Source organism: Pinus tabuliformis, chromosome 2_1, assembly GCF_031772625.1.
Source record: "Pinus tabuliformis cultivar Carrire ecotype Pingquan chromosome 2_1, CPIR1, whole genome shotgun sequence".
NCBI classification, from domain to species: domain Eukaryota; kingdom Viridiplantae; phylum Streptophyta; class Pinopsida; order Pinales; family Pinaceae; genus Pinus; species Pinus tabuliformis.
Window position 1 is genome coordinate 473,771,856 of NC_142299.1, and position 144,179 is coordinate 473,916,034.

Here is a 144,179-nt window from a genome sequence, read left to right on the forward strand (position 1 = left end):
AGTTTTCTCCACGATGGATCATTTGTACCAGTATATCCCTCACTAAGATAAGCTTTGACTTCCTTGAGATTGAACTCCACATCTTCTTTTTTTCCCCATTTGAGTTGGTCTTGGTCATTATTGAACATAATTCTTAATTTTCTTAGTTCCTCTGTTAGATACTGAATAGCTAAGTCATTCTGGGTTGGCCGTCAAAAGATATTAAAATTCCATCGCCTCCATTTGTTATTTTCTAGTCCTTGATCCTAGAATTGGTGGAATTCTCTATACTCTTATATTTCTGTGCTTAGTTTGAACATGGGGCCTCCTTTCCATTTCTGATTTCCCAGAATAGTGTTTTTGCATGATACCTCTTTTATTCCATGCTAAATTCCAAATTGCCAACCCCTGAGTGGAACTTGATAACCAAACTAACTTTTTTGTATGGAAATTAGGTGCATATTTTGATTTCCAAAGCCTTTCCCAAGGTGATGACCCCCCTTTTAACCATCTCCACCATAATTTTGCTCCATTTTCTTTGTTGGTTACCTCTGGATCTTGAAGACCTAGCCCACCTACATCTTTTGGTTTGCACTCTATTTAAGGCCACTGCGCCCATTTTCATTTCACCTCTACCCCTCGCCACAAGAAGTTCCTTTAGATGTCCCAGATCTTTTGTAGTACTCCTTTGGGAGAAGGGAGGATAGATAACATATACCTTGGAATAGCTTGTAGCACTGTGTTTGTTAGAATCAGATGACCACCCAGGTTTAGGGCTTTGACATTCCATTGTTTCACCCTATCCTCAAGGTTTGATACAATTTTTTCCTAATTGGAGTTCTTCTAGGCTTGCACCATTAGAGGGACCTCAAGGTACTTTGATGGGAGGGATTTAAACATATATGCCCTGGTTTTTTACCTCTGCATGGTGTAAATATCTTGAAAATATGCTTTTAGATACTCTTTCGGAGATATTACTACATCGCAGTAATCCATTTGTATCTATTTTGCAAAATATTAAGCATTATATTTTGCTTAAACAGAATATATTGTGGGAACTTTCTCTACAAATTGATGAGCATTTTGCACAGCACAACTGAAAGAGAAGCCCTTATGATCCTAACCTCTACTGCAAAGATCAAGGGGGGATATTGTGATCATCGTTGTTTATGTTGATGACTTAGTAATCACAGGTAGTTATGAGAAGAGAATTTTGGCAAGATTTGAAAAGGTCCTTTGACATGACCGATCTTGGTCTATTGCATTAGTGTCTTGGTTTGGAGGTGTGACAGACACATCACCGGATATTTGTATATAAAAGAAAATATGCCAAGACACTTATTGAGAAATCCCATATGAATGGCTGTAAGCCCATGCAAACTCCCATGGAACCAGACCTAGTAGGAACCGCACCTCTTATCATTCAAGTGACACGTAAGTTAGAATGTGGCACACAAATAAGTAAAGTAACATGGAACTGGCACTTGCCCCCATTAATCCAACGCATTCAAAAACATCTGGAGGTGTTGAAAACCATGGAATTCACCTTAGTTCAGTGGTTTTCGATTGTGTTGGTGGATAGGGTGGAAAATAAAGGGGTAGATAATGTCCATTTGCTCACCGACGTGATGTGCAAGTTTTCAGAGGGCTAGCTAAAGGAGGAAAGCCAAAGGTTGGCAAAGAGAGATCACTCCATGCCATTAAGGCAGGTTGATAGAGAAGGGGTGGGCCCGAATCAGGACAGTGATCTACCAGTTCATACGAACAAATAATCCTTCATTATGGACATACTTAGGAAACGAGAAGGGGTATGTGTCTGCAATACAAGGATAGAGTGATGGTTAATCATGGGAAGGAGAGGATTTCCCCCATAATAGATTGTTAGTGTGATCATCTCATTAATAGGAGATGTGGCAAGAGGAGTGGGAAGGTACGAAATCAAGAGGGGAAACATACAAGAGCAAGGTCATGGTGATTATGATTTTGAACAAACCGCTCGCAAGGGAAAATGAGAGGAAGGACGTCCACAAGTACACACGAATGAACAACAACATCACTAGCAGGTTAGAGTTACTAAAAATGGAGAGGGAAAGTACTCAAATATCGGCGAGGCAAGTCTCATCTGGGGTGTCATCTTTAAATCATAACTAGGGAGCAGGCTTCATTGACATAAGGAAAAACATTGAAAGGTGGTGTAATTGTGAGTTGGTGATAGTAATTTCTATGAGGGAAATTCAGTTATCAGGGAGTGCAATGAGTAAGAGCTAGAGTGATGCTAGTAGGCCAAGAGGTAGTTCCCGAGCGGATGCTTAGGGCTTTGATTTTTGCAAACAGACATGCATGGAGGAAGCAGCGGAGGTTGTTGCTAAACAGTCACACAAAAGGGAAGGATATAGTGGAAATCTGGGAGAGTGAGGTTCAAAGACATTGTAGGGCTATCTTTGATGGTAGAATAGAGGAGGAAGGAGATTGGATCATCAACACAGGGAAATCCAAAACATAGATGACTGTGTACCAAAAGACCTTGGAGACCGCTTGGCATGTCAAGACTCTAGTGGAAAAGCTGCAAGCAGAGGCAGCGGAGTAGAGGAAAAAGAGGCAACTCGAGACAGAAATCGAGTTAAAATCTATAGACCAACGCCTAAAAGGAATTGAAGAGGCTCTCAAGCGTTTGGTTAACATAGAGAAATTGCATGTTGGCAGAATTGGGGATCTTAACAAAATGTTCTCAATCTATCTAAATTATATCGATAATGTGGATATATCGATGGGTGTAGAGATAGGATATTTGGCCCGCTTGAGGAAGTATCAAGTTCGAGAGGCTTGCGCTGCAGGCGGCTGTCCACTGGCAACCCTAGAGGCTCCAGCGACAACCCTTGTGGAGGACCCAACAATGGGGCCAACGACGATAACAACTCCAAGCAAATAATATTGTGTTAGTTGATCATGGCATCGACCAATCTTTTGTTTAGTTTTGTGTTATGTCTATATAGGTAGTATTGTAGTTATTTTGTCAAGTTTAGGTCTGAAGATCAGAGCTATATAGCTATTCAGATAGGCAAACCTACATATAGTAGTAGTGGGAAGGGGAACTTTTTTTAACTATATAAGGGAAAGTAAAGACAAAAAAATCTAATGGCATGCCTGGTTAAATGTGTGACAAAGAGAATCTTCTTCTACAACTCGTTTGGTAAACCAGCTACTATTTTTGTATTGTATGTTTATTTAGTAATATATTGAAACTTTACTAACTTACAAAAAAGTTATCTTATTATTTTTCCCTTTAATATATTGTCTATTAAAAATATATGCTACATATTAAAAGATATTAAACTCTTAGAAACTTAATCTTTCTTATAAATATAAAATATTTGATATGATAAACATAAAATTTTATGTAAAAAAATTAAAAAATATATATATTGTGTATTAAAATATATTGAATTCTTCGATATATTTTTTACGACTGGATGATGTGGAAAGAAATTTGATGAGGAATTTGATACCATATAAACTTAAAATTTTAATTACTAAGTCAACTATATGGGGTTATCAGGTTATCTTCCTTTTCAGTATGTTCTGTTCAAGGAGACATGTTTTGTATGAAAAAAATCTAATTTAAAAATAATTAAATTTTATTACTGAGTCAACTAGATGGGGCCTATCTTACCTTTCAGCTGTTTTGTATTAAAAAATATAAAAAATTTACAAGAATATTTGTTTACGAGGTGTTTGGAGAAATTTGATCTCTCTTTCAAGGCCCAACAAGGTTCAAATGGATTTGCTCTAATGCAAGTGAGGACTAGCTTCATTTCGAGATAAGGTTTCCAAGGTGTGAATATGCGAGGAGCGTTTACCATTCCACCATAGCTGTTGTTATCGCAGAGGAAGATGTTTCTCTACTCCTTTACTGTTTCCATTCTCATCCTCTTTTTAAGTGTTATAAGTAAAACCAGATAAACAGAATAATAAAACTAACTGGGTACAGTGGCACATAGAGTGAATTCCAAAAAAATGCCCATATTTCAGCACTCTTTTCACTTGTAATAGAAGATTGTCTCAGTGACCAGGACAAAGCCATTACAGCTGTGAGCAAATTCTGAAGCAAGTCATGAAAATCAATATTAGAGTTATAAACTTGGCTTGATATTATTCTAGAAATTTCCCTCAATAGAAAACTTTAGATTTCTTAATAGCTTACATTTATATGCCTGCGGTCCTATTGATGTCACTTAGGTGAGATAATGGCTGAAACATTGAGGCTTAGAATTATGGTATGGATTAGCCCTTAATTACGATAGACTTCCGAAGCAGTCCTTATTGTAAATGAGTCAGAATCTGTGGACTCCTTGTCATAGCAGGGCTTGAATCCTTGATTAAGGAATACACACTATTTGATCTACAAATCTTGATCCATAACTGCCATCTGAATTTCTGAAGCAATGATGAAGCATTTGGAACACGAAGAATACAGCAATGCAACAGCTAGATATAGTATTTGAAAATGAAAAATAGGAGATACTAGAATGCCATACTTAACATTGTAACATAGTGCTTGGCACAGTTAGGAAAGAAAATAAACATAGTTAGAAAAGGCTATTCATTACAGCAAAGTAAGCACTTGGACATAGCGAATTCAGATGTCCCATTTGTGGTTTGATATTCCTTTTTTTTCTCTGCATAATGAATTTCCGGAGGAAACCCACTCAGTACTTTCCCTCATTCTGAGAATGGTAGCTAGGATAAACAGGATTCTCCAGGGCTCAAGGCCAGCTCAACTGTTAACAATTAGCTCATGAAGAGAGCAAGCATGTCACAAAGTGGAATATGAACCCAGATGTAGGAGGATAACTACTTTCCTCTCAACAACTGGAGCTACACCCAATTGACCTATGGTTTGATAATCGGCTAAATTTGATATATTTTTGTAAGACAATTCTCTCATGGGGAGTGGGTACAGCAGATGGAGAATTACGTTAGATCAAGTCAGAAATGTGAGAGTAAATAGCCATGAGAGAAAAATCTATGGGAGGCAACTTTTTCGTGTATGTAGAGAAGGATACTAAGAGCAAAGCTTAATGCGTAAAGGTGGTGGTAAGCAAAGCTCTGCAAATGGACCTCATTTGTCAAAATTGATCCTAAATGTGAATATGTTTTCTACTATGCCTGCGATTGTCAAATATTTTTGTGCCTTTGTGTAAGAAAGGTTGAATTTTTATTTTGTATGAGCACAATGATGACTCGGAACTCTGTCTTGTGTGTCGGTGTCTGATCTATGGAAAAAGATAAATATAGATTTTAATCACTCTTGAATAGACTGTAATTTTTTTTTGGCATTGCATGATGTTGAAAATAGTTAGGTGGATTAGTGCAGAGCTTAAGAAGATATTGAGTTTAATGGCACAACTGACACCATGAAAGAATCTTTGGAACAAGTGGTGGAGTAGATTGTGCCTGAGCAAAGGGTTGCAACAATGTATATGAATTTGGAAAAGACCCCCATGTAATGGTGGGTAAGCACATCAGATCAAGTTTCACTCATGGCATGATATGATAGAGGTACTTAATGATAAAGGCCTACCAGAAATTGGGGCTCCACTAGGTAATGACATTTTGGAATCCAGTTCTGTCAACCAGCCCCTACAATTCGGTGGTACTTCCAATCCAATGGGATACATGTATTACTGCGAAGTCATTAGGAGATATAGGAGGTTCCTATTTAACTATGGGTTCATAATTTAATGCAAACCTTAGAGCCATTTCCAAAGAAGTGATACCTTGAGGTAAAAATGCAGTGGCAGACAACTAGCTAGGTTGAATTATGAGAAAGGTTCTACAACACATTATATAACTCTACAAGGAGGAGGCACATATTGCAAGTTTGATAGAGTTCATTTGGTGTTTCCAATAAATGGACCACCCACAAATTCTAATAATAGGATCCCCAAAGGAGTACCCCTTAAAGGAACTTTGCCATCTGTGGTATAAAGAAACTGATTCCCTTTTGAAACTATTGATAATGTGGTAGGTGGTATTTCTCTGGAAATGAAAAGTATTGATCTCCTTGTTGTTTTGCGAGTTGTTGATAGTGTATGGGAAGATGGTGAAAATAGTGGGGAATAAGATAGATCTGCATTCTATTTAAAGGATCATTTTTCAGCAAGGAATGTGTTGTAGTGTAATTAAATCTGCATGTTGTTCCGAAGATTTCTCAATCAAATAGATCTGCAATCTTTTTAAAGTTTATTTCATTCCAAACTCAGTGAATATCCAGTGTTGGGTTGTGAAAGTGTGCTTGATATCTAACTTGGACGGATCCTAGCTGGTGTAGAGTATCCAGTGTTGGGTTGTGAAAGTGTGCTTGATATCTAACTTGGACAGATCCTAGTTGGTGTAGAGTCCCCCTGAGGGTCCACTGAAGCTCACTACTATGTTATTGCTAATTCACTAATTTTTTTTGAAGCAGCACTAGCCGTTCTAGTTCCAGTAGTATATCTAGTAGTATACCTAAGAGCATATATATGCATACGTAGCAGCAGAACAAACAGAGTAAGTATATGAACCTTGAACCAAGCTAGCATCATGATCAGCCTCTGTTAAGGAAATATCTCCATGTGTTGTGGGGGTCTCACCACACCAAACGCATCTTAGAGACCCTTGTCATGACCAGGTTAGCCCTGTAACTTCACTACCTTCTAACGTGTTTGGAGGTTGTTGTTACCACTAGATATTGGTTTCATTGATTGTTCACAGGTAGCAAACTTTCACTGCCATATTTTGTTGAGAAATATCAGGAGCCCTGAAGGAGGAGGGTAGGGTCAAGCCTTGCCTCCATGTACTCGATCATCCTTTTCATATGGTTGATCTTTTGGGGTAGAAACATGGTTTCTACCTGCATAGAACTGCATATGGGTTGTATCAATGGTGGAAATATTCAAAAAATCTTCATTTCCTCTGTTTATCACTTTGTCATGTAGGAAAACAGAGTACAGGAATATGGGTTAGTCTGACTCGTAACTGAAAAATTGCTGAGTCTCGTAACTCCTAAACACCAACCCTTTTATAGGGTAATATTTTCTAGAGAAGATAAATCATCCTTTTCATTAAGAAAGAGGAGTACATTTACATATATATGACCCAAAAAACCTCAAAGGTATGCACATCACCAATGCCAACAACAACATCCATCACAAAATTAACTAACAGGGACCAAAAATGGACATGAAAAGAACATCTATAAACTTTGTAGAACATGGATAAAATTACTAAAAAAGATAAAAACCCGGATAGTATGGAACATTAAAATCCTAGTTACAAACAAGAATAACTAGTTCAAACAAAAATATTTTATTCATAAGATGACAAAAATGATAGAATTTCTTGACATATCAAAAGAAGTGAGCCAACTGAAGATCACTGGGGATATGAACATATCCCCTTCTCAATAATTGTAAGCCTCCTGGTTCTTCAAATAAAAAGTGGCCTTCCTCCACCCGTAGATTGTTTTGGACATATAGTCCACATGTTGGTTACATTCCCTCAAAATATGCTAGAATAATAGATTATGAAAGAGACCCTTAAGAATTTAAATATGTTACATCTAGTGCTTGAGGGAAAGAACCTTAAAATTCACCTTCTCCATTATCCAGTCCATCACACACTTGGAATCTCCATAAATCTGACAGGAGATAATGTTCAATGATGTTTCAATATATAAAAGGGCCCAAACTACAGAAACCTCTGCCTTGGTATTAGACTCTGAACCAATATTCAACCAAATATGATAAGACCCATTTCTAGGGAGGAAACTGATGGCACCCCCTCCACATACACCTAAATCATACGCATCATCAAAGAAACCTACATTTATAGATAGAGGACTATGAGGGAAGAATAAGGAGTGACTACGAGGAGGATTCAAAGGCTTGACATACAGAGAAGAAACCCATAATATGAGGCAGGATGTCAGAGATCTCTGCTTTCAAAGATATGTTTATTCTGAACCTTCTAGACACCCCAAGCGATGAAGATAGGAAAGGATTTATAATTACCCATGTTTTTCTCACATAAGAAAAGGAAATGGTCAATATGATACATTGGAACAAGGTCCAAAATATTAAATAACGTGAGGGTTGCAGTCCAAAGTTCCATGGAAAAATCACACAGAAAAAATAAGTGATTGACATATTCAAAGTCCTTTGAATAGAGGATACATATATTTGGCCTAGATAATCCTTTGCACAATAGAGGGTCCCATGTTTATATCTAATTCTCTAAATCCAACCATATGAATAATTTCATTTTTGGAGCAATAAGTCAGTCCCGGAACTTATTATACCACCAATTTACCATGGGAAGGGAAGAACATGCTGATATAGAATTATAGGCATGGCAAGAAGTTATTTTCCCGAATGAGGTGTTCCAAGCACAAGCAATTGAACCATCCTCCTATGATAAGATTAGACCATTGAGAATAAGATTCTTAATAAAATTGTCCCATTCATATGCTAGAAGACCATGTAGACCCAATTCAGAAGCACATTTCCACCTGATAATAAAAGACTGCAATGAGGAAGATAAGAAAGGATGACACAATATATAAACAGCCCAGAATTTGAGATGAAATATGAGCTTTGGAAATAATTTGTAGAAGGGAGATCCCCTAATAGAAGGAGCTCCAGAGGTTCTTAACAAATGGGGTTTATGTTTTGCAGGTCAGGCATTGTGCTATTGAACAAAATCTATGGCCATTTTGATGACTTATGATGGGACTTACAATTCAGTCTTTCCACTACTTGTAAGCATGGATATTTTCAATTTTGAGGGTTTATATGTTACTTCATTATGAAGGAAAATGTGTTTTTTAATGCTCCAGATGTTATTAACAAACGGGGTTTATGTTTGCAGGTCAGGCATTGTCCTATTGAACAGAATCTATGCCCATTTTGACGACTTATGATGGGACTTACAGTTCAGTCTTTCCACTACTTGTAAGAATGGATATTTTCAATTCTGAGGGTTTCTATGTTGCTTCATTGTGAAGGAAAATGTGTTTTTTAATGCTCTAGATGTTATTAACAAACGGGGTTTATGTTTTGCAGGTCAGTCATTGTGCTATTGAACAAAATATATGACCATTTTGACGACTTATGTTGGGACTTGTTACAACAGATAGTCCATGCCCAATGATATCAAAATCTTCTATTCATGAAAAAGAAAGAGGGTGGTTTCGTATAAAGATGGAAGCCTCTCAAATTAGTCTTCCTGAGAAAAAGGTGAAAGTTATTGTTGGGAAACTGGCTAGGGATATGTCACTGAAAGAACCACCAATTTGTATCTTTTATAGACGTAATCTGGGTATCTCTCATCTCAAGCGTTCTTGTGGTAATATTCTATTGAAAATAAGAAGACTTGTGGTAATATGCCATTGAAAATACACCAATTTGTATATGTTCTGGACGTAATCTGGGTATCCCTCATCTCAAGCGTTCTTGTGGTAATATGCCATTGAAAATAATAAGACGTCGTAACATTTCTACCCAGAAATTGCATGGTGAAGATGTTTCGGAAGCGATAAAGGTCTTTTTGCTTATCAATGTACTTAACACAAAGAAACAAGTAATCAAATTCCATTAACATGCACTTAACGTTACATATGCCCAAAAGCAGAGGAAATAACTAAGCTAGAATCCGATCCAAGAAAATGCAACGTTTTATCATCCTATGCTTAGTAGAGCTTACAAGGAAATGGGTTGGATATGTGTTTAAAGTCTAAAATCAAAAAGATATAATCTAAAGCTAGCCCCAACAATCTGAACAGGCAACAGGATATGATAATAATTTATTCAAAGAGATATTTTTTAATAAAACAAACATAAAGCCTAAACACATACCTATTTTAGGCAAAAACTATGGAAGATCGGCCTCACAGAAAAAAATGGAATTAAATGCAGAGCTTATAAAACTGTCTTGGCCATCCGAAAGGGTTGTTGACAGATGCGCCTCACCTGTTAATGCTACAGGATACCCCTGACCATATTGGATATAATGTGTGCATCTGCTTCTCAAAGCACACGGATCACGGATTATCAAAGCACATGGATCACTGATTATCTGTCTGTTCAAAAGTTTCCCAAATCGTTGAATCACGGATTATCTTATGTTTCGTGTGAATTTGGGCAAGCTTGGAAGTCGGGTTGCAAACTGCTACAGGTGTCCTTATTTTTCTACAAGAAACAGTCTAATGTGAAGGTGAATATGCTAAATGTGGTATTGGATGGCAATGATGCTAATGAGAAGTTGGAAAATTGGAAAGTGAACATATCCAATGCATTAAAACAATTTGTGGTAGGGTTAATCTACCAAAATGCAAGGTTGAGGTTGTAGTGTTTTTTGTAGTTGCAAAATAGAATAGAGTGTAAGTAACAATGAATAACACATAATGAACCAAAAAAGTTAAAAATAGTAATGGAAATGAACTAAATTCAAAGTAAAAATTCTATCTAACTAATGTAAGAGTGCTACAACTATCATCAACAAATGTTAAGATAAGCTGTAAGAAAAAATTGCTCATAAAAAAATATGTGAACATAAATGATACAAGAGGGATATTGACCACCTAGGTCAATGGGCCAAGTTAACACAAGGAAACTTAAAAACCTTAGAAGAAAGCTAAACTAAGCGCTGAAATCAAATATCACTTCAATTAACAAACATGTTCTTTGTAACTTTGAAGATGACAAAGTTACAAAAAAATCTTGGAATCTGAACCTCTATTATTCACATGTTTTCCTATGATTTTCTTCTAATCCTATTATCTTACTCAAGCCTATTGTTTTTACAAGTGGATAGGAGGAAAACTCCTTGAGTGGAGGAATGCTTTCCCTCCGATAAGCAATAAAAACCCAGATCTTGTTTCCTGGATCACCACGCAGCAGTAGTAAGGAGGATTTACTATTCTTAGGAAGTCGTGTTGGGTTACTAAACCAACCAAAACCACTCGTATGCCTTGGGATGATAATGGTGTTTCTCCTTAGATGATGTCCAAGGCCCCAAACAAAGCCATCCTTGTGGGGCAAAATTATCCTCATATTAACACCCATACAACATCTATATACCTATGGTTTATAATGATGGAAAATAGTGCTCCCCATCACCTAATTGTGCAAAAAGCCCCAACTAACCTACCTGCCATGTCAAACTTGTCCTCAATATTAGCATATCATCCTGCATTATTCATTAGCTCATCAAGATAGAGGGATCAAGGACTCTCACTCCATAGTTGGGGACTATAGTCCATCAAGTCTAGGTCAAATTTCGGGCTAATTGTATCAAGGACACCTCAAGGTCAACCAACACTAATGCAATGTATTAGTTGTTGGTACATCGATGTATCAAAATGTCATAATATTGGGTAGTAGACATTAGTAAGTAGGACACTAGCCACCAATAGGAAACCTTGATGTTGGCAATGAGCACCACTAGGCCAACCGTTCACCTTAGGGGCACTGGGAGGTGGTTTTGTACCATGTGCACAGTCTGTACTATTACTTAACCAACCAAAACCACTCGTATGCCCTGGGATGATAATGGTGTTTCTCCTTAGATGATGTCCAAGGCCCCAAACAAAGCCATCCTTGTGGGGCAAAATTATCCTCACATTAACACCCATACAACATCTATATACCTATGGTTTATAATGATGGCAAATAGTGCTCCCCATCACCTAATTGTGCAAAAAGCCCCAGCTAACCTACATGCCATGTCAAACTTGTCCTCGATATTAGCATATCATCGTACATTATCCATTAGCTCATCAACATAGAGGGATCAAGGACTCTCACTCCATGGTTGGAGACTATAGTCCATCAAGTCTAGGTAAAATTTCGGGCTAATTGTATCATGGACACGTCAAGGTCAACCAACACTAATGCAATGTATTATTGTTGGTACATCAACCTATCAAAATGTCGCAATATTTGGTAGTAGACATTAGTAAGTAGGACACTAGCCACCAACAAGAAACCTTGATGTTGCCGATGAGCACCACTAGGCCAACCATTCATCTTAGAGGCACTCGGAGGTGGTTTTGTACCATGTGCACAGTCTGTATTATTACTAAACCAACCAAAACCACTCGTACGCCCTGGGATGATAATGGTGTTTCTCCTTAGATGATGTCCAAGGCCCCAAACAAAGCCATCCTTGTCCAGGGGCAAAATTATCCTCACATTAATACCCATACAACATCTATATTCCTTTGGTTTATAATGATGGCAAATAGTGCTCCCCATCACCTAAATGTGCAAAAAGCCCCAACTAACCTACATGCCATGTCAAGCTCAATGTCCTCGATATTAGCATATCATCTGTTATATACCTAGGGGGGATAATATGGGGTACCAAGGGTGGTACCCAAGGTAATAATGTAATAATGGGATGGGCCATAGTAATAAATAAGGTGGTTAACCCATGTCATGTAAGGGACCACAAGTAGTTAATAATAATGTAATGGGCCCATGGTATTAGTTGATGGTATGAGGGAACCATGGTAATGATGCATGGTATTGTATGTATGAGGCCTATATAAAGGCTAGAGACTCAACATGAGAGATATGAAGATGAAGAGAAGTATTCTTGTATGAACAGGCATATGGCTTGTGGAGTGTTCTCATTCCTTAAGGAGTGAATGTATGGTGTTGCCCTACCTTAAGGGTTTGATCAATAAAGTGAATCATTTCTATCTATTTCTATCTTATTCTTGGGTATATTTATATTTCGGTATCAGATTTACAACAATTGGTATCAGAGTTACAACAATTGGTATGAGAGCTACAACAATATGTACCAAGGGGGGGTAATATGGGGTACCAAGGGAGGTACCCAAGGTAATAATGTAATAATGGGATGGGCCATAGTAATAAATAAGGTGGTTAACCCATGTCATGTAAAGGACCACAAATAGTTAATAATAATGTAATGGGCCCATGGTATTAGTTGATGGTATGAGGAAACCATGGTAATAATGCATGGTATTGTATGTATGAGGCCTATATAAAGGCTAGAGACTCCACATAGGAAGATGAAGAGAAGTATTCTTGTATGAATAGGGATATGGCTTGTGGAGTGTTCTCCTTCCTTAAGGAGTGAATGTATGGTGTTGCCCTACCTTAAGGGTTTTGATAATAAAGAGAATCATTTCTATCTATTTGATCTTGTTATTTCTTGGGTTTATTTCTGTTATCATATATCTTCTTGGATCAGATCTACAACAATTGGTATCAGAGCACTTTCTTGGGCAAACTGTGGAGAATTTTTTTTCATTTTTGCAGGGATTTTTTTTTTTTTTTGGGTGGCGAATTTGCAGATCAGATCTGTAAATTTTGATGCAAGATCTATAGAATCTAATTGAATATCTGTATTCCTTGTGCAAAAATAGCCGATTTCAAAAAAAAAATCAGTTAAATCGGAGTCCGGATGAAGAAGATATCGCTGATTTAAAAATCAGTGGGGTTGCAGACAATTTTCAGGGCAACGATTTTGCGGCGCAGATCTAGAATTCTTGGTGCAAGATCTGCTAGATATAATTGTATATCTTGAATCTTTGTGAAAAAACACATAATTTCAAAAAAAAAATCAGTCGAATCGGAGTCCGGATGAGGGAGATATCGCTGAATTAAAATCAGCTCTTTTTGCAGAAATTTTGGGTGACAGCGGGAGAGTAGCAGCGCAGATCTGAAATTTCAAGTGCCTGGATCAAGATTTCTACCACATGGGCAGATGCAGAGTGGTTGTTCCGTTTTTAAAAACAGGTTATAATAGAGATTCTGAGCAATATTGACGGATCTGTGACCATTTCAAGTTTTCACCAATATTTTTGTGATGGCGGGCCTACATCGGAGTTTGAGGGACTTGTATAAATTTGATGGCTCTCATCCAGTTAAATGGCTAGAACAAATGGAGAAATATTTCAAATCAGAATACATCTATGATCATTATACTCAGTTGAGCAAGGGAGAAATGTATTTGGACCTTGAAATATGCAAATGGGCGGAATGGCATCAACGTTGCAATGGACCTTTTCAGAATTGTGATGCCTTCAAAAAAGCTCTTATAGAGCGCTTTGACTGTAAATCAAATTTTGTGGATAAACACACACAGACAGACACACAGCCTAGCAAAGCTTTTAATTTTACAAGAAAGAAGGAAACCAAGGAACCAAAAGGGTTATTTTTGGCTGGTATCTCTATATTGCAGGTTCATGGATTGATTCAGAAGGAGAAAATCATTGTGTCTATCAATCCGAGTTTCAAACAAAATCTTATAAATGTCAACTTGGCAAAGAAATTGCAAGTCCCGGTGAAATAAATTGAACATACACAGGTTGATCATGAGGATGTTCAAGTGTACAAGGATTTGAAGCTTTCTATGGATAAGTATGTGTTTCATGGTGATTTTTACGCTTCAGATATGGATAACATGGATGTTGTTTTGGGATACCCTTGGATGGAATCCGTGGGTACTATCAATATTAATGTGCAGAAGAAATTCCTGAAGCTATGGTATAAAAAGAAGAAAATTACATTACAGGATATTTCCATCCATAAACAGGTAGAGCACATGGAGGCTGAAGCAGAAGATGTTCAAGGGACTGACATATCAGATGATGAGCAGTTGATGGTCGACAATCAAACACAAATAGAGGCTAAAGTAGAACAGGTTACAGGTGCTGACACATCTGATGAGGGTTAAGTGGTTGAAGTCATATTAGAAAAGAAGCCACGACAACAGGCACCACAGCAGGGTGAATTAAAGAAAAAAACACTGTGGGTTAAAACTTCAACATATCATCACCCACATCACCCCGCAAGAAAACAACCAACAAGATGGCAACCAACTAGCCACAAGGACAACAACCCCCGTATGATGGATAGCAAGGAGCCTAGATCCACCTACTACATATCAACACAGAAGAGCTGCCATGGTCAACTTCCATCTCAAGCGAGCGAGGCACCAGCGAGATCGAGGGTTCACCTTTCTCTTGGATGGCTAGATGCACGTGCATGGTATCAGTGGACTACTCTTTTGAGTAGATCTTATTATTTGTGTTCTTCCCATGTTTCGGGGACGAAACATGCTTAGGGGGGTGGAATGTTATATACCTAGGGGGGATAATATGGGGTACCAAGGGTGGTACCCAAGGTAATAATGTAATAATGGGATGGGCCATAGTAATAAATAAGGTGGTTAACCCATGTCATGTAAGGGACCACAAGTAGTTAATAATAATGTAATGCGCCCATGGTATTAGTTGATGGTATGAGGGAACCATGGTAATGATGCATGGTATTGTATGTATGAGGCCTATATAAAGGCTAGAGACTCTACATGAGAAATATGAAGATGAAGAGAAGTATTCTTGTATGAACAGGCATATGGCTTGTGGAGTGTTCTCCTTCCTTAAGGAGTGAATGTATGGTGTTGCCCTACCTTAAGGGTTTGATCAATAAAGTGAATCCTTTCTATCTATTTCTATCTTACTCTTGGGTATATTTATATTTCGGTATCAGATCTACAACATCATCCTACATTATCCATTAGCTCATCTAGGTAGGGGGTTCAAGGACTCTCACTCCATGGTTGGGGACTATAGTCAATCAAGTGTAGGTCAAATTTCGGGCTAATTGTATCATGGACATGTCAAGGTCAACCAACACTAATGCAATGTATTAGTTGTTGGCACATCGACCTATCAAAATGTCACAATATTGGGTAGTAGACATTAGTAAGTAGGACACTAGCCACCAACAAGAAACCTTGATGTTGGCGATGAGCACCACTAGGCCAACCGTTCACCTTAGGGGCACTGGGAGGTGGTTTTGTACCATGTGCACAGTCTTTATTATTACTTAACCAACCAAAACCACTCGTATGCTGTGGGATGATAATGGTGTTTCTCCTTAGATGATGTCCAAGGCCCCAAACAAAGCCATCCTTGTCTAGGGGAAAAATTATCCTCACATTAACACCCATACAACATCTATATTCCTTTGGTTTATAATGATGGAAAATAGTGCTCCCCATCACCTAAATGTGCAAAAAGCCCCAACTAACCTACATGCCATGTCAAGCTTGTCCTTGATATTATCATATCATCCTACATTATCCATTAGCTCATCTAGATAGGGGGTTCAAGGACTCTCACTCCATGGTTGGGGACTATAGTCCATCAAGTCTAGGTCAAAGTTCGAGCTAACTGTATCAAGGACACCTCAAGGTCAACCAACACTAATGCAATGTATTAGTTGTTGGGACATCGACCTATAAAAATGTCACAATATTGGGTAGTAGACATTAGTAAGTAGGACACTAGCCCCCAACAAGAATCCTTGATGTTGCCGATGAGCACCACTAGGGCAACCGTTCACCTTAGGGGCACTGGGAGGTGGTTTTGTACCATGTGCACAGTCTGTACTATTACTTAACCAACCAAAACCACTCGTATGCCCTGGGATGATAATGGTGTTTCTCCTTAGATGATGTCCAAGGCCCCAAACAAAGCCATCCTTGTCTAGGGGCAAAGTTATTCTCACATTAACACCCATACAACATCTATATTACTTTGGTTTATAATGATGGAAAATAGTGCTCTCCATCACCTAAATGTGCAAAAAGCCCCAACTAACCTACATGCCATGTCAAGCTTGTCCTCGATATTAGCATATCATCCTACATTATCCTTTAGCTCATCTACATAGGGGGTTCAAGGACTCTCACTCCATGGTTGGGGACTATAGTCCATCAAGTTTAGGTCAAAGTTCGAGCTAACTATATCAAGGACACCTCAAGGTCAACCAACACTAATGCAATGTATTAGTTGTTGGTACATCAACCTATCAAAATTTCAAACATGTCCTCGATATTAGCATATCATCCTACATTATCCTTAATTTAGCTCATGAAGATAGAGGGTTCAAGGACACTCACTCCATGGTTGGGGACTATAGTCCATCGAGAAGTCAAATTTCAGGCTAACTGTATGAAGGACACCTTAACAAGGTCAACCTACACTAATGCAATGTATTAGTTGTTGGTACATCGACCTATCAAAATGTCACAATATTGGGTAGTAGACATTAGTAAGTAGGACACTAGCCACCAACAAGAAAACTTGATGTTGGCGATGAGCACCACTAGGCCAACCATTCACCTTAGAGGCACTCGGAGGTGGTTTTGTACCATGTGCATAGTCTATATTATTACTAAACAAACCAAAACCACTTGTATGCCCTGGGATAGTAATGGTGTTTCTCCTTAGATGATGTCCAAGGCCCCAAACATACCTATCCTTGTCCAGGGGCAAAATTATCCTCACATTAACACCCATACAACATCTATATTACTTTGGTTTATAATGATGGCAAATAGTGCTCCCCATCACCTAAATGTGCAAAAAGCCCCAACTAACCTAGATTCCATGTCAAACTTGTCCTCAATATTAGCATATCATCCTACATTATCCATTAGCTCATCTAGATAGGGGGTTCAAGGACTCTCACTCCATGGTTGGGGACTATAGTCCATCAAGTCTAGGTCAAATTTCGGGCTAACTGTATCAAGGACACCTCAAGGTCAACCAACACTAATGAAATGTATTAGTTGTTGGTACATCGATCTATCAAAATGTCACAATATTGGGTAGTAGACATTTGTAAGTAGGACACTAGCCACCAACAAGAAACCTTGATGTTGGTGATGAGCACCACTAGGCCAACCGTTCACCTTAGGGGCACTGGGAGGTGGTTTTGTACCATGTGCACAGTCTTTATTATTACTTAACCAACCAAAACCACTCGTATGCCCTGGGATGATAATGGTGTTTCTCCTTAGATGATGTCCAAGGCCCCAAACAAAGCCATCCTTGTCCAGGGCCAAAATTATCCTCACATTAATACCCATACAACATCTATATTCCTTTGGTTTATAATGATGGAAAATAGTGCTCCCCATCACCTAAATGTGCAAAAAGCCCCAACTAACCTACATGCCATATCAAGCTCAATGTCCTCAATATTAGCATATCATCCTACATTATCCATTAGCTCATCTAGATAGGGGGTTCAAGGACTCTCACTCCATGGTTGGGGACTATAGTCCATCAAGTCTAGGTCAAATTTCAGGCTAACTGTATCAAGGACACCTCAAGGTCAACCAACACTAATGCAATGTATTAGTTTTTGGTACATGGATCTATCAAAATGTCACAATATTGGGTAGTAGACATTAATAAGTAGGACACTAGCCACCAACAAGAAACCTTGATGTTGGCGATGGGCACCACTAGGCCAACCGCTCACCTTAGGGGCACTGGGAGGTGGTTTTGTACCATGTGCACAGTCTGTACTATTACTTAACCAACCAAAACCACTCGTATGCCCTGGGATAATAATGGTGTTTCTCCTTAGATGATGTCCAAGGCCCCAAACATACCCATCCTTGTCTAGAGGCAAAATTATCCTCACATTAACACCCATACAACATCTATATTACTTTGGTTTATAATTATGGCAAATAGTGCTCCCCATCACCTAAATGTGAAAAAAGCCCCAACTAACCTAGATGCCATGTCAAACTTGTCCTCAATATTAGCATATTAACTAGATTTATTATTTCTTTGTGACTCAAGTTAAAAAGTGGAAATACAAAATATTTAATAAATGAGAGAAAATATTATTTCAGGGGTGTTACCAAGCCTATTACTTGAGGTTTTATATAAGACAAGTATATATTGCTAGAAAAATAGAGATAGGGAGTAATTAATAAATTCTTAAATTCCTTATTTGAAATAAAGAAAAAACTCTACTTTTAGCTTTTTTAATAACCACTAAATTCTTTATTTGAACTAGTTCCTTATTTGAAATAAGGAAAAATCTCTAATTTTTTTCTTTTAGTAATTTCTAAATTCATTATTTGATATTAAAAAATAAAAAGTAAAAAATGGAAATTTTACTTACAATTCCATTCCAAATACCAACCTGCATCTACTGCACTATTTTGTCAACAAATACATGCACGATTTTGTGAGTAAATGTTAGGAAGAATAAATTTGCTCATAATAAACTAACCATTGACCCCTCCCCATCATCTGATCTGATTAGATCATCACTCAGTATAAATAGAGAAGTTCTGATCTCAGGATTGATCCCGCCACAACTGCACTGTTAAACTTACTTCCATGCACGATTTTGTCTGATTTTCAGAAGAACAACTGTTGAAATTTACAAGTGCAGTTCAGATTTTCCTCTTTTGGAAGCTAGAGTTCATGAAAAATACAGGTACTCCTCATTGTACTCACTTTTTTAAACAGAGAACAATTGTGCAATGACTGGCATTTTACAGACGTGATGTCTTAATTTGGTTGATAAATGCTCTGTTTTTCGTATATATATATATATATATCATCAATTTGTGTAGTACATTTGGTAATTTCATTGAAAATTCATTTCACACTGGTTGGTTAGTTGCAAATTTGTTTGCCTACAATAAGTTTTTTTTAGGATTGGACTGAAGCAGTCTGAATTTTTTTTTTTTTGTTAGTTACCAATCCATGACCTAGAGGTGCAGCTCCACCATTGTCATGCTTTCAAGTCAATACCTTTGCTGCTAGCTATGTCCTGTGGTCTAGCCTAGCAGCAAGTCTAGCCTCTGATCTTTAGTCAACAAATACTGTCAATGCAGTAGTATAAGTCGTACAAGGACTTGACTCAATCTGAGTGTACTGATTTGAACTTTGGTCTAGGACAAATTTCATTAATATAATATGACTGTAGGTTACCAACCTTATAAATAATTCTCAGGAATAGTTTCAATCACAATTCTGTCATCATCATGCTGCCACTGAAATACTAAGACGTGTTAGGTCTCTTTACTTGAACAACACCTAAAACACATCCTTTAGGACTGTGTATTGATTCTCTTTCTTATTGTGGATTAGGGGTTCATTTAGGCTCCCTTTGATTGCGTCTTAGCTGTGAATAGAAAACTGCAACTAGGGCTCTTTTGGAGCTTCCTTTGACAGTGTATGGAATCCTCCTTGCTGTGATGAAGAACCTTCTTTTGGGACAGCGAAGGAGCCTCTCTTCACTGTGATTTAATCCCTGTGAGTGCACCTTTTCCATGCCCCAAAATTGTCCCTCAGCATTGACTTCATGTGGATTTGTTAGAGGTTTGTTGTCTACATTTCCTTTTAAAAATCTAGTGCATGAATGATTATCCACATGTTCATGGAGAAGATAGATATGGGAAAACTCGCTTTAAGCTTTACAAAATACATTAAGGCAATTTCTGTTCGAATTATCTGTCTATCTAGTTATATGTGTTTGTCTTTATGAGAAGCAAGAAAACCTTTTGGCCAGGAGCTAGAGGGGAGACAGGAGAATGTCTATGATAACTTACAGTCTAGAAAATAGATAGCACATGTCGTTAATGATGTAAATAAGAGTCTACCTCTTCTGCATTCAGTAGTCTCAATAAAGGAACCATGTCATCTTTCAAAGGCCTCCAAGAAAAAAATGAGAATGGCAAGGAAGTAATTCCACTACCTGGGTTTGGTATTTTGTTTCTTCCACCTTGCAGAAATTAAATGATCAGCATCGTTGTTTCATGGACTGTCAATAGGGAGCAGATCAAAGAGGAAGAGGAATTCTTTAACTATTCATGCAACTACTGCATGGGCACCTAGAATTAGCTATGATAGGAATCCATAGACTGTGCCCTTACAAGCTTGGGTGAAGATGGCTCAACTTAGTTGTCAGAAGAACAATATTTTCTCGGCCAATGAGGTAAATTGGATTTACCTTTATGATAGCATGAATACTAGTATTATTTCAGTGATTTCTGAGGCATTTCCATTCACATCTTATGATAAATAAATGTCTTTCAACTATTTGAATCACGGTACAATCACCACCTTGACTGCTTTAAAGGAAATTCACTACTCAAATGAATTTGGTTAGCCCTCCCTAAATACGATTGTGGGAAGATTTGCTTTTGCATGAAATAACGTTAATTAATAATTCTTACATCTAGCCTTAATCATTACAGAACATGCCAAATTGCTATTGGCATAGCATATCCAATCAAGGAAAGTCCAAGCCATCAATTCTCCAAACTAGTACTGAATTGCACACAACAGTAGTGCCATGCTGAAAACTAAATTATAACTGAAAACTGCCACAAACATATTAGACAGGTCCTATTTTTCTGTCTTTCTATATACGATGTTCATATAATAGAGATAAATATCGAAATAAATAGATTTCTAATTGCTTCCGAAGACAACAAAAATAATTCAGAGACCCCAATTCACCAGCCTAATTAGTTCATTGGTCCAAATTCAGGGTTTTACCAAGTTGCAGACTGTCATTCTGGGAATATAAATGATAATTATAATTAAGCAAATGCTGGCACACATCCGACCATACTACATCAGTCCTTTTTCTGTTCCTCCATAAATAATGCTGATAAACTAGAGATAAAAATGAATATCAATAGGGTATTTATTACTTCCAAAGGCGGTGAAAAAACTTTTTAATGGTTTATTGATTCCAAATGGAAATGGATACAATAAATCTATAGATGGATATTCAACTCTTTTCAAAGCAAAATAGCCTCCGAGCATGACCTGTACAAATATGAAATAGCCATCAATTCTCCAAACTAGTACTGAATTGCACAAGGATTATAACAATATAAACTCTGTTCAAGGAACATTGAGCAGCATTTTTCATAAAATGCCATTTCTCACCTTAGCACAAGCACAAAACCGAATCATCTCTATGGTGTACGCTTGTGCTGAAGAAGCCACAAATGCACATAAAGATGCACCCTAAATAGATGTGCTAATACCTTTCCGTTCATCCAATGAAGGTAGGTTGGCCCTCAAAGTTGTTTTGAGATTGCATGAAGAGAAGGCTGGTACTTTGCCACTGAATTTAGGATCATTCAGCCTATTTGGAAAGGAGAAAAATTAAAGAGGTATAGGAATGAGTTTGGCTATTGTGTTTCATTGTTTAGAACGATCAGGTGATATGTGTTCTCCAAAACATAAGTAGAAGAAGGCCTGGCATTTAAACTTGTATTCTTGTAACTCTATTTTTTCTTCATATGATTAGATAATAAGCAACTATACAAAGTCAAACAACCTCTACATTCCAATAAGAAGACTCTATATCCCCCTCTGCAAGTCTTTCAAGGAAAAGACATACATTGAGAAGAGTTTATATACTCTAAAAACCTTCCAATATCACATAATCACAATTGAGACTCAACAACTTTATAGTTACGAGTCAGACTAACCCATATTCCTGTACTCTGTTTTACTACATGACAAAGTGATAAATAGAGGAAATGAAGATTTTTTGAATATTTCCACCATTGATACAACCCATATGCAGTTCTAGGCAGGTAGAAACCATGTTTCTACCCCAAAAGATCAACCATATGAAAAGGATGATCGAGTACATGGAGGCAAGGATTGACCCTACCCTCCTCCTTCAGGGCTCCTGATATTTCTCAACAAAATATGGCAGTGAAAGTTTGCTACCTGTGAACAATCAATGAAACCAATATCTAGTGGTAACAACAACCTCCAAACACGTTAGAAGGCAGTGAAGTTACAGGGCTAACCTAGTCATGACAAGGGTCTCTAAGATGCATTTGGTGTGGTGAGACCCCCACAACACGTGGAGATATTTCCTTAACAAAGGCTGATCATGATGCTAGCTTGGTTCAAGGTTCATATACTTACTCTGTTTGTTCTGCTGCTACGTATGCATATATATGCTCTTAGGTATACTACTAGATATACTACTGGAACTAGAACTGCTAGTGCTGCTTCAAAAAAAATTAGTGAATTAGCAATAACATAGTAGTGAGCTTGAGTGGACCCTCAGGGGGACTCTACACCAGCTAGGATCTGTCCAAGTTAGATATCAAGCACACTTTCACAACCCAACACTGGATACTCTACACTAGCTAGGATCCGTCCAAGTTAGATATCAAGCACACTTTCACAACTCAACACTGGATATTCACTGAGTTTGGAAGGAAATAAACTTTAAAAAGATTGTAGATCTATTTGATTGAGAAATCTTCGGAACAACATGCAGATTTAATTACACTACAACACATTCCTTGCTGAAAAATGATCCTTTAAATAGAATGCAGATCTATCTTATTCCCCACTATTTTCACCATCTTCCCATACACTATCAACAACTCGCAAAACAACAAGGAGATCAATACTTTTCATTTCCAAAGAAATACCACCTACCACATTATCAATAGTTTCAAAAGGGAATCAGTTTCTTTATACCACAGATGGAAAAGTTCTTTAAGGGGTACTCCTTTGGGGATCCTATTATTAGACTTTGTGGGTGGTCCATTTATTGGAAACACCAAATGAACGCTATCAAACTTGCAATCTGTGCCTCCTCCTTGTAGAGTTATATAAAGTGTTGTAGAACCTTTCTCATAATTCAACCTAGCTAGTTGTCTGCCACTGCATTTTTACCTCAAGATATCACTTCTTTGGAAATGTCTCTAAGGTTTGCATAAAATTATGAACCCATAGTTAAATAGGAACCTCCTATATCTCCTAATGACTTCGCAGTAATACATGTATCCCATTGGATTGGAAGTACCACCGAATTGTAGGGGCTGGTTGACAGAACTGGATTCCAAAATGTCATTACCTAGTGGAGCCCCAATTTCTGGTAGGCCTTTATCATTAAGTACCTCTATCATATCATGCCATGAGTGAAACTTGATTTGATGTGCTTACCCACCATTACATGGGGGTCTTTTCCAAATTCATATACATTGTTGCAACCCTTTGCTCAGGCACAATCTACTCCACCACTTGTTCCAAAGATTCTTTCATGGTGTCAATTGTGCCATTAAACTCAATATCTTCTTAAGCTCTACACTAATCCACCTAACTATTTTCAACATCATGCAATGTCAAAAAAATTACATTCTATTCAAGAGTGATTAAAATCTATATTTATCTTTTTCCATAGATCAGACACTGACACACAAGACAGAGTTCCGAGTCATCATTGTGCTCATACAAAATAAAAATTCAACCTTTCTTACACAAAGGCACAAAAAGAGTTGACAATCGCAGGCATAGTAGAAAACATATTCACATTTAGGATCAATTTTGACAAATGAGGTCCATTTGCAGAGTTTTGCGTACCACCACCTTTACACATTAAGCTTTGCTCTTAGTATCCTTCTCTACATACATGAAAAAGTTGTCTCCCATAGATTTTTCTCTCATGGCTATTTACTCTCACATTTCTGACTTGATCTAGCGTAATTCTCCATCTGCTGTACCCACTCCCCGTGAGATAACTGTCTTACAAAAATATATCAAATTTAGCAAATTATCAAACCATAGGTCAATTGGGTGTAGCTCCAGTTTTTGAGAGGAAAGTAGTCATCCTCCTACATCTGGGTTCATATTCCACTTTGTGACATGCTTGCTCTCTTCATGAGCTAATTGCTGACAGTTGAGCTGGCCTTGAGCCCTGAAGAATCCAATTTACCCTGGCTACCATTCTCAGAATGAGGGAAAGTACCCAGTGGGTTTCCTCCAGAAATTCATTATGCAGTGAAAAAAAAGGAATATCAAACCACAAATGGGACATCTGAATTCGCTATGTCCAAGTGCTTACTTTGCTGTAATGAATAGCCTTTTCTAACTATGTTTATTTTCTTTCCTAACTGTTGCAAGCACTATGTTACAATGTTAACTATGGCATTCTAGTATCTCCTATTTTTCATTTTCAAATACTATATCTAGCTGCTGCATTGTTGTATTCTTCGTGTGCCAAATGCTTCATCGTTGCTTCAGAAATTCAGATGGCAGTTATGGATCAAGATTTGTAGATAAAATAGTTTGTATTCCTTAATCAAGGATTCAAGCCCTGCTGTGACAAGGAGTCCACAGATTCTGACTCATTTACAATAAGGACTGCTTTGGAAGTCTGTCGTAATTAAGGGCTAATCCATACCATAATTCTGAGCCTCAATGTTTCAACCATTGTCTCACCTAAGTGACATCAATAGGACCACAGGCATATAAATGTAAGCTATTAAGAAATCTAAAGTTTTCTATTGAGGCAAATTTCCAGAATAATATCAAGCCAAGTGAATAACTCTAATATTGATTTTCATGACTTGCTTCAGAATTTGCTCACAGCTGTAATGGCTTTGTCCTGGTCCAAGGATGATTCAGAGATCTGAAATGGATCCATGCTTGAAATTAGGTTCATAACTAAGGCTGAAAATATATCCCTTGGTCCTTGAAATAATCCAGTATGACAATAGCTAATGAATGCCCTTCAATTTACTTAGGATTCTGCTTTAGACTTGATGATACCAATAGTAAGTTCAGGATTTGAAGACAGCAGAGTTGAAGGATCTCGAATTGTTCAAAGTATTGAGTAAGGGTTCTTGCTTCAGAGAACTGCAACTTCCACCTTCAGATTTCCAGAAGAAGGTGATCATGTTTCGGACTCATTTACAATAAGGACTGCTTCGGAAGTTTGTCATAATTAAGGGCTAATCGATACCATAATTTTGAGCCTCAATGTTTCAGCCATTGTCTCACCTAAGTGACACCAATAGGACCGTAGTCATATAAATGTAAGCTATTAAGAAATCTAGAGTTTTCTATTGAGGAAAATTTCCAGAATAATATCAAGCCAAGTGAATAACTCTAATATTGATTTTCATGACTTGCTTCAGAATTTTCTCACAACTGTAATGGCTTTGTCCTGGTCCAAGGATGATTTAGAGATATGAAATGGATCCATGCTTTAAATTAGGTTCATAACTAAGGCTGAAAATATATCCCTTGGTCCTTGAAATAATCCAGTATGACAATAGCTAATGAATGCCCTTCAATTTACTTAGGATTCTGCTTTAGACTTGATGATACAAATAGTAAGTTCAGGATTTGAAGACAGCAGAGTTGAAGGATCTCGAATTGTTCAAAGTATTGAGTAAGGGTTCTTGCTTCAGAGAACTGCAACTTCCACCTTCAGATTTCCAGAAGAGGGTGATCATGAATTCTTATCAACAAACTTCTAAGTGATTGTTTTTTCTCTTACTTGGGATTGTCCTCACCTGAGCTCTGATACCATGTTAAATTTTGATTAACATGTTCTTTGCTTAGGACAATCACTTCAATGATCTACATCAACCTATGAATTAGGCCATGTTACACTAAAATTTGTCACCATGACTATTTGCAGTCAGTATGGCTCCATCAATTGTCATCCTGTCCTCCTTGGCAAGTCTTATACCTCCGATCCTCATGTCAAACTCCAAAAAAGAGAGAAAGTATTTAAAAAATAAATATAACTCTGGTTACGCAGTTTCTCTTACTCTTACCTGCGTGTACGCACCTCAAGTATATAATACATGCGTACTTGTACGCTCTGTCTGTAAAGGGGTGGGTGCGTACTCCTGTAAAGGTCAAAAGGCGCAAGTTTTACTTCAAAAAAGTTACTTGTGGTCGATTCTAGAGCATTCTAGAAGATGGTTTGACGTGTATTAAGCGCCTCCAGATGGTTCATGCATCCCAATGAAAGAGGAACTTATCCCATCAAGAGGGGAGCTATCCCATTGAAAGAGGGGCTTATCCCATTGATGGTGGACCTGATTAACTTCCTCCAAAGCATTATAAATACAGGCATTGGGCCAGAGGGAGGGGAGGTTGAAAGCTGAACATTCCTAAGGGTAGATGTTGTTGAAATTAGGACTCCCTTATAGAGCTTGAGAGGAGAGATTCCAATCCTTTCTTAGCTTCACTTGGAAGTGGGTGAGCTGATCAAAGTAAAGGAGAACTCTTGCTGGACCCTGGGAGGGACCTGCACAACACCAAGGCACTGGTTGTAATGGTTTCTTTTGTTTCCAATTAATACAATTAAGTTCATTTTTCTCAACAAGTTGTTATATATAATTTGTTTCATAAACTCCTTGGTCTTTATGATGAATATGTTTTATTATACGAGTTATTCAAGTGTTATGTAATCGTTTGCTTGTTAGTGAATGCAGGCTTCAAGGAGAAGGAGCTCATCTGGATCGAAGAGGCTTGTCTGCTACAAACAGAGTTGGACTAAAGGTATGCCTTAAACACTTGGTTGCTTTTATTTTAAATACATATTTAGGGAAAGATAGTGCTTGATTGTTTTGTTTGTCACTAGAAAGCCTTAGCTTCTAGGGAGGTCGGTTTTGTCCTTAAAACTGACTCTTTCCGCTTGACAAAATGGCGACTCCGCTGGGGAATCCATGGATTTGATTGATTTCTCTTTTGATTGATACTTTGATTTGAGAAAAATCGATTTCTTTCTGGTTTTTGACTGATTGACTATGAATTTGGGTGGAATAGCTGAGGATTAAGTTAGTTTTTATCTTTCTTGGTTTTGAGAGCAATACGTGTAGAGCTGTAACAAGGGTCTCTTTCACCTCTAGTTATCCCACATTAACAAGTCAATCTGGGAACGTTTTGTTATTGCAAAGAGTATCTCATTCCGAGGCTATTCGTCAGAGTAATGCTTAGTAGTACAGTGTTCAGAAAATACAAGAGTAAATGGATGCTGAACTATGACTAAATTACTTCAAAAGGATAAAATCACACAAGGCAGCTTATCAGTCAAGGGTGCGGAAACAATAACCCATCCCTCTAGAAACTGATGGAAAGGAAATTAGAGCATGGACCATAGGTCTGGGAGCTAGGCAGCGACTGCTGAGGCTCACTACAGCCTTAGACCTTCTCTCACACCAAAGCAGCAAATGCAAGTAAATGGAACGGCAGAAAGTAAAATGGAACAGCAAATAGGAAATGGAACAGCAAGTCTAAAATGGAACAACAGTAAATGGAACAACAATCAAATGAACTAAGTCTCGCGAGTCAGAACCAACCTTGCTCTATTAAACCAAACTCACATTCTGCAATAAAATAACAATCTTTTCTCTTAAGGCAAATTAGATGGAATGTACTTTATGGAACAACACTCATTGATGAATTATGGAACAACAGTAATCGATCATATATACACACAACACGCTAATGTAGTAATCTGATGATTAAGGAGAATACAACTATGTTTCCAAATAGAACAACATTGCTTTCGGATTCCAATAATTGGGATTTCAAATGAATCCAATAACAGTAATATTCAGTACAAACGCTCAGTAACAGAAATAGTTGGTTTAGACTCATAACATGCAATCAACTCTGAAAAGATTCACTCATACAATGCAGAGTCACTACATGAATTTCCTGAAGGAGCCATTAATGAATTAATCGTAGCAGAGCATGGAATAGCACATGCAAAGCATATCAGATTACCCAGCAATAAAGATAAGCAAACCACGCAGAAATCAAGTTATAATGATACAAAAGCAAGTGTCCTTCGGAGCCGGGCCCTTAGCTTCCAATGGTACACCGCCTTAGATTACTCCAGACGCAAAGATGAAATAAACACCAAGTCTTTTATATTAACGCATTAACAAACGTACAGTAAACCAGGTCTCAGTGAGACTCGATGATCAAAGTTTAGTCTGAAACTGAAAGTTACATAAAAGTCCCTTTGCTTAACGATGATGTTCCTTTTTATAAAAGTAACGACAGAGATATCTAGGTAACAAAATAAGTAAAACAGTGATCCCTCAGGATCAAATATCCTGAGGGATTCACCAAGCTGTTAATCCTTTACTTTTCTTTCCCTTTTCCGCCGATTTGGTATCCCTTCTTCCTTTCCTGGGTCGTTTTGCTTCGATCTGTTTGATCTCGTTTGCATCCGGTTCCCTTCTAGAGGGACAACAGTTATTCCTCCTTTGTCTTTCCCTTTTGAACGGCAGCTCTTCGTTTCCACCTTTCCCTGCATAGAAAAATGACAATTATCAGCGATTAAGCTTTCCATACTAATTCTCACACGTTTTATTAGAATTCTTTATTTCTTTGAGTTCATGATGCAGAAAAGGTTACAATTGTTACTAAAAAGTCACTAAATTGTTTGTTAAAAACATACCTTTCAAGTGCTCCACACACCCCCCTGCTTACCCTGTTTCATGCCCTCATGAAAACATTATAGTTGACATGAAAGGCGGTAAGGGAATAGACCGGAGAGGGAACCTCGTGTGGAGGCCTACAACCGTGATGAGCAACTAGATCATCAAAGAACTGATTTGTTTGACCTTCAGGAATTTCATACAAGGCCTGATATCCAGGTGCAGGGTGCCAAATGATTGGACTACGAAATCAATACCCTAACCAGGATGGCCCTACTTGAAAAATACGCTCGCCATAAAGGTTCAATCAGCTGGCAGCCAGCTCAAAATTTTCGTATTTGAACGGTTCCCTGAGCTGGATGTTTGGGTTAGAAATACGGTATCGAAATTTTGCAGCATCGATGGCGAGGACTTTAATAGTCAGAAAATATTCCAGACTGTGTCGGATTAGGTCCTCGTGCATGGGTCCTAATGTCTCCATAACACCCGGGGTTCTCATAAGGTTCCTATGTGCTCTCCATAACAGCACTGGGTCTCTAGGCTCGGCTCTCACCCACAAGTCTAAGCTATTCTCCTATCTCTGAAAAGTGTTATAAGCTCTAAGCCATTTCAGCTGATTAACCCCGAATGAAACGAAGGCTTGCAATTGTATGTCCCCAACAAAAGGGCCAGGATTTAAGTCAGTTTCCTGGTCTAGCACGAGGTTATGCAAGTAAAATTCACACAATAATCTTTGAACCTTAATTCCATAATGCTTTCAACAATCTATGAAATCATTAACAATATTGATTTGTATAGGGGCACCCGCCCTAACAACTTTTATCTTTAATCGTAAATATCGTTCAAGAAAAAATAAAGCATAGTTTTTAGCAGGGGCCCTACAGGTCAGAACGTCATTATACAAAGAACACACAGTGTCCATCTGCCTAACAACAATATCTAATCGACGAGTTACCTTGACAACCTTTTCTTGCTCCCTTTGCCATCCTTCCAAGGCCTGGCTCTCGGACTGACTAATATCCCGAAGTTGCTGTTGTAACTCTTCATATTTCTCCCGGGGACTGTTTGTTCTCTCAGTTGTTCAGCTTGTTGCTGAGCTTGCTTCATCATCTTGTGCAAGGTTCTTGTTTTCGGATCCTTTTTCCATAGAGCAGTAGAGGCCGGGAGTTTTACCTAAACCTTTTTGTTATGCTGTTTGGAGTTCAGAACCCGAATTACCCCTGAGGGTGGTGCCTCTGTTTGGATCTCCTTATTCTCCTTTTCTTTCTTAACACGAATGAAAGGTTGCTGTGGTCCCCCTGTTAATGGAACATCATCCTGTTCCTCTGCCTCAATTGGAACGACAGTCCGTTCTTCAGTGTCAATTGGAACAACAGTCTGTTCTTCAACGTCATTTGGAACAACAGTCTGTTCTTCAATGTCATTTGGAACAGCAGTCTGTTCTTCAATGTCATTTGGAACGACAGTAGGTCTTCCAGCGGGGTTTTGACCAATAGGGCGGCTATAAGTCCTTCGTCTTCTTGTCCTACGGGATTTTGCTGCAGTGGCCCTTTTTCTTTTCCTTGTGGTCCTTCGTATCCTCAGGTTGGCTTTCAGAATCCGAATTTTCTGTCGGAACTGGGCTATAGTGTTCAACAACCTCTGTTGTTTCCTCCTTAATTTTTTGATTTCTATTGCCTCAGTAGAGGGTTCATGACTGGCCCTTAAATCTGCTCCTACTCCGTCTAGAATTTCTTCTGGTGTCTTGGGAACATATTGTTCCCGATTGGTGTCTCTTATTTCCACATCATAAATGGGCAGGTTTTCTTCTTCTGCCTTTTCTGCATGTGATTTCTTAGGTATGTCTTCCTCCGAAGGTCCGTCAGGGAGGCCTGCTGGGCTGGAGGGTTGGCCATACTCCCCCATATTGGCCAGGATTGCGGCCAATTCGTCTTCACCCACAGGGTCCCGCGGCGGGCTACCCTCCGGCTGTACTACTTCCTCCTCTTGATTGGCCTGCTCAGTGACTGCCTTGGAGTGTTCAACTTCTGTTTCTATTTCGGAGTGCTCGTCTCCCTCCTCGACTCCTTCTCCGGCTTGCTCAGCCTTGCCCCCAGATTGTTCAACATTTTCTTTGGAAGGTCCTCCTTCTGGTTCTGGAGGTTCGTCCGTAATCTCGATTGGCTGGTTGGTGCTCTCCTGGATCTTTTCCAGCCTCCCTCATATCCAGGCTAGCCGGGCTGATTTTCTTGGTCTCTCAGGTTGTTCTGGTGTACTAGCAACAGGTTTTTCTGCTACCAATTTTCTGCATTTTTCTGGTCGTTCCGGTGTACTTGAAGAATGTTTTCGTTTTGGAGCAACATGTTTTTCTGCTGCCAATTCTCTGCGTTTTTCTAATCGTTCTGGTGTGCTAGAGGAATGTTTAGGTTTTGGGGATGGTGCAGCCAATCCCCCCTCGATCATTTCAATGAGCTCCTCCCAGCCGCTCTGCTGTTGAGTGAGACTATGGCTCACTATTAATCGAATCAATCCATGGTGGCTAACAACTGTTTCTACGTGCTGTGCCTTTTTCAGGCTTCGGGCCGCATCATGCAATAATGAATTTAAAAGTGCAGGCAGATTTACAGAACATTTTTCTTTCAAAACAGCTAAGAGTTTAAGATGACGTGGTCTTACCACGTCTTTCCTTCTTTCACAAGTGATGTAGCTCTGCACTATCTTTGCTAATTCGGTCCAGGGTTCTCCTAACGTTGCTGGCAGAACTCCCTTCCCCTTAACTGTCAAGCTTTGGTCTTCATCCTGGAAAATCTCCATAATCTTTTGTAATCTTTATTTCTTCAGCGTCTATACAGGTCCGACGGCTGGTAGTCCCGAGACTTCTGCAATTATATCATCAGTGACCACTATCCGCCTCTCTCTTACTATGGAGTAGTTCTCCTGCAGGTTTTGCAGAAACTCCAACGCCACTGTTTCGTTTGATTCTTGTAGGCGACTGAAATAATTCAGCCACCCTGCCTTTTCCAGGATCTCCCGGGCAGCAGCGGAGATTGTCAACTTCTGAGGTTCGCTTCGGATTGCCTTTCCCCCCATGGTTTCACTAAGAATTTCCAATGGAACAACAACTACATGTGCTGTTTGAGACGCAGAGAGGGTGATCGTCGCAAGAAAAAAATAGAGTATGCAACAAAAATGGATTGTGGATAGAAACTTTCGTAAAAATAGAATTATCATACAGTTAAACCATGCCATACCTTCGTACACTATCTTCCCCGAATGGTGTGCTGACACGTAATTCGTGGAGTAATGAGGTTACCTTCCCCCCCGTGATATGATAGGCTGTCCCAGCCGTCAAATAGAGGAGCAGTAGCCATTCTGTAACCAAGTCATAAAGGAACATCATATGAAATTATGCCATGTTTTAGATGGACAACGAAATACCGAAATCGAGGCGAAAAGGTGGATCGCGTTTTACATAAGAGCCTGCATGATATGATGCGAGGCCGGGGGATGGGACGTCTGTCAATTGTACGAAATCTCCAGAGGTCATTGTCAGTTCCTTTGCCATGATTGGTGGTAATGAGTGTTCATGCGATGTATACATCGGGACATAAAATATGACTTATTCAGAGGATATAAGAGACAAAGACGTATTGATATCATACCTATTGGTGTAACCATTACGACTTCAATACAATTAACAGAGCTCTGCTGCCGACAGGTGTTCATAACCTTGGCAGAGTTTTTTATTTCACCCCCGGAACCATGATCCTTTGTGTGTATTTTGAAGAGTATTTTGTCAAAATGCAGGCCATTATGCTGGCTTGGTAACCAGCTAGCCATAATGCCATTCACAAGGAAGGTGTGAAACGTGGGCAGGCCGGCTCGTGATGAGACCCCTGTTCCAAGTTTTGTTTATTTAGTGTACCTTTTGGACCATATCCCTGGTGTGGTGGCCATAATGGGAATGCAACTTCGCTTCCATCCTTATGATCATGGTAGGCTGGCTCTTGATGAGACCCCCTATCCTGCATTTGACAATTGATAATCCATATTTACTTTTTTTTTTTTTTTCTCTTTTTGCAAAGCACTTATTTATTTACACATAAGGGTGGTTCAACACTCCTTAAGAGTGGGAAATGGTGGAAGAAGTCTTATCATCCCAACAGGAAGATATAAATCCTCTGCTCTTATCCCTTAGTAATAATCAAAGAATTTTTTTTTTAGGGCAATCGTCATGATAAAGATAACCAACCAGAGCAATGGTAATAAGACAATGACAACGAAGATGAGAAGTAAGTGTGTCCCTCCTCTTGTCCTCTTATCAATACTAGGCCTTATAAAGATAGCGATCTATGATCTGCTGAATCCGGTATGTCATGATTTATGTTCATTGTATAAGTGCATAGCTGTATCTTAAAGACTGGAGAGAACATGGGCGAAAAGCATCCTCAATATAAATCATCAAAGAGAGCAAAAACGTGCCGATGGTGTTCCTTTTGAAAAAGGAACAACAGAGAAGAATCCATGCAAACAAATACTTGAGATGTCGTTTCTTTAAAAGGAACAGCCGAAGATCACGAATGTTGTCCCTTTTGAAAAGGAACAACAGAAAATCACAAATGTTGTTCCTTTTGAAAAGGAACAACAGAAAATCGCAAATGTTGTTCCTTTTGAAAAGGAACAACAGAAAATCGCAAATGTTGTTCCTTTTGAAAAGGAACAACAAAAAATCACAAATGTTATTCCTTTTGAAAAGGAACAGCAGAAAATCACAAATGTTGTTCCTTTTGAAAAGGAACAACAGAAAATCGCAAATGTTGTTCCTTTTGAAAAGGAACAGCAGAAAATCGCAAATGTTGTTCCTTTTGAAAAGGAACAGCAGAAACTCACAAATGCTGCTCCTTTTGAAAAGGAACAGTAGAAACTCACAAATGTTGTTCCTTTTGGAAAGGAACAACAGAAACTCACAAATGTTGTTCCTTTTGAAAAGGAACAGCAGAAAATCACAAATGATGTTCCTTTTGAAAAGGAACAGCAGAAACTCACAAATGCTGTTCCTTTTGAAAAGGAACAGCAGAAACTCACAAATGCTATTCCTTTTGAAAAGGAATGGCAGAAACTCACAAATGTTGTTCCTTTTGAAAAGGAACAACAGAAAATCACAACAGTAGAAACTCACAAATGTTGTTCCTTTTGAAAAGGAACAGCAGAAAATCACAACAACAGAAACTCACAAATGTTGTTCCTTTTGAAAAGGAACAACAGAAACTCACAAATGTTGTTCCTTTTGAAAAGGAACAAAAGAAACTCACAAATGTTGTTCCTTTTGAAAAGGAACAACAGAAAATCACAAATGATGTTCCTTTTGAAAAGGAACAGCAGAAACTCACAAATGTTGTTCCTTTTGAAAAGGAACAGCAGAAACTCACAAATGTTGTTCCTTTTGAAAAGGAACAGCAGAAACTCACAAATGCTGTTCCTTTTGAAAAGGAACAGCAGAAACTCACAAATGCTGTTCCTTTTGAAAAGGAACAACAGAAACTCACAAATGTTGTTCCTTTTGAAAAGGAACAGCAAAAACACAGAAACAGGCAAATGCTGTTCCTTTTGGAAAGGAACAGCAAAGACACGCAGAATGCAAAAATCAAAATTAAAAAAAGAGAAAGATCAATGAAAATGTTAAGAAAACGTATATACAAAAACTTATGTACAAGTTATAGAAAAAAAATGCATTCCTTACTGAATTATAGGTGAGGAAGATTTTGCTTCCTCTCCTAAAATTTCCATATCAGTGTCTCGACGTAGCTGCTGACAGAAGGATTCCCGAGTGAGTGGCTTGCGATAGAGACGAACTCGGTGGCCATTTACCTTGAATGCATATCCAGAACCGTCGATTGTGATCAGAGTGAGGGTCCCATTATCATGTACTTTCTGGATTTCGTATGGTCCCAACCAACGAGTCTGAAGTTTCCCCGAGAAGTCCTGAAACCGAGAGTAATATAACAGAGCCCAGTCTCCTTCGTGAAAGACTTTGTTCTTGATAAGTGCATCATGCCATTTAGCTCGCTGCTGTTGAATAAGTGCTGTATTCTGTAATGCAGAGAGCATGATTTCGTCCAATTCATTAATCTGCTGTAATCGATTAATTTGTCCCTCACTTAAATCTAGGCCAACTTCCTGTGCAGTTCGTAACGTTTGGATTTCGAATTCTATGGGGAAAATAGGTTGTTTTCCAAACACTAATTGATAGGGTGAATAACCGGTGGTACTTCTCCATGTGGTTCTATAATCCCACAGTGCTTCAGGTAATCGGGCGGCCCAATCACGCCTATGTGAAGCAATGGTTTTTGTTAAAATTGATTCTATTACCTTATTTATACTTTCTACTTGGCCATTCGCCTGCGGGTGATATGGGGTAGTAATTTTATGCTGGACGTGATAATTGTTAAGTGTTGCAGCTAATTTGTTTCTGGTAAATTGTGGTCCTCCATCTGTAATTATTTCTCTCGGAAGGCCAAAACGTACAAACAAGTGGAACAGGAACTGTATTACAGAATCTTCTGTAGCTCTAGGTAACGCTTCGGCCTCAACCCATTTGGTGACATATTCTGTCACCACCAAGATATATGTTCTCTGATTTGATGGTGGGTTGATGGGTCCAACGAAATCAAGAGCCCATCGTTCAAATGGTTCAATGACTAATTGTGGCCTCAGAGGCATTTCGTCGGCTTGACCAGGTCGTCCTGCTCGCTGGCAGCTGTCACAAGCTTGGAAAAATTTCTTCGCATCCTTGAAAATTGTAGGCCAGTAGTATCCTGTCTACAATACTTTATGTGCTGTTATTTTTTCAGCAAAGTGTCCCCCACATGGTCCATCATGACAGGCTTTTAAGATGTCGAAAATTTCATCTTCTCGAATACATCTCCTAATTTGCATGTTGTAAAACAAATAGTCCCCAATCCACGAAAATTGAGTACTCTTCTGAACAATCTGCTTACGTTCATTAGGGGTTAAGTGTTTTGGTAGCTTACCTACTGCAAGGTAATTGGCAACATCAGCATACCAGGGTGTTTGAACAACAACAACAAACAGGTGCTCATCAGGAAATTGATCTTCCACTGTTGCTGCTTCAATTGATTTTGGTATTCGTGAGAGAAAATCAGCTACAGGGTTTTCCTTGCCAGGTCGATCCTTGATTGTGATATCGAACTCCTGCAATAAAATCAACCATCTAGTTATTCTAGCATTTGTGATATAATGTCTAAACTTATTGACAGCATGTAGTACAGCCAGGAATTCTTTTTCAGCGACAATGTAATTTAATTCAGCAGGGGATAAATTTTTGCTGATATAATAGATAACATATGGTTTTTTATCCTCTTCCTTCCCAAGGACTGCACCGATTGCTGTATCTGAGGCATCAGATGAGATTTGGAATGGTAAATTCCAGTTTGGTCCTCGAAGGACTGGAGCTGTTGATACAAGCTTCTTTAATTCCTTGAAAGCACGGTCACATTTTTCTGTCCACAAGAAATCAATATTACCAGTTAGTGCATATAGAGGTGCGGCAATGTGTGAATAATGTTCTATAAATTGTCTATAATACCCAGAAAATCCAAGAAAGCTGCGTACCTCTGTTTGAGTAGTGGGGGTGGGGATAAGCAAAAGTATTTGAATCTTGGTCAGGTCTACCTGAATGCCAGCTGCTGAAACATAGTGTCCTAGAATGAGCCCTTCAGTCATCATCATATAACATTTTTCGTGGCTTAAGCAAAGCCTGGTAGCAATGCAACATTGTAGGACTTTTTCTAGAGTGTCTAAAGCTGGATCAAAATCATCTCCATATGGTGTAAAGTCATCCATGTATACTTCAAGTCCATCATTTATTAAATCTGCAAAGATGCTAAGGACAACGCTTTGGAATGTGGCAGGAGCATTACATAGGCCAAAGGGTAGAACTCGATAGGCAAACGTTCCCCAAGGACAAGTAAAAGTAGTTTTATCCTGGTCTTCAGGGGCAATCTGAATCTGATTGTATCCACTGAAGCCATCCAGGAAAGAAAAAAATTTCTTTCTTGCTAAAGTGTCCAATACTTGGTCTATGAATGGGAGAGGGAAGTGATCTTTTTGTGTGGCTTTATTTAACTCCCTGTAATCCACACAAATCCTCCATTTCCCATTCTTCTTGGGTACCACCACAAGCAGAGAGACCCATTTACTATCAGAAATAGGATAGATAAAATTAACATCTAAAAGTTTCTGAAGTTCAGCTTTTACAACATCTTTTAGATGAGGGTTGAGTCTTCTTTGCGGTTGACGAACAGGTCTTGCATCTTTTTCTATATAAATATGGTGGGTGCAAAATTGGGGATCAATCCCTTTCATATCAGGGTAATCCCACGCAAATGCTTCTTGATACTTTCGTAACAGATGGATGAGCTTTATTTCTTGGTCCGGTGTAAGTTTGGCATTGATATTTAGAGTCTTTCCGGGTTCAATTTCCACTACTTTACTATTGGAAACAGAAGTCACAGGTATTGTCTGGTCATGCGCATATTTCAAAGGATCTTCTTCTAGTTCGCTATTGAATGCTGCTTCTATCATGAAACACTGTGTGTGAGATCTAGATTCAATTTGACTAATGAAATTATTGATGGAATCGTCTTCTGTTTGGTCTTTAAAGTCTAGAGCCTTCTGTACAGTCAATGGGGATCTGATATTGGCAGTAAGGTATGACACAGGGCGCTGGTTAGTTTTTATCATTGTAAGACTTGGCTGTACTGGAGGGTATAGAACTAGATTTTTAATATCTGGTCCTCTGGTTATAGTCATATTTCCCTCCCGGAAACCAATGTAAGCATCGGCGGTAGCAAGACAAGGTCTACCTAAAATTAGCGGGTGTCCATCCAGTCGGGTTTTTGGATTAATTATCAGGAAATTGGTTGGGTATTCCCAGGAATCTACAGAGACCATGACATCGTATAGAGTACCTTCTGGTCGAACTACAGATCGGTCGGCCAATTCTAACAAAGTAGAAGTAGGTTCTACCGATGTAATGCCGAGCTTTTGGCAAGTATAAGTTGTCAAAATATTAATTGCAGCTCCTAGATCAACTAAAGCATTAGTCAGGGTCTGACCATAGATTTGAACAGTTACGATTGGATTTCCCGGATCTTCATATTTAATGGGTGTTCCTAATAACAGGTCAGATAAAGTACCGACTACTTGGACTCTTGGGTTAGTTGTTGCATTCCTCCTTGATTTCTTTATGCACAATTCTTTTATAGTTTTTGCATATATAGGGATGTCTTGAATGGCTTGGAGGAATGGAATTCTTATGTACAGGTTTCGTAACTCTCCCAAAATGTCAAAGTCTGGATATTGTATAGGTCATGGTATGACTAATCGTTCTGGGAAGGGAGGAGAGGATGTACTTGCTTGATGATGAGTCTGCTCCTTATTTACACCCTCTTGTTGTAACGGCTGTTCTGTTGGTAACTGATCTTCAATGTGAACTGTTTTATCTCCCTCTGTTTCTATTATACGTCCACATCTTAACTGAAGATCATTGCACTCCCTCAGGTCAGGTCTGATTTCAGATGATTCCATGATTTGGAGGGATTGGACCGGTCTATTATTTGGATTGGGATTGGGTTGGGCTGGGAGTTGCGGTCTCAGATTAGATTGGGGGTTTTGTTGTAAAGATGGCAGAGTCGGTTGAGGGAGCGGAATAGTTCCTGCTGGCTGATATGTCGATTTTGGCCAGTTTGTCTGCTAGGGTGAACCTTGTGAAGTAGGGGGAGTCCATTATGGAGGATATGGGTTATTCTGCCAATATGGTGGGGCGTAGGGAAAATTCGGCCAACTAAATTGGCTTGTCTGATTCATCCACGGATTTGGAGAAGGAAACGACTGTGATGACCAGTTCGAAAATGGGGGTTGAGATTGGTTTTGCCACATACTATATTGCTGAGCATTATACTGCGGAGGCTGGAAAGAAGAAGTTGGGTCTGAAAACATACCAAATTGCCTTGGTTGCCATTGGCGACGTTGATTAATGAAGTATGCTGATTTTGTCTCTTCTTCCGCTTCCTTATATACTGCCTTCAATCCAGGAAGTGAGGGGCAGCTATCAGTAAGGTGATCTTTTGTACAGCTAGCACATGTTTGAACTGCATCCAGTGGACATTCCTTGTGGCTATGTTTTCTTCTACATCGGGGGCAGAAGATCGCCAAATTCTGTTCTGCCTCCATCTGCTTCTGTTTAGCCTGCACAATATCAAGTTGTGTAGTTAATGTCACCAGAATATCAGTTTTAAAATTTTCTAATAAATTTCCAAGTTCTACAAGTGTTACTCCTTCTGTTGATATTTTGTTATCTCTGACAAACCGATCATATTCTGCTGGTTTTATCCTTGTGCTGCCTCTCGAACTCCTGATACATAAATCAATGATGTCAGCAAAATTCTCTTGATAAATATCCCCTTTTCCCATGATATTTAATGTTTCAATCCACTGTTCCTTCATGCCTCTGATCAATGCAGTTTTTAACACATTATCAGGCAGAGGTAGTGATGCATAGGGAGATCTTTGTAAATTATACTGAAAACGTTCTACGTATTCTTCTAATGTTTCATTTGGTCTAGCTATCATCTGAAATATTTCATCTTTCAGTTCTCTAGACCTACAGTAATCGTGATATTTCTTTAGGAAAGATTCTTTCATTTGTTCCCAGTTATTTATAACTCCACCACCTAAACCCATAAACCATCTTAAAGTCGCCCCTTTCAAAGTGGAGGGGAACAATTTTAATTTCTGGGGGTCAGTGGTGTAATCATATCCCCTGCATAGCACATCAAATTCAAATAAGAATGCATCGGGGTCCTCTGATGTAAGTCCGTGAAATGTAGGAATGTGTTGAAGGGGGATTGCTTTCATAGGAGCATTTGCTGCAGAATCCACTATGGGATATTGTAATGTAGAAGTTTGAGTATTTGGCTGATTCTGCGCCATGGGATCGAATATATGCCAATAACCTTCTGGGATTTCTAGGAGGGTATTCCTAGGCTGAGAAGGAACGACCTTGACAGGGATTGTTTTAATAGCACTTCCTTTGTCTAGAATAATGAAAGTCCCTGTTGTTTGAGGAGAATGAATTCCCCCAATAATGATTTTTGTAGCGCTCCCTTTATCTGGGCTATTTAATGGCTGAATTATCTTAGGAGGAGATCTTGGCTCCCCAACTTCCCCTATTTCCCCTTCTCCTTCACAAATATTGCTTAGATTCCCTTCCTGCAGTCGTTCTGGAATAGAATTTTCAATTTCTTGAAAGTCCTGTTCATCAGTCTGACTATGCACCTCAGCGAAGGCTACAGATGGTGATCCTGTGGCCTGAAGGGAGCTAGTAGGCTGTTTAGAATTGGTTTTCCTGGGGCCTACTGATGGCTGAGATTCAGTTTTCTTATAGATTTCGTCTATGAAGGTTGTTCGGCCAAGGGTCACCGGCCCTTTGGCTTTTTCGGGTTTGAATGGAGGTTTGATATTCTTTTCTGGCTTTTTCTGCTTAGTCATGCACTCTAATAAACTACTAAATCCTATTCAACCAACAATTCTGCTAGGAAAGCGGACGGTGGAGCAGGGCTTTTACATGCTCCGTACGTAGGTTCTTACCTTTCGTTTTTAAAATCCAACTCTCCCCTAGCAGATTCATACACTACTCTATAAAAGACAAATGGCTATACTCTTTCCCCGGCAACAGCGCCAAAATGTAGAGCTGTAACAAGGGTCTCTTTCACCTCTAGTTATCCCACATTAACAAGTCAATCCGGGAACATTTTGTTATTGCAAAGAGTATCTCATTCCAAGGCTATTCGTCAGAGTAATGCTTAGTAGTACATTGTTCAGAAAATACAAGAGTAAACGGATGTTGAACTATGACTAAATTACTTCAAATGGATAAAATCATACAAGGCAGCTTATCAGTCAAGGGTGTGGAAACAATAACCCATCCCTCTAGAAACTGATGGAAAGGAAATTAGAGCATGGACCATAGGTCTGGGAGCTAGGCAGCGACTGCTGAGGCTCACTACAGCCTTAGACCTTCTCTCACACCAAAGCAGCAAATGAAATTAAATGGAATGGCAGAATAGTAAAATGGAACAGCAAATAGGAAATGGAACAGCAGTAAATGGAACAACAATCAAATGAACTAAGTCTCGTGAGTCAGAACCAACCTTGTTCTATTGAACCAAACTCACATTCTGCAATAAAATAAAAATCTTTTCTCTTAAGGCAAATTGGATGGAATGTACTTTATGGAACAACACTCATTGATGAATTATGGAACATCAGTAATCGATCATATATACACACAACACGCTAATGTAGTAATCTGATGATTAAGGAGAATACGACTATGTTTCCAAATAGAACAACATTTCTTTCGGATTCCAATAATCGGGATTTCAAATGAATCCAATAACAGTAATATTCAGTACAAACGCTCTGTGACAGAAATAGCTGGTTTAGACTAATAACATGCAATCAACTTTGAAAAGATTCACTCATACAATGCAGAGTCACTACATGAATTTCCTGAAGGAGCCATTAATGAATTAATCATAGCAGAGCATGGAATAGCACATGAAAAGCATATCAGATTACCGAGCAATAAAGATAAGAAAACCACGCAGAAATCAAGTTATAATGATACAAAAGCAAGTGTCCTTCGGAGCCGGGCCCTTAGCTTCCAATGGTACACCGCCTTAGATTACTCCAGACGCAAAGATGAAATAAACACCAAGTCTTTTATATTAACGCATCAACAAACGTACAGTAAACCAGGTCTCAGTGAGACTCGATGATCAAAGTTTAGTCTGAAACTGAAAGTTACATAAAAGTCCCTTTGCTTAACGATGCTGTTCCTTTTTATAAAAGTAACGGCTGAGATATCTAAGTAACAAAATAAGTAAAAAAGTGATCCCTCAGGATCAAAGATCCTGAGGGATTCGCCAAGCTGTTAATCCTTTACTTTTCTTTCCCTTTTCCGCCGAATTGGTATCCCTTCTTCCTTTCCTGGGTCGTTCTGCTTCGATCTGTTCGATCTCGTTTGCATCTGGTTCCCTTCTAGAGGGACAGTAGTTATTCCTCCTTTGTCTTTCCCTTTTGAACGACAGCTCTTCGTTTCCACCTTTCCCTGCATAGAAAAATGACAATTATCAGTGATTAAGCTTGCCATACTAATTCTCACACATTTTATTAGAATTCTTTATTTCTTTGAGTTCATGATGCAGAAAAGGTTACAATTGTTACTGAAAAGTCACTAAATTGTTTTTCAAAAACATACCTTTCAAGTGCTCCACAGTATGCACCCTCTGCATTAAGCACAGTGCGTACCTGTACGCACTTCTGCTTTGTACACAAAGCGTGGTTGCACCTGTGCAAACAGGTTGCCTGCGTACCCCTTTCAAAAGTTTAGAAAATTCCATTTTTTCCTTTTTTACCTATTAGATTTTGTTTATAGTTTGTTTTTTGCTGCCCAGATCCACTGGTTACCTGTCAAAAGTTTTCATCTAAGCTTGTTTCATTAGCGTCAAGGGTTTTAGTGAAGTTCATAGAAATTCTAGCCCTAGGTTTGATTTTTGCATTGGTCTTGTAGTGACTCTGGCTTTAGAAGTTGTAAAAACCTTGGATATCCCTGGTCTTTTCAGTCTTCTTAGGAGTTGGACCTTTCGTAAAATCCACCTTTGTGAGAAACCTACCGTTGTGTTGTCTCTTTGCGGAATTTCGAGAAGGCTTGTCTGTAAAGCTGTGAATTTCATTCTTAAGAAAAAGAACAAAAGCTTTTTGTTTTTGTTTTTGACTGATTTATGATTCTGCATGAATTAGTCCTTGGTTGAATTGTAACCAAGTAAAACAACCTGGAATTATATTTTGTAGGCTTTCACCCCATTGATTTGCTTTTAGCTCTTAGATTTTCATAGATTTAAAAATTGATTTTTTGTTAAGTAGTTTTTCATGCTTTGTCAAAATAAAAATGAAAAAATGGTTTGGAATTGATTTGCATTAGTTTTTCTTGATGAAATTAGTGCATTAGAGAATTTGTTATATTTTCTCTTAGTGATCAATTTTTTGCATTGTTGGAAGTGAATGGAAACTCTCTCCTTACTTTAGTTAGGATTCATCGAATTGAAAAGATTACATTATCATATTCGATTGCATTCAGTTGAGTCGGGTCATAACACCATTGGTTTCGTATCCATTTACCCTTTTGAGTAATAACAGCCTAAATAACACAACGCTTAATTAAAATTCATCTAGTAATTTTTACATTTCTAGGGCTCTGATACACCAACATAGCTTAGGCTAGTGTCTTCGAATAGGTTTTAGTTAATTCTCCAAGACAGTAAAACCAAACAAGTAGCTTATCTTGTGCTAGGATAAATCCAATTGTTACATTTATACTCTGGGAAAGCTCCTCTTAAAGGAGAAGCACGAGATCATGTCCGAACGAGTGAGGGAATCAATCCTCCTTCATTGGGAACGACGCCAGATATGCACGTACTACAGACGGTAAACCTCAGATTAATCATTGTCGAGGAGCCTGGGGTCACTTGTTGGTAAACCTTGGATTATTGTCAAGGAGCCGGCAAGGGGATTGAGCTTGTTACTCTGCCCTTGCGTGCTATCGGATCGTAAACTGTTCCCCCAGGTATATTCGTTGCTGTTGGTGACCTTAGTGACTATTATCTTTAGGGTTCTACCCAAGGTGACGGTGGAGGGAAGATCCCACTGTATCTGGAGCAGACGTCGGCTAGACTCACTTGGATTTTCTAGGGGGTTCACTTCACTCGAGATGGTTAAAAGTGGAGGAACTTGGTCTAGTCTATTCATTAAGTAGGTTGTCGGGGTAACTGTTCCACCCGCCATTTCTGTACTGAATTCTGCGATGTTGGATTTCATCACCAACTAGCGTTTTTGGTCCGGAAAGTTACTGTTTGTGTGTGGTTTGACTCCTAGATTTGATAGCGCGTGTTAATTTGTTTGTTTTTACTTTTACAGACCATAGGTGTGAATTGTGAATTTTAATTGTTAAGTGTGAATTGTGAATTGTCAATTTTAGTTTTAAATTGTTAATAAAATTCATTGAAGTTGAATATAATGGCAAATGTTCCGGAATTTACCAACCTAGGAACCCCTCCTAACGAGAATCCTAGTACTTTTCCTTACTTTGGAAATGTTGGTCCTCCTTATATGGCTACTTTGTCATTACCTGGATTTACAATAGGTTTACTGATATGGTTATTTTCAACTTCGTTAGCCCCAAATACTCCAATTGTTCCACCTCAACTGAATGCTTCACCTCAACATCGTTCACCATCTCAACATCACCAACCTTCTGTTGACCCTTTACCTTCTTCGCCTAATTTTTCTTCCTCCATTTAATCCTCTTCGCTTGGTAAAAGTCTTGATGCTAGTAACCAGGTGTCTAAGAAGAAGAAGAAAGGGAAGAAGAAGAAGAAGAAGAAGAAGCAAGATAAGAAAGAGGTCAACCAACCAACCACGACTGTAAGTGTTAGTTGTGTTGAGGAAAACTCCGACATGCATCGTAAACCCAAATACCATTGCAGGCTTTGTAAGGGTGACCACTTCCTTATCAATTGTCATGGTATTCCAAAGGTCTTGGAAGTATGGTCAGAAAAATCTCATCAACTTTCCATTGATCCATCAACCAGTGATAGTCAGGTTCCTGGGAAAAAGGGTAAAGTTAGGTTTCCTTGTAAGTTATGCAAAGGGAGTCATCAAACTCACATTTTCCCTCACATGAATGAAGCCTCAACATTGTTGGAAAACCTTACTGTTCCACAGCAAGAATTTCCAACTGGTTACCGTAAACTTTCTCCCAACCTACTGTCAACTGACAGAGTGATTGATCTAATTTCAAGTACAGTCGATCACACTCTTCCATTGGAGAGTGAAACTCATGTCACTCAGGTTGATGATCCGTTAGTTGATCAAGTGGTCGATTCAATTTCACATTCGGTCGATCCCACTTTCCCTTTAGAGAGTGAACTTCATACCGCTCAAGTTCTTCTTGTTACATCAGATTCTTCTACGCCAGGGGGCATTTCACCTGTTTCTACAGAACCCCCTCCAAGTACTGAGGTCTTTTCCTTTGATTGGAATAGACTGACAGAACCTCGTCTTCCTTCCTCCATCCCTTTCCAAATCATTGTCAAGGCTGGTGGTAGGGACATACATCGTACTCAGGTAGATGAAGGTGCTTCTGTTAGTATTTTATCCTCAACTGTTTGGAAAGCTTTGGGTTCCCCTCAGCTTGCGCCTATTACGTAGAATCTAAAAGCTTTTAACAGAACCATTAGTGAACCTTTAGGGATCCTTCCTAATTTTTCCATTACCTTGGAAGGTAAAACTGTCTGTATTGATCTTATGGTAGTTCGAGGTCCCTTGGATTTCAATTTACTCCTTGGGCGAGACTATGTTTATGCAATGAAAGCTGTCGTATCGACACTCTTTCGCGTGATGTCTTTCCCTCACAATGGCAGTATTGTGACTGTAGACCAGCTTTCATTCCCTAGTCTTGTTTCAACTACCAATAATATGACAGCCCTAAATGTTCTTGATTCTAAAGTGGTATCTACCCCGCCACGGGTTAATTATGTGGCAACTGGTCCCATGTTTTCAGTTACCGATGTACGTGAGCCTCCCACTGTTTGCTCATCTTCCTTTGATTTAGATCCAGTAATTGACATGGAAAACTCTATGGGATTATTTGAACCCGATGTTCTTATCCCTTTTGAGTCCCTTGATATGTTTTCCTTCCAAAGAACTATTCTTCCTTCTGATGAAGACCTCTTGGAAGCCATGATCAAGGTGTGTCCATTGACATGTCTTTCTTCCAATTGGAAGCCATGATCAAGAAATGGTGAGGAAAGTTCCTTTTACTGTGTCAACCTCGTTAAAAAATGAATCAGTGTGTTCGAGGATAGTTTGTTCCTCTCTCAACCTCGTTAAAAAATGAAATTGGATGTTATGAGGATAGTTCCTGTTACTGAGTCAACCTCGTTAAAAAATGAATCAGGTTAGAGGATAGTTCCTTGTCTTGTGTCAACCTCGTTAAAAAATGAAACAAGGATAGGTTATATAGGTAGATTGTAGAGACTAGTTAAGAGCATAGTTCTTTGTCTTGTGTCAAGCTCGTTAAAAAATGTATCAAGGATTTTTAGAGCATAGTTCCTTGTCTTGTGTCAAGCTCGTTAAAAAATGAATCAAGGTTTTTTAGAGTATAGTTCCTTGTTAGGTGGATTGTAGAGTAGTTATGAGCATAGTTCCTTATCTTGTGTCAAGCTCGTTTAAAAAATTAAACAAGGGTTTTGAGGATAGTTCTTTTCCTATGTCAACCCCACTAAAAAATGAAACAACTCCCTCGAGTCTTTCCAAGATTTTGAAAGTAAACCTTCATTTCATCCACCTGGTTGAATGCAATGAAGCTTGGGGGGCATGTATCTCGATTTGCATCATTATGTTGGGGGCATGCGAACTTATAACAGGCATAGTTTTTCATTTCAAGCTTGCGTAAACATGAAACCGAATCCGAGCATAGTTCTTTTCCTGTGTCAAGCTCGTTAAAAAATGAAACAAATCCTCCTCTAATTGAGCTGAGAGTTTGACTAGATCTTATAAATGTTAAGTTGTATATCTAGGTTAGTTATTTCAGTTTTTTGCATAATTTTCTTACAATTTTAGGTCGAGTCTTTCAAATGATCTCGTAACTCAACCTTCATTTCATCCAACTGGTTGAATGAAATGAAGCTGGGGGGGCATGCGCTCTAGAAGTTATGCTTAGGGGGCATCAAGCACAGTTTTCTCTCTATTTCAAGCTTGTGTAAAAATGAAACTACTTTGAAGCATAGTTTTTCTCTGTTTCAAGCTTTTGTAAAAATGAAACCTATCTCGAGTCAATTTCAGTTATTTTCAAGACTCGTTAAACTCATGAAAATCTCGAGATTATTTTGCTATCTTTCATTCTCGTAAAACAAATGAAAATGTCGAGTTCTTTCCGTCTTTTCCTGCTCGTAAATTAAATTGAAAGTCGGCCATATGAGTACATTTTTATCATTTTTTCGAACTCATTAAAACTTATGAAAAAGTGAAAACCATGAGTACATTTTTATCATTTTTTCGAACTCGTTAAAACTTACGAAAAAGTGAAACCTTAGAGTCACCTTTAAGCTCTTTTCTGACTCCTAAAACATGAAAAGATCGCCGAGTTTTTCTTTTTAAACTCGTTAAAACGGAACTAAAAAGACGGTCCACTTACAGCTCTTTTCCAACCGTAAAAACATGAAAAGATTGCCGGATTTTTGTCGTTTCAAATTCGATATTGGAAATAAAACGTCGTGTCCTTGATTGCTTTCTACTTTTCAGACCAGAGACACTAATCATGAAAGTACTCCTTGGTCGTAAAGATCAAGCGGTTCTCTCAAGTATTATTTTATACTTTTTCGGGCTTGGGAGACACAAATTTACGAAAAAGTCAACCCTGGAGTCTTCTTAAGTTTTTCAGACTCTCTAAAATTGAAAAACGCCGAGTTTCTCCTATACTGGACTCGTTAAAATTTCACAGTAAAGGGCCTGTTCGATTACAAACAGGAACAGACCACTCCTTCTTACGGTTTGAATCTAAACTAAGTTGGACTCATCTGAAGGATGAGCTTATAATCAAGCAAATGTTATCCTCCTCAAGCTTGTAAAAAATAAAGAGGTACTTGCCAGAAATGGTGGGGGAAAAGAGAGAAAAATGAGCCTATTTGTTATCCTTTGTCTCGAAGAAACCTTATCACCACTCTTGAACACGACACTTTTCATTCACCTGGGTTGGGAAATCCTTTGCCTAATAGTTGATCAAACCACATTGAAAGTCTTCAGCCAGTTTCCGGGTATTAACTTTGGGACAATTGTCACCAAACCATCTGTAGTGTCGTTATGTGTTCAAGAGGAGTCTTGCAAATAAACCATTCATCTGCAAAATATCTGTCATCCATCTTGACCATCCCTGAGTCAGTCCTTACAGCTACATTTCTTCAACTTGATCTATGATTTCGTGTTGTGGGCTTGCCTGCAACGGATCTCTTTTTATCGACATCAGCACATTATCTAGAAAGATGATCTAGGAATCATCAGTACCTTGAAATCTGCATGCCTCCATGGCAGGTTTCTCGCCTTTGACGACAGGTTACATGAATGACCTTCGATCAAGGGATTCTGTGACATGTTCAACATCAATACATCTATTCACATCTCATGGATTGTACTAAGTACTTTGAGAACCATTGACATCACTGGTGGTCTCTCTCACACTTGTTAACAGTTTACATCATTGACTGGTAATCAAGTGATTTCTACCATGTTCGACATCAACTCATTTATTCGCATGGATAGAATCGTACTATTTCAGGAAGCAGAAATGAAGACCTTGGATCTAGTTTCTGCTATCCAGGATGCAAGGAGTTTTGTATTCATTATATAGTAGACTAATCATAAACAGATGGCTGCGTCCATACTGTATCTACATGAGTCTATGATTATGTTGTACTGCGAAATCATTCCTATATCAGAGCAGTAGTTAGTTTGTTAGTTAAAGTTTTCAATCTGAGTATGGGAATGCCTACCTCAGCGATGATATGATCTTATATATGTATTTTGTGTTGAAAATTTGCGGGTTCCGACTGGGCTCTCCACAAGATAATCCTTGAAATGATAAAGTGCTTCACCCTTCCTAGATGATATGAAACCCTAATCTACTACAGGCTTCACACTTTAGGGGGCAATCTGTTACACTAAAATTTGTCACCATGACTATTTGCAGTTAGTATGGCTCCATCAATTGTCATACTATCCTCCTTGGCAAGTCTTATACCTCTGCTCCTCATGTCAAACTCCAAAAAGGAGAGAAAGTCTTTAAAAAATCAATATAACTCTGGTTACGCATTTTCTCTTACTCTTACCTGCATGTACGCACCTCAAGTATATAATACCTGCGTACTTGTACGCTCTGTCTGTAAAGGGGTGGGTGCGTACTCCTGTAAAGGTTAAAAGGCGCAAGTTTTACTTCAAAAAAGTTACTTGTGGTCGATTCTAGAGCATTCTAGAAGATGGTTTGACGTGTATTAAGCGCCTCCAGATGGTTCATGCATCCCAATGAAAGAGGAACTTATCCCATCAAGAGGGGAGCTATCCCATTGAAAGAGGGGCTTATCCCATTGATGGTGGACCTGATTAAATTCCTCCAAAGCATTATAAATACAGGCATTGGGCCAGAGGGAGGGGAGGTTGAAAGCTGAACATTCCTAAGGGTAGATGCTGCTGAAATTAGGACTCCCTTATAGAGCTTGAGAAGAGAGATTCCAATCCTTTCTTAGCTTCATTTGGAAGTGGGTGAGCTGATCAAAGTAAAGGAGAACTCTTGCTGGACCCTGGGAGGGACCTGCACAACACCAAGGCACCGGTTGTAATGGTTTCTTTTGTTTCCAATTAATACAATTAAGTTCATTTTTCTCAACAAGTTGTTATATATAATTTGTTTCATAAACTCCTTGGTATTTATGATGAATATGTTTTATTATACGAGTTATTCAGGTGCTATGGAATCGTTTGCTTGTTAGTGAATGCAGGCTTCAAGGAGCAGGAGCTCATCTAGATCGAAGAGGCTTGGCTGCTAGAAACAACGTTGGACTAAAGGTATGCCTTAAACACCTGGTTGCTTTTATTTTAAATACATATTTAGGGAAAGATAGTGCTTGATTGTTTTGTTTGTCACTAGAAAGCCTTAGCTTCTAGGGAGGTCGGTTTTGTCCGCAAAATTGACTCTTTCGGCTTGACAGGCCATCTTATTTCCAAGATCTTGATGTAGATCTTATATAACCTCAGGTAGTAGATAGATTGGAAAAGGGGTTTTTTGTAAAGCTAATTAATCACGTCCATCCATTTAAATTTAACAGTCCATCCATGCTGCATAACAGTACTAGTTTCTTGGTGATCCAACCATACTCTATCTTCAAATTTAACAGTCCATCCTGTTATAGCTCCAAATCTCACTCTTATGGTTTGTGATGCTGCACTTATGGCCTAGGGCAACCCCTCCTTCCAGACCTGGTCCAAAAATTTAAAAAACAGTGTTTTATTCCCTGTACGCGACTTTGCCCTGTGTTAAACGCGTGTACACGCGGGTCTGTCATACCCAACCCGCGTGTATCTATTAAAACACTTAAAAAAAATATAATTTCCTCTTTTTCGGGCGGTGATCGCGGGTTTACCTGCTGGATCACCTGTTAGTGCCCGTGGCCCAACTGTTCCCAACCAACTCCTAACTAAAAAACTACTTTGGAGAGGGTATAAAAAGACATCAAAGGGAAGGCCAAGGGGAGAGAGAAAGGAGAGCAAGATTATTATGCTGAGATTTTTCCCTTAGACCAGGTCTGAAGTCCTTGGTGCATCCTGCACTTCCCCCATTTTGCATAGGAAACCCTTGTTTCCATGTGTATTGGTGATCATTCATCCTTGACATCATCATTGAGTAAGACTTGGAAGGAGCTCTTGTTGAAGGCTGGAGGCTGGAACGAATCCGGGAGGAAGCTTGCTTGGAGCCTGCTGAAGGTGTTCAGGTGATATCTTTCCGATATATGTACTTTATTTGCCTTTATATATAAAGAAACACGTCTTTGTTCCCGAATAATCTTTCTTTACGCTTATGAGATTCTTGTGTTGAATTCTTATGAAAGTAGTTACTTAAAGATTATTTATAACTAACTTTATAGCATAAAGATGATTTATACATAAACTTCTATACATGTACTGTTGTGTTCTTTGATTTGTTTGTCTTGCAGGTCAGAGAAAGAAGAAGGGAACTCCAAGAAGGGTTTGCACCCTAACGGTCTTCTCGGACGTAGGACCTTAGGTATGTACCCTAAACATTAGAATTTGCTTAAAAGTAAAAAAGATGGTTGTGTGTGTGTGTTTCTTTGTATAAGCAATTTTCAGTCTGGTAGAGTCTCAGCCCAAAGGACTCTAGGGGTACTTTCCCTTCAACCAGAATTGGCGACTCCGCTGGGGACAACACTCTTGTTGTTCCTAGTTTGGGTAGTCCTCAAGCCAATCAAGGCTCAGTCCCTCTGTTTGTTGGTTCTGACTGTCTGATATTTTCTTGAACTCCAAGCTTTTCCAGTTTTTCAGTTTGTGTTTTTTATTTTTCTTGAAACACTTCATATACGCACTTTTTCTGGATTACAGAAGCGTATATACGCAAGTTGCACTAAGTAAACCCGCGTATACGCAGGTTTCCTTAGTTACAGTCGCGTGTACACGCATTCTGCAAATAATTGCAGGCGCGTATATCACATAATTTTCAAGATTTATAATTTTTCTTTTGCTGAATGTCTGTCTGGTGGTTTGGGTCAGTTTAAAGCAGTCAAGTCCCAGTGACAGTTCTCTGTTTAACAGGGGGCATCTTGTTTCGAACTCTCTCTAGGAGTGCTAGTCTTGTTTTTCGTTGATTGCAAGCGTCATTGATTTTTGACACACAAGGTTTCTGTTTAAGAATCTTGATTGCTCTGTTTCGGCAGAGTGGGAAGATTGTCTTAAAATCTTTGTGTCCATTTTGTTTTCATGACATTTGTGTTTGCTTAACGAAATCATTTTTATGACCATTTGCTCCTTCGTTTCGGGAAAGTTGTTTGTTACCATTTCCTTGAAACTTGTCTTTTGATTTCTTGGACTTTCATTGCTGCTTTTGATTGTCAAAAGCGATTTCGAACACATTTTATTTTTGTTGAGTTCTCATCATTTGTAAGGTGTCAATTCACAAAAGTGTTTGGTGGCTTGTTTATCAATCATTAGTGTCAGTTTTTTTTGAGAGTTTTCCTTTGAAAAAGACTTTTTGGTTTGATTGAAAGAAAATATTTTGAAAGTTTTTGAGTTTCGCTTTCTTAAACTTGCTTCTCATCTGATTTCCTTTTTTGCGAAGTGAAAGTGCTTTGTTTTTTATCTTAAAACTTGTTTTTATTGTTTAGACGAAATGATTAGTAACAAATCATCTTCTATCTAAGCATTTCAGTGGCAAGACAAAATTTGGTAAAGCAGCAACTTTCCTTCTTTGTTTTTAGAGTAGTCTTTGAATCGTGCATCCACATTTAGTTCTTGCATTAGGGAAAGATTTGCATCTCTTTTTAGGCATATTTAGTTTTGTTAGTTTTTGTGAGTGTAGAGTCTGAAAAGAAAAAGGAAATTTTTTTGTTTATATTACAAGTGCCTTCTGAACCTCATAGAAATTGCTATTCATCGAAAACAAAAGTGCATGTGCATGTAGCTAGGTTTTATTAATTTCTTTTGCGTCCATAAAACACCACAAGTTTCACCTCCATTACCTTTGACTTAAAGAACAGCCTAATAAAATCAAGCGCTTAATTAAAATCCACTAGAACTTTTTGTTTTAGTTATTACACCAACAAGTTTAGGATTTTAGGGCCTTGGATTAGGCGAGTGGAGAGTTAACTCTCCAAGGCCACACAAAACGTCAAACATAAGAGTCTGATTAAAGAGAGTAAATCCAATAGCGTTAGGGAGACCAGGAAAGCTCCGGATCTGGGAGTTAAGCACGAGGGTCTGTGAAGACAGGGAAGAGAGATACCCCCTCTCCTACTTGTCCGAACTTACCTCACGACTGTTCCGCCTGGCTTCTGCGACGAGTTGGTACCCATAGTTGCCTCTCATAGGGATCTGCATAGGTGGCTGCGGAGGGGAATCCCGTGGCACCTGAGGTCGACGTTGTATCACTCTCGACAGTACTTCCGGAGGGCACCCTTGCGAAGCTTGGGGGCTTGCACCGGCGCAGACTGTTGTTAGGAGGTCAGCGTAACTTCCTCTGATACCTTCGCTGATAGGACTGGGCCCTCATCATCCCAGACTATCCTCGGAAGGCCCTTTGATTCACTTTCTCGTATTTTGGTGTCCGGTCTCAATCACCCGGAGCGGAAATACTTGAAAGTTGTTTGACTGGCTGTATCTTTAGGAACTTTTTAGTGGGTGCTCTGTGCTCCTAGTTGGCCTAGCTTTTAATTTTTTGAGTCTTTAGATAAGATCATAACAAAAAATTCAAAGTGGCTGACCGGTCTCCAAGACGGTCTCGAAGACTTCGTGGTCTCTCACCACCTAGTTTAGAGCCTTCTCCTAGAAGGCGCAGAGGGAATACTACCGGTGGGGTCCGTCCCACGCCGGCTGACGCATCGGGGATTGATCCTCCTCTCGGGGATATTAGCGGCCAAGCAAGGCCTGGTACTTTTGAACAAGAGAGGGACGCTCCAGTCTTTTCTCAAGTTCGCTTTCAAGCGGAGGATAACGTAGAGGTAGAAGAACTTTCAGAATCATTAGTGATTCCAAATTCTCCACTACCATCTAGTTACCCAGACGTATTGCAATACGTTGGGCCTCCATTATATAGACCAGCGAGTCCAGGTTACGCTACGCGCTTACCATTTATGATCACTACTGGAAGCATGGCTTCCACGAGTGTTGCGACTATGCAAACCCCAACATCGGTGCAAGGGGGAGGAACCATTTCCATCCCCTCCGCTTCCTTGTTCGGATCGTTTGCTAGCACATCTTTGGTTGGGTCTACCTCCATTCCGTCCACGAGTGGAAATGCCCAAACCAATGCTTTTAGTACTGGTTCCTTCCTTTTTGGCACCCAATCACAGGGTATTCCGTCAGTTCCGTTCAATGCCGCTACGTCCATGATGGGCGCATCGGCTTCATTTCAGGGTTTTCCTTTTGGAAGTGGTCATATTCCACATTCCAACCCAACGGTAGGATCCATGCCTTTTTCTTCAATAGGACAAAGCAGCAATCCTTTCCAAGGTTGGAATAACCCTGGGGCTAGTAACGCAGGAACTGCGAATCCATTCATTGGCCAACAAGGAAGTAGGCCGTATTCCACGGTTAGCATGTTTCAAAGTATTCCTCCCCTCGCTTCGGCTTGGAACCCATATCAGGGGTTATCGACTCCTTACAATTCTATAGGAGGAAACTTTGCAAGCTATGGAGCTTATACGGCAGGAGTTGGTCAAACTCCGAATTTTGCTGGACCACAAGGCTTGCCCTTTGGTTCAGTTGGTTCTACTGGTCACTTGGGGCAGCCTGGTGCCTCTCAAATCCCAGGACAATCTTTTCAGAACTTGGGGAGTTCTGCCCAGTCTGGGTGGAATCCCCTAGGTCCTCCTAGGCTTCCATTTCTGGCAACATTAAACTTGCCAGATCTCACTAAGCTAACGAACGACCCTATCAGATACAATCCAGCCTGGCCTCCGGTCCCAACCAAACTCCCTTCGGACATCCCAAAATTCGAAGGGAAGAGTGGTGAAGATCCGGGCGATCATGTAACCACATTCCATTTGTGGTGCTCATCTAACTCCCTCATCGAAGATTCGGTTAGGTTGAGACTTTTTCAGCGCACCTTGACTGGTAATGCGGCTAAATGGTACATAGAGTTGCCAGGGGGCAGCTTTACATCGTTCGCAGACTTAGCTAATATCTTCTTGAATCACTTTCAGTTGCCTGTCCGTTATGATGCCGGAACTGAACTTCTGGCTACCTTTCGTCAGGATAAGGCAACCCACATTTCTGATCACATACAGGAATGGAGACGGAGAAAAAGGCTCATTAAAGCCGAAATCCCTCCGGAGTACCGTCTAGAGTGGTTTTTGAAGTCTTTGCAACCTGAGATCTCCAAGGATGTCTCCATGTCTGGGGTCTATTCTGAGGAGCAAGCCATTTTCAGGGCCCAGCAGTTAGAACTGATCTACTCTCAGTCTGGGATCCTCCAAAAGTACTTGCCAGATGCTCCTGGATCTAAGGTTGATTTAGCTAAGCCAAAGCCAGGTCCGCATGCGGATGGTATCGTGGGGTCTGTAGACTCGACTACAGTGAACTTGCTGAATCAATTGCAGCAGTTGTCATTAAAAACTGCTCCTAACAACCAAGTCACAATGTCTAATCCTCCTGCTTCCCAAAATTCTTCCATTAACGCCGTCCAATCCGATAACCCCAAAGGAAATCAAAATTCCGATGGGAAAAAGAAAGGACGTGGTAAAAAGAAGAACTCAGATGGGAAGCCCGATGCAAATAAATCCGGCAACAACGCTGGTGGTGGTGGAAATGAGTCCAGAAAGAAAGTTAAGTTTCCTTGCAAGTTATGCAAAGGAGACCATCTAACTCATCTCTGCCCTAGAATTGAAGACGCTCAGCGCTTGTTAGGACAGCAAGGGACTTCTAGTTCACAAGCTGTGTTAACTAACCCGTTTCCCCAAGGGCAGCAACTTCTTGCTGGCGCAAGTTCGAACCCTGGTACCTCCGCAGGGGGCAACCAGGAAGGGGACAAGTCATCAAATGTTTTCATGATGGGTGCTCACGCTAATGTGGCCACACGGTCACGCGATTATGGTGAAGGTGAAAATTCTAAGGGTAAATCAGTTCCCGAAACTAACAACCCACTTCATATTGAGCGACCTTCTGTTGAGACTATACCTCGGGTGCCGAAAGGTTCAGCTAAACGCGCGACTATCAACCCTAATATTAGGGCAGCCCAGAATTACTCCATTGTCGAGGATCTGGCTCAGAGCCCATGTGCTATGTCCGCGTTAGAGGTTCTCCAGACATGTCCTACTCAACGAAGTGCCTTGCTATTGGCAATGGGGGCAGTAGATCCAAGTAATTCTTTAGCTCTCTCTTTTGATATGAGTAATGTCAAAAAGAGACTTCCTCATCACATGGCTTTCCAGATAAAGTCTACCTACCAGAAAACGAATATTTTCCGGATGGTTGTAGATGAGGGAGCTTCCACGTGTGTCATGTCTATGTCATGTTGGAAGGCCATTGGATCACCGACGGTTGTTCCTTCACCCACCCTATTGACAGCATTTGATGGTCACTCTCATAGACCGTACGGGATTATCCCGGCTTTTCCTATATGTGTTGGAGGAAAGGTCGTTAATATTGAAGTAGAGGTCATAGACGCTAACCTAGATTATAATCTCCTATTAGGAAGGAACTGGGTATACGAGATGGAAGCCGTTGTTTCGACTCTATTTCGTGTCATTTGCTTTCCTTATGAGGGGAAAATCGTTAAGGTTGACCAATTGGACTATTGTCCAGCTGATCCTCAAGCAAACTCTGACTCTACCATTCCTTTAGTGGGTAACCCCCGTCCGCCTATTGAGAGTCTAGGAGTCGGGATGTATTCTTCATTGATGGGTACGTTTAACCTTCCCCCTCCTACAGCTGGTATAGATACAATTTCATCCTCCAGGGATCCTTTACGGAGAGGGTTTGTCCAAACTCTTTATTCTTCGAATCCTGGAACCTTAGCTTCATCTGTGACCACATCAGGTGACGATAAAGTGGGTGAAATAGAATCTCTTATGTCTGCAGCAGAACCTAGATGTGAATCTATCGATAACTCTGTAGATAACCATTCTACTATTTCCTCTGGGAAAGAAATAGATGGTGATGTGGCTCATTTGCGGACCCCTGATTCCACCTCTGCATCGGATTGCTCGGATATTGTTTTTCCATCGGATGAAGCGATATTCGAAGCAATGACGGCCGTAGATCGACCTTTGGAAGATTTACATCGTCGGTTATACTTTCATTCCCCTGTGCATGAAGTAGAATCTCGGTCCTCCAGTTCGACTAGTGATGTTTGTACGGTCCCTTTGGCTCCGACACATTTATTTGCCGAAGAGAGTATATTGATTGGTTCGATCGTCGTACCTATAAACATCCCTAGGATTCAGTTGGAGGAGCCCCCTGACGGGCTCTACCTCAGGAAGTGCTTTGCTTAGTTTTCGCCAGGCAATGGCTTCTTTGTATTTTATGTATATTTGTACATATCTTATCGAGCGTTTTTCTGATATCAGCACTTTTGGTCTGCTTTGGCAGGTGTTGATGGATGATTTGGTTTATTTTGGATTCGCCGATGGTGCTAGTCGGCGCACTCGGAATCTTGCTTCCGCAGCTTGGGTACTTTATTACCCAACTGGTCAGTTGATGACATCGAGAGGCGTGTGTATCGGTCCTGCTTCAAACAATATGGCCGAGTATACAGCTGTTATCAATTTATTATCCGAGGCAATCTCTTACGGGATCGACTCGTTGGTAGTGTATCTTGATTCTCAATTGATAGTGTCTCAGTTAAATAACATTTATCGGGTTAGAGATCCATCATTATATCGCCAATATTTAAGGGTGAGGTTGTTGCAAAGATCATTTACTTACATTAATTATTTGCATATTCCAAGATCTCAAAATTGGTTAGCTGATTCTATCGCTAATCAAGCATTAGACTGGCATATCAATCATTCATCATCATAAAATCATGCATCAAAAAGTCAAACTGTATATATATATATATATCGCAAAGCGTCTCGAGTGTACATATGTGTGTCCAAAAATATACAAAATTGGGACTCAAATGCCCATAATCATGTCAGGCATATCTAATGCCTCGGCTCTGGATGAGCAGCTAAATAACTAACTATAGCATTGGCCACGCGCCGAAAAACGCGAACCCAGTCACGTGGCATCCCAACCACATGACGCTGCATATCTGGAGGAAGGTCCTCTATCTCGGCCATTGGTACTTGATAGCTCAATCTCGCCAAGTGTCGCTGGACGTTGGCGAGGGTCCTTTCCGCATCCGCAGCCGCCTCTTCGGCTCCTCGGCCACGCCGTCCGTGCCGTGGGAATCCATCTAGTCGCACAGGCCCAATGTCTGGAACATGATCATCATATCAGTCATTTGAATCTCATAAAAAAAAAAATATATATTTTTCAAAGTTCATCATTATGCTTGAAAAATCCTAAAAAACATAAAATCATAAAAATCAAAAAAAATCTTACCGATCTCGCCCCATGCTGCATCTGGTGGCAGCACTAGGTCAGGATCTCCTCGGAAATCCAGTCCAGCATAGGGGTAGTCGTCTATGGCGATGATCTGTTGCTCCCACCAAGCAAAAAAGTCGTCGTCGAATGCATTCCTGGGCACTTCCCCACCCCCCAGACGTTTCATCAAGTCAGCCCACCGGCCCATACGTGGATCACGTGGACTACTGATGGGAACTGCTACCCTGGGGCGGAGTGCAGGAACCTTCTCGAAGAAAAATGTGCATAAAATGGTTCCATACCCAAAGTTCTTGGTCTGTCCCTTCCTGATAGAAGCAAGCTGCTCCTTCATGTTGGCAAGTAGAGGAGTACACCAGTCAAACACCGTGGTGAGACAGTCCACTGCTACGCTCATGTTTACCCGTGATGCCTGATGTAGCGAAGATGACCCGTTCACTCGAGCTATGGTGAACAGGATTATCCGCAGTGACAAACTCGCCACGTGTGGGATCGAGATCTGACTCCCGACCTTCCGATGACCTGGGCAGTAAAGTTGTACATAGTCGTCTACGCTGAGACTATTCCGGGTCCTGCCCCGGGAGTGGACTACCTCTCCCCTTCGGGAAAGGCCCGTGATGAAATATATATCTTCCACTTCTATCCTGAGTGGCATTTGATCAATCATAAAAGCTTCTTCCTTGACATCCCAATAATCAATAAGTCTCTCGAGCAGACGCACATTTGCTTTCATATTCGGCAACTTGAAGAATTTTAACAATCCGCACCCCCGTAAGGCATCTAATGCCTCATCATTCTCCATAACTTCATTGTCTACAGCTGAGTGCTCTCTTTCACGCCATGTGAGAGTCATCCTGGAAGAAAAAATCATTTTCATCCATTAGTTTTTTGTATAAAAAAATTTCGCTGCGCACACGCGGTTTACCCTATACACAGTCGCGTGTAGGGCCGTCGTATACGCGATTTATATACATCCAACCCGCGTGTACGCCGCAGAGCAATTTTTTGCAAAAATCTAACGGTGAAACATTAATTAAACTTCCTAAAAACTATCACAATTGATTGCAAGACAAGTTTAGTGCTTACCTGGAAGTTTTCGGCAAGTTTGAACGGTTGAATAAGTCACGGGGAAAGTTTGCTCCTTTTGCTCCACAATTTGCTCTCCAAGTCAAACGGTGAAAATGGTAAGTCCAAAATTTCTTTTTATAAGTTTTGAAAATGCAAAATTTTTTCAAATTTTTATTTTGTTTGGTTTCATGTCACTTTTAACTTGGGAGCTTGGAATGTCGAGATTGAGTTGTTTTTCAGGAAATTTTGGACATTTTTCGACGGTTCGAGACGGTTCCATGACTGCTGACCCGTCATGGCAGGTATCGTGTTCTCACTGGCATATAGGTTAGGGACACCATTTTTCCGTTGCATTATGCATACTAGCCTCCATTTGACCGATACATCTGCCGTAGGGTCGATCCCATCATGTTATGGTTCGCAAGCCATTTTCACTCGCTGATTCTTTAAATCATGACATGATGGTAGAGCCATCCTTTTACATGGGCATCCTAGTTAGTACCTCACTGACATTTGTTGCCCATGCTGCTTCGTTTTGAGTAGGCTCGGGAGTCCTCTGTAGTCCCGCCATGACTTATGCGTTGAAGACTCATTCTTCTTTGCTTCTTCGCTTCGTTCTGGCCTTATACCCTAGAGGCTCCTATGTGTGTTGAGTTGTACTTCTGCATTGCATGTTGACCATTTGCACCTTTTGGCCTATAGCCGGCTTCACTTGGACTCGTGTTTAAGCCCACTTTTGACCATGGCGTCTGCAAAAATCAACCTTGCATCCCCTTGACCTCTGCAGCTTGACATACCCAGATCCGTGGAAGGAACATACCTCTGAGTGTCAATGACCAGTTTTTCACCTCTTTGCATTGAGCATAGGAACGTTCCTTTCCCAGGAACTAGAGCATCTGTTTCACCGACACTCGTTCTTTCCACTGTACCATAGCATTCTTTTATTCTTTTTCCGGCTTATCAGAAAAAGACAAAAAAAATTAAATATTCCAAAAAGAGCGGGAACAGGGACATTATTTCCATTTATTGTTGGCAGCTAGAGTCAGTCGTGTCGCCCTTGAACAAAGCACTCAAAACAAAGTCTCCTCCGCTTGGGTGGGATTTAGTTTGACTTAGGTAAGCCATAACCTTGTTATCGAGTCAGTTCTCCCCCGATTGGTTATCTCTTCCAATCATATGGAGGGTTCGTTCGTGCCTCCTGCATGACGAACTTATACAGATTCATTATATGCTGCCACATAGTCACATTGAGTCGTGCTTTTGTTCAAGGGAAGTTAGCCTGAGTCGGCCTTTCTGCGGTGTCTCTTGACTCATTTTTCAGTCGGCCATCCCTGGTTGTCAGTGTCATGTCTATCATCACATCAGTTATATTGGTCCTTCACTCGTGCCGGTTTGAGAAGGTCCCCATTGACTTCTTGCTGGCGGGTCTTGTCCTTATCGACGACGACACATTGCTCTGAGGGCAGACCTAGAGACCGCACCCTGGCCCTATTTTCATTATTGATAGGTCACATTGTGCTCAGCATCGATCAGTATCATGGGTCTTTGACTGAGTGGTTTCCCTTGTGTTCGACATCAGCATACATTATCACACATTGGGATTCGTGTAGTACCTTGGTTTCCATTTGACCCTATTGGTGGATACCTCGCCTCTGTGTCAGCTTTCATTATTGGTTGGTTCAGAGGGTTTCTGCCGTGCGCTAGCCACATCTTGTGTACGCCGGAAACGTACTTCGGTTGGGTTACTACATCTTTTTCGTCCGATTCCTTCCACATTATTGGCCTACGGGTTACACTCGCGCTAGATTGATGGAGGATGCCTTAATGCCTTCCTTCTAGCGGATCTTTCCCTATCGACTCCGACTCATTGCTCTGGGGCAAAGATCTAGAGTCCATTTGGCAGTACCTTGGGGTTTGCAGTCATTAGTGGCAGATTCCTCGCTATCGACAGTGGGAAACCATCATTGTCTCCTGATTGATAGATTCTTACAGGTGTTCGACTTCAGCTCATCTATTCACACTTGTTAGATTGTACTGGGTACCTTGACGCTCATTATCATTATCGGTGAGTAGTCTCGCGTTTGTTAACGGTATACATCAATGACCGGTAATCAAACGATTTCTCACATGGTCGACTTCAGATCATTTATTCCCATGGTGTAGAAATGTACCACGGGGGTCGGTGAAGACCTCAGGTTGTATCAGCATTCATTGGTTCACTTGACAGTTGCTCCTGTTGCTGCTAGTTGATACCATTCCACCTTATATGTTGCAGTCAGTCATGGCGACATTCTATATGCTGGCACCTGAGTTTGCAGTGTAGTACCATCCTATTCCATCATGTTCAGTTGGTACCTTATGGGATCAGTCTTTGATTTCAGTGATCCGTTGCATCTTTCAGCATCATTGACAGTTTTATATGTGATATTCAGACATGTACTTACTCATTATGATCAGATGATCCATTATGTATTTTTACAGTCATTTATACTTGTATACTTAGTGGATCCGCTTGTACTTGATATGCGGACATGCTTTACTTTTCCTGAGCATGGGTATGCCCGCCTCAGACAGTGTTTCTTTCTGATCTCCTTTCGGTGGCTTGGCAGGCTGAATTCTGGTGAAGTCCTCCTCGGTTTTTTGGCAGAGTTCCTTTCCTTGTACTTACTTAATGTATTTCGGCCATCATGTTCCCCTTCTGACCTCATACATTAGGGGGCATCTGTTATAGCTCCAAATCTCACTCTTATGGTTTGTGATGCTGCACTTATGGCCTAGGGCAACCCCTCCTTCCAGACCTGGTCCAAAAATTTAAAAAACAGTGTTTTATTCCTTGTACGCGACTTTTCCCTGTGTTAAACGCGTGTACACGCGGGTCTGTCATACCCAACCCGCGTGTATCTATTAAAACACTTAAAAAAAATATAATTTCCTCTTTTTCGGGCGGTGATCGCGGGTTTACCTGCTGGATCACCTGTTAGTGCCCGTGGCCCAATTGTTCCCAACCAACTCCTAACTAAAAAACTACTTTGGAGAGGGTATAAAAAGACATCAAAGGGAAGGCCAAGGGGAGAGAGAAAGGAGAGCAAGATTATTATGCTGAGATTTTTCCCTTAGACCAGGTCTGAAGTCCTTGGTGCATCCTGCACTTCCCCCATTTTGCATAGGAAACCCTTGTTTCCATGTGTATTGGTGATCATTCATCCTTGACATCATCATTGAGTAAGACTTGGAAGGAGCTCTTGTTGAAGGCTGGAGGCTGGAACGAATCCGGGAGGAAGCTTGCTTGGAGCCTGCTGAAGGTGTTCAGGTGATATCTTTCCGATATATGTACTTTATTTGCCTTTATATATAAAGAAACACGTCTTTGTTCCCGAATAATCTTTCTTTACGCTTATGAGATTCTTGTGTTGAATTCTTATGAAAGTAGTTACTTAAAGATTATTTATAACTAACTTTATAGCATAAAGATGATTTATACATAAACTTCTATACATGTACTGTTGTGTTCTTTGATTTGTTTGTCTTGCAGGTCAGAGAAAGAAGAAGGGAACTCCAAGAAGGGTTTGCACCCTAACGGTCTTCTCGGACGTAGGACCTTAGGTATGTACCCTAAACATTAGAATTTGCTTAAAAGTAAAAAAGATGGCTGTGTGTGTGTGTTTCTTTGTATAAGAAATTTTCAGTCTGGTAGAGTCTCAGCCCAAAGGACTCTAGGGGTACTTTCCCTTCAACCACATCCATGCTGCATAACAATACTAGTTTCTTGGTGATCCAACCATCATGGATATCGCAGCGTATGGTAATTCTATTTTTAAGTGTTTGTTAGTAGTACTTTCCAATCAGGGAATTCCTAAACCTTAATTTGTTGTGTTAAATTCAAAGATACTTTCCTATCAGGGGATTCCTAAACCTTAATATGCCATGTTACGTTCAAAAAGGGAAAAAATGAACTTACTCTGGAGGCAGTTGTCCTCTACAAGATTGAAAAATACAAGCTACTTGACATATCATTCTGATAGGAATAAAATAAATTTACATTTTGTTGTTTTCATATCCTCGTCCTCTTTAAGATTGTTCCATCTACTTGACATCATTTTGTCTTGCCTTGAAGTTCTTTGAAGTACATTGATAAGCAAAAAAACCTTTATCGCTTCCGAAACATCTTCACCATGCACTTTCTGGGTAGAAATGTTAGGACGTCTTATTATTTTCAATGGCATATTACCACAAGAACGCTTGAGATGAGGGATACCCAGATTATGTCCAGAACAGATACAAATTGGTGTATTTTCAATGGCATATTACCACAATTCTTCTTATTTTCAATAGCATATTACCACAAGAACGCTTGAGATGATAGATACCCAGATTACCTCCAGAAAAGATACAAATTGGTGGTTCTTTTAGTGACCTATCCCTAGCATCTGAGATACCCTTACTACAGTAGTTCTCCACACAAACTGCATTTCCATCTACAAATCGAGACATAAGTCGAATGAAATAATTCATTGTGTCTTTGTTGTGAAGGTTGATTCAACCATAAGTTCAAAATTTTTCTCTTGATAACCTGTTTAGTTGAGGCCACATAGCTTAGGACAAAACCAACTAGTATTTTTGCCAATTGGACTAGACGATGTTATTGATATAGAACAAAAATCCCCACAGTTTTTGTTTGGAATACTCGTATGGTACTTTTTTAAGAAGAGAACAATTGTACAATGACTGGCATTTTACAGACGTGATGTCTTAATTTTGGTTGATAAATGCTCTTTTTTATAAGCTCTGCATTTATAAGCTCTGTTTTGGTTGATAAGACATTTATTTATCATAATATGTGAATTTTATAAGTGGTCTAAATTTATTTTTTGTTTGACATACACTGATATAGATCATCAGTTCGAGGTGTCCTTCAGAAACCTGACTCCTTGATGCATTTGTTAGTGCTTCCACTTGTTATTAGTTGCTTGTCCCTATCTACAGGAAAATTTTAATTTCTATGGACCTCTTCCACTTAGAAAAACACAACGTAAGGTCTTGATCTCCATTGAATCCATTCCCTCTAGTTCCATAGTGTTGGCATAAATAATTTTAGCTACTGCTTGCTCTTTGGGTATCCCTACAATTCGTATACCGTGGCTCAATGCAGTGATGATTCAGACAAGTGTATAATGTGATTTGAAGGACACCTTATCTCATTTGCAGTGAAAATTGATTTAAACTAGTGCGTAATGAGATTTCATGTTTCTTACTATACTCTGTCTTCAAATTAACAGTCCATCCATGCTGCATAACAGTACTAGTTTCCTGGTGATCCAACCATACTCTGTCTTCAAATTTAACAGTCCATCCATGCTCCATAACAGTACTAGTTTCTTGGTGATCCAACCATCATGGATATCACAACTTATGGTAATTCCATTTTTAAGTGTTCGTTAGTAGTACTTTCCAATCAGGGAATTCCTAAACCTTAATATGTTGTGTTAAATTCAAAGATACTTTCAAATCAGGGGATTCCTAAACCTTAATATGCCATGTTACATTCAAAAAGGGAAAAAATGAACTTACTCTGAAGGCAATTGTCCTTTCAATTACCACACTTTGAGACTATCATTTAGGAATATCGACAAATCATTTTCTTTAAATCATTTTACTTCAAAGTGGGAAGAGGTGAAATTTTAGCCTACCAAGACTTTCAGTGAGAAGATAATAATAATAAACACAAATAATTAAAAAAAAAAATCACTGGAAGATCATAACCCAGAATGTCAAGCCTAAGATCAAGGAAATCTTAAAGATGATATAAAAGATGTTCCAATTTGGTGTCAAAAAGTTAGTAGAAGTGATTTCACTATTAAACAAGGTATAAGGTAATTATGGAATCTCAATTTTCAAGAGAAGTGAGTGGTGGTGGGATTTATTATGATAACTGCATTTTCCTTTGGAAATTATAATTACATTGTAGTTAGCTTTATCAAACTAACTTCTCACTTGGGCAAGTGGAATTAAAATAAGTTAGGTTGGGCCTCATCAATGTCTGTTGTGCAAAAACAATGAGGAAAATGTTCATCATTTCTTTATCTCTTGTCGTTATATTGTTCAAATCCTATTTAAATTTTTCATTGAGCTCAAGCCAAAGGTTCCTTGGTCCTATGTTATTTTTATGGAATGTGCATAAGTTTGGTTCTTTAATCATTTTCTTAAATGCTTTGAAGCTCTTGTAGTGTTATTCATATATGGTATTTGGTAAACAAAGAACTCTAGCATTTTTCAAGACAAGGACATTCTTCTTTCTATTACTGTTGGCTCTATTATATCTAGCGCATTAAAGGTTGGAGGATATACCCACAAGGAAGCCTAAGCTATCAGTAATGATAGCTTTGGATTTTGAGTTTATTTATTTATGGTGTTAGTTAATACCATCCCTACATTTGTGGGGTATGTGTTGTTCTTTTTCTCATTCCTGATCACTATTTCCATATTCAATATTCTCTCGATAGAGGATCAACTAACCAAGCATAGTTTACTTCCCTAAGAAAACGTATTGAGGTTGTTATGCTTAGAGGTGTTAAGAATTTGTAGATCATGAGTGATTCCAACCTTGTATTGATTAGGCCAATAGGAAAGCATCAATTAATAAATATAAATCTATGTCATTTGTTGGTGGACTTTTATAACTCAATTATATCTTTTAAATGAAATTCTTTCATGAAAATTCTTCACGAACTCAACACTTCAACATAATTTGACAAATATTCTTTCAGGGACATTCTTCATGAACTCAATACTTCAGCGAATGAGTTATCAAAGGGGACTTTGACTTTGTCCCCTGTTGCCATAAATATTTACAAGTTCTTGACGGTGTGATGAAAGATTCTACAGACTTCTTTTTGAAGTCTTCCTATCATGTCCCTTATGTTATAAAGTAAGGATTTTTTTGAAGAAGATAAGGTTATATAACCTCAGGTAGTAGATAGATTGGAAAAGGGGTTTTTTGTAAAGCTAATTAATCATGTATAGTGGAAAGGCCCATAGGGAATGAATTTTTAGTTGTGAACAGATAACGTCTATGAAAATGTATATGTTATGTCTCCAATGCATGAGGATCACCTGTCTTCCATTAGTATTTTGAGTTTGTACTTGGAACATATGATCAAACTGTCCCTGTTAGCAAACTGTCTCTGTTATCAAACTGTTTGTTAGCAATGGCTCAATGTAGTGATGATTCAGACAAGTGTATAATGTGATTTGAAGGACACCTTATCTCATTTGCAATGAACATTGATTTAAACTAGTGCATAATGAGATTTCATGTTTCTTACTATACTCTGTCTTCAAATTTAACAGTCCATCCATGCTGCATAACAATACTAGTTTCTTGATGATCCAACCATACTCTGTCTTCAAATTTAACAGTCCATCCATGCTGCATAACAGTACTAGTTTCTTGGTGATCCAACCATCATGGATATCGCAGTGTATGGTAATTCCATTTTTCAGTGTTCGTTAGTAGTACTTTCCAATCAGGGAATTCATAAACCTTAATATGTTGTGTTAAATTCAAAGATACTTTCCTATTAGGGGATTCCTAAACCTTAATATGCCATGTTACATTCAAAAAGGGAAAAAATGAACTTACTCTAGAGGCAGTTGTCCTCTCAATTACCACACTTTGAGACTAACATTTATTTGCAATTAATCAATTAGAAATAGAGAGATTTTTGCTGTCCTACATATCCATTGTCTTCTTCATCTTTTCCCAATGCTTTTCTCATGGTTGTGCATGTTGAAGCTGCTTCTCCTTTGAAGGTATGAAAGAACCATGGCAATAGGTATCAGAGACAAAAATGGTCTTGCCGAGACTCAAATGGTGAAGATCAATAGATATCGATGACGAGTTTATGTGAAATTCATGGAGCAAACCTTTAATCGAAACATTTTTAAAAAGAATGGATGAGGACATAAAGAGCTAAAGAAATGGGCTGGTTTCAAAGAGAAAGAAGTCAACAACAACGGAAAATGGGACAACAAACAGACGAGGAAGAAGAATGAAAATGAGTAAGCTTGTTTTCAAATCAGCAAAATATATAAACGAGAGGAGACATTTCTGTTTATCCCCTCTATCTTATTTTTCCTTTATTTGTTTTGCGTACCACCACCTTTGCACATTAAGCCTTGCTCTTAGTATCCTTCTCTAGGAAGCAAGTAGCGAAGGACTATCAGGAGAGAGCGGAATCGAATTAGGAGATAAGCGCAAGACAGAGGTTGGTCTCCTTTGTTCTTCTCTCATCTATATTTCATAAAGGAAAAATGAAAGTAGCTTTACTTTGTTTGTTTCTAAGGTAGCTACCACACCTTAGTGGGATAAGCAGTTCTGTGTAGACACTTATCCCTGTAACAAAATGGCGACTCCGCTGGGGAGCAACTAGGTTGTTTGTTTATCTTCCTTGTTGTTTATTTTATAAACTTACAGACGGAGCCTGAAGTCGAGCCAGGTAGCTTTCGAACTGCATTTGCTATGCAAATGCAAAGTAGATAAATGCTGCTTCAGTCAATCTTCGGGATTTGTTTATGAATTAAACAACTGATTTACAAACTCTCTAATTGCCCCTGTGGTAGCTCCAGTAACCTCCTTAGATCTACCCCTCATTGTTGGTTTACTGATTACCATTTGCTCAGCCAAAACCCCTGAACTGAACTGCAAACTGTGACCTGGAACCTAAGAAAAGTCTCATCTTTGGCCCAACGCAGGCTCTATTCTGTGAATCTGAAATTCAGTGCACTTCCCGAGTGTAGTAGGTGCGCTGCATTTCAAGTTCACTGTATTACAGGTGCGTTGATCAGACTAGGCATTGTTCCTCAGTTTTGGTTTCTGTGTTCATTCTTTTCAGTTCTATTCATGAGTTTTGTTGTTTGTAATCAGTATATCTCTGTTTGAAACCCCTTTCCTTGCTGATATTCCGCCTCCATTGTGCAAAAGAATTGTAAATGTTTTTGTGTATTTGTTGAGTCATTTTCAGTTCTCCTTTGTAAAACGTAACGTAATTGTATTGTCGTTTCTTGATTTGAAAGTGTCGCAAGTGTCGTTTTCAGTCATAGGAGAGAGTTTGGTTGCTCTTGATAGTCAATTACCCTGTTACTGTTGTATTTGATCTGAATTTGTAGTTTTTCTAGTGTCGAAAGCAAGTATTCATTTCCGAATCGTAAAGTGTTGTGATTGTCTTCATTTTTTATTTTGAAAAGAAACTTGTTAGTAACTGTCACTTGAAAAGTAATTCAGATTTGCGCATTAGCTTTCTTTTTATCATTCACATACTAAGAAAGCCAAAAACAAATACATGCATGTGCATTTTCATTTAGACTGTTTGATTGGTTTGATTTTCATTTGCATTTAGAGGGGAAGTACCCAGTGGGTTTCCTCCCGGAAATTCATTATGCAGAGCAAAAAAAGGAATATCAAACCACAAATGGGACATCTGAATTCGCTATGCCTAAGTTCCTACTTTGCTGCAATCAGTAGCCTTTTCTAACTATGTTTATTTTCTTTCTTAACTGTGGCAAGCACTATGTTACAATGTCAACTATGGCATTCTAGTATCTTCTATTTTTAATTTTCAAATACTATATCTAGCTGCTGCATTGCTGTATTCTTCGTGTGCCAAATGCTTCATCGTTGCTGCACTAATAGCCGTGCCTTTTGCTGATATTAACCATGCCAATTGTGTGATGGTATTTGATAAATGTTTATAAGTCTGTTAACTGTGTTTTAATCACTATCCTATTATCCTGTTCGAGCTTATTTGTCTCTTGTGCCAAATTCTAGTATAGTAAGTTTTAATGCTTCTCTTTATTGCATTTCAGGAAAAAAATGGTCGTCTAAGTTTTATTAAGCATTGCACTCAAACGAAAATACCCTCTCCTATCACACTCTAATATTTTCTTTTGTTGTTTCTGGAGGCAGACAACATAAAGATGCTTCTCTATTTTATTCAAATCCTTTTTTGCAGTTAATACGATTGGGTTCACTTGAACAGGTGCAGTAGCTTGTGCTGAGCACCCCCTATAAAGATCTGATGCAGTCTACTCGGTTCATCTGCTTTCTCCTTGGCCTTTGACTTCTGTCTTTTCTGCATATATTCTGATCCCCTCTATGTCAGCCATGTTGGGGGCATGGGGCTACCTCCCTTCTTCCTCGTACAAAGATTGGTTTAACAACCCCTCCAAGGTTCCCTGTCTGCACCAGGAACTTGGTCATAGATTTTGATTTTATCCATCTTCCTCCCTCTAGTTAAATGCCGCCTCAAACATGTAACCCTCCAACAAACCCATACCTGCCCACTAGATCCATCATCCACTACCCATTGTGTGAATGTGTGGCTTGAATAGATGGACCACTACCATAATGTCAACATAGGAGCAACATTAAAAATCCCCTATGCACTAAATGCCTAGATCCAACTGAAATATGAAGTTATGAACAAAATAGACCCTTGGCCCAAAGTCCAGTACAACCATCAACATAATTAAAACCTTGAAGGGTGAGTCACATCAACAAAACAATGAACAATAAATGATATGGCACCTAAACACCTGCACCATAGTAGAACAGGGAGGGTCATCATTGATTAGCTTTGAAGGCCATCCCAAAACATTGGGAAACATAAATATCACTGGAAGTTCCATTCTTCATTACCATCACCCTGAGGTCACCACATATTAGATAACCCCAAGAGGATGCAGGGTACCTTTTCATCCAAAGTATGCTCTACTAGATGTAGTTGTGGCAGTGGCATAGCCAAACTTAGCACCTCTCCCTTATTTCTCACACTCACTGACTTGTACTTTGTCACTACTTAAAGCCTTGTCTTGAGCATTGGGATGGCACAAGTAGCAAAGTTGATGATCATCAGCCGGGACCCTACTCATTATGTAAAAGGCACCTCTTCAGTGCTCAAGTAGCTAACAAAATGCTCAAGATCCATTGCAACTTTGTCCACCTGGGCATGTATTTGTAGGGAATAATTATTCACAACTGTGGATTTGTTAGACATACAGAAATCTCATTGATCAGACATAGTTCCTAGTTCCTAGTGGACTTGACTTCAAAGATGTATCAAACTTGTAATTCGTGTTTTGTAATGCACCTTAACGGTAGTACAACATGTGCTCCATTGAATTATGACATTTGCACTTCCTAGTGATAAGGCATATACATGACTGTATATATCTTCTAATGTATAACCTATGCACACCTATGATGTAATGATTAATCCTAGGAGAAACCAAATATGAGAACTTAACTGCCAGTTTTGTTCCCAGGTAGGAATATCAACAAATCATTTTCTTTAAATCATTCTACTTTAGAGTGGGATGAGGTGAAATTTTAGCCTACCAAGACGTTTAGTGAGAAGATAATAATAATAAACACAAATAATTAAAAAAAGAAAAAAAATCACTGGAAGATCATAACCCAGAAGCTAGTACTCCAGAAGAATTTCCAGAGGACCCCAAGCTTGTGGAAATCTGCAAGTAAAAAGAATGCTAACGTGTTGTCAAGGAAATCTGTATTAAAAAAGAATGTCAAGCTATGCTTCAGTCTCAGGCCTCTCCAAGAAAACGTATATGTTATGTCTCCAATGCATGAGGATCACCCGTCTTCCATTAGTATTTTGAGTTTGTACTTGGAAAATATGATCAAACAGTCCCTGTTAGCAAAATGTCCCGGTTATCAAACTCTCTGTTAGCAAACTGTCCCTGTGCTTTCTTATCTGGTGAGCCAAACTCCTTTTGTTTCCATGTATCACAATTTGGGTAGAGAGTGCCACCTTTCATGCTTCCTCTCCTTAGGACTTTTTATTGATGATGTTATTGAGGTGTAGAGGGATTTTCCTCCCCCTTGATACATACTCAAAGAGTTCCCTTGTTTTTTGAAACTGCTTGCTTAGCCATTTGATTGACTTGGGAGTTGAATCTTTTTCTAACTTGAAAATAGTGGACTTATTTAAATACATTGAGTAGTAGGACCATTTTATGATAGATGCATGCCAGGGCTTAAGAGGAAGGAGCTCTTTCCTGCTTCAGTGATCTTGTGATTGTGTTGGAGTCCTCAACTGAAATTGCTTGCTTAGCCATCTGATTGACTTGGGAGTTGAATCTTTTTCTAACCTGAAAATAGTGGACTTATTTAAATGCATTGAGTAGCAGGACCATTTCATGATAGATGCATGCCAGGGCTTAGGAGGAGGGAACTGCTTCAGTGATCTTGTGATTATGTTGGAGTCCTCAACAATAACTACATCCCTTTGCACAATGTCCTTCAGGAACCTGACTCCTTGATACATTGTTAGTGCTTCCGTTTGTTATTAGTTGCTTGTCCCTATCTCCAGGAAAATTTGAATTTCTAGGGACTTCTTCCACTCAGAAAAACACAACGCAAGGTCTTGATCTCCATTGAATCCATTCCCTTTAGTTCCATAGTGTTGGTATAAAAAATTTTAGCTACTGCTACTCTTTGGGTATCCTTACAATTCGTATACCGTGGCTCAATGCAGTGATGATTCAGACTAGTTTATAATGTGATTTGAAGGACACCTTATCTTATTTGCAGTGAACATTGATTTAAACTAGTGCGTAATGAGATTTTATGTTTTTACTAAACTTTGTCTTCAAATTTAGAAAAATTCCTTCCTTCCACTTATGCCACGACACCTCTATCTTGGCACAAAATCACACATATTTCAAGATCATTGGCTTCTTAGGTTGGTTTTATTGAATTCCAACTATGGAGGCATGCGTTCTTTTAGCATGAGGAAGAATGTAAGAATGAGATATGTTCTTTCAGCATGAGGAAGAATGTAAGAATGACATGGAAAGAAACTCTCCAAGAAAACATATATGTTATGTCTCCCATGCATGAGGATAATGTGTCTTCCATATATTATTTTGAGTTTGTACTTGGAGCATATGATCAACAGGGTAGGTGAAAGCAGTGTTGAAAATATTGGTATTGGCAAAATATCGGCGAGGGTCCAGAAAACATCTTATTGGCAATATCGGCGAAAATATCAACAAAATATCGGCAAGCATAAAAAATAATTTTTTTTCAAAATTTTAAACATAGCCGATATTTTGGAAATATCGCGATATTTTCAAAACAAAAAAATATCACGATATTTTCTCGGCGATATATCGTTTTGCCAAAAATATCGCAATATTTTTGAATATCGCCGATATTATCAACTGTGGGTGAAAGAGCCTTTTATACAACGGGGTCAAAAGATAGAGCCTTTGCAAGGGATACAGGGAAGCAATTAATTATTGGTTTATGAGAGGAAGCCCATCCTTTGATAAGAAAACACATGTGATGTTTTCGTATGGAGTTTCTAGATAACTCGTGATAGATTTTTAGGTAACTCCCTTCTGCCATCTCCATGTAGAGGACCTCTTTTCCTTATAGAGAGACTTATCCCAGACCAAATCCATCTCTTTTACCAGGCTTTCTATCCAAATCTTAAGATGGTAGGATAGATTTTGTTTCCGCTTTCGATGGTAGGATAGATTTGTGGTATACATAAATCTAGCACTTGCTAGATTTCTCACTCTACAATGTTTCTATCTGCTTGAATTTACGCTAAAAGGAAATCTAACACATGTTAGATTTTCTTTTACATTGCAACGTTGTTAATATAGCACACATTAGGCTTATTTAGTCCTACAATGTTGTTATGTTCTTGTGTTTGTGCTTGAAGGAAATATAACATGTGTTAGATTTCTTTCAAATTAAATTGTGCTTGGGTTTGTGTTGGAAGAAAATTTAACACAATCTAGAAGTCTTATACTCTAAAATGTTGTTGTCGGCAATGTGCTTGTATTTGTGGTAGACATAAATGTAGCACATGTTAGATTTCTCGCTCTACAATGTTGTTGTTGGCAACGTGCTTGCATTTGTGTTAGACATAAATCTGGCAGTTGCTAGATTTCTCACTCTAGAATATTTCTATGTGCTTGAGTTTGTGCTAAAAGGAAATCTAACACATGTTAGATTTTCTTATACATTGCAATGTTGTTAATCTAGCACACGTTAGACTTATTTAGCCCTAAAATGTTGTTGTGTTCTTGCGTTTGTGCTAGAAGGAAATATAACATGTTTTATATTTCTTTCAAATTTAAATTTGCTTGTGTTTGTGTTGGAAGAAAATTCAACACAAGCGAGATTTCTTATACTCTACGAGGTTGTTGTTGGCAACATGATTTTATTTGTGGTAGACATAAATTTAGCACTTGCTATATTTCTCACTCTACAATGTTTCTATGTGCTTGAGTTTGTGCTAAAAGGAAATCTAACACATGTTGGATTTTCTTTTACATTGCAATGTTGTTAATCTAGCACACATTAGACTTATTTAGTCCTAATATGTTGTTATGTTCTTGTGTTTGTGCTAGAAGGAAATATAGCATGTGTTAGAATTCTTTCAAATTTAAATGTACTTGTGTTTGTGTTGGAAGAAAATTTAACACAAGCTAGATTTCTTATACTCTACAATGTTGTTGTTGGCAACATGCTTGTATTTGTGCTACACAAAAATCTAGCACTTGCTAGATTTCTCACTCTACAATGTTTCTATGTGCTCCAATTTGTGCTAAAAGGAAATCTAACACATGTTAGATTTTGTTTTACATTGCAATGTTGTTAATCTAGCACACATTATAGACTTATTTAGTCCTACAATGTTGTTATGTTCTTGTGTTTGTGCTAGAAGGAAATATAGCATGTGTTAGATTTCTTTCAAATTTAAATGTCCTTGTGTTTGTGTTGGAAGAACATTTAACACAAGCTAGATTTCTTATACTCTACAATGTTGTTGTCAGTAATGTGCTTTTATTTGTGGTAGACATAAATCTAGCACTTGCTAGATTTCTCACTCTACAATGTTTCTATGTGCTCAAGTTTGCGCTAAAAGAAAATCTAACACATGTTAGATTTTATTTTAAATTGCAATGTTGTTAATCTAACACACAATAAGCTTGTTTAGTCTTACAATGTTGTTATGTTCTTGTGTTTGTGTTTAAAGGAAATATAACATGTGTTAAATTTCATTCAAATTAAAATGTGTTTGTGTTTGTGTTGGAAGAAAATTTAACACAATCTAGAATTCTTATACTCTACCACGTTGTTGTTGGCAACGTGCTTGTATTTGTGGTAGACATAAATCTAGCACTTGATAGACTTCTCACTCTACAATGTTTCTATGTGCTCGAGTTTGTACTAAAATGAAATCTAACACATGTTAGATTTTATTTTACATTGCAATGTTGTTAATGCTAACATGTTTTTGTTTAGGCTAAAAGAAAATCTAGCTTGTGCTAGAGATTTTTTGTCGTGTAGTGTTGTCATTGGAGATATTTATATGTTTGTTATAAGTAAATGTATTTCTGAGTAAAATTTTCTCACCCTACAATGTTGTTATGTGATTAATTTCGCATTAGAACGAATTATAGTATGAATTATATTTCTTTCACCTTGTAATGTTTTTATTTGCAACGTTCTTGTATTTTTTATAGGAGGAAATCTTTGTACACTATCCCATTCTTAGACCACATATTCCATATGAAGGGCCTTCTAATCGTTTCAAGGTTTAAAATTTTTTATATTGTAACAATAGTCTATGTAGGCATGGACTAAAACTTCATAGTCTCTAAAAGGCAAGGTCAAATGTCCCAAGAAATATTATTATTCCAATGACTTTATTGACATTGTGTTTATGTTTTTGCTTTACAATACAATGTTGTTGTTGGCAATCTTCTTGTATGCGATAGAATATAGTCTAGCATGGGTTTCATTTCCTTTGCCTTGCAATAATTTAATCACAATATGTTTGTGGTTTGTGGTAGAAGGAAATCTAGCTTGTGCTATATTTATTTTGTTTTGCAATGTTTTTCTTGGAAATATGAATGTGTTCGTGCTAAAAATAATTCTAGCACGTGCTAGATTTCTTTCACCTTACCATGTTTTTTTTTGACAATATCCATGTGTTTGTAATAGAAATAAATCTAGGATGCAAATGCAATATGCTTTTGTTCATGTTAGAAGTAATTATATCACATTCTATATTTATTTCACCTTGCAAAGTTGGTATGTGTTTGTCTGTGTGCTAGACAAAGATCTAGAAGAAAATATAATGATTGCGATATTTAATGTTCTTTCATTGTGTTTTGCTATTATTTTATCTAAAGAAAACTAAGAATATACATGACTATAAGAGATAAATTTTGTGTATATATGTTGTTATTTTGGTCTATACAATTTTTTTTGTTTATTCACAATGTAATGTCTTTTGGAAATGTTCTTATGCTTGTGCTGGAAGGAAACCTAGTAGATATTTGCTTTCCTATATTCACGATTAAAATAATATAAAAAATTATTTCAAGGTGCCCTTTTTCTAACCTTGATTAGCTATTATTGTGAGTTATACAATTGTTATTGTTCTTGTTCATTTTGTTACACATATAATTATGCGAATAGTTGTAGTATTTATAAATTCATATTTTCTTCAATAATTCGAAATTGTGTAACAATTTTTTTACTTTATTTTCAGATACCATGGACTATGAAGCTAGTGAGAATTCAAAGGAAGCATCCAAGGAAAAAGGAAGTTCAAGAAACACGACACCAAATTCTTTAATTGGTATGACAATTTTAATTTATACTTTGTTAAAATTGTTAGACATTGTGTTAATAACTGGTTGTTGATTAATAAAACCCATGGAAATAGCCTTAGGATTGGGGTTTTAATGGGGACAACCCATACTAACATAGGTATTTTTTTCCAAGAAATTTTAAATATGTGATAACTTTTGGTGTCATATACTAAACTTGCATAACATATGTACTCATTTATTATTGTGCGTGTAAATGAAAATCGTGTATTATAAGGTTGTTTAATACTATTTGTTATTTCATGTCTTCCATTAAATTTTTCTTTCTAGAAACCGTGGAAACTGGTGGGCTTGAAATTCGAAGTAAAGTAGCGAAGACAAAAAGAAAAACAAGTGATCTACAAATGATGCCCCCTTCAACTGGTATGGTGGTTTTATATTTTTTGTACTCTTTTTGAAATGGTTGGATTATGTGGTTTCTTTTCTTATCAATTTTACCTAGGTGATAACTTTTGGTGTCATATAGTAAACTTGCATAGCATATGTACTCGTTTATTATTGTGCATGTAAATGGAAATCATATATTATAAGGTTGTTTAATAATATTTAGTATTTCATGTATTCCATACTTTTTTTTTCTAGAAACTGCGGAATTTGGTGTGCCTGAAATTCAAAGTAAAGTAGTGAAGAAAAGACAAAAAAAAGTGATGTACAAACATTGCCTCCTTCAAATGGTATGGTGGTTTTATATTTTATGTACACTATCTTGGAAATGGTTATATTAGGCGGTTTTTCAGTATTTATAAGAACATTATGTGACAATATTTGAAATTATATTTTCATTTTGATTAATGCAAATATTTTTTTTGCTATTATTTGCAGAATTGGTTGGCCCAAAAGCAAATGAAATGTTACAACAATCACTTAAGAAAAAGAAAAGTTATTCAACTCAAAAGGCAATATCAATAACACCTTCAACTTCTACTTTTGAAATGATTAAAATATACAATACAAATAATAAATATGAGTTCGTGCAAGATTGGTACATCCAAATAGAAACTCCCATGAATATGTTTCCTGATATGTACCTATTTGGATCAATAGACGGAAACGAACCAGAGATATTAGGAATAATAATTAATTGCTATGCTTGCAATGAAAATGACATTGACTTTCAAGTGGAAATGATTAAAGAAAATGAGGTAAAATTAATTTCATGTCAAGTGGAGTATACAAATTTTAGACCAGATTTGATTGAAGCTTCAAGTACTGATTCAACAAATACGATAAAAAATTCAATGTTCAAGTTGGATAGCTTTGAGAGCTTCTCTAAATCTGGACTAAATAGTTGTGCAGATCTTTTAAAACGCATCGCCACTGTTCTCAGATATCGTTATGTAAGAAGTAAAAAAACATCATCTGTACTTCTTCATTTACAACAAAAGGGTAAATTTTTTGATAAAATACCAGATGATAAAATTGATTCTCAATTACTTGCTTTGAGAAGAGTATATTTATCTGATTTGGAGGAGAATATAAAAGAAAGTGATTTCAAGCCCACTACAGAATTTCAAAAAACTAGGAAAGTTGAATTTGAGACAACTAACCTTGCAAATCAATGTGATGAGATTCATGAAGCTTTCAAGCATTGCTATCTATTTTCAAACTCCTTTAATAGAAAAGTGCCTGTTGAAAGATGTAAAGAAGCTCCTAAGGTGTTCAAATTAAGATCACAAGATGATTTAAATGTTTTAGTGAAATCATTCCTAGAAAAATTTCAAACCTCATTACCTGATGCTCTTCTGATTCCATTTTACATCAATGAGCCTGATCCTTTGGTCAAATCTATCAAAATTATAAATGAGACAGATCTAAATTCTAAGAATATCAATTTTTGGATAGTTGATGGTCAACATACCATTCAAGCAGCGAAAGAAATTTTAACAAATCCTAAATATAATGTATCAACAGAAGCGAAAAAAAAATATAAAAAATGTAATGCTCGATTCTTGCATCCATCAGTTGAACCCACTGAGGTGATCCGCATTTGTTGTCAATTAAATTCTGCAAATAAGGTATTTTATAAAACTCCATTTATTGATTGTGTGCGCTCGGCAAGGAATTTCTTAATTGGCAATGACAAATTAAAGAAAAGGAGGATTGGATGCTCTAAGACGGCTGAAGACAAGGTATGTAATTTTAATTATTTTTACATTTAAATTTTATTATTGTATCTAATTTTATTGTAGATAAATTACTAAAGGTGATAATATAAGTCATATTTTCTGATATTTATGATGATTTCACATTAGATTATAACACCTTATTTAGTTTCATTTTTACATTGGATTCTTATTAGTTTATATTTATTATTTTATCAGGTTGATGATGACATGTTGTGCTCATTCTTCGATTGTCCAATTACAAATTTTTTTGATAAAAAAATTCTCTTATATCTTGATGAACCTTTTTGGGATAAATGGGACACTGTTTTTAACTGTTACCAACTAGGCACATTAAAGTGTTCTCCAAGCCAACCTGACTTTGAGAACTACAAGAAAAATAGTCTACACAGTTTGACAGCAGCTACTTTTCGGCCCCTTCAGGGATTAACCATGGAAGAAATTTCTTCAGTAGAAGATAAGCTATTGGATGGAACCATTTGGTTTTATATTCCAATTAATCATCCAACAAATGCTATAAAAATAAAAGATTATTGTTCTAAATTGAAAACCAACAGAACAATATTGGATGCAATGGTTACATATTGTCAAAGTCATGATCAAAACTTGAATGAGATGACTCTTACCAAATTCAACATTCTTGAGCATTATGAAATTAATGATATCATATTCACCAATTTTTGCAACACGGTGGAGGGGTCTACTTATGTCAAAGGAACACGTAATACAAAGATAGAGTCCCTTTCTCAGCAAGCATGTGGAGTCCTTGACAGAATGATAAATGGATCAACAAGTGTTCAATAGGTTGATAACAATTTTGAATTTGGTTGTCATTTTGGAGGCCCTGATCTTTTGTCAACACTTTTGCACTCTTTTCCATGTCAGTTGCAACCAGTTTTACACACTGACCTTGTTGTTTTGGACACACTAGCTTTGAAAAAAGAACAATTCAACAAGGGGTATTACATTGAATTTTTTCAATTTCTTATCGAAAAAAATGAGTTGAATGACTTTACTATAGTTCTCTTAGTAGAGCTTTGGTTTTGTAATGATATACACCAGTCTTTGGTAATTTCGATAAAGAACTCCAAGTTCAATTATAAAATTACTAGTGGCATTTATGAATATAATTGCCAAAACAATTATAGTTATGATATAGTTCTTACTATACATTTCTATACTTCAGAATTAAAAATTTTGGAGGCTATAAAATACTCTCACACATTTGAAGACATATTTGATGAAAATGAGAGAGATTATAATTTTTGGATGGATTTAGTGGAAAAGCACCAACAATGTAGTGATGCAAAAGTGGTTATTTCTCTTTATGCGGGGAAATTTTTTATCAAGGCCTGTTGTACATATGGAAGAAGAATTTCATGTGTTGTGCAAACAGAGTCACAAAGGACAATCATGTTAAATAATTACAAATCTTTTCAACTATCAAATCCAGTACCCATTAACTTCTTGGAAAATTTAGGTACTACAATTCATTTATTTATTTTCTTATAATACATTGGATACTATTTTTTTCATATTTCTTAATTGTCAAAGTGTTTACTAAAATGATTAATGATGGAGATTCTAAAACAGAGAATGATGAAAGTGGGAAGAAACAAATTAATCAACATAGTGCTTATATTGTTGAAAAAAGTATGGAGATGGAAATAGGAGGAGAAGGAGGAGAGGAAGAAGTTATCAGCACAGGTACATAATTTGTTTAGTTTTTTCTCTTGATAATTTTTCAATTTATTTAATTTCCATATTCATAATTTTTTTGGATGACTATTATAGGGAATTATGAGATGAATGAAATTAATCAAGACAATGACCATGAAACGATGGAGATAGAAATGGGTATTAATCATTGTATCTCTATCTTTTTTTATTTTATTATTATTCTAATAATTTTTTTTTTTTTTTTTTGTGATTCATATCCATTTCATATGTTGATTATAGTTGGAAATAAAGAGAATGAATATAATGACCAAGGTATTGTCCCACAAAACTACAACCAAGAACCAAATATAACATCAGGTACTTATAACTTGTCCACTTGTTTTCCTTGTTATTTAATGATTCTATTCATTTTCACAAATCAAAATATTTTATATGTTTAATTTGGAAACAAATAAAGCTAACCAAGATGATGATGAGGTCCAACGTTACAAATATGAAGATAATGTCATATCAGATACTTATAACTTGTCTTCTTGTTTATCTTATTATTCTTCAAACTCAAATACTTGTAACTACCATAATGTTGTATATTTTTATTATAGGAACAAATAAAAAGGGTAAAATTAACAATCAAAATAATGTTTAAGGTGTGTGTGTGTGTGTGTTCCTTTTTAAAGGTTGCATTACTAATGTTTTTCTTGGTATTGGTATTTGATTGAAGGTTTAAATAGAAGTACAATCGGTATTTGATTGAAGGTTTAATATGTTTACTCCAGGTCCTGTCCAGATGATAAAAGAACTTATTGTTTCATCTATAAATATTGGAAAAACCACTCAAGGTAAGTGTATTGTTTCAACAATTTTTTTAGTAATTTTTGTAACATGAACAAAATGGTTTGACTATATTATTTTCCATTGTGTTGCAGCCAAAATAACTGAAAAGAAACTAGTTATTTTTGAACTAAAGGACATTTTTTATCATAGCATTGATGTTGAAGCAACAAACAAAGGGCATATTGAGAAAATGGGAGCTGATGCTGATTACACAATAGAGAAAAAACTATTTTGGATTCATCCACATGCAAAATAATTTTTTGAAATGTGTTTCAAAAACGAATCTCTTGACATTGCAATTTGGACGACAGCTTTGAAACAAAGCACAACAAGATTTCTAAAAAAGTTGGTTTCAGAAACATTACAAGATAAATTTCTGTTTAAGTGGACTGCTTCAGACTGTAAGCCACAAAAGGGACATAAGGTCATTGACAATTCAACGAAAGTTATACACACTAAATCATTGAAAAAAGTGTGGGAAATGCATACCCAATATGATGCAACCAATACTATTATAGTTGATTGTTTAATTGAGAGAGTGAAAGAGAATCCAAAAGAAAATGTGATTCTTGCCCCTCCATTCATTGGAGCAAATCAAGGGGATAATTGGTTGATCCATGAGCTATGGAGAATATTGCATAAACTCAACAAGGCTACGGATGTGCGAGCTATTTTGAAGGATGTCCATTTATATTTAGAAGTACCTTAAGATTACATATGTCTATATCATGATGTTATATGTATGACATCATGATTGATTACTTTTATTTCACAACACTAATAAAAGAATTGTTGATTTGGTTTGTCATTTCTAAAAATCAAATATTTTTATTTTATTTATTTTTGGTGAGATGAATGGTCATTTAATGTTTTCATATCAAAATTTCCCATTCTATATTTTTTGTTTTACAATGGATTACATTGTATGTAAAATTAATAGGTAACTGTTCTATTTGTTTTAATTAGATCATTACAATTATTTGCTTTAAATGTGGTTTAAGTTATTGTTATACCTCTTAGAAATTAGTAATTTGAAGGATGACCCATTGCATTCTTATAACCCTATTTATTCCATATAAGTTGAAAAATTATATTAAGTTGTATGTAACACCAACAATAAACATACAATTTGCACTAAAAGAAGCACAAAAAAAAACTAAGGTAGAAACTCTATAAATTAACATATAATTAATTAGGTTTGAATTTAAAAATTGTGTTATATTGTATGTGAAAATTAATAAAAAATTAGTTTGTTTAGTTGCGCTAGACCATTATAATTATATTTTTCAATTGCAATTATATAAATCATTATAAGTCTTAAAATTAATGATCTAAATGGTGGGTCAATGCTTTCTTATAATACTTTTGTTCCATACAAATTAAATAAAGGTATTAGGTTGTATGTATAAAGTAAACATATTATTTGTTTGTTCATTTTAATGGGGCAATTGTATTTGTATTTTGTGATACTTTGAACTCATTGTAAAATTACCTTTGCATACAAATGGAAACTGTTCATAATAAATATTAACATGATTTTTAAAATGATAGGTTTTTATGTCCTTAAGCAATGAAGTGTTGAAGTGGAGATATGTTAATATCATACATGTGGTTGCAGTGCAAATGCAGATGGGAATTACTACAAGTCAAAAGATGTTGTTGATATTCGAAATGGAAGGAGTATTCTTCCAATCATACACCAAAGATGAACAAGATTTTCATATTCAAAGAGAACCAGACTGGCATTTTGGTGATAGGTCCTATTTTTTAAGGCCTTTTCATTCAAAAGTATTAAAATATTGCTTAAGAAATTATGATGTCGCAATATGGACATTAAATGTCACTGACAAGTACATCCGAAAAGTACTTGAAAAATCAAATATTGATATAGAGGACTTTAAATTTGCATGGGACAGATCTCATTGTCATTTGCAAACAAAATTGGAAGCAGGGAGAACAAGACAATTTTATGAGAAAAAGTTGATTGATGTGTGTTACCAATATGGAGATAATTATGAAGAATCAAATGTATTGCTAATAGATACAGAAAAGCATACTTCTCAATTCATGGGATATCGATCAAACCACATCTTGATAAAATCGTATACAGGAAAAGAGCAAGATACGTGGCTTATGAAAGTTTTATTCCCCTTTTTTAAGACACTTCATCGTATCAAACAAAAACATGAGTACATTCGAATGTTCAATAGAACATGCACTTCATTGTAGTTGATGGAGATAATTTCTTTTATAAATTTGTTGAAAAGTACATTCCAAATTTTCAATACATTTTGGACATAGTTTTTGTTGAATCAATTTGTATGATTTTATATTTTTTGAAATAGATGGAAATTGCCAATTATATTAATATGTTTATTTCTTATTATTTATAAATGTTTTAGCAATGACTGTTGTATCGATTTTTTTCTAAGATGTGTTTGTGCGCGCGCGTGTTCTTAAATGAATTGTTTGCCATTCAAATTATCTTATATGAACCATCTTATAATGATTTTTTTAATGACTTATGTTTAATTATATGTATCAATAATCATATATAAATGTGAAATATAAGTTTTCAAATAGAACTCCTTGCAAACAAAGGTGTTATTCTTACTAAAGAAATTATAACAATTTACTTGATAAATGTTATGTGCATTATTCACTATTCACAATGCATTATTCACTATTAAGGTTAATGAGAAATGTGCCATAGGTAAATGATTTGATCTTTTTGAATCATAAGATATGTGATTTCTCAATTGATAGTTTTCATAAATTTATATGCTTAAATCAATTAATGGTTGTAACTGCAATCATATCATATTGAAAATCAATAAGGCACAAAGTCAGTTATTCATTGTTTACATATAAAATGCACTAATATGAGTGCATAAATGTGATATGTAATTCTTTAGATAAAAATATATTGTAAATAATTTTGCATTTCTTAAAAAAACATATATATGAGGATAACGATTGATAAGTGGCTTATCAAGGTTTGATTAGATACTATCATGGATTAATTATGTCATTGAAAATTTTGAACCGTAAGGCATCTAATTTCATTATTTAAAGTCATTTTTTTGTAAAATTTTTTTCTTTTAAATAAACTGAAATTATATCACTTGAGCTATAATTATATTATTGACTTGTACTTAGTTATGTCCATTAATATGAGTGTATAAATGTGATTATAATAGCCATATACTATGATGCATTTTTTCGAAAAATAAGTCTTTTAATTTCTTGATAATAAGTATTAAGTGGACTATTTAGGCTAACGAGTTATGACTCATAAGTGAATACTACTCGTTAAATTGCAGTGCATTCAATTTTTAACCCATATTTTTTTTCTTCATATATTCCCGAATCAACTATTTGTATATGCAATCATCTCATCTCATTTAATTTAATAAGGAATCCATTTATTGACTTTTATTTGTCTATCACGTAATCTATTAAGACTGTATTAATATCATATTGTATTGTTTTGATACAAAACTCTATGAAAAACAAAATTCTCTTCTTAATAAAACATGGAATAATTAATTAACAATGTGTTAAGTGGACCATCTAGACTCATTAAACAGATGGGTAAAAAATGGTTGTATTTAAACTTTTTGCACCATAAGACATTGATTTTTCAATCCATATTAGGATTTTGTCATTTTCAATTCATAAATAGTTTCTTTATGGTTTAAATAATTTCATAGAAGCCAATATGACTTAAAGAATTCTATTTGGCTATATGCATTGATAGAAGTTCATAAATGTGATGCAATTTTTAAATGTAACTCTTAATGTGTGTGTGTATATATATATATATATATATATATATATATATATATATATATATATATATATATATATATATATATATATATCTTTCACAAAACAAATTATAATTAATTGATAATGAGTTTTAAGTGGTCTATATAAAGCCATTTATTGACTTTTATTTTCATATCATGAGGTTTAATCTAAGTGCGTAAATGTGACACTTTTTTTTTAAATAAAACTCCATGTAATATGAAATGTTTTTCCTAACAACACATGGAATAATTAATTGGTAATGAATGTTAAGTAGATTGTTAAAGTTATTTCAAGGTATCATAAATAAATGTATTTAAAATTTATGCAACATATGGCATTTGATTTTCCCACCTTTATTAACATTTGGTAAATTTCAATTCTTAAATAAATTATTTGTAATTGAAATAATCTCATAGAAACCAACAAGACAAGTATGTATTAAATTATATTTAGAATGTATGTATGTATAAATGGAATTTATTTTTGAAATAAAGATCTCAATGTAAGTAAAAAATATATATTTTTAGAAAATTAATAATTTAAAACCAATTATTTATGAGTTCTAACTGGTTTATTCTATTTTGAATTGAAAGTTTGACTAACTATGCATTATTAAATCAGTTATTCTTATATGTAATCATGTCATATAAGTCAATAAGTCAAGAAAGCATTAATAAATTTCTATTTAACTATCATGTGGTTTAATATGAATGTACAAATGTGAAATTGTTATTTCTAGAATAAAAAACCATGTAAAGAAAATGAATTTTCTAATAAAACATGGATTAATGAATTCACCATGAGCATTAAGTAGACTATTTAAGCTCATTCAAGAGATGGGCCATAAATGGATGCCTTTAAACTTTTTACACCATATGACATGCTTTCACCATCAATATTAACATTTTGTAAATTTCAAATCTTAAATAAACTATTTGTACTTAAAATAATCTCATAGAATCCAACAACACTCGGAAGTTATTTATTAAATTTTATTTAGTTATATGTATTCATACAAGTTTAAAAATGTAATTTATTTTTGAAATAAATCTATTAATGCAAGTAAAGATATATCTTATACAAAACTATTTAAGATTAATTGATAATTAGCTTTAAGTGGTTTATTCATGCTACATGAAAAATCCAATGTCATAGATGAATGCCTTTTAATACACATTTAATCTTCAAAATCAATATCTTAATGATAATTTAGAAGTATTTACATTAAGTATTTAATAATTAAAGAACACGGGGACTTATATAAATTTCAACTAAAATACATGAGTTACATTTCACATTTATTTCTTCCCCATTAAAAATGCTTATCATTTTCTCTTCTTAGTGAAAGTAATGGTCAATCATGGTTTTCCATACTATTGGTTGACACTAAATTTACATCGAGACTATTATTGGTTTTGACAATGTTTACAAGGAGAGATCAATATCCACATGACCATCAATTGTGCTAATATTTGAAAACCCCTGCCTCCACTACTTACAAGAATTCACCACTAAAGTTTCTTGTTTACTTCATTTTGTGACACTGTCCTTCATAATGGAATGACCTTAATACCAATTTAAGAACTCTCATTTCATGTACTTGGATTTGAGTGGAGATAGACCAATGGTGCCTAACCTTCTTGAAATACGTACATCAACAAAGTATAACCTTTATAGTATATGCCTGCATTCTATGAAGATGAATGATGACCCCCTCATTAGTGCTTCATAAATGCACAAAGGGGCCATAGGAAATTGAGCACAAGAACATTTTACTAAGGTTTTAATGGACTAGTTTCAATGCAATGCAAGGGACACCTATCCTTGTCATTTACAGGAAGATCCTCACATCACCATCATTCAATCAACAAATCCCTTGTAGGTTGGGGGAAAGGGGGTTAGAGTTTCGAGACATAAAATTTAAACATCGATAAATCTAGCATGCTATCCATAACTATAATATCTTGATTGGATGTTTGACATACAAATATGATTTAACTTAAATCAATTTCTTCTAAGAGTTTGATTTCACACTCCTATTGTGTATTGATACTATTATACATAACAACCCCATGTTTGACCTATTCATGATCTCTAATTGGTTAGAAATTACTTGCAAATTATTTTAATGTTGAATCAATTTAATATGGAAATTTACAAAAAAAATGAATGTTGTTGGAGGCCTTGTAATAGAATACTTCCAAATTTAATGAAATATGTGTTGGTAGCTTATACTACCTCAATTTCTTGCATGTATTCTTCAACTGTCACCACTCCTGTGTCCATGGCTTCTGCGGGTGCTGACATAACACTATTCCACAATTCTTGCAGTGTCTCTGGTAGTTTCTCAAACAATGAATTCACTTTCAGAGTCTCGAATAGGTTTCGGTTCATGTATTTCGCTAGATAGCCACTTGTAATTTATAGGGACTTTTGAATTCAAATCTGACCATTCCCCCCACATTCGACCCATTAATGCTAGATTGGCAAAAAAATTTCAAGAATCTAATCCATACATTTCGCCTTAAATGCCTGTCACCCACTCCATTTGGCCACAATCTGACCATCAAATCATGAACAGTGACTTTAATGGTCACTTTCCAGTGGACCTGTGCACTATTTCCATGAGTAGTGCTGCTGCCTGCATGCTGTCACGGACCCTATGACACTTCCCTGTTTCGCGCAGTCCTGAAATTACGCAGCTCCCCAACCTGGGTAGTGTAGTTTATAGTCTCACACCTCCTTTTAGCTACCTGGAGTGCTAAGACTGTGCTTCTATCACTTAGTCAGATGGACGGGCCACCTATGTATGGCTTCAATCGGTTGTCATTCACCTTTCCTAGGAAGGGATCTCCATTCAACTTAACCAACTGGACCATGCCACCGTTGGTAATCTCCTTAATAACATAGGCCCCTAACCAATGCATTCTGAATTTCCTTGGAAATTTATCAAACTTACTGTCATACAACAAAACCAGATCGTTTACCTTAAATGTGTGCAGCTTGATGTGTCGATCATGACATGCCTTTTCATGCTGCTTTTGGACATGTTGGTGAAATCTAGCCAAAACTATTTCCTCTTTGATCTCATCCAGTTGTGTGAGCCTCTCTTCTAGGGCTCCGTGATCCATCATACCTGTGAGCGCTACTATGCGCAGAGTAGGCATGATGTATTCCATAGGCATCACTGCTTCAACCCCGTATACTAGCCTAAAGGATGTCTATCCCGTTAACTTCTTGCACGTCATCCAATAAGCCCATAACACTGCAGGTATGCGTAGGTCCCAATATTTTTGCTGACCATTGTAAACCTTGGTCAACATGTTTTCAAGCACTTTGTTGAATGCCTCCACTATCCCGTTAGCCTATGGGTGATAAGGTGTGCTCTTCTAGTGATATACCTAAAATTCTTTTGTTAGCATGCTAATTGTTTGATTTAGAAAGTGTGTACCCCAATCACTCATCAAAATATTTGGACATCCAAATCGTGTCAATACATGCTCAAATAGGAACTTTTCAGCCGTCACCCCCATGCAATCCTTCATAGGCTGCGCCTCCACCCATCGTGTCAAATACTCCATTGCGGTGATGATATACCATGCCGTTGTCTTCCCTTGTGGCTGAATGGGTCCTAAAAACTCTGTTTCCCACTTCTCGAAAGGTTGCAACGTCATTTGTGGATTTAAAGGAATTTCTTCCTTTGTGATGGCCTGCCTATTCTCTAACATACATCACATGCCTTGTAATATGATTTTGAATCTTGATGAAGGGTTGGCCACCACAACCCTGCGCTTAGAATCTTCTTCACGGTTTCTCTCTGCTATAGCTCCAAACCTCACTCTTGATGTTTGTGATGCTGCACTCATGGCCTAGGGCAACCCCTCCTTCCAGACCTAGTCCAAAAATTTAAAAAACAGTGTTTTACTCCCTATACGCAACATTTCCTTGAGCTAAACACATGTGTACATGGGTCTGTGTATACCCAACCCGCGTATATGTCTTAAAACACTTAAAAAAATTAAATCTCCTTAATTTCGGGTGGAGATCACGGGTTTTACCTGTTGATTACCTATTAGTGCCCGTGGCCCAACTGTTCCCAACGAATTCCCAACTAAAAAACTACTTTGGGAGAAGTATAAAAGGCTTCAATGGGAAGGCCTAAGGGAGGAGAGAATAGAGAGAAAGATCACTCTATTGAGATTATCCCTGACCAGGTCTGAAGATCCTTGTGCTTCCAGCACTTCCCCCATTTACAGGAAACCCTTGTTTCCTTGTGTTATGATGTCTTTCTACTACTTGAGATATCATGGAGTAAGTCATGGAAGGAGTTTGTTGAAGGCTTGAGACTGGACGAATTCGGAGGACGGTTCCGCTTGGAGCTTGCGAAAGGACGACTCAGGTGAAATAATTCCTTTCTGTACTTTAGTTATCTATAATAAAAGAAACACTTGTCTTGTTCCTAATATAAATCTTCTAATTGTTTATTATATCAATGTTATGATTCACATATGAATGGTTGTTTTAATTGTATAACTAACTACCTTTCAATATGCTATGAAGATGATTTCTTTATGATGCTTGGTCAATATACTGTTGTGCTTGCTTGAATTGATTGTTTTGCAGGTTGAAGAAGCAAAAGGAACTCTAAGAGGGTTTGGACCCTGGCTAGATCTTCTCAAACGAAGGACCCCCAGGTGCACCTCTCTTCATTTAGTTTGTTTATATTAGCCTCATGGTTGTGTGGAATGTGTGTTTCTCTATGTAGATAACCTCCGATCTGCTAGGGTATCAACCCATGATCCCAGGGGAATTTATTCCTTAACAGAATTGGCGACTCCACTGGGGACAACAGTACTGTTGTTCCTAGTTTGGGTTTATTCAATCCAATCAGGGCTCAGCTATTTATTTTCTTGCTGTTACTGTGTAGTGTGTTCCTGTAGGAACTTGAATTGTAAGTTTGATCAGTTTCTTTAGACTGTTTTTTGTTTTTTCTTGTAATCTTTTATATACGTTGTTTTTCCAGTTTACAGAAGCGTATATATGCATGTTTCCTTAAGTAAACCTACATATATGCATGTTTCATTTGTTGAAAATGCAACAAGATGATGGAGCTTAGTGAAAAGAAGTCACCTTCACTAAGTGGGCCCGCAGGCTATTTTTGGTGCAAAGTCTATTTTTAGACTATGTCTATTTTTAGACATATGGATCATGGTCTATGAGTTGCAGGATGTTGTTTATGGATGATTGGTCATGTTGGGAAAAATAGATGGACTTCTATTTTTGGTTCACACCAGAGTGATCAAAGTCTATTTTTAGACTGCCAGGCTAAAAATAGAAACAGTCAAATATTATTATCCCGTAGTAATATTTGGACTATAAACATTACCTTATTCTCTTGGAGCACTTCAGTTCGAGCTATGTATGTGGCACATGCAGCTGACAGAAGGAATCACATGGTTTCTTATGTGTTAGTTGAGCTTTTGCATGGAGGACTTCAGTTAGAAATCATGCATGTGAGTTCTGTGGAGTTGGATGTGGAGTTGATGGAGTTGTGTTCAGTTTGACTTAGTTGAACTAGTTGTATTTAGTCTAACCAAAGAATACACTAGTGATGAGTTGTGTGAATTAAATATTAATTAATTCACTAATTATTAACTCATAAAGCAACTAAAGAATACATCAGTTAACTTAGTGCATGGACAGTTCAACAGAGACAGGTGTTAGAGGTAAGTGAAAGGGTGAGTTGTGACTATCAGTTGTGCATGAGATTTGAACATGCATGGATTGAGTAATGCCAATGAGGATTGTGTGGTTTAGCCAAGGAAATATGAGTTTGCTTCAGCCATTCATCATTATTCTCTTGCAGGATTGTGCAGTGGAGGCAGGTAAACAGTGGAGAAGATTTAAGGCATCAGATCTGAGCTAGTTTGTGTGTAACAGGTGGAGATAGTACTGAGTACTTGCGAGGAGTATTGTACTATGTATTGTTACATGTTCTCAATCATTATAATATACAGATAGTGTGGGGTTTTCAACTGTATGTTTTCCCGGGGTTACATATTGTGTTAATGCGTGCATGCGATTGATGTTTCATTGTTTTTAATGCTGCTAAATTGATTATCAATGTAGAGGAGGTTATTTATTATGCATGTATTCCGCAATAGTGTATAATCGGGATAATCTCAGTGAATAAGTGTCATATTATTCAAAATTTCTACATGGTATCGGAGCTAGGTTTATTTGTATAAAAATTTCTACAGGATATCAAAGCGGGATTGATCATCAGATCTATTATTCAGAAAGTGTTTACATTTTATTTCTTCAGGCAGAGTCTGTAATTGGGCTAGGTAGCTTCTGGATTCATCCTTCTTTTGGAAGGTGAGATATCCGGTGAATGCCCATACAGTCAATCTCTATACAAGAAATACTTTTTTCTCACAAATTTTAGATCAGAAGCGGTTGGGTTTTGAGCTGGTGGAATGGCGCTCAAGGATAAACTCAGAAACATCAAAGCTAATAATGGAGATGCCACAGATTGTCTGCAGAAGAAGAAAAATAAGCAAGCTGTTGGATCTGCAGTGGGAGAGGCCTTAGCCTCGTAGTTTGAGCTGGTTTTTTCGTTGATCGCATGCTTGGTATCAAGTGTGATGGGATCGGTGTGGTTCTTGGAAAGTGGTGCGTCTTTTCACATGACAGGAGATTGAGATTTGTTTTCTGATCTAGAGGAAAAATATCTTGGAGTGCACATCGAGATGGGCGATGATGGTAGATACAGTGCGACCGGTATGATTACCATTTCCTTTGAGAGGGAGTCTGGTAAACCCTTCAGATTGAAGGAAGTGATGCATGTTCTAGGATTGAAGAAGAATCTTATCTCTGTGGCGATGTTAGAAGACAAGGGATATGATGTTGTCTTCAGCGAGGGAAAGGCTTTCCTGCGCAGCAAGACAACTGGAGAAACCCGGAAGATAGGGGTTCGAGTCAGGAACCTTTATCAGTTGCATGTAGATGCATGCAAAGCCTTGAGCAGCAAGGCAACTGATGGAGACTTGGTGGTTGAGAGGGAGGGTATATTACCTCTCAACATGCAGAGCCAAAAGAAGTCTCAGACGATTGTGGAGGAGCCACGATTGGTGCAACAGCTTCAGGAGGTTGTGGAGCAGCCACAACAAGGGAAGCTGAGAGGAGATCGAGTAGAGACATCTACTCATGCAGAGACCTCCAGTAGGGGAAACTTCGAGCTAGGTGGGCTGAGGGATCACATGCAGCCATACCTCCAGGTAGGAGGTGGGGCGATATAGAGTGAACGTCCCAAGGAGGAGGGGCAGGATCCTTGAGGTACCCAACCTCTTGGATAAGACCTTGCTACAGGAGCCCCGATGTGGAGTAGCAGGAACTGACTGATTGGGTAGATATAGATGCAGATGGAGTATCAAAGAGAGTGATAGTGTAGGGAATCCCAGGACAGCGCATAGCTAGCAGGCTGCAGCAATGCGAGGGGCACAAGTGTTTTGCATAGTGCTAGGTGGCACAGAGAGGTGTGAAATGGTGCGAGATGCATGGAGATGTTGCAGTAGCGCAGATGTCAGAGAGGGAGTACTTTTCAGCAGTAGGTAGAGCTTCAGCATCAGAGTATGTTCCTAGCCCAACAGAGTGGTCAGGTGGGAGTGTTATTTTTGTTCCAAGTGTTGTTGGAGCAAGTGGACCGGACAAATGTGTTGCATGTAGAACATTCCAGAGTTGCAAGATAGGGGTTGCAGATAATCCATATCTTGTTGAGAGGGAGTGTTGAAAATGCAATAAGATGATGGAGCTTAGTGAAAAGAAGTCACCTTCACTAAGGGGCCCGCAGGCTATTTTTGGCGCAAAGTTTATTTTTAGACTATGTCTATTTTTAGACATATGGATCATGGTCTATGAGTTGCAGGATGCTGTTTATGGATGATTGGTCATGTTGGGAAAAATAGATGGACTTTTATTTTTGGTTCACACCGGAGTGATCAGAGTCTATTTTTAGACTGCCAGGTTAAAAATAGAAACAGTCAAATATTATTAGCCCTTAGTAATATTTGGACTATAAACATTATCTTATTCTTTTGTAGCACTTCAGTTCGAGCTACGGATGTGGCACATGCAGCTGATAGAAGGAATCACGTGGTTTCTTATGTGTTAGTTGAGCTATTGCATGGAGGACTTCAGTTAGAACTCATGCATGTGAGTTCTGTGGAGTTGGATGTGGACTTGATGGAGTTGTGTTCAGTTTGACTTAGTTGAACTAGTTGTATTTAGTCTAACTAAAGAATACACTAGTGATGATTTGTGTGAATTAAATATTAATTAATTCACTAATTATTAACGCATAAAGCAACTGAAGAATACATTAGTTAACTCAGTGCATGGACAGTTCAACAGAGACAGGTGTTAGAGGTAAGTGAAAGGGTGAGTTGTGACTATCAGTTGTGCATGAGATTTGCACATGCATGGATTGAGTAATGCCAATGAGGATTGCGTGGTTCAGACAAGGAAATATGAGTTTTCTTCAGCCATTCATCATTATTCTCTTGCAGGATTGCACAGTGGAGACAAGAAAATAGTGGAGAAGATTTGAGGCATCAGATCTGAGCTAGTTTGTGTGTAACAGGTGGAGATAGTACTGAGTACTTGCGAGGAGTATTGTACTATGTATTGTTACATGTTCTTAATCATTATAATATATAGATAGTGTGGGGTTTTTAGCTGTATGCTTTTCCCGGGTTACATATTGTGTTAATGTGTGCATGCGATTGATGTTTCATTGTTTTTAATGCTGCTAAATTGATGATCAACATAGAGGAGGTTATGTATTATGCATGTATTCCGCAATAGTGTATAATCAGGATAATCTCTATGAATAAGTGTCATATTATTCAAAATTTCTACATCATTAAGCTAAATAGCGTATACACGCAGCTGTGCACTAACACAGTCGCGTATATCCTAAAATTTTCAAGATTTTTCAAATATTTTTGTTTCTGAAGATCTGTCTGCCAGTCTAAATCAGTCCTGAACAGTTACTTTTCTGTGTCAGTCTTTATTTTTACAGCAAGTATATGATTTCAAATTATCTTTGATTGTAGAGAGTATTGGTCTTGTTTTGTTTTGTTGCAAGCGTCATCACTTTTTGTTTAAACACACAAGATTTCTTTTTGGAAATCTTGGCTGTTCTGGTCTTCCCGGACAGAAAGATTGGTCTCAATCTTTGTGGCAAATCTTGTTTTGGTGATCTTTTGTTTGCATGTCAAAACTGCATCTTTATGACCATTTACTTTCTTGCTTTTTGAAAGTTGTTGTGTGATGGTTTTGAGAGTTCTCTTTCATGATTTTTTTTCATCACTGTCACCAAGCTTTTTGGGCCGCTTTCTAATTGTTAAGAGCATCTTGAAACACACTTTTTGTTGAGTTTTCACCCATTTTGTGTTGTAAACTTGCAAAGTGTTTTGTTGCCTATTCTTCAATCATAAAGTTTCAGTCTTAGTTTGAGCACTTTTGAAAAGTAATTTTTGTTTTGCTTTTGAAGAAAACTTCTTGAAAACTTGGTTTTGCTTTCTTGAACTTTGTTTGAATTTAGTTTTCTTTTTGCGAGTGAAAGTGCATTTTTGTTTGTCTTGAAACTTGCTTTTAGTGTTTGGACGAAAATGAGCATTAGCAACTTATATTCTATCTAAACATTTTAAGTGGCTAATTAGAATTGATAAACAAGTTACTTTCATTCTTTGATTTAGAGTAATCTTGAGTTTCTTGCATCTTCATTATACCTTGCATTAGGATAATTTTGCATTGTTAAAGCAATTTAGTTTTTGCGTGTGTGAAGCTTGAGTGCAAGAAAAGAAAAAAGAAGTTTTTTACTTTCTAGGTGTCTCTTAGAACCCGAGTAGAAGTTTCTTTTCATTGAAAGAAAAATGATTGCATTCATGTAGTTACTTTTTCTTTGTTTTTGGTTGAGTCATACACACATCACAAGTTTCATTTCCGCTTATCCCTTGACTTAAAGAACAACCCATTTAAAAATAAGCGCTAATTAAAATATACTAGAACTTTTTATAATTGTCAAGTTAGACACATCAACAAGTTTTAGGATATTTTAGGGCCTTGGATTAGGCGTGTGGAGAGAAAACTCTCCAAGGCCATTTAAACTGTCAAACATAGGAGTCTGAATAGTGAGTGCAAATCCAATAGCATTAGGGACACTAGGAAAGCTTTGGATCTGGGAGTTAAGCACGAGGGTTTTTGAAGATAAGGAAGAGAGATACCCCCTCTCCTACTTGTCAGATCTTACCTCAAGACTGTTCCGCTTGGCTTCTGACACGAGTTGGTAACCTTAGTTGCTTCTCCTAGGGATCTACATAGGTGGCTGCGGAGGGGAATCTCGTGGCACCTAAGGTCGACGTTGTATCACTCTCAACAATACTACTGGAGGGCACCCTTGCGAAGCTTGGGGGCTTGCACTGGCACAGGCTGTTGTTAGGAGGTCAGCATAACTTCCTCTGTTACCTTCGCTGGTAGGACTGGGCCATCATTATCCCAGACTATCTTCAGAAGGCCCCTTAATTCACTTTCTTGTATTTTGGTCTCCGGTCCTCATCACCCGGAACGGAAATACTTGAAAGTTGTTTGACTGACTGACATCTTTTAGGGACTTTATTGTTGAGTGCTCTTTGCTCCTTGTATATTGTTGGCTTTAGGTATTTTTGTCTAGTCACTTTTTGGAATTGATATTCTAAGTGACTGACTTACCACTCCGCCGATCTTGAAAGGCTTTTGGTCGTTCTTTTAGAAGTTGTGGAGTTACCTCCTCAAGGGCAAAGGTCTTGATTGTGTGTTTCTCTTCCTTGAAAATTCATTTCTACATTCCCGTAAGGGAAGGCTCTGCGAATCAGTTAAATATGGCCAATATTCCTATGGAAACCAACCAAGGTACCCTCCCAAAAGGCGATCCTTGTGCTTTTCCTTTCTTTGGAAACATTGGTATTCCCTTGATGGCCACTTTGAATATTCCTGGGTTGAATGTTGGACTACTCGTTTGGATGTGGTCCACTCCGAATATTCCAAATGCTCTTGGAGCTTCTTAGTTGAATGCTTTATTTCAAGGGCATCACATGGGTGCTAATTGTTCATCTTCTTTCAAAGAGAAATCTGGGATTCCTTTTTCTCCTCCTTCTTGTAATAAGAAATCTAAAAAGAGGAGAAAGAGGAAGTCAAAGAAGAAGAATAATTCTATCCCTTCATCATCAACCTATGCAAGTCATGTTGAAGATGAGCCTTCAGCTGCTACAAGTCATGCTGGGGGCATGAGTCTAGTCACTGCAAGTCATACTAGCACTTCATCATCAACCTCTTCTAGTCATGTTGGAGATGAGCCTTCAGTCACTACTAGTCATGATGGGGTCACGAGTCTAGTCACTACAAGTCATACTAGTACTTCATCATCAACCTCTGCTAGTCATGTTGGAGATGAGCCTTCAGCCGCTGCTAGTCATGCTGGGGGCACAAGTCTAGTCACTACAAGTCATACTAGCAAAGAGTCAGGATCATCTGCAAGTCATGTTCAGGACTCTCCGCAAACCACTGCTAGTCATGTTGGCGGAATGGAGGTTGATAAGAAACCTGGACGTAGAAGTTTTAAACCTAAGTTCCCTTGTAAGATATGCAAGGGAGACCATCTTACTCATTTATGCCCTGGTATTCCAAAGGTTCAAAGGATATGGTCCGAGTCTGAAAGTACTTCTACTCCTAGATCTGATATGGTTTCTCATCAATCCCATCAACCATTGGTTGATAATGTGATTGAGCCAGTGTAATCGCTGGCTGATTACACTCCTCTTTTGGGGGGTGAAGTGCCTACCAAACGAGTCTTTTTGATTTCTACTACAGAGTCTTCTGGTATAGGGGGCATTCTGATTTCTTCGAATGTTCCCCCTCCAAGTTCTAGGAGTGTTTCCTTTGATTGGGATAGTCTTGTCGAGCCTCGTCTTCCTTTCGCTGCACCTTTTCAAATAAAGGTCAGAGTTAAGTCCACAAACATTTATTAATGTATGGTGGATGAAGGATCCTCTGCAAGTATTATATCCTCTTTGACTTGGAAAGCTTTGGGTTCCCCAAAGTTGTTGACAGCTCAGAGCTAGTTCTTAGCCTATGATAGAAGACCTCGTGAATCTATGGGTATTCTTCCTTAATTGCCTATCACTTTAGGTGGGAAGACTGTCTTAATCGATATGATGGTGGTTGATAGCCCTTTAGACTTTAATATGCTACTGGGGCGTGGTTATGTCTATGCTATGAATGCTGTGGTGTCTTCACTCTTTCGAGTAATGTGCTTTCCTCATAACAGGAATATTGTCACTATTGATCAGGTTGCATCTGATAATTACCAACCTAATTCAGATTTACTGCAGAATGCCCCTTGGTTTGTTCCAAGTGTTCAAGTAGACTCTACCCCACCATGGGTGAATTATGTGGCATTGAATCCTCAATTTTCAATTGCTTCTGAGAAGGATCCTTTGACTTATTATTCTCCTTCTTGGGACTTGGTCCCGACAGTTGACCTAGAGATTTTTTCCTATAGGGACATGGGACCCTTTAATTCCATCTTTTGATCCTTGTAGTTCTCATGATTTCTCAGAACTTGTTTTTCCTACACATGAGGAACTCTTGAAGCCATGAATTTTGACTACCGAAGGAATCCTTGGCCTGAGCCCTGTAAGGGGTTTGTTCAGAAGAACCATTATGCGTAAGCCGCAAGGTTGTGTGGTTTCTTGTACCATATTGTATATATAGGGTATGCATTTTCAAGTTTTGTATTCTATAACACAAGATTTTATATGAAGTTTATATGTGGGATGCATTAACTTCTTGTCTAGTGTTCCTATTTATGTATACAGAACTTGGAAGATTTCTCCTTTGGAAATTTTTATGGTTGGTCCGTTCTGACAGGTATTGGTTCTCCACACTGGCATATAGGTTAGGCTTTTCCGCCTGCATTGTGCACTTATCAGTTTACTTTCTCATTTTGGCCTTAGGATCGACCCCACCAAGTTATGCTGCAGAACCTTCTCATTGCTTAGAAGTATCATGACTTGTGTGGTAGAGCCTACCTTATCATGGGTGCCCTAGTTAGTACCTTGTTGTCACTTGGCACTCATGCTGATTTTCTATCCTTAGGCTCAGGAGTCCTCTTTAGTCCCACCATGACTTATGCGATGAAGACTCATTCCTCTTTGTTTCTTCACTTCGTTCTGGCCTTATACCCTAGAGGCTCCTTTGTGTTGAGTTGTATTACTGCATTTCATTTTGACCCCTTGCACCTTTTGGCCTTAAGCCGGCTTCACTTGGACTCGTTTTTAAGCCAACTTTTGACCATGACGACTGCAAAATAAAACTTGCGTGCCCTTGACTTCTGCAACTTGACACACTTTGACCCATGGAAGGAACACACCTTTGAGTGTCTTTGACCAGTTTTCACCTCCCTGCATTGAGCATAGGATTGTTCTAGTCCCAGTAACTAGATCATCTGCTTCACCGACACTCGTTCTTTCCACTGTACTATAGCATTCTTTTATTCCTTTTCGAGCTTAAAGAAAAAGACAAAAAAATTATATATTCCAAAAAGAGCGGGAACGGGACAATATTTTCATTTATTGTTGGCAGCTAGAGTCAGTCATCTCGCCCATGAACAAAGCACTCAAAACAAAGTCTCCTCCATTTGGGTGAGATTTAGTTTGACTTAGGTACACCTTAACCTTGTTATTGAATCAGTTCTCCTTCGATTGGTTATCTCTTCTAATCATATGGAGGGTTCATTCGTGCCTCCTGCACAACGAACTTATACAGAGTCATCATATGTTGCCACATAGTCACATTGAGTCACACTTTTGTTTAAGGGAAGTTAGCCTGAGTCGGCCTCTCTGCGGTGTCTCTTAACTCATTTTTCAGTCGGCCATCCCTGGTTGTCAGTATCGTGTCTATCATCACATTAGCTATATTGGTCCTTTACTCGTGCCGGTTTGAGAAGGTCCCCATTGACTTCTTGCTGGCGGGTCTTGTCCTTATTGACGACGACATCTTGCTCTGAGGACAGGCCTAGAGCTGCACCCTGGCCCTATTTTCATTATTGATAGGTCACCTTGTGCTCAGCATCGATCAGTATCATGGGTCTTTGACTGAGTGGTTTCCCTTGTGTTCGACATCAACTTACACTATCACACATTGGGATTCGTGCAGTACCTTGGTTTCCATTTGAACCTATTGGTGGATACCTCACCTCTGTGTCAGCTTTCATTATTGGTTGGTTCAGAGGGTTTCTGTCGTGCGCTAGCCACATCTTGTGTACGCCGGAAACGTGCTTCGGTCGGGTTACTACATCTTTTTCGTCTGATTCCTTCCACATTATTGGCCTACGGGTTACACTCGCACTAGATTGATGAAGGATGCCTTAATGCCTTCCTTCTAGTAAATCTTTCCCTATTGACTACGACGCATTGCTTTGGGGCAAAGATCTAGAATCCATTTGGCAGCACCTTGAGGTTTGCAGTCATTAGTGGCAGATCCTTTGCTATCGACAGTGGGAAACCATCATTATCTCCTAATTGATAGATTCTTACAGGTGTTCAACTTCAGCTCATCTATTCACACTTGTTAGATTATACTGGGTACCTTGATGCTCATTATCATTATCGGTGAGTAGTCTCACATTTGTTAACAGTATACATCAATGACTGGTAATCAAACGATTTCTCACACGGTAAACTTCATATCATTTATTCCCATGGTGTAGAAATGTACCACGGTAGTTGGTGAAGACCTCAGGTGGCATCAACATTCATTGGTTCACTTGAAAGTTGCTCCTGTTGCTGCTAGTTGATACCACTCCACCTTATATGTTGCAGTCATTTGTGGTGACATTCTATACGCTGGCACCTGAGTTTGCAGTGTAGTACTATTTTACTCCATCATGTTCATTGGTACTTTTTGGGATCAGTCCTTGATATCAGTGATCTGATTCATCCTTCAGCATCATTGACATTCTTATATGTGATATTCAGACATGTACTTGTTCGATCATGATCAGATGATCCATTATGTATTTTCCAGTCTTTATACTTGTATACTTAGTGGATCCACTTGTATTTGATATGAAAACATGTTGTACTTTCTCTGAGCATGGGTATGCCCGCCTCAGATAGTGTTTCTTTCTGATCTCCTTTTGTGGCTTGGCAGGCTGAACTCCGGTGAAGTCCTTCTCAGTTTTTGAAAGATTTCCTTTCCATGAACTTGCTTAATACATTTCGGCCATCATGTACCCCTTCTGACCTCATATATTAGGGGGCATCTGTTATAGCTCCAAACCTAACTCTTTATGTTTGTGATGCTGCACTCATGGCCTAGGGCCACCCCTCCTTCCAGACCTGGTCCAAAAATTTTAAAAACAATGTTTTACTCCCTATACGCGACATTTCCCTGAGCTAAACATGTGTGTACGTGGGTTTGTGTATACCCAACCTGCGTATATGTCTTAAAACACTTAAAAAAATTAAATCTCCTTAATTTCGGGTGAAGATCACGGGTTTTACCTATTGTTTACCTATTAGTGCCTATGGACCAATTGTTCCCACTGAATTCCCAACTAAAAAACTACTTTGGGAGAAGTATAAAAGGCTTCAATGGGATGGCCTAAGGGAGGAGAGAATAGAGAGAAAGATCACTCTACTGAGATTATCCCTGACTAGGTCTGAAGATCCTTATGCTTCTAGCACTTCCCCCATTTACAGGAAACCCTTGTTTCCTGGTGTTATGATGTCTTTCTACTACTTGAGATATCATGGAGTAAGTCATGGAAGGAGTTTGTTGAAGGGTTGAGATTGGACGAATCCAAAGGATGGTTCCGCTTGGAGCCTACGAAAGGACGACTCAGGTGAAATCATTTCTTTTTGTACTTTAGTTATCTATAATAAAAGAAACACTTGTCTTGTCCCTGATATAAATATTCTTCATGTTTATGATATCAATGTTATGATTCACATATGAACATTTGTTTTAATTATATAACTAACTACCTTTCAATATGCTATGAAGATGATTTCTTTATGATGCTTGGTCAATATACTGTTGTGCTTTCTTGAATTGAATTTTTTGCAGGTTGAAGAAGCAAAAGGAACTCCAAGAGGGTCTGGACCCTGGTTGGATCTTCTCAAACGAAGGACCCCCAGGTGCACCTCTCTTCATTTAGTTTGTTTATATTAGCATCATGGCTGTGTGGAATGTGTGTTTCTCTGTGTAGATAACCTCTGATTTGCTAGGGTATCAACCCAAGACCCTAGGGGAATTTATTCCTTAACACTCTCCTTGCATAGTGTCCTCCCACGGCACCCCCATGAGCATCCGCGAGGATGCTTCTTCTCTTGAACTCCAGTACATATCTTCGCAATATCTCATCAGACCCCATTTTGTATAGATTCCCAGTAATGACAGAAAAATCTGCAGCGCGCACCACTAATTCCTTCTTTTGTTGGACAGTGTAACCCTCCGGTGCAGTTCCCATTGTTAGGAAGTGTATTATATCCTCAAAATGACCATCTGTGACACGTACTGCAAATAGCAGTGCATCAAGTAATCCTTCCTCCAAATTAGTAGGTTCCTCCCCTGTTTCGATGTGCGACAGATGATCTGGTCCCGCGTTCAATCGTCCAGGCTTCACAACAACTTCAAAATCGTACTCTTCGAACAATAAGAGCCATCGGTAGATTCACCCCCCCAACACAAGCATATTGACCAGGTATTTCAGTGCGGAGTGATCCATATAAATTTTAAAATGGCCTCCTAGCTGGTTGAGGGAAAGTACCCCTAGGGTCCTTTGGGCTACGACTCCACCAGACTGAAAATTGGTTATTCAAAGAAACACACACACAGCCATTATCTTTACTGTAAGCAAATTCTGATGTTGAGGGTACGTACCTAAGGTCCTACGTTCGAGAAGGCCTTTAGGGTCCAAACCCTTCTTGGAGTTCCCTTCTTCTCCTTTGACCTGTAAAACAAACAAATCAAAGAACACAGCAGTACATGGACAAATACTTAAACACAAACCATCTTCATGCTATAAAGTTAGTTATAAAAATCTTTAAGTAACTACTTGCATAAGAATTCAAGACAAGAATCTCATAAGCACAAAGAAAGATTGTTTTGGGAACCAAGACGTGTTTCTTTATATAAAGGCAAGTAAAGTACATATAACGGAAAGATTTCACTTGAAACACCTTCAGCAGGCTCCAAGCAAAGCTTCCTCCCGGATTCGTTCTAGCCTCAAGCCTCCAACAAGAGCTCCTTCCAAGTCTTACTCAATGGTGATATAAAAGATGAATGATCACCAATACACATGGAAACAAGGGTTTCCTATGCAAAATGGGGGAAGTGCAGAAGGCACCAAGGACTTCAGACCTGGTCTAAGGGGAAAATCTCAGCATAATAATCTTGCTCTCTTTCCTCTCTCCTATATTCCTTAGGCCTTCCCTTTGATGTCTTTTTATACCATCTCCAAAGTATTTTTTTAGTTAGGAGTTGGTTGGGAACAGTTGGGCCACGGGCACTAACAGGTGATCAGCAGGTAAAACCCGCGATCTCCACCAGAAAATAAGGATTTTTTTTTTTTTAAGTGTTTTAATACATACACGCGGGTTGGCTATACACAGACCCGCGTGTACACACGTTTAACTCAGGGCAATGTCGTGTATAAGGGATAAAACACTGTTTTTTAAATTTTAGGACCAGGTCTGGAAGGAGGGGTTGCCCTAGGCCATGAGTGCAACATCACAAGCCATAAGAGTGAGATTTGGAGCTATAACAGATGCCCCCTAATATATGAGGTCAGAAGGGGAACATGATGGCTGAAATATATTATGAAGTACATGGAAAGGAAGTCTGTCGAGAGACCGAGGAGGACTTCACCAGAATTCAGCCTGCCAAGCCACCAAAAGGAGATCAGAAAGAAACACTGTCTGAGGCGGGCATACCCATGCTCAGAATAAGTAAAGCATGTCCGCATATCAAGTACAAGCGGATCCACTAAGTATACAAGTATAAATGACTGGAAGATACATAATGGATCATCTGATCATAAGGAACAAGTACATGTCTGAATATCACATATAAGACTGTCAATGATGCTGAAAGATGCAATGGATCACTGATATCAAAGACTGATCCCAAAAGGTACCAACTGAACATGATGGAATAGGATGGTACTACACTGCAAACTTAGGTGCCAGCATATAGAATGTCGCCATGACTGACTGCAACATATAAAGTGGAGTGGTATCAACTAGCAGCAACAGGAGCAACTGTCAAGTGAACCAATGAATGCTGAGACAACCTGAGGTCTTCACCGACTGCCGTGGTACATTTCTACACCATGGGAATAAATGATCTGAAGTCGACCATGTGAGAAATCGTTTGATTACCGGTCATTGATGTATACCGTTAACAAACGCGAGACTACTCACCGATAATGATAATGAGCGTCAAGGTACCCAGTACAATCTAACAAGTGTGAATAGATGAGCTGAAGTTGAACACCTGTAAGAATCTATCGATCAGGAGACAATGATGGTTTCCCACTGTCGATAGCGAAGGATCTGCCACTAATGACTGCAAACCTCAAGGTACTGCCAAATGGACTCTAGATCTTTGCCCTAGAGCAATGAGTCGGAGTCGATAGGGAAAGATCCGCTAGAAGGAAGGCATTAAGGCATCCTCCATCAATCTAGCGCGATTGTAACCCGTAGGCCAATAATGTGGAAGGAATCGGACGAAAAAGATGTAGTAACCCAACCGAAGTACGTTTCCGGCGTACACAAGATGTAGCTAGCGCACGACAGAAACCCTTTGAACCAACCAATAATGAAAGCTGACACAGAGGCGAGGTATCCACCAATAGGGACAAATGGAAACCAAGGTACTGCATGAATCCCAATGTGTGATAATGTATGCTGATGTCAAACACAAGGGAAACCACTCAGTCAAAGACCCATGATACTGATCGATGCTGAGCACAAGGTGACCTATCAATAATGAAAATAGGGCCAGGGTGCGGCTCTAGGCCTTTCCTCAGAGCAAGGTGTCGTCGTCGATAAGGACAAGACCTGCCAGCAAGAAGTCAATGGGGACCTTCTCAAACCGGCACGAGTAAAGGACCAATATAACTGATGTGATGATAGACATGATACTGACAACCAGGGATGGCCGAATGAAAAATGAGTCAAGAGACACCGCAGAGAGGCTGACTGAGGCTAACTTTCCTTGAACAAAAGCACGACTCAATGTGACTATGTGGCAGCATATGATGACTCTGTATAAGTTCGCCATGCAGGAGGCACGAACGAACCCTCCATATGATTGGAAGAGATAACCAATCAGGGGAGAACTGACTCAATAACAAGGTTATGGCATACCTAAGTCAAACTGAATCCCACCCATGCGGAGGAGACTTTGTTTTGAGTGCGTTGTTCAAGGGCGACACGACTGACTCTAGCTGCCAACAATAAATGGAAATAATGTCCCTGTTCCCGCTGTTTTTTGGAATATTTAATTTTTTTGTCTTTTTCTGTTAAGCCGGAAAAAGAATAAAAGAATGCTATGGTACAGTGGAAAGAACAAGTGTCGTTGAAACAGATGATCTAGTTCCTGGGAAAGGAACGTTCCTATGTTCAATGCAGGGAGGTGAAAACTGGTCAGTGACACTCAAAGGTATGTTCCTTCCACGGATCAAGGTTTGTCAAGCTGCAGAAGTCAAAGGTATGCAAGGTTGATTTTGCAGACGTCATGGTTAAAAGTTGGCTTAAACACGAGTCCAAGTGAAGCCGGATCTAGGCCAAAAGGTGCAAATGGTCAACATGCAATGCAGTAGTACAACTCAACACAAAGGAGCCTCTAGGGTATAAGGCCAGAACAAAGCGGAGAAGCTAAGAGGAATGAGTCTTCAACGCATAAGTCATGGCGGGACTAAAGAGGACTCCCGAGCCTAGGGATGAAAAATCAGCATGAGTGCCAAGCGACAAAAAGGTACTAACTAGGGCACCCATGATAAGGTAGGCTCTACCACACAAGTCATGATACTTCTAAGCAATGAGAAGGTTCCGCACCATAACTTGGTGGGGTCGATCCTAAGGCAAAATGGGAAAGGAAACTGATAAGTGCACAATGCAGGTGGAAAAACCTAACCTATATGCCAGTTTCGAGAACCAATACCTGTCAGAACGGACCAACCATAAACTTCCAAAGGAGAAATCTTCCAAGTTCTGTAAACATAAATAGGAACACTAGACACGAAGTTAATACATCCCACATATAAACTTCATATAAAATCTTTGTGTTATAGAATACAAAACTTGAAAATGCGTACCTCATATGTACAATATGGTACAGGGGACCATGTAGCCTTGCGGCTTACACATAATAGTTCTTCTGGACAAACCCTTTGCAGGGATCGGACCAAGGACTCCTTTGGTAGTCATAACTCATGGCTTCAAAGAGTTCCTCCTGTGAAGGCAAAACAAGTTCTAAGAAATCATGAGAACTACAAGGATCAAAAGAGGGAATTAAAGGGTCCCATGCCCCTATAGGATGAATCTCTCGGTCAACTACCGGGACCAAGTCCCAAGAAGGAGAATAATAAGTCAAAGGATCCTTCTCAGAAGTAATTGAACATTGAGGACTCAATGCCACATAATTCACTCGTGGCGGGGTAGAGTCTACTTGAACACTTGGAACAAACCAAGGGGCATTCTGCATTAAAGTCGAATTAGGGTGGTGATTATCAGATGCAAGTTGATCAATAGTGACAATATTCCCGTTATGAGGAAAGCACATTACTCGAAAGAGTGAAGACACCACAGCATTCATAGCATAGACATAATCACGCCCAAGTAGCATATTAAAGTCTAAAGGGCTATCAACCACCATCATATCGATTAAAACAGTCTTCCCACCTAAAGTGATAGGCACTTGAGGAAGAACACCCATAGATTCACCAGACCTTCTATCATAGGCTAACAATTGACTCTGAGCTGTCAACAACTTTGGGGAACCCAAAGCTTTCCAAGTCAAAGAGGATATAATACTTGCAGAGGATCCTTCATCCACCATACATCGATAGACATTTGTGGAATTCACTCTGACCTTTATTTGGAAAGGTGCAGCGGAAGGAAGACGAGGCTCAACAAGACTATCCCAATCAAAGGAAACACTCTTAGCACTTGGAGGGGGAACATTCGAAGTAACCGGAATGCCCCCTATACTAGAAGACTCTGTACTAGAGATCAAACAGACTCTTTTGTTAGGCACTTCACCCCCCAAAAGAGGAGTGTAATCGGCCAGCGATTGCACTGGCTTTACCACATTATCAACCAATGGTTGATGGGATTGATGAGAAACCATATCAAGTGTACGAGTAGAAGTACTTTCAGACTCGGACCATATCCTTTGAACCTCTGGAATACCAGGGAATAAATGAGTAAGATGGTCTCCCTTGCATATCTTACAAGGGAACTTAGGTTTAAAACTTCGACGTCTAGGTTTCTTATCAACCTCCATTCCACCAACATGACTAGCAGTGGTTTGCGGAGAGTCCTGAACATGACTTTCAGAGGTCGGTGACGCTTTGCTAGTATGACTCGCATTGAATAGACTCATGCCCCCAGCATGACTTGCAGCGGCTGAAGACTCATCTCCCACATGACTCGCAGAGGTTGAAGATGAAGTGCTAGTATGACTTGCAGTGACTAAACTTGTGCCCCCAGCATGACTTGCAGCGGCTGAAGACTCATCTCCAACATGACTCGCAGAGGTTGAAGATGAAGTGCTAGTGTGACTTGCAGTGACTAAACTTGTGCCCCCAGCATGACTTGCAGTGGCTGAAGACTCATCTCCAACATGACTGGCAGAGGTTGAAGATGAAGGGATAGAATTATTCTTCTTCTTTGACTTCCTCTTTCTGCTCTTTTTAGATTTCTTGTGACAAGAAGGAGGAGAAGAAGGAACCCCAGATTTCTCTTTGAAAGAAGATGAACAATTAGCACCCATGTGATGCCCTTGAAATAAAGCATTCAACTGAGAGGCTTCAAGGGAATTTGGAATATTCGGAGTGGACCATAGCCAAACGGGTAGTCCAATATTCAACCCAGGAATATTCAAAGTGGCCATCAAGGGAGTACCGACGTTTCCAAAGAAAGGAAAAGCACAAGGATCCCCTTTTGGAAGGGTACCTTGGTTGGTTTCCACAAGAATATTAGCCATATTAAATTGATCCAAAGACCCTTCCCCTACGGGAATGTAGAAATAACTCTTCAACTAATATGAATAAGCAATCAAAACCTTTTCCCTTGAGGAGGCAACTCCACAACTTCTGAAAGAACGACCAAAAGCCTTTCAAGATTGGTAGAGTGGTAAGCCGGTCACTCAGAACACAAAGTCCAAACGTGACTAGACAAAAATACCTAAAGCCAACTATATACAAGGAGCAAAGAGCACACACTATAAAGTCCCCAAAGATACAACCAGTCAAACAACTTCCAAGTATTTCCGCTCCGGGTGATGAGGATCGGACACCAAAATACAAGAAAGTGGAGTCAGGGGCCTTCCGAAGATAGTCTGGGATAATGATGGCCCAGCCCTATCAGCGAAGGTATCAGAGGAAGTTACACTAACCTCCTAACAACAGCCTATGCCGGTGCAAGCCCCCAAGCTTCGCAAGGGTGCCCTCCAGTAGTACTGTCGAGAGTGATGCAACGTCAACCTCAGGTGCCACGGGATTCCCCTCTGCAGCCACCTGTGTAGATCCCTAGGAGAGGCAACTATGGACACCAACTCGTCGCAGAAGCCAGGTGGAACAGTCGTGAGGTAAGTTCGGACAAGTAGGAGAGGGGGTATCTCTCTTCCCTGTCTTCACAGACCCTCATGCTTAACTCCCAGATCCGGAGCTTTCCTGGTCTTCCTAACACTATTTGATTTTCTCTCATAATTCAAACTCTTATGTTTGACGTTTTATGTGGCCTTGGAGAGTTAACTCTCCACTCGCCTAATCCAAGGCCCTAAAATCCTAAACTTGTTGGTGTAACTGACTAAAACAAAAAGTTCTAGTGGATTTTAATTAGCGCTTGATTTTATTAGGTTGTTCTTTAAGTCACAAGGTAATGGCGATCAAACTTGTGGTGTTTTTTGGACGCAAAAAGAAATTAATAAAACTTAGCTACATGCATATGCACTTTTTGTTTTCGATGAAGAGCAATTTCTATGAGGTTCAGAGGAACTTCAAATAAAACAAAGTTTTTTGCTTTCTTTTCAGACTCCACACTCACAAAAGCTAACAAAGCTATGTATGCATAAAAAGGGATGCAAATCTATCCTAATGCAACAACTATATGTGAATGCAAGATTTTAAGACTACTCTGCAAACAAAGAAGGAAAGTTGCTCACTTATCAAATTTGCCTTGCCACTAAAATGCTTAGATAGAATATGATGTGCTACCAATCATTTCGTCCAAACAATAAAAACAATTTCTAAGATAAACATAAAGCACTTTCACTTCGCAAAAAAGGAAATCAAATGAAAAGCAAGTTTAAGAAAGCGAAACTTAAAACTTTCAAAAAAATTTCTTTCAAACAACAAGCAAAGAAGTCTTTTTCAAAGAATGCTCTCAAAAATACTGACACTAATGCTTGAAGAATAGGCAACCAAACACTTTTGCGAATTGACACCTTTCAAATGATGAAAACCCAACAAAAATAAATGTGTTTGAAATCGCTCTTGACAATCAAAAGCAACAATGAAAGTCCAAAAGATCAAAAGACAAGTTTCAAGAAAATGGTAACAAACAACTTTCTCGAAACGAAGGAGCAAATGGTGACAAAAATGGTTTTGTTAAGCAAACAAAAGGGTCACCGAAACAAAATGAACACAAAGATCGAATCCAATCTTCCTACTCTGCCAAAACAGAGCAATCAAGATTCTTAACCAGAAATCTTGTATGTCAAAAAACAATGACGCTTGCAATCAACGAAAACAAGACTAATACTCCTTATAACTAGAGAGCGTTCAGAACAATATGCCCCCTGTTAAACAGAGGACTGTTATTGGAAAATGACTGCTTCAAACTTACCCAAACCACCAGACAGACATTCAGCAAAAAGAAAATTTATAAATCCTGAAAATTATGTAATATACGCGCCTGCAGTGATGTGCAGAATGCGTGTACACGCGACTGTAACTGAGGAAACCTGCGTATACGCGGGTTCACTTAGCTCAACTTGCGTATATACGCTTCTGTAATCCATAAAAGCAACGTATCTGAAGATTTTCAAGAAAAATAAAAAAACACGGACTGAAAAAACTAGAAAAGCTTAGAGTTCAAGAACAGATCAGATAGTCAGAGCCAGCAAACAGAGGGGCTGAGCCTTGATTGGCTTGAAGACTACCCAAACTAGGAACAACAAGAGTGTTGTTCCCCAGCGGAGTCGCCAATTCTGGTTGAGGGGAAAGTACCCCTAGGGTCCTTTGGGTTAAGACTCTACCAGAATGAAAATTGGTTATTCAAAGAAACACACACACAGCCATTATCTTTACTGTAAGCAAATTCTGATGTTGAGGGTACGTACCTAAGGTCCTACGTTCGAGAAGGCCTTTAGGGTCCAAACCCTTCTTGGAGTTCCCTTCTTCTCCTTTGACCTGTAAAATAAACAAATCAAAGAACACAACAGTACATGGACAAATACTTAAACACAAACCATCTTCATGCTATAAAGTTAGTTATAAAAATCTTTAAGTAACTATTTGCATAAGAATTCAAGACAAGAATCTCATAAGCACAAAGAAAGATTGTTTCGGGAACCAAGACGTGTTTCTTTATATAAAGGCAATTAAAGTACATATAACGGAAAGATTTCACCTGAAACACCTTCAGCAGGCTCCAAGCAAAGCTTCCTCCCGGATTCGTTCCAGCCTCAAGCCTCCAACAAGAGCTCCTTCCAAGTCTTACTCAATGGTGATATAAAAGATGAATGATCACCAATACACATGGAAACAAGGGTTTCCTATGCAAAATGGGGGAAGTGCAGAAGGCACCAAGGACTTCAGACCTGGTCTAAGGGGAAAAACTCAGCATAATAATCTTGCTCTCTTTTCTCTCTCCTCTCTTCCTTAGGCCTTCCCTTTGATGTCTTTTTATACCATCTCCAAAGTATTTTTTTAGTTAGGAGTTGGTTGGGAACAGTTGGGCCACGGGCACTAACAGGTGATCAGCAGGTAAAACCCACGATCTCCGCCCAAAAATAAGGAATTATTTATTTTTTTTAAGTGTTTTAATACATACACGCGGGTTGGGTATACACAGACCCGCATGTACACGCGTTTAACTCAGGGCAATGTCGCGTATAAGGGATAAAACACTGTTTTTTAATTTTTAGGACCAAGTCTGGAAGGAGGGGTTGCCCTAGGCCATGAGTGCAGCATCATAGACCATAAGAGTGAGATTTGGAGCTATAACACTAGCAAATAGTGTCGGTACTTCTAGAGCGCATACACCATAGCTAGCCCCTCGCATTCAGTGGTAGAATAGTTCTTCTCTGCTTTGGATAATCTACAGCTTGTGAATGCAATAAGATGGTCCAAGCCTTTGCCTTCATCTTGTGTTAGTACTGCCCCCAGCGCTATACATGACGCATCAACATGTACATTGAACTCTTTCTTCTAGTCCGAGAAGACTAGAATCGGCATGGTAACCATCTTTTCTTTCAATATATCCAAGCTTTTCTTATAGTCATTGTTCTAGCAGAACGTGACATCCTCCTTCAACAATTTTTCCATCGGCGTGGTGATCTGGGCATTGCCTTTGATAAACTTTCTGTAATATCCTGTATGTCCTAGAGTAGCGCGCATATGTTTCACACTCCTCGGCGCTTCCAAGTTCAGTATCACCATGATCTTCATGGGGTCTACCATCAATCCTTGTCTGCAAACCACATGCCCTAATAGGTTCCCAAAAAGAATTCAAAACATACACTTCTTGAGATTGAGTGTGATTTGGTATCTTCGACAAGTATCTAGCATCAGACGCAAGCTCGCTACATGGTGCTTAACCAACCCAAATACAGTCTAACCATCAAAATATACCTCTAGGAACTTATGAATAAATTCCTTGAATGCCGCAATAACCACACGCGAAAATATTGCAGGCGCATTCTTCAATCCAAACGGAATTACGGTGTATTGAAAACAACCCCACTCAGTCGCGAAGGTTGTCTTGCTCCTGTCCTCTGGCACGATTTTGATTTGGTGGTACCCAGAGAACCCATCAGTGAAGTAATATACTTCCTGGCCACCTACATTGTCCAATGCTTCATCCGTAAATAGAGTTGGGAAAGGATCATGCACACAAGTGTCATTCAATTTTCTGAGATCCACGCATATCCTTATCTCATCCTTCTGCTTCTTCTCTTGCACCACCATTGGGCTTACCCAATCGGATTCTTCCACAGGCTTAATGATGCCTGCCACTAGCATCTTGTCTAGTTCTAAGCTGACCTTTTCCTTGTATTTTGGATTGAGGTGGTAAGGCCTCTGCTTAACTGGCTTCGTGGCGGGCTTTAATGTGATCTTCATCACTCCTAGATCTCTGATTATTCCTTTCAAATTCGTAAACTTGGTAGGGAATAAGTCCTGGTATTCGTGGAGAAATTCAGTGACCTTATCCACCATCACGTTGTCCTAGTAGTCTCCAATCTTCACAAATTTGGGTTCTGCCTCCGTACCAAAGTTCACTTGTTTTGTTTTCACTGGTGCGATTATATCAAGGTTCTCAATCTGTGGTCCTTGAACCTCGCGGTGGCATTTTGTTTCCAGAATGTTAATCTTCCAGGGATCCTCATCCTCATCTTCAGTAGTTACATTATAACATTCGAGCGCATGACTTAGTTGGGTAGCCCATTCAGGCTAAATTAGGTCTAAAGGATCTTGCAGTATCCTAAAGATGGCGACTTTCACCTCTTGTAGTGCCTCATCAATATTGTCAAACCTGTCCTCAAAACTGAATGTCATCATGAATCCTTTGCGTAGGATATCCCAGTCACTTGTCCCATGGTGGAGCTCTATTTCTATATAACAATTCATTGGGATAACATCTAGGGTATGACAGAACAGGTGCACCCACTCAGGTTGGGGCTTTTCTCCATAAGCCTGCGTCCATTTGGCCAGATGCAGCGCGGATCATTCTGTCCATCGTACTTGTCTATCAGTCACATATTAGGCTTCCCAAGTCATGTTCTTATCATCCTCCTACATTCACACCAATCATCAAAGCTTCCCTTGTGCGTACCCCACCATCTTGAGGGTGTTGCGTGCAGTGCCCAGTCCAAGGCCTGGAAGCGCTGCTTTTGTGGTACCTCCCTTTCAAATGCATCAAAAAAGATATCTACCTCATTTAGACCATCATAAATAGGTAGATTTCTTGCCTCTGACGACACACAGCACAGCGACCAGGTCATCATGTTGCAATTCAGTGTAGTTACTTCGTGTAACCAGTTCTGTCAGCGTTCTATTTCTTTGTCAGAATCCGAAGTGCAGGAACTCTCGCGATCCCATGTAATCTGTCCATCTACGGTGGGATTCACCTAGTATTGGTCTCACGATGTTATCTTATAGATGCAGTCCAGATCATCATCACTCTCATAATCGCAGACTGGTTTCGTATAGTGCGATCCTTCAGTAGGATCTAGGGGTATTATTACGCGCAGTGATTTCTTCTCAAAGATCATCTTTCACTTCTTCAGATTGATTACCTTGTTCATATTAGTTGCCCAGTTAATTCCCAGGAGTGCAGGGTAGGGATTTCTATCATCCCCTATCTCTATTACTTCAAAATCCACCAGCACGCTTGCTCCCTCAATATCCACGGTCACCCCCTATAGTCGCCCCATGGGGATGATTTTCTGCTGATTTGCCATCCTTAGTTGAATCGGAGACCATTACAATGCAGGTCTCCCCATTCGCTCCCAAGTTTTCTTCGGCAGGACATTTGCATCTAACCCTAGGTCCAAAATGACCTGATCCATTTCATACTCTCCTATTTGAGCGGTCAGTCTCATCTCCCGTCCCATCCTTGTTTTATGCTTGCCAATCTTTCATACTATGCAAGGCTCACCTAGCATGGTTCCAGCACATCTATTGATGAGTTCTTGTATCCCTTTCACAGCCTTATTGTTGCACAGTAACTTCATACAGGTTTCCAGGAAAGTTGTGAGCATAGAGGGGTCCATCTTTGGCTCAGGCTTATCCTTGCTTCCTAAGGTGGAGGCCTCAGCGAAGCTCTTCTTAGCTTCAATGAAGGTTTCATGAGCGCGCTCCAAATCGAACTCAACCTCTTTCATCGGGGCTTTGCAAACCCATGTACTGCCTTCTAGCTATTTCCCCTTGTCATCCCCTATCACGATCCCACTCCTGAGCACTATGTTTACGTTCGAATCTTCTTCGCATGGCTCAGACCTCATCATCTACAGGTTATGAGTCGGTGGAGGTGGTAGCACCCCTTTGTCTCGTATCCTAGCTATCAGCATAGGACAATATTTTGTTTCATGATCAAACAAGGTTTAATACTTACACAACGGATGCGTTGGATTAGTGCAATCATGGGCATAGTGTCCCGGTACTCCGCAATTGTTGTAAATCCACTATTTGCGACCTCTACTAGGTCCTCCTCTGCCTTGGCCTCGTTCGCACCCATGAAATCTTGTCCGCGCTGTCACGCGGAAAGAGTCGTTAATGCGGACACAACCGACCTTCCTAGAAAGCCTAAGACTTTCTAATGACAAATAAGACAAATAAGAGCAATCCTTCCCTAAATATGCTTTTACAATATGAGAAATCAAGTGTTTAGATCCTACTTGTAATCCAACGCTGTTGTAGTAGTCCAACTTCGTTGATCTGGATGAGCTCCTCCTTCCCTTCGAAACCTGCATTCACCAACAATCAAACGATTAAATAGCACCTGAATATCACATAAAATAAAACATATTTAACATATAGACCAAGGAGTATATGAAACAACTCATTAATAACAAATTGTTGAGAAGAATGGACTAATTTGTATTAAAAGGTAACAAAAGGAACCATTACAACCTGAGCCTTGGTGTTGTGCAAGCTCCTCCCAGGGTCCACAAGAGTTCTCCCTTACTCTGATCAGCTCACCCACCTCCCAATGGAAACAAGTAAAGATGGTAATCTCTCCTCACAAGCTTCTACAAGGAAGTCCTAATTCCAGCAACATCTACCCTTAGGAATGTTCAGCTTTCAACCTCCCCTCCCTTTGGCCCAATGCCTGTATTTATAGTGCTCTAGAGGAAGTTATTCAGGTCCACCATCAATGGGATAAGCCCCTCTTTGGATGGGATAGCTTCCCTATTGATGGGATAAGTTCCTCTTTGGTAGGGATACATGAACCATCTGGAGGCACTTCATACACATCAAACATGCTTCTAGAAGACTCTAGAAATGACCACAAGTAACTTTTTTGGAGTGAAACTTGCGCCTTTTGACCTTTACAGGAGTACGCACCCATCCCTTTACATACAGAGCGTACAAGTACGCAGGTTTTGTGAACTTGGGTTGCGTACCTGCAGGTAAGGCTAAGAGAAACTGCGTACCAGAGATAATTGACTTTAAATGACTTTTCTCTCTTTCTTGAAGTTTGACATGAAGAGCAGAGACATGAGACTTGCCAAGGAGGATAATATGACAGTGGATGGAGCCATACTAACTGCAAATAGTCATGGTGACATTTTTTAGTGTAACAGATTGCCCCCTAGAGTGCGAAGCCTGTAGTAGATTAGGGTTTTTATGATCTAGGAAGGGTGAAGTACTTTATCATTTCAAGGAGTATCTTGTGGAGGACCTGGTCAGAACCTGCAAATATTCAACACAAAATACATATATAAGATGATATCATCGCTGAGGTAGGAATTCCCATACTTAGATTGAAAACTTTAACTAATGATCTAACTACTGCTCTGATACAAGAATGATTTTGCAGTACATCACAATCATAGACTTTTGTAGACACAGTATGGACGCAGCCATCTGTTTATGATTAGTCTACTGTATAATGAATACAAAACTCCTCGCAGCCTGGATGGTGGAAACTAGATCCAGGGTCTTCATTTCTACTTCCCGAATTGGTACGATTCTATCCATGCGAATAAATGAGTTGATGTCGAGCATGGTAGAAACCACTTGATTACCAGTCAATGATGTAAACTATTAACAAGTGTGAGAGAGACCACCAGTGATGTCAATGGTTCTCAAAGTACCCAGTACAATCCATGAAATGTGAATGAATGGGTTGATGTCGAACACGTCACGGAATCCTTTGATCGAAAGTCAATGATGTAAACTGTCGTCAAAGGCGAGAAACCTGCCATTGATGCATGCAGACTTCAAGGTACTGTTTGATTTCTAAGTCATCTTTCTAGATAATGTGCTGATGTCGATAGAAAGTGACTCGTTGCAGGCAAGCCCACAACACGAAATCATTGTTCAAGTTGAAGAAATGTTGCTGTAAGGACTGACTCAGGGATGGTCAAATGGATGACAAGTATTTTGCATATGAATGGTTTATTTGCAGAGACCTCTTGAACACATAACGACACGACAGATGGCTTAGTGACGATTGACCCAAAGTTAATACCCGGAAACGGTTGAAGACTTTCAAAGTGGTTTGATCAACTTTTTAAGGCAAAGGATTTCCCAACCCAGGTGAATGAAAAGTGTCGTGTTCAAGAGTGGTGATAAGGTTCTTCTGTAACAAAGGATGATAAATCGGTTCATTCTTCTCTCTTTCCCCCACCATTTCTGGCAAGTACCTCTTTATTTTTTACAAGCTTGAGGAGTATAACATATGCTCGATTATAATCTCATCCTTCGGATGAGACCAACTTAGTTTAGATTCGGACCCTAAGAAGGAGTGGTCCGTTCTTGTTTGTAATTGAATAGGTCATGTACTGTGAAATTTTAACGAGTCTAGTATAGGAGAAACTCGGCGTTTTTCATTTTTAGAGAGTCTGAAAAAACTAAAGAAGACTCCAAGGTGAACTTTTTCGTAAATTTGTGTCTCCCAAGCCCGAAAAGGTATAAAATAATACCTGAGAGAACCGCTTGATCTCGCGACCAAGGAGTACTTTCATGATTAGTGTCTCTGACCTGAAAAGTAAAAAGCGATCAAGGACACGTCGTTTTATTTCCGTATCGAGTTTGAAACGACAAAAACCCGGCAAACTTTTCCTGTTTTTCTGTCAGAAAAGCGCTATAAGGGGACCGTCTTTTAGTTCCGTTTTAACGAGTGTAAAAGAAACGCTCGGCAATCTTTTCATGTTTTAGGAGTCAGAAAAGAGCTTAAAAGATGACTCTGATGTTTTGGTTCGTGAAAAATGATGATTTTACTCTAAAGTCCTTTTGTCCTGCACAAAAACGACACATTACTCATACCTGTTTAAGATGGGTAAAAATACATTGAAAAATGTCCTTTCATGGTAAAAAATAAACAAACTTAGCATTCATTCATCCAAAAAACCTATAAAAAGACTTTTTACCATGTCATTTTTACCATTTTACTATTGAGGTTGAGAAAAGGGCTTTTGACAAGAAAACTTCCCGTGGACTTTGCGGAGAATCCGACCGTCAGAATCGAGCGCCGTCTCTTTCAGGTATTTCACAACATCCTCTTCTTCAATTTCATCCGTTTAGAATTTCATTTCAAGTTTTAGTTTGATTTTTTGGAGGGTTTAGGGTTTTAAAATGCGTTTCTCGGGGGACGCAGGTGCCCCATGGGCGACCTGCGTACCCCGACTTTTTCGTATATGGGAAAAAGGTAGGGGTACGCAGCCCACCTTCAGACCAGCTGCGTACCGCTGCTCTGTCTTCTGAACGCGGGGTGCGTACCCTGTGAAACGTGGTTTTTGAAACCCCAAACTCCAATTTTAACCAATCAAAATTTGTTTAATAAATTCTAATCATTGTTTCTTGGTGTGTAGGTCACTCACCATGCTAGATTGGCGTGAAAGAGAGCACGAAGACGTTGATTTGGCCGCAATAGGTCATCAACCTTCTATTGATGCGTTAAAGGCATGCAGTCTCTACACGTACTGGGCCATACCTGGCATGAGGGCCCAGGTGCCATTCTTAGAGTGGCTGGTTGAAAGGTGGAACATTTAGGATCAATGTTTTTACATCGGAGAACACCAGCTCGAGATAGAGTCCTCTGACATATACTTTCTCACTGTCTTGCCTAAGAGGGGCAAGCAACTCTCTCTATTCGGGACTAGGCCGGGTGGCCAATCCCTTGCTAGTCTCTGGCTAGAGTGGTGCAACAATCAAAACCAGGAGAAGGGGATAGAAATCAAATATATATCCCGACCTGAACTTATGGTAATTGCCTTTACAGTTACCAGACTTTGCGGTGCTGCCGCTTTGCACATGGCCACTGGATCCCAAATGCGGATGGATATAGATTGCTTCCAAGGCACCATTTTCAACTGGTGCGATGCTGTGTTGGCCAATATGAAGGGCCAACTAACCAGGGCAAAGAGAGGACAACTGAATACCTTTGGATACGGGCCTTTAGTTGTGAGTTTTTCCCTAGAGAGAGTTCCAATGCTGATCCCCCAGCATCTTTACAGTTCCAGTTGGGGCTCCTCGGGAGCCTAAGTTGACGAGATGGATTGCAGTAATGGCCCGGCATCCTGATGAGGGAGCAGCAGTTGTTCGATTTCCTGATGGTTACTTTCACTGGCTGGAGGGCCAAGTCTTTGCGATTCAGGATTTTCCGTATGCCGGAATGGATTTTCGCAATGATCCGGACATGGTTCTTCCACAGGGAGAACAATGGGACGACAGAGGTATTTTATTTTTCACAAGTTTTTAAATTATGTATTTTTTTTTGTTTTTTATATATCGTCTCAAAACTGACTGCACAAATTTTAAAAATGCAGATGTAGGTCCACGGCATCCGGCCAACCTCCGGGCTTTTGAGAGGAGAGTACCAGTTGTACCAGCACCGGCCCCAAAAGATGCGGCCGCAGAGACCTTAGCCGAGCTGGAACAGGATCTAGAGCGTTTGACGGTGGATATACCAGAGACCACTATAGATGACATTCCTATCCGACTTCAGCGCTACGTGGTCGCAGTCCCAGGACCTTTCAGGAGGTTCCTGTGTAGGGTAGCGAGGGCAGTGGTCTCGTATAGAGAGCACCACCAGTGATTGGCTAGTCACTTTTGTAGACACATATGACATTTTTGGTTTTTTGTACTTATCATTTTTGCCGATCATAAGGTGTTTTTCAACCTATGATCGAAGACGATGTATATTTTTGACACACTCCTATCTGTATATATAATTATTACCGGCTTATTTTGTTAAACATGTGTGATGAAATGTTTATAAATTTACATTTATGATTGTTACAAATGTCTATTTAACATTCGAGACGCCATTGCATCTGCTAATGTATTTAAAGACCTTGGAATATGCTGATATTCAATGTAATAAAATTCACGTTCCAAGAGACGCACCCTCAAAAACAATCTTAATAACACCGGATTTCTAATGGCATAGACTCTATTAAGTTGTAATACAACGAGTTCAGAATCTAACCTCACTATCAAACTCCGAATCCCAAATGAAATAGATTCAGATAATAATTCAATCACTGCACTGTATTCTGCAATGTTGTTTGTTGTTTGACCGAGGCTCACCCCATGCATAGAAACTAACTCGTCAGAGGGCAAATAGATAACCCAAGCTGCAGAAGAGATATTCCGTGTACTATGACAAGCACCATCAGCAAATCCAATGTACGTTTGGAGAGGCGTCGACATCTGCAATATCAAGAGTAAAACCAAGATAAGCCAGAATAACGACAAAAACACACTCTCTAAACTAAGCACACAGCCTAAACTAAGCAAACATACCAGCTAGAAAGAAAACTAACCTAACTAGAACTAACTAAATCTCCATACCCACCATTTAAGCATAATACCTCTTAAGGTAAAGTCCATTTCTGGGCTTACCCAAAGAGTCCCCATCAAAATCTACCAGCTCATAGGCCCCTTTTTCCAGCTTTCGATTGACAATGTAGGGCCCATGCCACATGGGAACGAATTTTCCAGCACCTAATTTATCGTTAGCTTGATCATATAATAGAACTAGGTCTCCTTCCGAAAAATTACGAGGGGTCACGTTACGGTCATACATTGTCAAGCTTTCATCCTTTTTGCGTGAGTCTCGATTGCCAAAGCAGCATCACGTCGAGTCTCATCTAATTTAGCTAAGTATAACAGATGCTTCTCCTCTTCGGAAGTAGCTGGGAGTAATTTGATAGCCATTTGAAGTGATGGGATTTCGCATTCAATGGGCAACACTGCTTCCAAACCATAAACTAGTTGGAAAGGAGTGAACCCTGTTGATGTTTTTACTGAGGTTCGATACACCCAAAGCGCTGAGAATAACATGTTGTGCCAATTCGACCGATGAATACCAATGATTTGTCGGATCATGATAACTAGAACTTTGTTGATGGATTAGCCCAAACTGTTTGCTTGAGGATAATAAGGAGTAGAACTATCATGGCGTAAACCAAGCTGGCTTGTAAGTTCTGTCATCATAATGTTTCGAAAATGGCGCCCATGGTCAGTGATTATCGCTTGTGGGACACCAAACCTAGCAATAATATGATTGAATACGAAAATTGCTGCTGTTTTGCCGCTTGCCTCGAATGTAGGCATCGCCTCGGCCCACTTAGTAAAATAATCAACTGCAAGGATGATATACGCATGCCCCCCGGCCGAGTGAGGGTTACAAGTAATAAAATCGATACCCCATTTAGCAAAAGGACCAACGGCAATTATAGGGTGGAGAGGAGCAGGTGGTGCGTGCATCTTGCGATCAAACACTTGACAGTTGTGGCATTTTCGGACCGCAATGATACAATCTTTAAACATGGACGGCCAGAAATAGCCAGCACGCAACACCTTCTGAGCTGTGGCATACCCAGACATATGACCGCCACATGCTCCAGAATGATAGTCATTCAAAACCCTTTCTGCCTCTTCATGAGTTAAGCAACGACGAAAAACCAAGTCCGCCCCACGACGATAAAGAGTATCTCCAATAATTCTGTATTGTTGGGACTGGAATCGAATTTTCCAGCGTTCCGACTTTGAAGCTTCGGGCCGAAAGGATTGGGTTTGGAGATAGACGATTATATCTCCTTACCAAGGATCTAAAGTGCTGATAAGAAACAGAGATTCGTCTGCAATGGGTTCCTCTGCCACAGTTTCCGTGTCAGCACGCGGGAAGTCACACATCAATTCCGCAAAAACTAAGGATTTCTTAGACTTGGACTTCTCAAACTCCAAATCGAACTCCTGCAGGATAAAAATCCATTTGGAGTACTTTCCCCCTAGCAATTGTTTTGTCAAAATGTAGATCATAGGGTTGCAATTCGAAATCACTGTAGTTTTACGAAGAAGAATGTAATGACGAAAACGCTGGACAGCCTGAATAGCTGCCAGGGCCAATTTCTCCACATGCGAATATTTTAGCTCAGTGGGATTTAACGTCCTACTAAGATAATATATCACATGTTCCGTTCCGAATTCGTCTTCCTGAACTAAGACCATTCCAATGGTGGAGTGGGAGGCGGAAAGATACAAAATGTAGTCCTGGTTGTAGTTGGGAGGATGCAGCAACGGTGCATGGGTCAAAAGATTTCTGAGCTATCTCATCCCAAGAAAATTGAGCGTTTCATTTCAACAACCGGGTGAAACCCTTTGTAACCTCGTCGTAGTTAGGAATGAATCGACGTAAAAAGTTTGCTTTCCCTTGCAAACTTTGGAGTTGGCGCAAACTCGAAGGAGGAGGCAATTTGATGATGGCTTCGACCTTCGAGGGATCGACACGGATACCGGCTTTTGAAACGACAAATCCTAGTAATCGTCCCACTTCGATGCAGAAGACACATTTGTGTGGGTTCAACCGAATTTGATAATGCCGACACCTCATAAAAATAGCGCATAAGTGGACAAGGTGATCAGCTCGATGTAAAGAATGAGCAGGCAAATCATCGAGATACGGTTGCACAATGTGCTTGATGTCATGAAACGCGTAAGACATTGCCCGTTGGAAAGTGGCTCCGGCATTCTTAAGTCCGAAAGGTAATTTTCAGTAAGCAAATGTCCCCCAAGGACAAATGAAAGCCGTTTTTGGTTGATCGGTAGGTAGAATATTGATTTGGTTGTAACCAGAAAAACCCTCCATAAAGGAAAATATTTCACTGCCGGCACAATCATCAATTATTTGATCGATATAGGGTGTAGGATAGTTGTCTCTTGGACAAGCACGATTTATATCCCTATAGTCGATACATATTCTTATTGTTCCTTGTTTCTTGTTAACCGGAAAAATATTCGATACCCAATCCGTTAACGGGATCGGATAAATGAAACCTGCTTTCAATAGCTTCTCGACTTCTGCTTTAATCGCAGCCGCTTTCCTAGGGTGTATCTGATGCAGACCTTGCCGAACGGGTTTAGCATCCGGGTAGGTCTTGATTTCATGAACAACAATGGAGGGATCAATTCCTGGCATTTCCTCATAGGACCAGGCAAACACGTCACGGAATTCTTGAAATAGGACCTTGTATGTTTGAATTTCGTTATTTGTACACGAGGAACCTATATGAATGTTTTCAATAACTCTGATTTTGACTGAAATGTCGATGGAAATAGTTTGGGAAATGTTTCCCAAATTCAACTCTGAATCAGGATGTTTCATGGGATTCTGAGCGTCCTTGACATATTCAGCTGTAAAAATTGATGAAAAATCATTTTCAAAGTCATCAGCCTCAGGTAAAAATGAAGATCTATGATGAAGATCTTCCCATGGTAGATCGTCTACACTTAGGATTTCGCGAAGTTGTTCGTTAGATGACACAACTTCGGGAAACGTTATCCGTTCTGTGGTTGATGTGAAAAGTGATTCCTCACGGACCACATTCATTTGGTCGAATTGGGTTGAACTGGAGTCGGAAAAAGACTGCACGGCCTCATAAGCAATTTCATATGGACTCAAAGGCATTGCATTACCGAAGGAGTCTATTTCAGATTCAGATGGGACAATCCAAGGATCATTGTAAATAATAGTGTCTGAAGTAATCATATGAATGGATGCGAATGAAGGGTCTTCATTGATCGAAGGAAAGGGAAAAGTTCCCAGTCAACCGGAATCTTTAACCAATCCTACACCAACATCCTTGTAAGGGATAGTCGTTTTACCGACATGCTGGATACTCTCTGAAGAGGTTGGGTCGGATGAAAAGTAAGCCAGCTGGTCTATCGTCACGATCTTACCATTATGTGGAAACTTTATAACTCTGAAGACCGATGACACGACCACTGTCATAGCGTAAGACCAACTGCGACCCAAAAGAAGGTTGTAGTCTAGAGGGGCATCAACCACCTCCACATCCAGACTAACGGTTTTTCCTTCAACCCCTATAGGCAAATCCTGAAGAATGCCAAACGGATGGAACCCACGGCCATCAAAGGCCTTAAGAATCGTCGGGGATTGGTTCAGTGAAGGAGAACCAAGTGATCTCCAACACTGAATCGACATAATACACGTAGAAGCTCCTTCATCAATTACAGTCCGATGAATAGGCTTGTTTTTTACTATCACAGGAATCTGGAAAGCCATTTGATGAGGGAGATGCGGTGTACTATTTTCTAGATCAAAGATTATCAGGTTCGGGTCCTGAATATCAACAGCACCTATAGCCGACAAGAGTAATTTTCGTTGTGCTGGGCATGATTGTAGCACTTCCAAAGCCGACATTGCTGAGGGTGAACTAGCTAAATCCTCAACAATGTTATAATTATGAGCTGCTCTCGCATGTGGATTGAAAGAAGACTTTCGAGGTATACCCTTGGTGGGCGGTTTAATTACCAAGTCCGGGTTAGGTTTCTCGATCTGTAGTGGATCAGAACCGGGAGCTGAGGTTGATGGATTAGAATGAGAAGATTCTGCTTCTTTACCATCAACAGGATTCTTACTACCATAATCTTGCGATCGAGTCGCAATCCGTACATGAGACATCATCAATATAGGTTCTTCACTGGCACTCAAGGAAGAACCTATCATTTTACTCTCCTGCTTCGGAAATGGATCTTTCAAAACAGCAGGAGTTGGGGAACCCTTAAAGATTTTCGCAACCTCTGCCCGATGAGGGCAATCTCTTGTGAAATGATCTTCTTGACAAATTAAACAAGGATAGTGAGGTTTGTGCTTTTCGTCGTTAGATTCTGACTTCTCTTTTTTCTCCTTTGGAGCCTTGTCTGCTTTATCCTTCTTCTTGCCTTTCTTCTTACCACCGTTTTTTGATTTAGCCGTAGATTACTCTACAGCATGAATATCGGCAGTAATTTCAGGAGAAGACTCTCCTGTCGGGGAGTCCGTTAAGGTTATTATTGGAGAAGAATTCTTTGAGGATTTCTTCTTATTTTTAGTATTCACCGTACCAATCATGCCATCAGCAGCATGAGACCTCGAAGGAGCAGCAGCGATTTGATTCGACTTAGGAAGATCTGGGATCTTCTCGTGCAACGTACCCGACTGAGTGTAAACTAAGTCAAGGTATTGGGCTTGAGCAATGACTTGCTCCTCAGTAACTACTCCGGCCTTAGCTACATCTTCAGTAATCTTAGGTAATAATGATTTTACAAACCATTCAGCTAAGATTTGGTCCGGGATAAAAACTTTCACTAAACGTCTTCGACATCTCTATTCATGAATATGATCGGAAATATAAGTGGAGGTCGACTGTTTTAATGAAGTTAATAGCTCAGTGCCATTATCGTATCTGACCGGCAACTGAAAATGAGTTAGGAACGAGGTAGCTAACTGGCTAAAATTGTAAAAAGAGGCCCGTGGTAACTCAATGTACCACTTGGCCGCGAGACCAATGAGCGTACGCTGGAAAATATGTAAGCAGACCGAATCATCCGAGATAGAATTTGAAGCACACCAGAGGTGGTAAATCATCACGTGATTGGACGGATCCTCTCCAGACTTACCTTCAAACTTGGGTATATCACTGGGCAACTTATTTGGCATTGGCGGCCAGAACGGAAGATATTGAATTGGATCGTTCGTTAGGCGTGTCAAGTCTGGTAAATCCAAAGTTGCAATAAACGGTAACTGCCGATTAGGATCTCTAAAACTCTGGGTCACAAGACCAGTCCCAGGAGGAGGATATCCAGGATAACTTGGAACAGGAATCGCATTCGGGATATTATATCCTCCTGGAAAACCAGGATTAACCGGACCGTACTGGGGTTGTTGATAAGTGTACCCAGGATACGGTTGATACTGGTAAACCGGTTGTTGGACAGCAGGACCGAATTGGTACTGTCCCTGGTACTGTTGGTAGGTAAACTGAGGTTGAATTGTTACAACAGTACTTAAACCAGGCTGCCCTATAGGCATCTGGACCGTGGTTTGAATCATAGATCCGGACAACGGTAAAGATGTCTGAGGAGTGGTTGCAGAGACAGTAGAAACCGGAGCTGTCGATACTCCAGAAGTAAGTGCGGTAGATGTTGCGGTAGTTGCAGCAGCCGTTTGAGATGGAGTACTAGGTGCAATTGGCGGCTGAGTAACTACCGAAGTTACAAAAATTTGAACATTTGACTGGACAGGTTGCGGTTGCTGGGGTGAACCAGAAACTACGGGTTGTCCAGTTTGAGGTACCAACTGTATACTTGGCTGCAACACCTGTTGACCCTGTGATGGATCCCACACTATCATTCCGGGGTATTGACCCGTAACAGGTTGAGGATACTGAGATCCATAACCAGATTGAGGATAGGATTGATAACCGAAAGGCATAGTTCCCATACCTTGAACATACGACTGACCTTGGGGTGGTTGCTAACCTTGACTCGAGTATTGACCTTGAGGTTGATAACCTTGGGGTAAATATTGATATTGGGGTTGACCTTGACCTTGAGGTTGATACCCTTGAGGTTGATACCCTTGGGGTTGATACCCTTGAGGTAAATATTGATATTGAGGTTGACCCTGGGGTACATATTGAGGCTGGGGTTGACCTTGAGGCATGTATTGTACCATAGGTACATACTGACCTTGAGGCTGCCCCCCAGACACAATTTGTGTACCTTGAGGTTGCCCCCCAGGCGTTAATTGAGGCTACCCCCCAGGCGGTAATTGGCCACCTTGAGGTTGAGAAATGGGAACTGAACCTGACATCATGTAAATGTCCCCTACACCCAACGGTTTATTACCATTGTTTCCAGCTAATAACCCATGGTCAATGGGTTGAGGAGATGCCCCCGCAAAGGTACCAGAAAGTGACTGATGCCCGGTGGGAACAGAAGGACCGTCGTGTAAAAAAGATTCAGGAGATTGAGTAAACACGGACGACTGACCAGACATATTTACAGGAGTATAAATACCTCCAGGTGGAAAAAGAGTACGAGGTGGAGAAAAACCTACCCCTGAGTTGTCTAAATAATTGGTTAACGAAAGGTACCAAGTAGTACTTCTAGGAGGGCTGTAAAATATAGATTCACACTCCCTTAATCAATAGTAGGTTGATCTTCAAGGGTAGATACGCCTAATTCTTCCTCTGGAGCAAGTTATTCAATAGCTATCAAACCAATAGGAAGATTTTCGGTGATGACTCTTTCTACCCTAGGTGAATCTGGTACACTAGAAGTTGGAGTAACAGGTTTAGATATTTCAGGTTCTTCACCTATATCACTAGTAGATGAAAAACTACCAGCAAGCTCAGAAACTTCAACTGCTTCAGGATTATAACCTGTTTCTAGACTTTGGTAATCTTGATGGACTACCAACGAAGACTCTCCTTCTTCTGGTGAACCTACTCTACTGCCGCTAGGAGGAGTTACAAGGACCTTTAAACCTTCGTAATGACTTGGGACCTCTTGAGGAGATTCACCCTGAAGTCTACAAGATTTCCTCAACAATTCGACCACAGAAACAACCTCAGGAGACTTGCCCCGAAGTCTACGGGACTGTCTCGGTAATTCCGCCACAGTTAAAAACTTTTAACTACTGCACACGCAAACAAAGTGAAATCTCAAAGCAAACCACCTAAAGTCTCTAAAGAACCAAACAAATTTGAATCATATGCCTAAAGAATCTAGGGCGTCAAACCAAGCACAAACAGTAGCCTTCTAGACCGAAAACGCTAGTTGGAGATGAAACCCAACATCGCCGGATTCAGTACAGAAGTGGCGGGTGGAACAGTTACCCCAGCAACCTGCTTAATGAATAGATCGGCACAAGTTCCTCCACTTTAACCGTCTCGAGTGAAGTGAACCCCCCGGAAAATCCAAGTGAGTCTAGCCGACATCTGCTCCAAGTACAGTGGGATCTTCCCTCCACCGTCACCTCGGTAGAATCCTAAAGATAATGGTCACTAAGGTTACCAACCGCAACAAATGCACCTGGGGGAACAGTCTACACTCCGACAGCACGCAAGGGCAGAGTATCAAGCTCAATCCCCTTGCCGGTTCCTTGACAATAACCCAAGGTTTACCGACAAGTGACCCCTGGCTCCTCGACAATGGTTAATCCGAGGTTTACCGTTTGTAATATGTGCATGTCTGGCGTCATTCCCAACGAGGGAGGATTGATTCCCTCACTGGTTCGGACACGAGCTCGTGCTTCTCCTTTAAGAGGAGCTTTCCCAGAGTAAAAATGAGACAATTGGATTTATTCTATCACAAGATAAGCTACTTGTTTGGTTTTGTTGTCTTGGAGAGTTAATTACTCTCCTACTCCAAGACACTAGCCTGATCTAAATTTGTGTTTCAGAGCCCTAGTAAATAAAAGTTACTACGTTGATTTTACTTTAAGCGTTAATTTTATGGTTTTTCTTAAAGAGAAAAGGTAGTGGAGATGAAACTGGTGGTGTGTAGACTCGACTCGCAACCACTACAAAGATGCACCTAAGATGATTTACACTACTTTTCCTTTTCAATGAATCTCCTAACTAAGAGAGTTGGAAAATGGAAATTTTATAGAAAACAACTTTCTTAGTAAAGACAATCAAAGAAACAATTCTCTTTATCTTTTCAAAACACACAACTCATGACCACTAATTACTCTACGAAATTTCCTTTTTCTCCCAAAAGTCTACAAGTGCTACCAAAGCAAACTTTTTCCAAAAGAATTTTTGTGTTTTTTCTATGTTAATAAAGCATGTAAAACTATTTTATCAAATCAAATTTAACAAATCTAAGACAATCAAATCAAATTCACTCAAAAGCAAATTAAAAGGAAATTTACCTAAAAGCAAAAAATAATGAGGACAAAAGCCTACAAGGATGATTCTCGGATGTTTTACTTAGTCAAAATGAAACTAAGGATCAGTTCATGCAGAATCATAAACTAACCAAAAAACAAAATCGAAATCTTTTTGTTTTTTTTTCTCAAGAATGGAATTCAAGGCTTTAACAAACAAACTTTTCGAGATTCTCAAAGAGAAGACACAAAGGTAGGTCTCTCACTAGGGTGACTTCTATGATAGGTCCGACTCCTAAGAGGACTGATCAAAACCAGGGAGATAAAAAGTTTGACAACCCCTAACGCCAAAGTCACTACAGGACCAGTTAAAAATCAAAACCTTAAGGCAAAATCCCTATGAATTCCACCAAAACCCTCGACACTAACGGGACAAGTTCAGGTGAAGATCTTTGACAGTAAACTGATGGATCTGGGTAGTAAAAACAAATTGAAAACAAAATCTAAAGAGCAAAAAGCAAAAATTGAAATTTTCTCAAAATTGACAGGGGTACGCAGGTCATCTGTTTACACAGGCGCGGGTACGCACTGTGCACAAAGACGCAGTGCATACAAGTACGCACTGTGTTAAAACCAGAGACTGCGTACTGCTGGCAAAGCTAAGAAAAATAAAAAACTAAATTGACTCTAAGCTAACCCACCCAAATACACAGCTAGACAACCAAAAATCAGAAAACAAGCAATTTTTCTCAGACCAAGATATCAAATCAAAAAGAACTCAAACACATTCATGGAGTCCCCAGTGGAGTCGCCATTTTGTCACACAGAAAGAGTCGTTAGTGCGGACACAACCGACCTTCCTAGAAATCCTAAGACTTTCTAATGACAAACAAGACAAATAAGAGCAATCCTTCCCTAAATATGCTTTTACAATATGAGAAATCAAGTGTTTAGATCCTACCTGTAATCCAACGCTGTTGTAGTAGTCCAGCTTCGTTGATCCGGATGAGCTCCTCCTTCCCTTCGAAACCTACATTCACCAACAATCAAACGATTAAATAGCACCTGAATATCACATAAAATAAAACATATTTAACATATAGACCAAGGAGTATATGAAACAACTCATTAATAACAAATTGTTGATAAGAATGGACTAATTTGTATTAAAAGGTAACAAAAGGAACCATTACAACCTGAGCCTTGGTGTTGTGCAAGCTCCTCCCAGGGTCCACAAGAGTTCTCCCTTACTCTGATCAGCTCACCCACCTCCCAATGGAAACAAGTAAAGATGGTAATCTCTCCTCACAAGCTTCTACAAGGAAGTCCTAATTCCAGCAGCATCTACCCTTAGGAATGTTCAGCTTTCAACCTCCCCTCCCTTTGGCCCAATGCCTGTATTTATAGTGCTCTAGAGGAAGTTATTCAGGTCCACCATCAATGGGATAAGCCCCTCTTTGGATGGGATAGCTCCCCTATTGATGGGATAAGTTCCTCTTTGGTAGGGATACATGAACCATCTGGAGGCACTTCATACACGTCAAACATGCTTCTAGAAGACTCTAGAAATGACCACAAGTAACTTTTTTGGAGTGAAACTTGTGCCTTTTGACCTTTACAGGAGTACGCAACCATCCCTTTACATACAGAGCGTACAAGTACGCAGGTTTTGTGAACTTGGGTTGCGTACCCGCAGGTAAGGCTAAAAGAAACTACGTACCAGAGATAATTGACTTTAAATGACTTTTCTCTCTTTCTTGAAGTTTGACATGAAGAGCAGAGGCATGAGACTTGCCAAGGAGGATAGTATGACAGTGGATGGAGCCATACTAACTGCAAATAGTCATGGTGACATTTTTTAGTGTAACACGCGCCATCCCTGCATTCTGATCAAGGGGCTGTGTTTCGGCCTGAACCCTGTAGACGAGAGTTCTATCCATCATCAATTCATAACTCTTGCAAGTACGCTCATCATGTCCTACCGACCTACAAAAGTTGCAGAACAGTTGTTGCGGTGCTTGTACATACTTCTGTAGCAAGTGACAGTTATCTGTGGCATGTTTTCCAGCTACCTGACACATAGCGCACCATAATGGAGGCCCCGCGCTAGGTCCTGCTTGAGCTTCCGACCTTAAAGGCATAGGTCCTCCCCCTGCAAGGTAATTCACAAAGACCAAGCAATGGTCTTTTTCATGACCCTAACTCTTGCATTTCAAGCACCATACTTCCTCGTGTACCTCTAGTCGAACTATCCTGTCCTGCTTCAAACCTTGCATCTCAAGGCACAGATTCTTCAGCTGCACATGGATTTGCTGAACTCCTAGATTAGGATCTTGCATCAGGGTCTCATGTAGTCTCATGGCAATCTCCAAGGATTCTGCTTGAGTTGTTATCTTCTGCTGCGACAACGCACTCCTTAAGTGTGGTAGTAGCGAAGCCACAAACCACTCGTGATGTTGTCCATCTGTCAAATTCATGTTGGCTTTGTGGATTGTACATTTCAACCTCTAATCTAGTTCCCAAGGCATCTCGTTTGGTCACATCACAATCTCTTTGAATCCCACAATCGACTGTGCCTCAGATTTAGGCCTGCTAAATTCCCTATTTACTGCTGCCTGGATGTCTGCTATTCCAGCATTCGGGTTATCGTTAGAGTACTAGCGCGCGATCTTGCAGAGAACTAACTAGTGTCGCCTTCTTTATGTGGTCATCTATAACACCTTGAGCTTCCCATACAGCCCTCACAACGAACCAAAATTGGTCCGGGTCCTCATTTCCCAAGCCTTTGAACAAAGGAAACTTCACTATATTTTCCATACTGAACCACGGTGGAGGTGGAGGTGGTACGGGTGAAGTTGGAGGTGATGGCGGTGAAGTCGGAGGTGGTGTGGGTAGAGGTGACATTCACGGGAATCCTTGTCTTATTAACTGAATAGTGCTTCGTGGAGAAACCTTCGCTATCGCTTCTTCATCCCTTCGCAGAGGTGAAATCAAGGGGTTATACGCTGGACCCTTATTTCCTTCATTTCTGTAAATTTTTCTACCTCGTGTAGTCCTGAACATCAAGGTAGCTGCATAACCCATTTTTTGCACAACAAAATTTTAATCCATGTATTCAAAGATTTTACGTACTTACCTCGCGATCCTTTGAAAAAGTTTCACTCCGCCTCGCTATAGCTGACTAAGGTGTCGACCATGAATTCAATAACAAATCCTCATCGAGCCAATGATCAACAACGTGAGCAATCTTATCCTCCGATGCTTCCAACCTTCGCACTAGCTCTAGGGTCCACACAATAGGACTATCAAGTTTCCACCTTCCTTGGCTATCTGCTAGCTTTGCGATCCACTCGTATAGCTCAGTAGGGAAAGAGTAGAAAAATATCTCGTGGATTTCTGTATACAGGTACCAGTCCAACCACTGTTCCTTTGTCAGTCGTGGGTTTCTGTTCTCTTGTGCGAAGAATTCGTGGATTTTTCTATCCAACTAGTGTCTAATCTCCTTCTTAGTTGGATTCCAGTGATATGACATCACGCATCTCTTATGCAGATTCCGGTCCCGGTAGCGAAACCATTTGTTGGCTTGAGGTGGCCTGACCCAGGTTTAGCATTAGTTAGCCAAAAAAATCCCTACACTACTGGCCCTTTCGGCATCAGCCTGCGGAGCACGGACTGAAGTCTCACCCGAAGCAGTATGGGGGGATGTTGGAGCCAAGTTTCCACACCCTTGAGATGGTTTTGATGTCAGTTTATTCTGGCTATACTGGCCTTCACGCAGGTTGCTTAGCCCTTTATTCCACCCTTCAGCAACTTCGTGAAAGGGTACAATCAGATTTCGCGCAGCCCTAACCTAGGGCTGAGGTACTTTCGCGTTGCTAGGGCAGCGAACTGCAATATCTCCCAAACTAGGCTAAGTGTCTTACTTAACTTATTAACCGATCTTAGTTAGCTTCGTGTAAACAGATGTTCTTACTTGCATTCACTTAACCAACACAATTACATATATTCATGCATCATATAAGCATTATAAGTGAAATTCATACCCAACATAACCAAATGCATAAACAGGAAATAAAGACACAGAAATTGTAGAATACTTCTCTTTATTGATAATTTCGGATGATTACAGACTCGACCTGCCCTGCACACTCAGCTACAGGGGTCTGCACACTCAGCTATGGACTTCTACCCTAGGCCTCTGCGCACTCAGCTGCAAAGCCTCTACCTATGCTACGACCCAAGACTTAGACTTCTACTTCAAAGCTATCTCTCATACATCATATCTTCTTTTCCTATTTTTATCAAACTACTTAGAGCTTAGCTCTATTTATACAATCTTCTACAACTGATAACCCTATGACTCTTTAACACCTACGTGCTCCACGACCACAAAATGCGGAGTATTTACACTTGGATTACAAGATTTGACCAAAATATGGGCTTTTAGCCCCAAAACTATCCTTGGGGGATCCCGCGCCCAACACCTAGGTAGACTTGTAGGTCTTACTGGTCCAATATTTGTGTCATGATAATTTTGTAAGTATTTGTCTCATCAAAAATATTTTTAGTTTATTTATACTTAAAATCTATTTTTTTTTCAAACATTTCAAAAAATTGAAAACATTTTTACCTATCGCTGCCCACGCTGCATCCGGTGGCAACACCAAATCTGGGTCTCCTCTAAAATCCATGCCAGCGTAGGGGTAGTCCTCAACAAATATGAATTATTGTTCTCACTAGGAGAAGAACTCGTCATTGAAAGTGTTTTTAGGGACCTCATTGTTGGGCCGAGAAAAAGGTATGTTTTCTCCATGTAAATAGCTTGATTAAGCATTTGAATTCACATGTTTATCTTCGTTTTAGGGATGAAAATAGAGGAAACAATAGCTGAAGCTGGGTCAAATCGAGTAGTAACAAATTAGATAAATATGGGCATGGAAAATTGACTTTCACTATCTTTATGTGCAAAGATGCAGATTGGACAATGGCTATTCAAAATCGACAGAATAGCAGTAGCCAGTAAAGGAAAAGGACAGTGTCTGGGGCAAGGAAAATAGTGGAAGACCGGGTAGACCAATGCTATTTTATGATGAAATCAGATCGAGTGTTGTGAAATCCTCAGGATCCCTTGATCCTGAGGATTCACTTCTATCTATTTACTTTTCCAAATGTTATATAAACCGTAAAGGAAAATTGAACAACTAGTCTAGGAATTCGCAGATTGTAACTATTATTTTGGACATATAACACTTTCATCTTGGTGATGTTGTAACTTTGTTACTTATTTTGATGAAGAACATTGCGTTTAATTCATAATCGTATTCTGAGTATATAACAATGGGGACTTTTGGAGGCTTTGGGCCCAGTCAAGAGAAAATCTACTGCTCCAACTGTGTTATAATCATGTATGTTTATTATTTACTATTTATTATTGTTAGTTTGTGAAGTTAGTATCATTCGAATTATCGTGAGGATCGACGATTATTATTTTCATTTGTTGTTTAGTCAAGATTCAATATCTCGATGTGTGTTATATATGTGTGATGCTCTTCATTGAATTGGTTATGTTAATTCCAGCATTAGATTGTTGTTCATTCTAAGTAACGTTATCATAGATTTCAAAGATAGAATTGATCACTTTCCATGAGATGCTTTTATGGTTATTTTTTGTTCAATTGTCATAGCTCTCTTTCATATTAATGAATTGGTTTCAATACGAGTTAGCCTATTGAGTGTGATTCTTTCTATTTGTATTTAGATTCATTTGTTTCCAGAATAGATTAAGTAGAATTGCAAAGTGTGTTATGAATTCCTTTTGTTAGTGTCAGTATTTTCAGACTTCCACCAGCGATCAGGGAAAATTTTAAGAACCACCCTAAATTTATATGTATAATAAATGGGCTAATCCCCATGATACATAGGAAAAGTGGGAGGCGAGTTTATCAATAATATAATATGTATATATAATTTTTTTGGCGAATCTCTACCAGATTATATTATCTTGTACAGTGATGGAGAATCTTTCACTAAATTATAAAATCTTGTAAGATCTTGGAAAATCTTTTACTGAATAATAAAATATTGTGAAGTCTTGGCAAATGTTTTGTTAAAGTATGAAACCATATATGATAATAAGAAAACATATTCATTAAACTGTAATATACTAACATACATGTTTGGAAAAAAGAAACATAATTTTATCTTCCTACAAACAATGTTCCAAGTTTCAGTGGCTCTGTTTGTCAAGGTTCTTACAATACACTCTTTCATATCCTTCTATTAGTTTCTTGTAGGTGTTGATATTGACAACGAGTTCTGTCAAGGTAGGAGAGATTAATCTTTTCTCTACAACTTTTGTCAAGCTACCACTTTTTTCAAGTTATCAAATTTCTTTCTTATTCCATAGACTCCAACTACGAGATAAAAAAAAAACACATCAAGTTTGTTTACCCTAACACGCCAACAAGTAGCAAGCCCCAACTATATTATATAAGAAAGTATTAGGTATCCCAAAGGCTTGAAGGGGATCTAATTGAAAGAAGTGACCATTTTGAGAATCTTTCCAATCAATATATGAATATATAAATGTATATTTATTATTATTTTAATTGGAAATCTTCAATTAAATAATAAAATTTAATTATGTCTCTCCCAATCTAAATTGCTTATTAGCATAATTCACTACCCTCATAGGTTTCACATTTTTTAACAGCATTGTAACATGTAGATTAATTTCCTTTTTGGTGAACAATCTCTACCTTTTAGGAAAATATGGTGCAGTGGCTCCAACCCCTACAGATCATTAGGACAAACTAAGAATAGCATAGAAGATGAAAGGTTGTACAAACCAGCTTATTTTTCAAACAACTAATCCAACATCAGTACCTAAACTTTTTCATGAAGATATCATATTGAGAATGTTTGAAAAATGGTGAGAAATCTTCTGCAAGGGTGATGTGGAAAGAGTGACAAGGTTTCATTGTTTTGAATTTTTTTTGTTAAATTAGAAAAAGTTAAAAACCAATATTATTGGAGATATTGGTATTTTTTACTAAATTTTGTGAAGTGACTAAATGTAGCTTTAACCATTCACCTTAAGATGTTTTTACAATATAATTTCCTAAGTCTATTTAATATCTTCATTATTATAAAAACCAACCTATATCCATCTTAACTCCACATCTACCACTCTTAGGGGGCATGAAATCTATTTATCCCTTTGAGCACTTGGTAGACCCAGAATTAAGACGGATCTAAGATGATAGAATTTCCCCTTTAAATAGTCTATGCTCACATGAATACCATGGTGTTACCATGGCTCAATACCATGGGTTATCATAAACCTGGAGCTTAAAAATTACTATTAGTAATTTATAAAAATTAATAAAATTAATAATTGATTTTTATTTTATTTTTTATTTTAACCAAGTTAAAATGTTTAACATACATTAAATTACAACATCCATTTTTACTCTTGATCCACCAAGCCCCCAAAGGGATCAAATATTTCTTCACTCTATGCTAGTTTGCATATCACGATATTTGATCCCTCTCGGGGCTTAGTAGATACAGAGTAAAGATGGATCTATGCTGGTTTAATTCCCCCATTTAAATAGGCTACATTCCATGTGCATGTCATGGGTCAATACCATGTGCCATTTTTATTTTTATTAATACTAATATTAGGGTTAATAATGTTTTTTTTGCATGGTATTAATAATAATCTAGCCCATGGTATGTGGCCCATAGCATTTTGCCCATAGGTTTCACCTAAATATAACACATTTTTTGAGTGTTCGTAAATATAAGGTGACTTATGGAGTAAATATAAAAAAATGTTTTATTTCTTTACCATACCTCTCGTTTATTTATATTTTTATTAATTTACCATACCTCTTTTACAGATATGGTATTTGGCCCATAGGATTCACTTAAATAAAACCTCTTTTTTGAGCCTTCATAAATAGAAAGAGGGTTATGGACTAAATATAAAAAGAGGTTTTATTTATTTACCATACATCTAGTTTATTTATATTTTTATTTATTTACCATACCTTTTGAGTAAGTATAAAAAGAGGTTTTATTTATTTACCATACCTCCACTTCATTTATATTTTTATTTGTTTACACCCTTGTATGTATATAAGGTGACTTATGGAGTAAATATAAAAAATGTTTTATTTATTTACCATACCTCTCATTTATTTATATTTTTATTAATTTACCATACCTCTTTTATAAATATGATATTTGGCCCATAGGATTCACTTAAATAAAACCTATTCTTGAAAATTAGGGCGAATGGAAGGTTGTAACTCCTAATTTCAAGGGCTAAATTTACCTTTTTTACCCTCTCCTTTAAAATAAGGTGGGCTATTTGAGGAGATTTGTAGAAATGTACTATGATACAAAATATTCGCCCACTAAAAATTTAAAACCCCTTAATCTCACCTAAGGGCGAAAATTTGCCCCTATAATTTTCCATGCCGGCGATCAAACATGCTCTTACAAAGTGGTCTTAGGATGTCAAAGTCAAATTTTGTCATTTCAGTGAGTCTTCAAGTAAAATTTGGTCACTAGGTATTAGGTCTAGGATTGTTTTCACTCCTTCCTAAGTTTTCTAAGTATTGGTCCATGTCACCATTCAGCTAAGTGTACCATCATTCAAAGATTTTTCATCATTATTTCAAGTTCCAATGGGTCATTTTACACCTTGTTTGCGCTTCAGTTGTGCTTAGGTAAGGCTCATTTCCCTCTCCTAGGGTTTTGAAGGTAATTTATCTTGGATGGTCAAATCATCAACAAAACTTGTATCCTGATGCTCATACACCTTCCCCTATCCTTAATATACCTTCTTAAACACTTCCCATCACTGATATCCCTCAAATTCATCATTTTCCCACAAACCCTAGCCTATTGCTACAATTTGACACTTTTCTAGGTTAGGCCTGTGTTTTGCCCTTTTGGACCCCTTCCCCTCACTCAATCCTTGAAATTCCACTTTCCCCTGCTTCCTAACATCCCTCCCGACTTCCAAAAATTTTCTCAAGAAATTATAAGCCCCTTATCCCCTTCATTTCCCTTCATTTCTACAAATCCCCTGTTCCACACACCAGGATAGGTTTTATTCAAACGTTGTTTCTGAGCACAAAAAGATGAATTTGAAAAAATTGAGAGAGTTTTTCGTCCACCATGGACCCAAGAAGAAAAACCTCTTTCCGTTTTTAGATAAGTCTCATGGTTTGGGAGAAATGTCCAAAACATCATTTTCCTCAGGAGAGTTGATGCACTTTTGGAGTGACCTTGGGAAAATAAAGATTTCTCCTAGATGGAGTGACCAAATAACTTGCTTGATGAGTCATAAGATAACGATACATGGAGATATTTCCAATGAGCTATCCTAAGCTCAATTTGGAGTTGAGGAAGACCTCCAAAAGTTTACAGAAACAACACTCTGCATTTTGGCAGCCTCATTTTGCACATTTTGACCAATCTTGGGAGATTGAGCTTTGGGCAGGGCAAATGAGCTCCAAATAGAAAAATTAAAGATGTTCAGGAAATTATACTCAACCATATTTCCAACGCGCTATCCCATGCTCAATTTAGACACCGGAAAGGCAGTCAAAAGTCAGCTTGAAGTGGTGCCGCGTGCTAAGGAAGTGGCATTGTGTGTTTAGGAGGTGGCGCAATGCGCAGCGCCACTCACGCTGCTATTTTCCTAGGGGCACCTAAATGAGAAATAGTTTGAATTTTTGGATTCATAGCGATGAGGACATGCACCCTAGATATTTTCAAAGTTTTTGGGGCAGAACTGGTCCACCAAAAGGTCAAAAAACACCCTAAAAATGACCTTTCTACCACTTTTTGGACACACAGAAGCAGTCTTGGGAGAATCACATTTTAAAAGATTAACTGAGCTTTGAATGTAGAAATTATAGGTTTTTTGGAAAGTAGACTTGAAGACCTTTCCAATGAGCTATCATGAGCTCAATTTGGATGTCGGGAAGGCCTCCAAAAGGGACCTGAAAGTGGCGCTGCGTGTTGGGCCAGTGGCGCTGCGTGTAGGGCAGTTTTTGCTCAGGATGGCTATTTTTCCAGTTTTTGACTGTGTTCATGGATTCTCTCTCATGGAGGACGTTTCACCTTTGTAAATGATGACTTGGCATGTAAATATGATAGATAAATAGTAATATAGGGTAGATCCATTGCTTTAGAAGTTATTTTGAGCTCAAATGAATCAGTTTTTCACTTTTAGAGGCAAGTTGTTGAGATGCCTATATTCCTGTTTCTTGTTTATTATTAGTTAGATTAGCTCCTCATATTAGGGATTCGACCCCTAAGGATGGGAGGAGGTTGAATTCATGTCTATACCTTCTTCTTTCTCATTGTAAAGGGTTGGACTCAGTTGGATGCTTAGACCTTGATTATACATCATTTTGTAGCAGTTTAGCAGGAGATTTATAAGAATTGCAACTATTTTTATGGGGTACATGTGGTATGGAGTTTTAGTACAGTTTCTTCTCTTGTGATCATATGTTGGTATGTTTTGTGTATTTCTTTAATCATTTCATTGCTTCTAAGTGAATGTTTTTGTCCAATCATAAATCAACTAGATATCATTTTTGGGATTCAACTGCGTTAAGTAAGTCATTCAAACGTATGACCATTTCCATGAGAGGTAGTCGTAACTGACTAATTTCTCATGATTTTCGAATAGTTCACTTAGCACTCATTGCATCGGGTGATGCTCACAGGGGTGAAGAAGTGGGATTGAAACTAGTGAAATGTGGAGAACGAATCACATAGCCTCAATCATCACTTCCGGGGCTTGCACCCGGTAACCAGGACTTCCCAGGAGGTCACCCATCCCAGAACTCCTCTGGCTCAAGCGCGCTTAGCGCGCTTGAGCCAGAGGAGTTCTGGGATGGGTGACCTCCTGGGAAGTCCTGGTTACCGGGTGCAAGCCCCGGAAGTGATGATTGAGGCTATGTGATTCGTTCTCCACATTTCACTAGTTTCAATCCCACTTCTTCACCCCTGTGAGCATCACCCGATGCAATGAGTGCTAAGTGAACTATTCGAAAATCATGAGAAATTAGTCAGTTACGACTACCTCTCATGGAAATGGTCATACGTTTGAATGACTTACTTAACGCAGTTGAATCCCAAAAATGATATCTAATATAATGCACTGCGTAAATCCCCCATACATAAATCAACTGTCGATAAGTTTTGTTCTAGACCATCTAGAGGGCAATGAAATCCTTGTTCAAGACTTCTCATATCTAGATTTGCAGCCCCCAAATGCCATCAAATGTTAGGTTGTAGATGAAGACTTGGAAGCTAGAACATATGATCAAATGATGCAAGATGATTCCATACCATTATGTTTTGAATCATTTCAGTTTTTGAAGGGAAATTTGCATAGTATATCTTGAATAAAGGATGAGAAGCCTGCAGAAAATCATGCAATCTCATTGTAACCAATAGAAAATGGGTTGCAATAGTCTTTTCAAGTTTTTCACGATCCAATAGCTAATGTGTTGGATGATGTCTGCAGTCAAAGTCTTCCATTAGCTAATTGTGAGCTTGAAAAAGGTATTGATACAAACTTGATTTGACAGTCGGTTTCTTTGTCATTTTCAGCAGGAGTCTCGTCACAAAGCTTAGATGAAAGTTTGCATTCATGGTATGAGGAGAAGCAAAGTAATCCATTGGATGGGCTAAGTCCCAGTGCACATGAATTTCAAGATCCTTATGTAGAATTTTTGGAGTTAGATAGAGAATTCATATTATTCAATCTGGGAAAATTTTGATTTGTTTACAAGTTTTCATGGGAGTTGCATTTTAGTAGTTCTCTCTTGTTGCTCATAAGCAAGCACCAGCGAAGAATTCAAACAACAGCCAGAATGCTTACTTGGTTGCATTGGTTGTTTCATTTCACTTGATCAGGTGATGAATGAAACAGATAGAGTAGGCTTTATTGAATAAGCTCCATTTTGAGCATCTTTCTAGTTTGTCAGTTGTGTTTTAGTATCGAGTCAGTTTTTAGTTGAGTAAAAGTCAGTTTGTGTCTTTGAGTCATCAGTATTTAGTCATGTATTTAAGATTGAGTTTCTTTTACTCCATGCCCAATGGATAAGGATACTTGGTCTACGGTGTTCTTGGCACCTCCAAGGAGCTACCATCCCCAATGGATCCAATGTTAGTGTTAGTATTTGCAGCCTTCCACCAGTGATCAAACATGCTCTTACAAAGTGGTCTTAGGATGTCAAAGTCAAATTTTGTCATTTCAGTGAGTCTTCAAGTAAAATTTGGTCGCTAGGTATTAGGTCTAGGATTGTTTTCACTCCTTCCTAAGTTTTCCAAGTATTGTTCCATGTCACCATTCGGCTTATTGTACCATCATTCAAAGAGTTGTCATCATTATTTCAAGTTCCAATGGGTCATTTTACACCTTGTTTGCGCTTTAGTTGTGCTTAGGTAAGGCTCATTTGCCCCTCCTAGGGTTTTGAAGGTAATTTTTCTTGGATAGTCAAATCATCAGCAAAACTTGTATCATGATACTCATACACCTTCCCCTATCCTTAATATACCTTCTTAAACACTCCCCATCATTGATATCCCTCAAATTCATCATTTTCCCACAAACCCTAACCTATTGCTACAATTTGACACTTTTCTAGGTTAGGCCTATGTTTTGCCCTTTTGGACCCCTTCCCCTCACTCAATCCTTGAAATTCCACTTTCCCCTACTTTCTAACATCCCTCCCTACTTCCCAAAAGTTTCTCAAGAAATTAGAAGCCCCTCATCCCCTTCATTTCCCTTCATTTCTACAAATCCCCTGTTCCACACATCGGGATAGGTTTTATTCAAATGATGTTTCTGAGCAAGAAAAGATGAATTTGACAAAATTGAGAGAGGTTTTTGTCCACCATAGACCCAAGAAGAAAAAAATATTTCAGTTTTTACACAGGTCTCATGGTTTGGGAGAAATGTCCAAAACATCATTTGCCTCAGGAGAGTTGATGCACTTCTGGAGTGACCTTGGGAAAATCAAGCTTTCTCCTAGCTAGAGTGACCAAATGACTTTTTTGATGAGTCAAATTATTCAAATGATAACTATACATAGAGATATTTCCAATGAGCTATCATGAACGCAATTTGGATTTGAGGAAGACCTCCAAAAGTTGACAGAAACAGCACTCTGCATTTTGGCAGCCTCATTCTGCACATTTTGACCAGTCTTGGGAGATTGAGATTTTGATAGGGAAAGTGAGCTCCAAATTGAAAACTGCAAGATGTTCTAGAAAGTAGACTCGACAAGCTTTCAAATGAGCTATCCCATGCTCACTTTGGACATCAGGAAGAAAGAAAAAAGTAATATTGAAGTGGCGTTGTGCGTTCAGGAAGTGGCGTTGCGCGTTCCAGAGGTGGCTCAATGCGCAACATCACCGGCACTGCACTTTTCGTAGGGGCACCCAAATGAGAAATGGTTTGCATTTTTGGATTTAGAGTGATGAGTACATGCACCATAGAGATTTTCAAAGTTTTTGGGGCAGAAATGGTCCACCAAAAGGTAAACAACACCCTAAAAATGACCTTTGTGCCACTTTTTGGACACACAAAAGTAGTCTTGGGAGAATCAAGTTTTGAGGGGTCAAATGAGGTTAAAATGCAGAAGTTCTAGGTGTTGGGGAAATTATACTTGAATATCTTTCCAATGAGCTATCATGAGCTCAATTTGGATGCAGGGAAGGCCTCCAAAAGGGACCTGAAAGTGGTGTTGCACGTTGGGCCAGTGGCACTGCGCGTAGGGCAGTTTTTGCTCAGGATGGCTATTTTTCCAGTTTTTTACTGTGTTCATGGATTCTCTCTCATGGATGATGTTTCACCTTTGTAAATGATGAATTTTTATATAAATATGATAGATAAATAGTAATAGAGGGTAGATTCATTGCTTTAGAAGTTAGTTTGAGCTCAAATGAATCAGTTTTTCACTTTTAGAGGAAAGTTGTTGAGAAGCCTATATTGTTGTTTCTTTTTCAGTATTAGTTAGATTAGCTCCTCATCTTCGGATGGGAGGAGGTTGAATTCATGTCTATATCTTATTCTTCTTTCTCATTGTAAAGGGTTAGACTCAGCTGGATGCTCAAACCTTGATTGTACATCATTTTGTAGAAGTTTAGCAGGAGATTAATAAGAATTGCAGCTATTTTTATGGGATCCATGTGGTATGGAGTTTTAGCAAAGTTTCTTCTCTTGTGATCATATGTTAGTATGTTTTTTGTATTTCGTTAATCATTTCATTGCTTCTAAGTGAATGTTTTCAAGTTGATAGGAAAAATTCATAACATCACTACTTTGCTTTGGGAAAATATTCACCATTATATGTTTTCTACAGTCTAGGAAGGACCCATGGTAATCACATGCTCTTCCTAGCTTCTCACTAGTCTTAATACACTTCACCTATCAAACCCTAGAGTGCTAAGCCGTATACCTACCTTGCCCCACTAAACACCCGACAATTATGACCTAATTCCCTAGCCCTAACTGTCTAGCTCCTCCTGATCCAGCAAAACCCCTTCAAAATCAAATAAAACTTTGTGCTACTATACCTAGCCTAATATCCTTTTCCTGAGCTAGTCATCTTGGCTGAGATCCTCACGGAGAGAGCCCTCTCTTGGCCTAGTAGGGCTAGCTACTTGGCTAAGCATGGTTTGTGGTTACCCTGGCATTGCCTTCCTTCAGTCTGAGGTTCAATCCAGGTGATAACACCTTTTAGGGTTGTTTTGGATTGAATTTAAAGAGATATACATTAGAAATTGCAATGATTCCAATTTCTTTCATTATAAGTTGACCTCTGAATTCACTGCATACACAGTGCTGACACTCTTGAAATAAAAATACTTGCCCTGGGTTGATGATTAATGTAGGAATTAAGTTTTCTTTTAATAATACATCTTAGTGCACCAACATTTTGGCTCCGTTGCTAGGGAGAGTGTTTCAAAGTGATCTCCTTCTATCTTGTTGTGAAAGAATTGGGTTTTAAAAATTGGAGGTAACAACCTGCGTAATTAGCAAGTAAAGTGCTTGCTCACTAGCTCGCTTTTCAGAAAATGCATAGAGGTTAAATAGGAATAGGATTTTTATGAATGACTAGGAATAGAAAGATAGAAAAAGATCAGAACCCTCCACCTAAATCAACAAAACCCAAGGGATCGATGAACCTTGGGAGAACAACTTTTATAGATGAAATCGTAAGAAAATCAGAGTCTCAAGCATCAGTAGGATTCTGAACTATATTTGGGAAAGGCCCTACTATAATCCCTAAGGCAACAGGCTCACCATCTGCAGCCTACGCTGAGATTCAAATCCAAATTGGAGGATTTGAACAAACTCTTCAGGCTACAACAAATTTACATTCTGATCCTCTACAAGAGGAAAAATCGTGCAACTTAAGAGAAGGAGAGGGAGAAACTAGTGGAACTGATAAGGCAGGACCTCAGTTGTCTGAACAAGGATCTCCTATGATCCTATATCTAGGCAGTGCTACAAAACCAACTCAGATTGTGAATCCTCCGCTTACTCAAATAGCACCCCCTGAAATCCCTGAAGGATATTGGCACATTTTTTACCAAATGGAAAATCAACCACCTCAAGGTCAGACCTCGACATTGGAATACCCCATAGTCAACCAAGTGGCCAATGCCCAATAAAATATATTCCCTTACAGAGCATCCCAAATTTTCATGGGATGATAACTGAGGATCCTGATGCCTTCCTATTTGAGTTTGACGTCCTCTGCAGAGGATATGACTATACCACCGACCGTCAAAAACTAAAATTGTTCCCTTCTACTCTTAAAGGATCAGCCTTGAGATGGTTCATGGGTCTGGGCAGATGTACTATTAACTCTTGGGATGATATGAAAACTTCCTTCCTCACAAGATACCAGGACTTTTGCAAGACTAGGGAATTAAAAGATGAAATATTTAAGATGGCTACAAATGATAATGCAACTCTAGAATAATATGTTGAATGGTTTCACTATAATTTGTAGAGATCTCCTCACACCACCTTACCAAAAGAAGTATTGAGAGCTATCTTAATTAAGGAATGAAAGAAGAATGGATAGAAACTCTAAATTTGATGGGGAAGAAGATATTTCTCAAGAAGGTTATGATGAATTCGTTCACTTGTGTATTAGGTGTTCGCAAGGAAGCACATGCACAGGGTCAGGAAGCTGAGATCCTATGACCAGAGGAAGCAAACCACACAGTGGAGGCATAACAAGAATGGAAATCAGTAACCTCCTGGAAGACTTCAAGACGGACATCCTGGGTAGCCTCACAATGGATTTGGATGTCCTATAGGCTAAACAAAAACAAGCCTTTGCAGAACAGAACTTGGTCGTTTTCTACCCATGCTGCCAGAAGAAGCACAGGCAATGGGAGTGTCCATTGGATATGGTTCATACATGCACCATCTACGCTAAGGATCACATGACTGAACAATTTCCATCACTTCCAGGGCTGAAATCAGTTTTAAAAGAAGCAGAAGAAGAGACAGAGCTAGTATATTTAATGAACCAGCGTCGACAGTGGTAGGCCAAACCCACAGGTATGTCACAAGACACATCCCAGTTTTTTCCTTCTTCACCATTTAATCAGCAACAAAACCCTGGGGCAGCATGGCAAGGCCAATCACCTTACTTGAATTGGCAATCCTAGCCATTCCCTATGACACCCTGGCCAACTCAGTCCTTTCTGAGTAATGGCTGGCCAAATTCTCCTTTTACTCTTGTTTGGGAAGGTAATCCATATCCAACCCAATGGGCCTCTCCATTTGTAGTTGTCCCCAAGAAAAACAGGATGTGGCGTATTTGTGTGGATTATCGAGAATTGAACAAGGCAACATAGAAAGATCATTTCCCTCTTCCATTTATTGATCAAGTCTTTGATACTTTGGCAGGGAAGTAGTTATTTTCCTTTCTAGATAGCTTCAACAACTACAATCAGATTCAAATTTCCCCTAAAGACCAAGACAAAATAACCTTCACCTGTCCATGGTGTACATTCACTTACAGAGTGTTACGATTTGGCTTATGCAATGCCCCAGCTATGTTTCAAAGAGCTATACTCAACATTTTTGCTAATATGATAAATGAAGGTCTTGAAGTTTACATGGATGACTTTACCTCGTATGGGGATGACTTTGATCAAGCACTACAAACATTAGAAAATGTTTTGGAATGATTCATTTCTACCAGGTTGTGTTTAAGCAATGTCAAGTGTCACATGATGATGACCGAAGGTGTAATCCTGGGACATTATATTTTTGCAGCAAGGATACATGTAGATCTAGCAAAGATATAAGTAATTCTTTTACTGCCTACACCCCGTAATCAGATAGAGGTATGTAGCTTCCTTCGATATTCAAGCTATTATCGCAGGTTTATCCAAAACTTTTCACAAATTATTGCGCCTCTATATGCTTTAATTGGAAATGTTGATTTGAAAT